Raw genomic sequence first — 122137 nt, forward strand, 5'->3', positions numbered from 1 at the left:
TAAGGGTAATTGGGATATTTGTCTTAAAAAGACAGGTAATTTTCGATATTGTTGGACGGCACAGTACCACAATCATATATAACCACGTGTTACCCCATGTACCTTTCGCTCGCACGCTGTTGAAGAGCTCAACCTCACATCTTTTATAAACTTGGAAGTCGCTTGATATTTCCGATGTGGGACAATTCCTACTTGCCTTCAACAACGTGCAAGCCATCGTCACACAAGCTATTAATTATTGCAAGCCATTATCCATATGTGTAGCGTTTTAATTTAGCGTGTCAAATTAATAGCACTAATAAACGGCTATATAAAATTAAAAAATAAATTAATAGCACTCATTAATTTAGTGTGCCAAATTAAAAAATAGCCATATAAATTTTTTTGATGTTTATTAGTAAAATAGTTTTTTCGATGGGTTTTATTACAATATTTTATTTTTATTTTAATTTTTTTGTGGCTATTGTGCATATTGCCGATAGGATTTTTTTTTGAATTTTGGCATCTTTATTTTTCATTTTTTTGGGTAAAGTTATTTTGAATCTTTTAATATAATTACATTAGAATTTATTGGTGGTTTTATTTTTAATTTTAGTCATATGATATGGAAGCCTCTTCTAATAAATTTTTAATCACTTTTCAATTAGATAATATTCTAAAATATTTTCAATTTGTTATTACTTGTCTAATAAAATAATTATAAAATGTAAACTAATAATTATAATTTCAGTATATAATATTATAATTAGTTAAGTTGTAATAATTTTGGATTATAGTTAGTTAGGTTGTAATAATTTAGGTTTTTTTAGCGGATTAGGGTTTTTCGCCAAAACAATATTTTAATGGCCATTCTTTCATTGATTAGTCTACACTTTATAATAGTCCATGTATAATTATATATTTTATCCATGATAATTCTATGATTTTTTTTTATGTGATGCAAATTTAATATTTAATTTAAGTTTATACAGGGAAAAAGCATCTCAATATATACAAATTGATGAGAAAAATGAAAGTTAATAATATAGTACCCTCATTTCTTATTGGATTCCTAAAAAACAACATTTATAATGAATTTTAATCATTTTTTCGGATTTTTTTGAAGCTTTAATCCGACCGATTCAGCCGATTCCCGATCCGGATCCTAGATTCACCGATCCGGATCTGTTTTTAAGATGCCTGATCTGGGTCACCGATCCGCTTTTTAAACCATTGCCCTTATATAAACTTTTTACTTTTAGTTTTCCTTATTTGAGGGTGGTATCATTGCATTGCTTCTAATTACCATGTTATCTTCCTTATTTACTGTATGGATGGATTGATTTTGGTTCTTTTTCACTTTTAAGGTTACTTTTTCTCGTCAAGAAACTAAAATTACGGCAGAGAGACATTCCAAATCTTATGAGGGTACTTATTTGCATATCTCTTTTTGACAAAACATTATCATCGCTAAGTTTTTCATTTGTAATCGATTGAAAAATCATAGCTAAAGACTTCTTTTCTTATTGACAATGATGGTTAAAGATAAAGCAATGAGACTTTACTTTGAACAAATGTTCAATCGAATTTATGCTTTTCATAAGACCTTTTAAGAAAGGTATTATATGTCCATTAACATGCATGAGTAGTGTAATAGTATAGTGAGCCGAGTCAGCTAGTTTATTGGTCAGTTGGCCCTGGGGAGTTGTAGTGGGACCTCCAAAGCATATGAATGTCCCACCACACCACATCGATGGTGGAGATTTTACACTTTTAATCCTACTGCAAGTTTCGATTTTCTAGCTTATCCATGCTCTAATCTCCACCGTCCAATCAACCCCATGTGTCATAATAACCGGGCTGTATTGTACGATTGAAGGAAAACTCGAAAAAGTGAAAAGTTTATATAAGGGTGAGGCCCTAAACAATCAAATTAAAGCGTACTTTAAAAACTAATTAGAAGATGTTCTTTCGATGCTAAAAACTCTGATTTTGATCATCTCGACTTTCAGATGTCTAGATATGATAAAAACTAGATTTCAGGTCTTGAAAATAATGCATATTGTAATGTATTATCTATACCGTCAATTTTCAATATTTTCAAGTGTTCATAGATATATTCAACCTACACTATCTCTAATCTTTAAATTTTACAATTAGAGATGAAAAAAAAATTTATACCACAATGATTCAGAAACAATATATTTCAACAATATTTGAAGGTGCTCCTTACTTTGATTGTTTAGAGCCTCAATCTTATACAATATCATACCCCTTAAAAAAAAAAAAAAAAAAAATTGAACGAATTGATGGTTACAAAAAAGGGTGTGGCTTGTATAAGGTTGAAGTCCGAAAAAATCAAAGTAAGGTGTACTTCTATATATATCTAAGGATAATTTTTCTAGTAAAAAACTTTGTAATGACCTTAAAATTTATTTTTATTTTTAATTATAAAATTTAAAGCTTAAAAAAGAATGTAGATTCAGCAGATCTATAGACACTGAAAATATTGAAAATCAACGGTCCAAATTCATTTTATACATATATTTATATTTATTTTTATTTGATGTGGCCCTATTAAGAAAGTATATGTCTTAAATTTTGGGTTAAATTATATGGAAAAAATATTTTAACTAAAAATAATATTGAGTATATTATCAATGAAACTATCTCGATCATCCATTTAGATATAACGCGGTTATGACATACATAGAGAGATTTCTTTTTCTAAGGAGAGCATATACCATGTTTTTTTTTTTTCCTTCTTTTAGACGGGCCCCTACCCGTTTTTTTCAATAGTTTAGAGAGTTACATTTTGCAGATGTTAATTAGAAGATGTGAACGGTGGGAATGAATACCACGATGTGGTAACCGGGTATGAAAATGCCACAACCACCGCCCAACCCCTTTCCCAGCATATGAGTTGCTAGGAATCATTTCCCACTCCAGCATTTCATCTCCTACTTCCGTCATTGAGAACATATGGTAGCGATTAAATGATAGTGCACTACATGATATACGGTCCCTTTTGAATTTTGTTGTTGGTAAGACACTTTCCTGTGATCTTTTTATGTTTTTTTGTTTTGAAATTTTCATAAAGTACAACATGCTCTTATGGAAAGGAAAATTTTGTAAATATTATCTATATATTTAAATTTAAAAAATTATAGTTAATATTTTATATTTTATGTTTATGTTTTATTTTTTAGAGCACATCTAATACTTTAATTTTATATACATAAGATTAAGCTCAATTTTTAGATATCCATACTCCTCACCGTAATGAACATGTAACAATATGGAAATAATAAAATTAAATAAATAAAGGATGAAAATACCCCTAAAATTTGTATAGATACTTTGAAACATTTTATTTTTATTTAATTATTTTTTTACTTCTTATGATGAGAACTATGAATGTACAAAATTTAAAAATAATCTAATATATAAAAAAGAGAAAATTGAAATATTATCATGCTCTTAAAAATATGGGAGATGAATGTAAAATATAAAATATCGAAGATAATTTGAAAATTATATAGGATGTTTGCATAAAAGGCACAGTTTGTATAGGGCCTATCAAATTAGTGCGTACCTTCAAATAGTATCAAGAAATGTGGTTTTAATACTGAAAATCAATGTGATAGCCTTAAAATATATTTTCATCTTTATTTCTAAAGTTTAAAGCTCAAAAAATAGTGTAGATCCACATATCTTTGAAAATTTGAAAATCTTCAAAATTGACCTTCCAAAAATGCCTTACAAAATACATTATTTTCAAAACTTGAAATCCATTTTTCTTCTTATGTCCATCCATCTTGATGTCAAGATGATCAATTTGAGGATATTTTGATATAAAAAAAAAAGCCTCTTCTAGTGAAATTTTTGAGGTAGGATCTAATTTGATTGTTTAGAGCCTCGGCTCTATATAAACATTTCCCTTACATAAATTTCCCAATTTCATTATTTGGATATTATGAGTCTCGTTGTCAATGGAACAATATAGGCCCTAAGGCTCATATTGAATCCTGCCAATCTAGTCGACAAAATGCTGACAAGGACAGCCAAAGTCTTCATTCAATTCGCCGAAATGCAGTTTCCTCGATATTTCGTCATAACTTCGCTTTTTTTTTTGTTGGATGCCGAAACTCACAAAAATTAGGCCCCACAATTTGAAACCACACGAGTCACCATGTCAAGGGTATTTTCGTCACTCGGGTGCGACAATTTTTGCACGATTTCGAATAAAGGGTTGTTTATGTCATTTCCCACCGATCTTTTTCAACTTTTTCCCTAACTTTTACCCTATATAGAAACAAGGACCGTACCGCCATTACGTAAATTGTTATGGCATGTCCAGTCCATTTCATGGTACAAACACCGTGTTGAAATGAGAGAGAATTGTCTGAACTCCGAAGAGAGAGAGACCTTTTAGAAAGAGAGAGTAAGAGAGTTTAGAGAGAGAGAGAGTAAGAGAGAGTTTTAGAGAGAGAAAGAGGGAAAGAAACAAAGAAACACCGCTCTCAGGCGTAAGCTGGTTTCCACATTGCAGGAGAAAAACAAAGAAAACCAATAAAAAACCTCAAGGTTCTTACTGAGCAAAATCAAAGGAGAACGGCCGAATTCGAGGCTCTGAAGCTCCCCTGTCTTTTAGGTTTCTTGTATCACAAGCTTTCGATCTTCACCTTTAATGGCGGATTTCTGAGATCCCTTGCCATTTACGCTGCATTTGCTAAGGTTTTTTGGCTCCGTGGTATTCATTTACTGTGTTTTTGTGCGCTTCTGGTTCATAACTCAAAACTCTGCAACTTAGGCCGATCTTGGAGGGAGTTTGATTAGAAAACAAGCTTCTTCTTTTGATGCCTCTGTGTAAGGTGTGTTTTGATATGTCTTTAGCTAAATATTGTAAAGATGTCAGTGAAGTTTTGATTCATGTCGCCGATGTTTTGAGATTTGGATACTTAGCTCCACGTTTTCTCTCATTTTACAGTATTTTAATGCAGTCATTTGGCATTTATTGGTTTCACGAGAAATATCGAGGCATTGTGTTGTTCCAGATTGATATTTCCGCATTAATCGACCTGTAACTAATTTTCTCGCATTTTGAAAAATATCGATGAAACATTTAGGAAGCTTGTAGTCAGCTGGTATCTGAGTCTAATGAAACATTCATTTGTCTTTTCTTTTTCTTTTTTCTTTTTTCTTTTTTTATTTATAATCTCCAAAATGGCGTTATTTTTGGGGCAACATAATAGTTTTTAACTTTTAAGTCATAGCATTTGAAAATTCCTTTTTGTTTTTTGCAACTGTTGGCTTTGTTAAATAAATAAAAGCAAAAGAAATTCCCTTATTTTGGACTATTTTTTGGTATTTCTGTGCATTTTCGCCTCTTTAAGTTATTTGAAATTTTTGGTGTATATTTGTCATTTTCCGTTTTTGTGGTAAGAAACCCTTTTGGTTATATATGATAGAAATTTTGGGGATTTTATGCAAAACCTTCGATCGCTTGTTGTCTTTACTGATATTTGAATATTTATTTTGAGAACTTGGGTTTATTGGGATTTTATTTGTATATATTTCGGTTATCTAGGCTCAAGTGGAGTTTATGTATATTGATGTGTCATGTATTTTTAGGTAACAGAAAACTTTGAGAAGTTGCCATGTCTTTTACCACTGTTTGAGGTGTTTTGATGCTTTCTGGCTCTATTAACAAATAAGAGAGCAACTTTGAACTTTTGCTACCCGTTATAGCTATATTCGGCTATTCTTTTTCTGGAAGCCTCAAGCCATTGATTTTGTGCTCAGTATTAACTGATAGCGAGAATTCCAATTTAATATTTTCTACTCATTGATTCATTTTCCCTGGGTTTTTCCATATCATACTCACAATATTACGAATTTTTTGTGTTATTATTGGGTGTTAAGCATATATTTAACGGTATTCATCTGAAAATTCTTGTGGCTGAATGTTTAGGTAATCTCAAGTATTATGACAATATTTATAAAAAAAATTGCAATGTTTCAGGGTATTGCAGTGGGTTATGTTGGCCTGTTGGGGGTTTTAAATATTCGAGTGTAGCCTCTGACTCTGTAAATTTAACATATTTTAGGAGTAATTTTCAACTGACATTTGGGTTGTTTGCTCCTCTCAGTTCTTCATACTCTAGTACTAAGATACTAAAATACTAGTGTGTATTGTTGTGTATTGCAATTATTTATGGTTTGATTCCAAAGTTCAAATACTACTACAAGTCGATGACTTTTTGGTATTTGGGTGTTTTAAGAAAGTATATGGGTATAACAATCTTAGCATTTTGAATGTGAAATAAAGATATTTTAATGTCCACAGATAGGTTTATATGGGTATAACAATTTTAGCATTTTGAATGTGAAATAAAGATATTTTAATGTCCACAGATACGTAATCCTCTTTTGATGCTTCAATTTTCGATGACCTTCTGGTATTTTGTCAAGTTTTGGTCACTTAGTAGCTGCTCTACTTTGTTATATTCAGGTCAATAATGCATGGAGATTTGTTTGTATCTAGCATTGTTTGCAGAACCTTACAGACATTGGCTGTATCTAATTGACTTTGTGTATGAAACAAGTTCTTTGTATTTGTTCAAACTTTTGACAATTACGTTAGTGATTTTCCATTTGTTTATGATGTTTTAAGATTTTTTGTTGAACACTGTTGTCTCTTGAATAATTTCTACACTGCCCACTGTTAATTCATGATTGATTTACTTATCAAAAATTATAATCCTACATGTTTCCATATAAGAGTTCATTTCATGTCATCTTGAGCAGCCTTTTGGGTATTTATAGACTTTCGGGGAATTGGCCTTTTAATCTGCTGAACTTGAGGAATTTGTAGCTCCCATTTTAATCAAGTTCTACGTTATTGCAGTTAGGAATTAAGTTTTACGGTTTTTAATACATGGAACACACACAACTTGCCTCAGATCTTCTACTTTACCCTTTTTCTTTTGTTGAACTTCAAAGGTTAATGCTATACTTAAAATGACTGTCGAGGTATCTGATTGCACAACATCTCTAAAGTCGCTCCCCCCCTGTTAAATTTACTGAGTTAAATCAAATCCTTGGCACTCAGATTTTCTGTTTTTCTAATAAATTCTTTTCATGCTTATGATGGTTCTCTATTGAAGAACCCAAGCTCTTATGTTATAAGTTTTGTTATAATTTCCAGGTATCCAGCCCTACAGTTCACACCCTATCCTTCGACTCAGGCATGAATCGAAGCTCATGCTGAAACCCTGAGCTGTCTCTCTTTCTCGAATGGACATTGCAAAGCCTGCATCCAATATAACTGACATAGTCCACCGCTTTGCTAAAGTCTGTAGGCTCAGGTCCATAGGTGTTTTCTCTGATGAAAACCCTAGCTCAAACTCTAACAACTCTTTAGAAGACAGCAGTGATGCTACTCGAACCTCTGAAGGAAACGATAAACAGAAGGTCCACCCTCAACCAATGGAGGACCCCAAAGCCATTGAAGCCTTGGAAAGCCTTATAAACACTCTCTTCTCTAACATTTCCTCTCTTAAACATGCCTATATCCAGCTTCAAGCTGCACATACTCCTTACGACCCTGAAAAGGTCCAAGAAGCTGACTTGCTCGTGATCTCAGAGCTAAAATCTCTCTCTAAACTCAAGCAGTCATTTCGAGAGACTTATAAGCAGAAACCGATTTCTTATACGACAGATTCTCACTTTCTCAATGAAATTCAAGAGCAACAATCATTATTGAAGACTTATGAGGTTATGGTGAAGAAATTTCAAACCCAAATTGAAACCAAAGAGTCTGAGATATCAGAACTGAGGCAACAGCTTGAGGACTCGAACCTGAGGAAAGCCAAGCTCGAGAAGAGGCTTAAACAGAGGGGCCTCTCGAGCCAGCTCTCAGAAGTAGATGGAAATGGGTTTTTAGAGGCAGAAGAGGGGAATGGTTTTTTTGCAATGGAGTTGACGCCAAACTTGTTCTCTTCTTGGGTGGAATCAGCTTCTCGAGGTGCTCATGACTTTTCTAAGCCATTAATCAACTTGATGAAGGCTTCAGGTTGGGACTTGGATGCAGCGGCTACCTCTATTGAGCCAGGGGTTGTGTATGCAAAGAGGGCCCACAAGAAATATGCATTTGAGTCCTATGTTTGCCGCCGCATGTTTAGTGGGTTCAAGGAGGAGAGCTTCTCCCTAGAATCGCACCCATCTCTAAAAGCAAGCCTCTCTCTAGATTCAAACCTCTCTCAAGAGTTAGAGGGGCTATCCGTTTCTAAAGAGGGATTTTTTCACCAATTCCTCGCTGTGAGGGCCATGGACCCATTGGATATAGTGAGCTTGAACCCAAACTGTGTATTCGGGAAATTTTGCAGGTCCAAATATGTCAATTTGGTTCACCCCAAAATGGAGGCCTCGTTCTTTGGGAATTTGGATCAAAGAAACTATGTTTTAAATGGGGGTCATCCAAGAACACCATTTTATCAGGCTTTTTTGAAGCTTGCAAAGGCTGTATGGCTTGTCCATAGATTGGCCTTCTCTTTTGAGCCTAAGGTCGAGATTTTTCAGGTGAAGACAGGGACCGAATTTTCAGAGGTCTATATGGAGAGTGTCGTGAAGAATTTGGTGGCCGATGAGGAGTTTAGAGGTCGGCCAAAGGTCGGATTCAGTGTGATGCCAGGGTTTAAGGTTGGGGGTAGTGTGATACAATGCCAGGTTTATTTGACAGACATGAAGTGTGCTGATTGACATGAGAAAGAGAGAGAGAGTTGTAAAGTATTTGCAGAGGCTGGTTCTGTCCTAGTCTTATTTTGGGGGTGATGGAAGGGAAAAAGTTTTATTTTTACTTTTTTTCTTTTTGTCAATTAATGTCATTTTTTTTAGCTTCTTTGTCTGTTTTGTTATTTGGTTTTTTCTGTAAGGTTCTTCTGTAAAAATGTTAGGGTGTAGGGAAGGGTGGCAGTGGAGGTCCAATCATAATGATGGAGGGATTCAAGTACTGGTAATTGTATGGTAAGTTTTGAATTATCAGGAACTTGAGTTTTTTTCATTCTCTCTCTAAGAACTGGTCTTGCATTCAAGAGCTGGGAATCTTACTTGAAAATCATAGACTTGACTATGTGTGAAGCATCTCTCCATACCTCCACATACTGGTAATTGTGGTCAGAATCTCTCTCTCTCTCTCCCTTGTGTAAATGAAAGGAAGAGTGCTTTTAGCCTTTTACATCCGAAAGGAACAGAAGGAATTTCGCATCATTGAGGGACCGAGCGGGATATACTCTTCATTTCTCTCTCTCTCTCTCTCTTTCTTTCTCTCTCTCTCTCTCTCAATTCTCTCTCTCCAACATGGCGTTACGCACACATCGAATGAGGACGAAAGATTCAAAATTCAAAAGTAGGTGACCCACGCGGCTTCAAACAGGTGTCAATCGCATGGGTTCCTCTTTCTCAGTTTATATATCTATTGTCTACATTGTCTTTTCCAGCGAAATTCTCTTCATTTCTTTATAATCAATTTTTTTTATGTTTATTGATGTTAAAATAATTAATATCAAAATAGCTATGAGGATAAATTAATTCAATTGTTTACTCGTATTGTTTGATTTAATTTTAAAATACCCATCAAAATAATAAGGGTGCCGTTTGTATAGAGCCAAGGCTCTAAACAATTACAATTAAAGTAAAACCCACCTTCAATAGGCTTGAGAAATGTGGTTTCAATAGTAGAAATCATTGTGATAGCTTTAAAATATATTTTTATTTTTAATTATATAATTTAATGTTTAAAAAATATTGTAGGTCGAGCATCTTTATGAAAAACTTGAAAATCTTGAAAATTGACTGTCTAAAAATACATTACAAGATACATTATTTTCAAAACTTGAAATCCATTTTTTTCTCATGTCCATGCATATTGATGTCGAGATGATCAATTTGATAACGTTTGAGCATCAAAACAATCTCTTCCAATGAAATTTTTGATGGAGGTTCTAATTTGATTGTTTAGAGCCTTGGCTCTATATAAACTTTTTTCAAATAATAATGATCATTATTTGGAATGGTTATATTTATAATGTACAAAATGCTAAATAATACATCTCTTGTGGGAATTTTGGTAAAGTTTTTAAAATAATACAAAAGTACATTGTACATGGAAACTCATTTGAAAATACTATCAACTTATACCGTAAAAGTACGATAGGCTTCAAAACCCACCAGAAACGTTAGCCCTGAAGCTAGAAAGCTCTTCAAGTGAACATCTCGGCTTCGTAATGTATGAATATTAAAAGAAATTTCGAGTCTTTAAAATACTGTAGTTTGTAATACATTATCTCATTTGTCTATTTTTTAATATTTTAAAGTGTCCAGAAATTGTTTGATTTTTACTATGTTTTTAGCTTTAAATTTCATAATAAGGGGTAGAGATAAATTGTCAGGCCATTTTGAGGGTTTTCGACAGTAAAGCCTCATCTTTTGAGGGAGTTTAGAGGTACTTGGTTACTTTGATTGTTTAATATTGACACTTTGTATAAACCGCACTTCTTATTTTAAATTTTTATGCCTATGGAATTTTGTTGTTAACATTGGGCATCAAACTCGAAATTCTCTGTACATTTTATTATTAAAAAAATCCCCATAAAACGTTTTAAATTTTTAAAAAATGAAAACCCAAAACCCCAAGATACCTTAGCATGTAAAGCAAGGCAACCATTTTAAAATTTTTGGGGCACGAAAGATTTTTATCGTTTTGATACGCAACATGAGCACATTGTATCACAAGTCGATGTCAAAGATGACAAAAATGCCCTTCAATTTATTTTTTCATCGAGTTAGATATAGGTCATTGTTGGTAAACTTAAGCGGGTCTGGCCACATGTCATCTTTGCAGTTTGGTGGGATTTTCGGAAATATTTTGTGGGGCCTAAGCCCATCTTTGGGTCGGTCGTCTAAGTTGTTGAAAGGCTAATTGGAATATTTAGCAATTTAGTTGATTTTTTCCCATTTATGTGAATATTTTAATGACAGAATAAATAAGGCTTAGTTTATTGCTTTGATATTCTGAATTTAAAGGACGAGGTCAGGACTTTGATTATAAGAATCAATACACGAAAATCGACCCAAAAATAAAGAAAATTCTTTGTCTCAAAATTGAAAGGGGCACCTTTGGCTTGAAAGTCGATTGATATTAACTAATGGAAAAAAAATTATGAATCGATTGGCCTACACCACAGTGTAGATCCCCAAGATTGAAGGAGAACGACATGAATCAATGGCATACTTAATTTTATCTTTATCTCATGTTAAAGTTTAGCGTTCTAGATCGTTAGATTTCATTTTTTTTTGTTTTTGATACAATTGTCATGTTGTAAGGTTGTAATACTATGATTTGTATTTTCTCTTATTTTATTAAATGAAAAACTGAGGGCTCATCAATATATTAAAAATATATAACAAATTTGAGGTTGAGTCTATTGTTCTCTGCTTATCTGCTCTGTGTTTTCTCCTTTGATCGGAAAGAAGGATACGTATGATTTAGCCGAAGTATATAATTTTTCTTCTTTCTTTTTTAATTCTTTTCTTTTCTTCACGGTTTAGATCACTTACAAGAAGTCTTTTTACAATATAACAACTTCAAATAAAATAAAATAAAATAATACAATAGGATCTCAAGAACTTGAAGCCATTCAAAACCACATATTTCATTAACAAAAAAAAGACACAACCTATGCTTGGGAATAAAAGATATAATAAATAAATATATGAAAAAAAAAAAAGAGTGTCGGAGATTACCTCAACTGGGCTTCTTACACCCCACACCGAGTCACCACATTCTGATGACGCAGGATCTAATGATCAACCTTCAATTTTAATTAGGAAAACAAGTTTGAACAAGCCATACCAATGGAACATGAACCACTTTATCACAAATGTCAAACCCTTAGGTGAATCTCCTTAGCAATGTAGTTTTAGAGATATGCTTCTCTTTTCTACTACAACCCTATAATGTAAAACCCCAAAGAGTGATGAGAGAAGATGAGAGACTCCATGAGAGAGTAAAGAGAACCACTATGAGATGAAATATCGAAGATGAGATAGTTGGGCTTGCCCCTTTTGGTCTCTTGAAGGAGAGAGAGAAACTTTCTTAAGAGACGGAGATTTTCCCTAGAGTGAGGCATACCCCCCTAGATGGATGAGAGAGATATGGAAATATGTGGTAAGAGATAAAGTGTAGAGATTTGGGTAGGGATCAATCATTTTTTATAGTGCTTGAATAGGATTAAGGTTTTCTAGGGTTTTCTTTAGCTTGTCATTCACATGAGATTGAATATGAACTGTTGATCTTTGATGACTTGTGGGATGAGAGATCTGAGCTCTCCATTCCATAGATGGGTCATCAACATCCTATAGAAGGTGCTAGACCATTGTCTCCCACTTTCTAAACTATTTTCCTATCAATTACTTTAAATAAAAAATTAACATATCATAACATTATCTTTTTTTATTTTTATCTATAAGCCTTCCCACACATTCCAAAATATTAATCAAATATTCCTTAAGGCTTTAAACTTTCAAAAACAACACAAACTCTTCTCTCAAGCTTCAAAGCTTGAACACCAAAGAAGAAAGATGTCATAGGTGGGGCGTGCCACCCATGGTGGCACATAATAGGCCCCACCCAACATGCAATGGTGGGCCCAAATGACCTATTAGGTCTCTCATGCATTTTAAGTTATTTTTATAATTTTAGAAATACACAAAATCATTATTTGAATATTTAAATCATTATAAATTCAATATCTCCATTTTTATAAATCCAAATTTGATAAATAAAATATTCAGATATTTAAAAAAATTCAAATAACAATTTTAAAATTAAACATAATTAAAATAAAAAAATTAAAATCTTGATAGGAAAATATCCACTAGGGCACTCCATGTTCAACCACGAACCAGACATGCTTTCTTGAACCAACCTAATATTGCACATGACCCACAGTTTATGCAGGGGATCATTAGTGGGTCACCAAAGTTTAGCTAATAGGCAAGGGTTGTAGTGCCAGTATATGGATTTCAGGTGCCTTTCCCCCCCCCCCCTCGAAGACGAAACACAAGGTCATCCTGATCTGATGCAATCTATAGCTTGATGGTGCACAGGGGGTATCTCTTGCATATGGACACTCTTCACCCTAAAAGATGGTACGCTTTTCCGAAAACAACTATCGATGTGCATGCTGTGTGATGGAACAAATGATAAGGCTTTTGGCCTCGTCCCTAAAGGCCTCCATCGTACATAAAGGCTATACAGTCCCGCGGCTCACTCATCTGAGTATACTCCGACCTTATCAAGGAATAACCCATATAACCCTCATCTGTACACTTCTCAGAGCCCAGGCAACATGGGTTCTCCCCAACCAGACTGACCTAGCACGTCAAGTACGGGCCAGTATCAACAAACATTGTTTGCTTAATATGGTCCATAAGGGACCACATTTCCACTGAGTTCGTGTTCCACTATATAATTTCATTTTACAAGGCCTTTAATCGCCACATTCACCCAACACGATCTTGACCATCTAACCCATATTGTGTTACAAATGAGTCGGCTCGAAAAAGTCATATCTCTTAAATAATTATCTAAATACTAGTATTACGTGACACCATGAAGGCCACAAGATTAAGCAACCCACTAAGATCGCACAGCCATGAGATTTTTCTCAATCAGTTTTAAGGTGACTATTGTTCCCCGTGTACATTTGGTGTTTGGAGAGCGAAGGTTTGATTGGTAGACAAGATTTCGTTTTCAGCTTCATTAGCTTTAATGTCTTGGTCACGTGTCTTGTCTAATGCACATTTGTTGACTGCGGATGAAGTGCAAGTACGTTTAATGGTAAGTAAATACTGATAATATGTTTACAATCTAATCTTTTTACTAACTTTTTTTCTTGGGAAAGTATAGAACGAGATCATTTACATTCGATACAAAGTGGTCGCATTAATCTTGTTCATTGAATGTGAAATTGGGTGGCTGCAATTAGATTGTTTAATGTTACGACTTTATGCAAACCACACCCATATATAAAAGACGAAATTTACATAATTTATCAATCAACTATTTTTTAAAGTTGCTAAAGATTATATACTCGTGGTGGTGCATAGCATATGTTCACTCTCTTGGTTAAAATCCTATTTAATATTTTTCTTGGAAGTTTAAATATTGGGGATTGACCTACTAAACCGGCCAACAACCTCAAAAAGAATAAAATAAATAAGTTCCATTCCCACCCTGAAGAAAATAATTTCCTACCAACCTTGTCAAAATAAATAAATTTCTACCACTGAATGGAGACAGTCCAACTTTTCAGACAAACAAATCTAAACATTTAGAAATTCAAATTCCAATTTTCTTTCTTGAAAAAACTCATATAGAGGTGACAATAAGGGGATCCCAAACAATCAGATGAAGAAATTGAGTACGTGTACAATTTGTTCCTGAGTCACGTACTTTGTTTTGCGATTATTATGTTAATTGAGGTATAACTAAACGGGTAGCAGAGAGGTTGTTTATGTTGGAAGTTGCTTTTTTTTAACTACACAAGTGGAGGTTTCTTCAGGTACCCCACCTTTTGTATTACCAGTAGTGTTTCAAACCCATATTGGCCAAGGGATCTGGCCATTAAGAAATGTGGTTTGGATCAGCGATCTGGGTAAAAAACAGGACTGATTCTCCATTGTGAGAATCAGGTTCCCAAAAAAAAAAAAAAAAGTACAAATTTCAAAAATGTTAAAACATGGAATCAGGTGGGTCGACATAGATTACCAATCCACATCCCGATTCCCAATCTAGAGTGCCTGTTTTTCTAAACACCGATTGCTATGCAGAAAATTTAGAAGAAGTGAGATAAGCGTTCTGGTGGGATTTGACATTTGAGTGCGTATATTATGCACCCATGGGAGTATAGTGTACCCTTACTCCCTTGGGCAAGAGATGAATTTGGGAAGGTTTTCTCTTTTTTATCTAAATTTCTGGGAACCACGTAAAAATCACTAGATAATTACATTCGCAAGTAAAAAATTTAGATTTTGGATTTTTAACACCTAGATCTCACGCTTCAAAAAAGACGGTTTCTATTCCATCTGAAGGCACTATCTTTTTACAATAAGACCATTTATCTTTGGTACAAGGTGGTCACAATTAATCTTAACCGTTAGATGTGAAATTAGATAGCTGCATTTATTCCATTGACCAAGCTCAAAGTTCAAAAGAATTTTTTCAAAGTTTGTAACACACTCAAGCTATCAGATTTCACATATGATAGTTGTACATAATTGTGACCACCTTGCATAAAAGGTAAATGGTCTCATTATATACAATCTCTGTTTTTTTAAAGTCACGGATAATGTAATTAGAAATTTCTTTTTTCTTTTTTTTTTTTTTAAAGTACAACATACAAACTGAAGATGTTACATCCCAAAATTTGGGGTCCTAAAAATACCCCTAGATTGGACTTTTGCTTGAGGTAAATAAACAAGGCTACCTTGGTAGCATGAATTATATTGGCTTAATATTTATAAAAGTCCTTGTCGCTGTTTTCCATATATATTTAGACATGAGTACATAGGCTCTATCTCACTCAACATCAACCGACTCATCCTCACCGTCAGTTGGATGTTGACGGCCCACTTAACTATGGCTCGTATACATATTCATAGTCAATTATAAACGATGGATATGGCATACTTCCCTTTAGGACGAGTCTATATTATTGTATAAAATTTGAAAAATGATCCTATAGGACACTCTCCTATTCACGTGTGTAGGACCCTTAAAAGATTATCATTAAAATTGATACGGATCTCTTAAAAAGTTAAATCCTACACCAATGTGATAACTTTTCTAGAGACATGTGCCAATTTAATGGTGCTCCTTTAAGCTGCTACACACATGAGTGAGAGAGGATCCTATAGGATCATTATTTATAAAATTTATATAAGGTACACGGTGCATGTCTAAAATCTTTAAAAAATGCTTGTTTTAAAGTTGGAAAAACATCTAATTGATCATATCGACATCGAGATATATAGATATGGAGAAAATAAGAGATTTCAAATCCTAAAAATAGTACATCTTGCAACACAATATCTAGACTATCAATTTTCAAGATTTTTATGCATTCGTAGATCTACATAATTGGAACTATTTTTTTTAGTTTAAAATTTTATAATTAGAGATAAAAATAGATTATCGCACTTGATTGTTTAGGCTTGCAACCTTGCACAAATCACAACCTATATTATTTTCAAAAAATAAAGTTGGAGACCATGACTTCAAATGTAAAAATTACGGAATGTGTATAGTACTTCTAGGTTTATTAGAAGAACCGAAATCTCTCTCTACGTTTATTAGAAGAACCAAAAATTTGTGTCTCAGTGACCTTGGGAGTAATTCTCGGCTCAAGTGGGGATTGAAAATTCTTTAGGGGATCGATTATGCTTCTTTTAGTGTTAATGGGATGGGAATTTGGGACCAAAAGTAATATTTATTAATATGGAATAAGGGAATTTTATGTGTATGCTAAAGTAGGGACATAACATGCTGAAATTAAGTTGAATCCTTTGATGTTCCCCTTAAACCAAAAGATTATATGCTCTCGCTTGAGCTTATCCTCCAATCACTCCCTCGAATAAAATCCAATTTAGAAATATTTTTGGGACCCTGAATTTAGGGGATGCCATCCCCACGAACTAGTGACCGACCCAAAAAAAATCAAAATACATAAAGAATTATTCGAGATGGCTTTTTTCGATGAAATGAAACATTTGATTCATATGACAAGAGAAAGATTTGTCATTCTTTAATCGGAAAGAAAAGATATGTGGCCATGCAATAGGGATTAAGTGGAATTGATTGGGTGGCAAAGTTATGCGGACACTCTTTTATTCCATATTTCGGACCTTAGCATATTCTTGTTTATGGATTAATCTCTATTGGGCTCTGCCCTTCTATAAGTTTCTTACTTTTTGCGTATGTCGTCGCTGCTCTTTTGGCAGCATCCACTAATTCGGAACTTAATTTGAAGGTCATATTTCAACTCAGATATTTTCATGATGTCCCTAATAACCAACGAATGGCAAGTGCTTTTCCTTGTATAGATCTTATGTGAATATTGAGATGTTATCCTATTTTTGAGTAGACAGATCTAAGTATTCAGGAACTCAAAATCCAAATTCTTCTTTTTCATTCTCAATATAGTCATCCAGTGATTTTAAAGTGGATCCCAAATTTATAGATGGAGAAAATCAACAGAAGTAGACCTTTATACAGAGGAGTAAGTACACATTATGTTCCTGTACACTTTCTTTCCTTACTTTAAGATTCATTTATAATGTTCCTTTAGCCTGTGGACCAGTGACACATAATTTTTAAAGGGTTTGAACATGGATTCTACAAAGGCAAAATATCTTAAAAAGCAGAAAGATGCGTTTATAATGGAGTCTTTTTAAATAGGACACAAGTCACAAATGTCCCTTCTTGCTATTTCAATATCAAATGTATGGGATTAACAAGAAAACAGGACTAAAGAAGGGCATAAATAAAGTATAATTGTGGGATACAGGCTAGAAGTGGCACTAATGTCCATATTTAACTCCAAGCTTAAAAATATAGAAAACAAGGATTGTATGATTGTCATTTGTATAAACTGTTGGAAAGGACAAAAACAAGGTGCCTTGATTGTTACAAAGGGAACCAACATAAATGGCAATATCATTAAAGAGTTAAGGGGAGAGAGAGAGAGAGAGAGTTGCTTAATGAACTAGTGCCTCTTGCTTAAGGAGATTAGAGACTTATTAATGTCTCAATCTGTTGTGCTTTGCCACACGGAGTCTAATGCTGAGGCTGATTCTCTTGCGAAAAGTGGTGTTCATCAAGCTTAGTTGGTGATTACCTCGATTTTTGTATCTGTTTATTCTCTTTCTTCTCCTCTTATACTTTTTCTTGAAGCTAGTAAAATGTTAACATTAAAAAACAAATGTAGAAAACAAACATCTGGAATGCTATCAAGGAAAATGCCACCAAGTTGGACACTACCATAGTCAACAACTCATTAGTGCTTCTTGTACCTAGCTCCTGTAACACTCTGTTTCCTTTGTCTTCTTCTCAAGGCTACCTCATGGGCTCTTATCTGTCTCATGTCTTCTCTCCAATGAACCTGAAAATGTCACCACTGGACATGGCATTGTAGCACCTCAAACAAAGCAAAGAAACACTTTATATATGATTATAATATAACCCACCTAAATCTTTTTGCTCATCCATAGAAAAACAGCATAGTTTATTTATCCTGTAATTTGAGAAGTGCTGGATTGCAAGAATTATAGAGGAGCCAATAATCATCAAGAGTGAAACAGGAACATGGGAGTGTTGGTTGTGATACCTCTGACTGTGGACTCATTAGACAGGGGAAAGGTTTATAAAAGGTGCCAATTTTATATTGTAGAAGTAACGTGTATCTTAAAAATCTATTAAAAAACGTTGTTCCAATGCTAGAAAACCCTCCAATTATCCACTTGAGCTCGAGATGTATGGATATGAGAAGAAAATAGAATTCAAGTCATTAAAATAATGCATCTTGTAACATATTTTCTAGACTATTTTCAAGATTATTCAACTATTTATATTTCTCCTCAACCCATTTTTTTTTTTTTTTTGAGCTCTAATTTTATTATTAGAGATGAAAATAGATTTTCAAGCTATCATAAGACTTTTCAACACATGTAATGCATCTTTGGGCTCAATTTAGAGGTGTCTTACTTCTTTTTCTTTTTATTTTGGGTAAAACAATAAACAATGAAAAAATTACAAATACAATCATCAAACATCCCTTTCTAATGGAAATTGGAAATATCATGCAATTTAAAACGAAATTTGATCTCCTTTGCCATCATCATCATAGTTGATTGCTTGAGCAATATGAGTTTGCCAAATCTCCAAAATACCTCTAGAGGACCTGCAAGAAAGCACATTGCATAATAATATGGTTAGTTGTCTCCTCTTAGAGGAAAAATGGATCTAGACATTAGAGGTAAGCTCTTAGATCGGATAGGCCCATGGTGGGAAAACAAATAAGCAAGGCAAGCCATGTGAACCATTTTTCTCTAGGATGGGATGGGATTCTCCTCATAGCCTTGAAAGTTGGCTAAATGGGGGCATTAAATCTGATGTAATCTCAAACACTGCCTACTGAAAAATCACCATTAGTATAGTGGATCATGACCAACTGGTCCTATAAGGAATGCATAGGTAGCATATGTGAATATAGTTATGCTCAGACACGGACGAGTGGGCCGGGACGAAAGAGCCCATCTTTGAGGTGAACCTTCGATATTGTCAAACACCTTGAACTTTGCCAAATAACCTAGGGCATCTACCCCATATTTCTCCCTTAAGGATTGCTTTGACAACCACCGATCTGCCCAAAAATCAATTAGTCTTCCATCACCGACTATCCATGTAACATTACTTCATAATCTATTTAACCCCAAGGTTACCCCCCTCCACACATGTGAGCAACAACTGGGCTGGGCTAACCAAACTAATGAGTAGCGAAAGTATCTATATTTGAAAAAAAAAAAAAGACGATGGCGAGAAAGGTTTTGAGATTACTCTCCAAGCTAACTTCATCATACCAACCGTGTTAACATATCCCAAGGCCTCCTTCAGTTTTCTAGCATACGATGCTCTAACTGACCAAATGAAATCCCATGTTATCAATTGTCTCTGCCCAAAGAAAGTTGCACTAGAGGATTTTAATAGCATTACATGTGTGGCTTGGAAGAGAGAATGAGAGCAACCATTCTATAGAACTGTAGGCACCCTGAAATGGATAGAGATAGAGCTTCCCAAGAGCTAATCCAAGATATGGTCATTCTAAGTAAGCTATGACAGTGGGAATACCTTAGAGGATAATGAAAGAGATGGAGGCTAAGATATTTTACAAGAAGATCACATGTCCCAAACTAGATGGTATCAAGTACCTTAGCTCTTAAGCTTGTGCAAACCCCGAAAAATATAGCTTTGTTTTTATTATAATTAAGCTGTTGAGCCGTTACCCTACAAAAAAGAGCCAATAATGTATTTAATGGTTGGCACCGTTTGAGTTGAAGCCTTACAAAAAATTAGTGTGTCATCTGCATAAATAAGATGATTGACCCAATAATTACACATCAATGGAAAAGCAAGAGAGATGTATTTGGTTGCAATAGCCACATCAAACATTCTACCAAAGTAATCCATACAAGGAGGAATGGGCATAGGAAGAGAGGTTCACCCTATCTCAAGCTTTTTTTCCAACACACCCTAATGTATATGGGGTGTGCCTTACTTTGATTATTTAAAATTGACGCTTTGTACAAAACCATACCACCCTAGGCCAAGGGGCTCAACCTTTTGCTAAGGCGATTTACTCTGCCGAATCATGTACAGAGCCAGAAGGAAATTTTGAGATAATAAAAGAAAGCTAGTAAAACGTAAGATAAAACTAAAAGCAAAATTAAAAAATCCAAATAATATTTTAAAATATAGAAAATAGATTTAAATTTTTGACTTATAGCTGGGGACATTTTAAAAATCCTAAAATAAAAGAAAAATATAAAAATGAGGATCATGAAAAAACACTCACACATATTTGTCAAAAAAATCCAAATCATATACAAAAATTATATAACAATCCCACATTTTTTTGAAATTTTTCTTCTATACCCCAAGTTGTGCTCGACTTCGAGTGGATTCAGGTGGCTCTTGTAACACTCACTGCGCCCATTAGAAAGAGCCCTTAATATGTTAATTATGATGAAGCTAATTGTTCAATTGATGCCTTAGGGGACGTTTGGCAACCTGGAAATACATTGTGTGGGAAATATATTATTTACGTGATACATTACCTGTAAATGGATTGTTATTGTTGAATAGTATCTAGATGCAACTTGCGAAATACATTGCTATTGTTTAGTTATGTTGAAAGAAATCTGAGAAATACATTACCACATTTACCAGCACTTACCTATAAACTATCACTACTTTCTTTTTTTATCATAAAATCCCACTGAAATGCAGAATAAAAGTGATCATCACACCATTTAAAAAGCACTTCTTGATAAATTAGTTTATTTAACCAAGCAAGGCAATTTGGCCATTGCCGTTCTTTTTTTCACAACCTATGTCTTTTGAATCAATCCGTTGAATCGTAGGAGAGGAATGTAAAAATAAAAATAAAAGACATATTTGTTAAATCCATTGTTTTTTGTATATATTTTGCCAGATTCAAATTCTGCAATTTTTGGGTGGATTTTTCAGCAAATTTGACAACATATTTTTAAAATTTCCAATGTTTTTTACTTGAATGTATTTTGAAATCAAAATATCAGAATCGGTTTTTGACTAAAAAATAGATTCAAATTATTTAAACACTGGCTTAAATATTAATTGATTGAAGAAAAACCGTTTTGGTTTAATCTTTTGATTGTTGATTTACTAAATTTTTCTTTATTTTTATATTTAGCAAACATAATTTCTCTCAAATTAATTTTATGTTTATCAAATCATTTAAACGATCATTTTAATGATCATTTTATGTCTATTAATGGTCGCAGGGTCAACCATATATAATTGCTTGCCTGACCTAAATCATCTATTGTATTTAAAACGGATTTAAATTGCTTTTATCCCATTTATTTATTTTTATTAAGATGATTTCAAAGAAAAAGAACATAATGATTTAAAACTCACTTTGTCTTTTTTTCCTTGTTCTAAAAAAAAAAAAATTTTCTTTCTACCTAAATAAAAAAGAATGAAACGACAATGATTCAAAGAATTTTCAGTCTGAATAATTTATCTAAGTGAAGATATGCTTCTTTTTTTTCACATTTTTCTTGCTTTTTTATTTTTCGGTTGGGTGGCCTACATAAAGAAAAATGATCCAAATGGTCCAACGAGAAACCATTCAAAGTACCGATCCATTTTATAAAGAAAGTATACAAAGAGACCATTTGCTTTTGATACAAAGAGGTCACTATCACTCTTGTCCATTAAAAATCAAATAGTTATGAAAGTGTCATTGACTAAACTCAAAATTCAAAAAAAAAAAATTGAACTTTGTGGCAGCCTCAAGCCATCTAATTGACGGCATCATATTATACAATCCCTTTCTTGTAACATGGTAGAGAACTCATATTTTAAGAACATGAGTAGAGAACTTATTTTTGAAGAACATCATAGATAGAGGGCAATGGGAGAGAACTCATTTTTGAAGAACATCACAAATAAAACTGTTGGTCTAAATAAGTGAGTGGTAATATTATCTTTTAGTAGATTAGCAAGGCCACCTATGCCTTGCATCCATTCCTAAAATGAGTTGGTAAATAGATATGTCGCGTCACATAGGAAAAGTACCCGGCAATCCTCGTGCCTATCGGACACAAGCCTCATCCAATCATGGTCATGACTCTAGTGATGGGTCCCCCACCCCCCATTACATGGTCATGCTTCTAGTGATGGGTGCCACTCACTTTTGAGGCATGATTATGGACTCCATTATCACAAGAATTATATTAGGAAAAATTTTATATACAGCCAAGGCCCTAAACGATCAAATTAGAGACTACCTCAAAAATTTCACTAAGAGCGGTTGTTTTGATACCCAAATATCTTTAAATTGATCATCTCAATATCAAGATGCATGGACATGAGAAAAAGATGGATTTCAAGTTTTAGAAATAATGCATCTTGTAATGTATTTTTAGACTGTCAATTTTCAATATTTTCAAGTTTTTTTAGATCTATTCGATCTACACTATTTTTGAAGATTTAAATTTTATAATTAAAGATGAAAATATATTTTAAGGCTGTGACAAAGATTTGAAACCACATTTTTCGACACTATTTAAATATATGATTTGCCTTGATTGTTTCGAGCCTCGGCTCTATACAAACTGCACCCATTATATTATATATTTTCAATAATAGATAAAAAATAAGGCAAAAAATCTGTCTTGGTTATTTACCTTAAGTCTTGTGGCCACTGAAAATAGAGCCAAGTCGACATCACGAGCCACCATTCTCGAGGTTTTCAATGAGAATAACTAACCATGAGATTTGGAAGGAAGGACTAAAATGTTGTTTGATAGGGCAAGGTCTATGAGATAATAGTCCATAGAATCAAACCTAAGCCCACTACCCAAAACAACCTCATGACTGAAAAAAGAGTAATAACAAGGCTCTAAACACTCTAAACAAACAGGTAAGTGGTGTGAGGAAAGGCATTCTTGGAAGAGGACCCATGAGCATATAAACAAGGCAATCTATTACTGAATTTCCTGAGGAAAGTGAAAATTCTCTGTTTGCAGTTATTGGGCATTGACATCAAGACTGAGTTGCTATCTTTACTGAGTTTGATGCTATGAAGTTTTTGATTTAATATTCAGACAACCTATGTACAAGGTTATAAGCCTTTTGCTTCAAAAGAAACACTTCTTAAAAAAAAAAAAAAAATGCGGAGAGGCATTGATTTCTAATACTTGTGACAAGTCTCATGGTAGATAAAATATATTGTGGTTCAGGAACCTAAAATAATCAAGGGTGCGGTTTTGCATACGGACACATTTGTAGGTGTAGAGGTAAGGTGCACCTTCAAATTTTATCATGGTATATAATTTTCATGTAAAATGTTTTTAGGATTATCTCAAAATATATTTTTACATCTAATTATAAAATTTTAAATTTGAAAAATATTTAAAATCAAGTAGATCTATAAATGTATGAAAATCTTGAAAATGGACGGTGTAGATAATATGTTATAAAATGCACTATTTCTTAGACTTAAAATCTTTTTATTTTTCATAGTCATACATCTCGATATCGAGATGATCAATCGAAGGGTTTTTCAACATTAAAACTACCTTTTCCGGTCGATTTTGAGTGGCATCCGTAGTTCTACATTATAAGGTAGCATCCTTATATATAAACTTTTTCCAATAATCAATAATTGGTTTGTGCAGAAGAATTTTTATGTATTGATTGTTCTAAAGGGAAGTATCGTTGGAGGAGGCCACAACTTGAAAGTTTGTGTAGAAGAATTTCTATGTATCAACTGCCAAATTATACTATTCCAACAGACAACTCATAGATGTAATTCTTCTTATTTTTTTAGAGAATTTGAAGCTTGAAAAATACTGTCGAATTGGTGGATTTATGAAACCTTAAAATAGATAATAACAAAAATGTGCTGCAAGGTGAACCATTTGTAGGTCTTGAAATTTCAAACCAGTGATCATAGAGATGGACATTAAAATTTGCGGATTTGTAGATTTCCTGGTGCCTAAACCCTAGACTTGAGAAAAAGAGAAATTGCGATTATTTTTTTTTTTTTTGGTAGTAATTATTGTTTATGTAAAATTATAATGAAAAAAATGTAAAAGATATTTACCATGGACCCTAAAACAAATATGGAATTACCGTCTGATCCATATTTTTTAAAGTTTACACCCACGTACTACTTTTTAGCTGTTTTTTTATTGAAAATTGACCCTCTATTTTTCCAATATTAATAGATTTTTCTATAACCAGAAACCTATTTTTCCTATTGCCTTAGACTAATTTTTGTATTGATCATTATTCTAGTAAGTTTGGTACACCCGAAACATCTAGAAGTTCATTAATAACCATTGGAAGTGTATAAAACTGGTCAAAGATCCACATAAGCTTTTAATGACATTAGGCGTTGAACAATTGCTAAACGATAAATTTGAACTAGACAAGCCCTTTCTATTGCTCTCTATGCTTAGCTATTACATTAAATTAGGCTATGTTTGGTAGGTATTAGCTATTTTTGAGAGAACAAAGTTCAGCATTTTCAAGTTTCAACACGTTTTATTGTCCACTTTTATTCCATTAAACTAGAGTTCCTTGATCATATTAAATTATCAGGGGTTCATGGCTCTTTTTTTTTTTTTTGGGGGGGGGGGGGGGGGTGTTAAATTGTATTTAAAACTTAATGGGATGATGTTTTAATAAATAATAAACATTTAGAAGTTGCGCTCAACTAACTTCCCACCCTCCATTCCCACTACTAAAATGTCAAAAAACAAAAAAAAAAAAAGCCGTTTTCTCTAAGTAGAATTATTAGTGTAGGTAGTGTGGTCATTAAGATGTGAATTTGTGTTATCCATTAAGTTCTTTGATGAAAACTTCTTATATGAAATAGTCCTTTAAAATTTTCTTAAAGAATGGATGGTGACCTGTTTAACCTATTTTTTCCCAAGAAAAAAAAAACATCATCTAAGATTCCAAACTAAGACTACATATAACTTTCCTTTCAAGCGTATGGATCAGATTACAACCGTCAGACTCCGTGGTCTAGAAAATATTAAAAAATAAAATAAAAATAGGGATTTGTAGAGTAGGGATTTAGGGAGAACCCATTAAAACTTTACATAAGCTTAAAAAGCAAAGAAAAAAAAATATAAAAGCAAGGTTTTAGGGGGGAACCGAGCAGGACCTATACCATCTTAAAATAGGTTCGGTCTCAGTCGATTTTCAATCTAGACCGGGAGCCATGGGGTTAAAAGAATTACTACGAACAAACAAATAGAGGTGGACAAGAAACATAAGAACAGAGGACAAACAAACAAGATTGTGAATAATTGATCCTTAAAAAATGGCAAAGTTTATTGTTATGGAGACAAGTTTTGGTCACTACCCATTTATCGTTCACCAAAGAACTGAATATCCATTGATTCTAAATCAGTATTTATTTGCGTATTTGGACCAATGTTAAAAATTCCACCACATCCGATGACTTCGACTTGGACTCACACGAGTTACTCGACTGGATAGTTGTCCATTCTAAAACTAAATATGAAGATCGGCCGGCTGGCTAGTTCTCAATATTTTATTTTTTCTATTTGGGCTTATCTATCTGACTTGAATCAGGACAATAGCAAATCCAAACTCAGGTCCTTGTTTATTAGCACTTAACTGGAACGATCAAAAAGTTAAAATGGAAAATATTTTTATTTTATTTTATTGACAAATATCATAAATATTATTAAAAAGGAAAGTTACATGAACGGGATAACATCATTAGAAATAGTAAGTGAAGAAAGAGACACACCTCCTTTGGCAAGGGAATCAGCCAAACAATTAGTTTCCCTAAAAACATGTTGAAACATCGCATAACACATATCCCCAGATCAAGGATTTGAAGCCACAGAGATTTGAGTTCCCAAGGAACTCTTATCTCCTTTTTAAACGATTTAATGGCGTTCTGTGAATCCCCCTCAACAATACAAAGTCAGCTCCAAAAATTAGAATGAATAAGTTTTAAACCTTTTAAAAGAGTAGCCATTTGAACAAAATTAGCAGTAGCTTCCCCAATTAGACCTGTAAAAGAGAGAATGACAACTCCATTTGAATCACGAACAACTCCTATGTTGTGAGCTCCCATCAAAATTTAACTTTAATATATCAGGCGGAGGTGGACACCACACAATCCTCGGCCTAATTCTCGCCAGCCCCAAAGACATCAAATCGTGAAGTTGTATCATAACATCCACCTCTGATATTCTCCATCCTTCCGTTGTTGCAGTCAGCCAACACCAAGGGAATGTTTGATCTTTAGAAAAAGCCTTTCGAAGGGAAGGAAAACTATCAGGACGTGGTACCTTATGACTTAGTAAACCAAAAACAGCTCTTTTTAGTTCCTCCACCTTTACCTCAGCCTCAAGCTTAGTAACATGTTCAGGTGTAAGGTATTTGAACGATACCATGCTTAACATCGGGGTAAAAGACACATTAGAGGTAAAAGCCTTCTTGAAATGGGCAACTATTGCTCTTTCCACCGCTAGACTATCATCAGGGCTAGCACCCAGGTTGGTGATGCCCGAGATATCATTTTGTCTCTTTCGAGCATTGGTCATAGCACGGAAGAACTTGGTAATACGGTCTCCCTCTTTCAGCCACTTCGTCCTAGGCCGTTGCTTCCAATAAATTTCTTTCAATCTTCTTAAGTCAAAAAGATACTTAAGTTCAGAGTTTCTATCCACTCTCATCTCTTCTGTCAAGGCACCCTCATGCTGAATATTAAGATCCATCATTTTTATATCTAGTAGAACCCCTTCAATTTTGATTTTTACAATGTATCTATTCTCCTTCTTCCAATCGGTCAGTTTTTTCTTAATCTCTAAGAGCTTTTTATGCAATTGAAAGTCTACTGATCCCACATAAATGGTATTTTCCCAAGAGTGACGAATGAGGTCTACAACCTCTTTCCTTTCCAACCAACCAATTTCAAGACGACAAGGTTTAGGACCACTAGTAACAACTTTAGAAACCAACAACAACAGTGTATGATCTGAGGAGAGTCTAACAAGAGCACAAATAGAAGCCAAAGGGGAACTTCTTACCATTCTTGAGACACTAGAAACCGTTCCAATTTGGGCATAGTAAGATGGACTGTACTATTATTTAACCAAGTAAAGGTCTTTCATGAAATTGGTAGATCTAGCAACGAATGCCTTTCAATTAAACCATTAAACAGTCTCATGTTAAGAGTTTACGGGGGGGGGGGGACAATAAAGAAGACTCATCCAGCCAATGAATAAGGTTAAAGTCTTCCCCCAAGCAAAAAGGAAAAGGAAAATCACTCAAAATATAAAAATATCATTTATATAGCCTTCTTTAAGGACAAGTAAATTTGAACTATAGATATTCAACAAACCCCAAGAGAACCCCGATAAAGGTCCAATAAAACCAACTAACAAAGACCTATCCCTGACAACTAATATAAACCTTTACAAAACCAAAGGGTCCCACAAAACCCACAAGCCCCCTGAAGCACTTACTAAATCTATACCCAAAACGTTAACAGCCCCTGAACCCCAAATTTCCCACACCCAAAAATTGTCGTGGCGGGCAATTTGGTCTCCTGCAATATCAAAATATCAAGTCTGAATTTAGAAACTAAAAACAAGACATCACTCATCCGTCTAAGGTCACCCAGACCCCTTACATCCCTCAACATTATAATCATTTAAACATAAGATTTAGATGTTGAACCTGAACCATTAACACAAAGTCTGAAATAAACTTCTTCCAACATTGGATCATCTTCCAGAGCTGCAGAGTCGGAGACATCAAAGGCACTGCTCAGGTCACTACTCAAGTCCACCACCTATATCTCGGACAATGAAACCTTCTTAGGCCTTGGGTGCTTTTGATAATATCTCTAGACTGCAGACGAGCAGAGGACCTCGAACCGAAAACCACCGCCTTTTTTAGCTTCTCCATCTTCTTCCTTGGGATCTTAAGAAAAGAAGCATCAGGTTCAGCAGTAACAGATTGCTTCTCTGCCATTCTAGCCTTCTTCTTTGCCATGATTTCATCTAAGATCGCCCCAAAAAAACCTCAGAATCCATACCGATATCATCCATCATGACCCCCACCTTCGTTTGGTCAGATCTTCATCGGCCACATCCATGTTCGTTTGGTCAGCCTCTTCACCAGTCACATCTGTTGAGGGATAAGTATTTTGTGTCAACAATACAGGCATCTGCTTTGGCTGAGAAAGAATATACAAAGGGAAAGCATCATTTGTTTCTACCAGAGCAAAATTATAAACCATAGCACCGTCATCCTCTATATCATCGAGGTTCTATTCGTCTACAATATTGTCGATCACTTCATCCCCCAAGCCTGCAACCTCGTCAACAACATCCTCAAACCCTGACCCTCATGAGCCACATCTTCCTCCATGGGGTCAAGAACAACCAAAGCTAAAGGGTCAATACAGAGCGGATCAAACCTTGTCTTGGATCAACCTCCTTGACCCTACAGAGCTGCCACACGATAAAGCAGGCGATACATTTTCACATAGGCAAAAACCACCATAAACCAATAAGAGAGTTTAGAACTAAAAAAACACAAATTTTTACCACTACAGAAAACTATACGATGATGGCAGCTCTACTCCCTTCGACAATTTAAAAGAAAGGGTTTGATGGGACAGGACCAAAGCATGGCAGGCCAAGGTGTCACTTTCCAAAGCCATATCATTCCCAAGAGGCTGAACATGCGTATCTGATAAAATCTCCCCACTGCCTTCTATCAGGGGTCTATTTGTGGCAAAGTTGACCTTAAGAGAAGTGAACGAGTCAACGGAGGGAATAGAATGCCGATTGCTCACAGTCAACTGCTTACCAAAAACATGAGAATATGAGTGAACACAAAGTCTCACCGAGCCATCAACTTCTTTAGAAATCGACTTTTTAGAATACGTGGGCATATGATCAGGAAACCATCCCACAGGAATCCACCTCTGAGTGATTTTCAAATTTTGAAATTTCTTGAAATGTAACTGATTTACGTTCCTCCTTGAATTTCGGTGCTGCCGTTTCTAAGCTTCATTGCCGGAAAGTGGAGCTCTGGTAGAACCACCGTCAGAAGGTCTCTTACCTTTCCGAGCAAGAACTTGCTACCAATCTTCACAGTTCTTAACAATTTTCTCTGATACAATAGATTTGCCTTTATCGCCACCTTTCAAAGTGTCCCCCTCTATCGAAGATGGGAATGGAGCCTAAGATATCATATTAAAGCTTTTTAAAAAAAAAAAAATTGATATATTGTAGTTTAATAAGGATTTGTGAAGTAAAAACCATGTGGACAGATAAGCAATGGAATTTCATGCGGCAAAAGACTACTGGTTTTGGAGGATCAAACGTGTTTAGAAAACAACCGTTATGATAGATACTGTCTTATTGGAGTATTAGACAATGACGCTAATGGCGTTATATAAAGGTATGGGGTGGGGTATAAGAACTGAGAAATTTACAATCGAGTCCTCTCAAAAGTAACGTTATTACAAAACTTTCTCAAATTTTAATTGTTTTGATTCATATCTCATTTTTTCTTTTTATTATTCTTTCTCCCAAACACTTTAGACCATAAGGACCAAAGTGAGAAGACAGTTCCAAAGCCACTTGATTAAAAAAGAAAAGATTGAGAAAGTGGACCATGAAAGTTTGTCGTCACAATAAAAAAAGCTTAACTTACCTTTATGTTATGAAGTTCATAAAAACAAAAACTTGGGCTTTCAATCTTGTAGGTCCGAATTCGGTACAAACACTTAACATCAAACCATGGAGGTCCCAAGTTTGAGAAAAAAAATTGTTCAGCATTTCGTTATGAAATCATTGTCACTTCGGACCTTTAACATTTGGGAAAAAATAAAATAAGGAAAAATAATACAGAAATTTGGGGGGATTTTCATAATGACCGCAATTTAAGAAGACATTAACGTAAATGGCTCATGTAGGGATAGCAACGAAGGCCAGTCCAGCCCTAGCCCGAGCTCGGCTTATTGTGCCAGCTTGGATCTGGCCATATGTGGACTTGGCCAAAGGGGCCCTGGCCTTTTTTTGGGCAAAGCTGGCCCGATGCAAACTGGGGCAAAGCTGGCCCGATGCAAACTGGGGCAAAAGGGCCCTGCCCTTGTCCGGGCCTAACCGGGCCAAATAGATTGAGAGAGAGCGAGAGAGAGAGAGATGGGATTGAGCTAGCCTTGTGGTGGCTCTGACCCAACCCGGCCGCCCTGGCACAAGCTTTTGAGCCACATTTTGTGGCTTAAGCCCAAGTTTTCAGGATCAAGATGACCAAACCACCCAACACATTCCCTGCGGTCTCCATTTTTAGAGATTGATTAAGAATCCTCAACCCACCATCTTAGTAATAAAAGTTAGGTGCTCTTGTCAAAAAAACCAAAAAAAAGAAGAAGAAGATAATCTTCAACCCACCTGGAGTGCGTCTTGATGTATTCCTGCTTAAAGCTATGATTGCAATTAGAAGAACTAGTGCAAAAATGATCATCTGCCAAGAATTAAAACAAATGGTTGTGATTTATGAATGATCCAAAAAACAGAGTTTAGAATAATACATGTTTAAGGATCAAAATTTTTTATTTATTTATTTTTTCGATTCGATCATCCTAATCGAGATTATGAGTTGTAAAATTTTACGGTCCAAAATCCATCTCAAAGTCGGATTTTTCAAGTAGACAAGTTTTAAAGGAATGATATTTCATTTTGATGCACCGAATACCCATCGTTTTTTTTCATAAATTGTTTTTAAAGACACATTTTGATGTGTCAGCTGACGAACCGTATTCATGTTCAATCTCATTCCAAAACATCTTGGATATGGAGAAGATGGATTTTGGATTTAAAATTTAATAAGTGGATTTCGTGACCACAACATTTTTTATTCTGGTAAAAATAATTTAAAAAAAAAGATGATTTTAGACTTTCTTTGTGACTTTTTTCACTTCATTTTAATTCATTTACAATAATAATCTAAAATTTAAATTCTATTTTATAAATTTATAATAATGGTGATCAGATTATATTCTTGTGAAATTTTAGATCGAAACTCTACCTCTACATAAATCTTTAGAAGATGACTAACACCATTCCATTAATACCTTCAAAAAACTAACTCTTAATCCATATGAAGAAAACAGGTAGGGTCTGTCTTCCTCATTCAATTACCCAAAAAAAAGACCAATTTTGAATTAATTTCAGGGTACCATCTCCCTTTTGAATTGTATCAAGTAGCCTTACAAACCCTTCAGAAGCATCACCCTACCCCATGTCCCCATTCCTACCCTCTAATTTATTTTATCCCTCAAAAATGCCATAAACAAACCTTATCTTTTTCACGTGTTAGGTAGGGGCATGAGAGAGAGGAAGAAGTAGGACTGGCGAGATTGATAATGGAGAGAGAGAAAGAGAATGAGAGAGAGCATTAGAGAGTGCGAATTGGGAGAGAGAGAGAGAGAGGGAAGGGATAGAAATAGAAAAATGGCCTTAAAAGAATAAGAGAATTTGTTTGTGGTATTTTCAGAGATGAAATAAATCGAAGAGAGTAGGAATTATGTTTAATGTTTTCAAATTCGTTTCGCTTCGGTTGACAGATTTTTCGGCTAGAAGCTCAAGTGCATTTGCTTCAAGCCGCTCCGGCCCCCTTCGGTTTGATTCGGCCTCTTCGGCCAAGAACAAAATTGTCTTTTAAAAAGGCAATTATGTGGTTCGGTCCGCTTCAGTGTGACTCAACCTGAAGCTCCGGCCCCTTTGAACAAAGCACAGAATTATCTTTTTTTTATTGATTTCTTTGTTTTTATTAATTTAAAAATACATATATATTTTATTAATATTAAATTTAAAAAATCTGAAGTTTTTTTCCGAATTGGCTGAAAAACTTAATTGTTTTATTTTTCCAACCAAACCAAAAAAGACTCCGAAACGAATTTATAACACTAACTAGGAGAGAGGGCATAATGATACTTAAAATTCATAGGGTTTTTTTAATGTCCCTTGAAACAAAGGGGGAGGGGATTCCATTAATTGAAAAAGGGAGGTCAATATGATATTCCCCTTTTTTTTTAATTTTATGGGCAAGGGCATCTTCCTTTAACCTTCTTTCTTTCTTTTTTTTTTCTTTTTTTTTTCTTTTCTTTCCTTCTACTTCTTCTTCTTTTTCTTTTTTTTTCTTTTTTTTTTTTTTGATAGTTTAGGGTTGGAATCGAATTTGAGATATAGCATTGCGAACATTAGTTGCTAGCCACGGAAGCCCAAGTCTGATTCCTAAATCTACCTTCAGATCTCAGCTCTAAAGGTGATAAAGAAACATATCCAATGGCCATTGTTTTTCTTTTCTTTTCTTTTCTTTTCTTTTCTTTTTTTTTTTTTTTATTATGAGATTATGCGAAAATGAGAAGCACGTCTGCATCATGTGCACATGCGCCAACACCATTCATCAAACATCATCATGTTTGGCACTTAACCCTAAGCTTCCCTTTTTATTAATGCTTATCAAACTTGTGAATGATTTTTTTTTGTGTGCGCACCAAAAAACAACTAATTTATCATTGTGCGCACCACATCATTGCATTGCTTAGTGGACTCGCTACGATTTAGGTAAAACATATTCGCTAAGCTTTTCTCTCTTGGTCAAGCAATAAGTACATCATCATCACTATTTTTTCTCAATTAATTAAAGTTAGTTATTTTAAGTGAGGCCATAAGTTCCTATAAATAATAAACATATAATCTCTCTTAATTATATTTACTAATGGGTATAAAGTTGTATGTAAATGTAGTCATTACTGCATTTATATGTATGCAGTGTATATATATATATATTATGTGAGCTAATGGGCTCACCCATATATATATATATATATATATATATATATATATATATATATATATATACGTATTGGTTTTTAGTAGTTGGGTTTTAAAATAGGAAAAAGTTTCTCACAAGAAAAAATGAGCCCAATGTTTCAGATTGAATCTGAGCCGATCTAATAGTTAAGAGTGTTTGAATTTTATTTTATTTTTTTTTTCTATAAATTCAAATCACTTAAAATTTTAGGTGAATGTTTTTCTCATCAAGCCGCACCTAATAAAAATATATAAAAATAATAATCCGTAAAATTAAAAATGATCAAAATGCCCCCGAAAATTTATAGGGGTATTGTAGTTATTTTTTCATATAAAATATATTTTTACTTTTTTTAGAATATTTACCTATTTTTTATCAACACACGTCTAAAATTTCAAGTGATTTGGATTTGTGGAAAAAAAAATTAAAATTCAAACACTATTGAGCATCTGTGATCGTTACATCAGCCCAGATTCAATTTGAACCATGGGCTCATTTTTTTTTCTTAGCCCATTGGCTCATAGAAGCCTTTTCTATATATATATATATATATATATATATATATATATATATATATATAGTAAACTCATGCACACTTATATGCATATTTGCCGACACACTTCATATACACGTGCAAGGAAATACACAGTTTTTACAGATTATATGTGTATGTATCTATGTTGCAAAGATAATGTCAGCTTCAAATAAGGATATAGGTGTCAAAAATTTCAACTCCAAGAGCCCAAGCTTAATTGATTAGGTCTTGACGATTTGCAATGCTAGTTTTTAGGCTCAATTCCTACCAAGGGGCTACCTCTCCAACTCACCCCAAAAAAAAAAACATGGCTTCATGGACACAACACGTTTAAGCACGTCATTTAGACGAGCACTTATAATATGCTCCAGCGAGAGCATGATGCATGGTGCTCATTTACTCCCTCGGTCAAAAGACCTAGTTGGGAGGATTTTTTCAACCTTTTGGGAATTACCTAAGAATTATTCGAGGATTATTCTTAAAAAGAAAATTGAAATTTGAGTTTTTCAACACTTAGAATTATTGCGACACTTAGGATGAGTTTTCCAACACTTAGGGTTATTCTTTTCTAATAATTGGATTTTCTATTCTTGCGACATTATTTTTTTTCAAGTGCATAATAGGTGCATTTAGTATCTTTTGTATTGAGGTTAATTTATGAGTTGAAGAGGTTAATCCTCAAAATTTGGGGTCCTAAAGTTAATCCTATATGGAGTTTTACCTTAGGGAGTAAATAGAGAGTATCCTTTGACAGGAGAATTAACATCATTTGGAGTCAGTCAAAGGCGGCATGAAACATTTAAGTAGCATGAGATATTTTTGTTTCAACAAGAGGGGTTAAAAAGAAGTGTGTAAATTTCTGAAGTGATCAAACACAATTATCTCGTTCTTATCCATATTACATAATTAGTAGAGTAATATATGAATATGGATGGCTGTCATGCATGTACTGTGTTATATGCATCATCTTGGGTGCCACTATACATGATCAGCATCTCAAAGTGCCAACATTTATATTGGTATCTAAAAAGTTATCTTTTCATTGCTGGTGACCTGAAATTGCTGGGCACTAGGGTTATAATAAGTGAGAATCCCAGCTATATGAGTCAATGGATTGTCTTTTTGGGTTGTCTTTTCGAAAAGTTTATCTAAAGATTGCCGATAATGGGGCCTTCCCACTGAATTAACCAAAAAAAACACCGTGGGAAAGATACCATGATGTATCTACCATAATATTCCATAAAATTTACTCTAAATTCTTTATGATCAGTGACATTTAAAAATATCTTCCATATTTTTACATTTTATGCTCCCTTGTTTTTTATTTTTCTCCAAAATACTATCCATTTAGAATTATAGTTCCAAAAATGCTACTGGTGAGCCGTTCGGAATTAATAGTTGTAGACTATTTTGATTCTTAACACTCACTGGATTTCTTGTAAACAGTCCGACACTAATAATTCCAACTGCTTTGCTTCTTTGCAATGAGCGTTACAACTTTAAGTCCTTACAATGAGTTGTTGGGAACTAATAATAGTTCTGACCGCTTTGATTTCTTACAACGACTCCTTCGGAACTAATAGTTCGGATATTTTAAAAAATATAAAAAAAAAGTGACATAAGGGTAAAATGCAAAATATACAAGATATCTTACAAGGAATATTGGTATAAGATTCCCTAATATTTGCTCTCGTAGACAAATTCTAGTAAAAATAAAGAGGGCCTCATTGGAGCAAAAGGGTAAAATTGTCCAAGTGCCTTCCATGAGAAAACTTAAAAAAAAAAACACAAACTAACAAATAGCTCTGTTTCTTACCAAAAGAGAAAGCACTGAATTTTTGTTTTATGATCAGCAATAGAGATACTCAGATATTTTGATAGAAAAATGATGACATAAAACTAGAGGAACCCCACTTTCCACCACTACAAAAATGGGAACACTTTAGGTTACAAGTGCGATCATTTCTCAGAACCTGGACATGGAACTTTGGCTCTGTACACTGTACTGCACAAAGATGTGGCATAAATCATTTGAATGCTTTCCGTTCATCTAAAATGTCAACTATAGTCTGTTTGGTCAAATTGCAACTTGGGACTTTCATGAACTATTCAACCCAAGTTAAGATTAAATAGTAGTCTTTTTTGGGTAGCTGAGAGGTTGATTATATAGAAGTCTTCCTTAATTTTTTAGAAGTGCCCAACTTTAGTGAAGTTTCTTGGGAAAATGTAATGGTGGCCTGGTCCTCTTTCTTCAACTATGAGGATTATTATTTCATATTGGGTGATGGATCCTCTAATTGTAGTTGCTGAGGATTTCTAAAGGCCTACACTGAAATTTGATCATACTTAATAGGGCATCTTACATTTATTGCATAGAGAATTTGATTGTTATTTTCGTTTTTTTTTTTTAGGGTTGTATATTATGAGACCATTTATTTTTTTTACAAGGAAGTCACAATTATTCCTAACTCATCAAATGTCAAATTGAATGACTTGGAGTATATAGCAAAAGGGAAAGTATAAAATGAAACCATTTACTTTTAGTACAAGGTGACACATTAATCTTGACCATTGAATGTTAAATTGGGTGGCTGCAATTATTCCATTAACCCAACTCAAACTTCAAAAAAAATAATCTCAAACTTTGTGACACATCCAAGCTATCAAATTTCATATCAGATGGTTGTAAGTAATCGTGACCACCTTGTATCAAAGGTAAATAGTCGATTGTAGTCAATCCCGTGGCGAAATTCAACAAATGTTTCTAAACTGACTCTAGTCAGCATGCTCACAACCACCCGATTTGAAATCTAAAAGACAAAAGTGATTTTGACTTTCCACATTGTATGATTTTCCTTTTTTTTAATTAATTTTAAATGCTTCACTAACTTTTTTTTTTCGAAAAAAAAAAAAAAAAAGAGTTCGCCCCTCTAAATACCATATCCAAAATGGGCGATCCCAATGGTTCCCACATCTCAGCCAATAACAAATAAAATAAGTCATTGCTAATCCCCATTTGTGTCATTTTGATGGCGCATTGTACGAGCAATGGTGTTATTCTTCATTTTTTATTCGGAATGCACTAATAACACATTTCTTTATCCTGAGTTTGGCTAATAACTCAACTCCCAACCCATTGTTACCGAGACCAAATCAAACCTGGTCGCCTTGGCTAGTTCATTCTAAAACAAAGATCGCGTTTAATAAACACCCATTAGATTCAATAGTTGACTAACATTGATGGTCCGACTGGCCAATATTAACCGATTAAAAAGGTTAGACAATTTTTTTTAGAAGAAAACTGGGATTAGCTCATATGAACATATGAGTTCAACAATCCAGATTGAATATATACCGATTACGGATGTTCGGCATGGTTTAAATTTTAATTTATTTTTTTTTCTACATATCCAAATCACTTGAAATTTTAGGTGTGTGTTTTTCTCATCAAGGCACACTTAATAAAAATATAAAAAAAAAATTATTCGAAAAAACAAAAATAACCAAAATACCCCCTGAAACTTTTCGAAAGTATTTTGATCAATTTATTTCATGTAAAATAGTTTTTTGATATTTTTCAATTCACCTATTTTTGATAAACACACGTCTAAAATTTCAAACGATTTAGATTTGTAGAAAAAAATTATTCAAACACTATCAGACATCGATAATCGTCAAATCGGCCTAGCTTCAATTTGGACCGTTGGGCTTATATATTCATATGAGCTAGTGAGCTAATCCCAAATTTTTCCTTGTTTTTATAATATAATTTATATTTTTAAACTATTACATATATTTTTTATTACATTTCTACCATATATGGGTCTCAAAATATATAAAGCATTTATCTTAAAGATGAATGCAAATAGACAGTACATCTAAAAACAAAATAATAGTCCAAATATTTTTTTAATAAAATTATTATTTTTATTTTCAAAATTTATTTATTTATTTGTATTCAATGTTAGAGATTACGGGTCTGTGAAATTAAATCCAAAAATCCATCTTAAAAATATATTTTTAAGAGGTGATTTATTCTCTCCCCCCCCCTCCCGCGCATACACATGAAACCGTGTCCCCGGACACATAAAACCGTGTCAGTATTTAAATCCAATTTAAAAGACTTGGCCGAACACCGATTCAATTGCCGTTAGAATCTAGATAAGCGATGACAAAACACGTTTCTCTGAACCGTTCAATGTTCGGTGGAGTCCCCTGTTTTATGATTTCAAAGGAGACAAACAAATAAAGCCCCATTTACTAATCAGAAGAGAGACACAAAATCCATTTACTAACTACCAAGCAAAGGAGGAGATAAACATCAGAGACAGAGAGAGATAACTTGGGTTAGAATTAGATGTATAACGTAGGGAGATTTTTAAGTTGGAATCTACCCCACAACAAATCAATAACATCTTTCCTCACAACTCAATCCACACCTCTACCCCCAATCATTTTCATCACCCACAAAACAAAAACAGTAACCCCCTCATATACAATAGAGGCTAACAGGAGAGAGAGAGAGTCCAAGAACACAATCTACAGCAAGAATGAATAGAGAGTAAAAGCTATAAGAACAGACTTTCCAGTGAAATGAGGGAGGGGAGAAAAGAGAGAACCAAAGAACCAACTTCCAGGAGAAATGGCCGAGAGACAACAAAAGCCCAACAACAGATTTTCTGGGTGAGCCACGGTTGGCAACTACCTCTCCAATGGGTGAGCCACGGTCGGCACAACAATGCTGACCCGGCCGCCGCTAGCCCCTACGACACTGACACTCTCAGTGGCCGCGGCAACCCTCCCGACCTCCCACCTATGACAAAGCCTCCCAAGGGATGCTGCCTTCCTCCTCGCCCTAGGAGTGCCAGCTGCCATCAGCTCATACAACATCCTCCCTGCCCCGGATGCCCCTGCAACCTCCCTCACTGCCTCCCCTCCTCCCCCACGACACACATCCAACAATGTTGCCACCGCTTGCTCTCGGGACCTCGCACTCCCCCAGCCCAAAATCCCCACCAACACCCCAATCAACGACGATGAGCAATAAGAAGACCCCTTTACAAATGCCATAGCTCCTTGCTTCCCACACCGCCTGACGAGCAGTGCTACCACGGCGAGTGAATCCTCCACAAGCCCTTCCTCCAACAGAGGCCCCTCTTCACTGAACATCTTCATAATTGCATTGACAACGCCAGCCTTCAGGACCTTTTCATGGTTCTCTCTGTGAACCGCGAGATTAAACAATGCTGATACAGCATCACGCCGCCCACGGGACCCACCAGAGGAGAGGAGCCGGACCAGAGCTGCCAGTGCACCTGGCTCCTCTGCAACTGCGCGTTTGTGCTCTGGGGTGGCTGACAGGCTAAACAAAGCAGCCGCAGCATTTTCTCGGGCCTCTGCCGTGAGGCCCGAACTCAAAACGTGCACAACCCCGGCAAGGCAACCCTCAGTGGCCATTATCCTTCCTTTGTTGTCTTCTAGAATCGAAAGATTCAAAATTGCAGTCACTGCATTCTCTTGTGTCAACACGTCAGTTGAGCGCATGAGAGGGACCAATTTCTCAATTGCTCCAGCCTCTGCAATACAAGCTCGATTATCAGACCCCGATTTTGCCAGGAGTCGAAGCTCGTAAACCGCTTGACTTGCCACTTCGGGAACTGAAAGCTGAGAAACCAAGAAGGAAGCAGTCATTTTTGTGGCCTCGAGAGCTGCTTTGGTGCACGTCGCAGCCTCATTTCGACCACCCTTCTCTGATTTCTCAAATGGTACTCCACGTTCTCGACACCATTGTGCGATCAAGCTACGCAATGCATGGTTTGGAACCAAATTGGTGTGAGCAAGAACCTGACCACTCTTAGGGCAAGTGAGGTGGCCGTCCTCAATCCATCGGCTGATAGAACTGCGTTCGTAGGTCTGACCGCTGGCCACAATCACCGGATCATGCATTAGATCAAGTGAAATTGGGCACCGAAAATCATCAGGGATCAATGTGCCTTCCTCATTCTCTAAGGGCTTCTCTTGTCGAAAATTTTCGGGTTCAGGCGATGAAATACCAAACAATACGCATTTACAGTATCGGACCAGACTCACTAAGCTATTAATTACAGCGGTTGATTTGTCTGTTAGGCCCTGTGCTTGGACCTCCTCTTCTAAGAAAGCCATCTCTCTTCTGCAACTTTGTCCATCTGTTATCTCCAATCTGTCAAAGATTTGCTTCAATTTAGATCTCTCTGGTATGATTTCTCGCCCGATCTCGTCTAAAATCGATAAGACCTCACTTCTTAGGGTTTTATCACTCTGATCGATGAAAAGCTTTGATTTTCCACACTGTTTATGGACCAGTTCCACCTGCTCCTTTACATCTTCTAAGAGAGTGAGCTCCTTTAATGGAAGAACATCAAGAAGCGTAGCAAGCTCTAGAGTGAGCTCATAAAACTGGTTAGAAACCTCTTCGTTTTGCATCAGGAGCCAGATCCTGCTTCCATTGTTGCAGTCATCGAGCAAAGCTTTGATCCTCTCCAAAACAATGAAGATTTCTCGGAAACAGAGGATCGCCGTTTTTGGGAGAGGGGACTGTGTTTCTTTGAGAGTTTCAAAGAGAACGGTTAAGAGCTTCACCTTTCTGATTATAGCTGATGAGTTTCGCTTTTGCAATGGCTTCAGCGGCTTGTAAAGGGACAGCTCCTGAGCAAGAAGCATTAGCGCTTGAACTAGGGCAGTTTGAGAGAGATTTGACGGTGTAATAAAGGATCCAACAGATGGCCTTCTCTTCCTTGTCTGGAATAATAATGGAGATAGAGCCATAGATCTTAAGCTAGGATACTTCTTAGAGTTTACTTATTTACAGGCTTTTGGTTGAGTCCTGTGAAATCCATGACAAAAAAGGCACAAAATGTAAGCTTACAAAACCAAGAATTCTGATCATAAAATAAAACACCTTCAATTTCGATTATAGAGGAGAAATTCAGATATAAGAGAGTAACAACAAAAACGCCTTTGATTTGATTAAAGATAAGATTAATAGAAAGGAGAAATTTGTCCAAAAATTTGGTATTATCACATCAGAGAACCAGGAACAGATTTTGTGATCAGAAAGCTTAAAATCTCTTTTTCTTCCCAAGACAGCGATGAAAACCATAAAAGGGCACAGAATTTGTGATCAACTTTCTTTAACCTAAAAAATTGACGAAAAACCATAAAAGGGAAGAGATTTTGTGATCACAGAGCTAAAAATGTGATTCATTACCTGAAAAGAAATAAGAAAAACCTGAATCTTTGACCAAAAATCACTTTCTCCCAACTATAGCCTTAAACGGAACTCTAATGAAATAACGAATTAAAAATTCTCAGAGAAAACTCCAGAATGAGAGCCAATTCAAATCAGAATACAGAATCGTTCTAATGGAAACACTGCAAAGGGGAGAGACGGAGATTCAGAGAGACTACAGCTAAAAATCAGGATTTCAAGGCCAATTCATCGAGAGAGAGATTGAAAGAAGAGATGAAATACGAAGTCTAATAAAATGATTTAGAGGAGATAGAGAAGATAAGTAAGAGAGAGAAAGAGCAAAATGAGAAAGAGAGCACATAGTACGAAGTCTAACACAACGTTCACAGACCAAATCGTACCTTGTTCTCTGGAAGAAGAAGGTGCCTTTGGCTACCTCTGACAGCAACAAAATTAGGGTTTTTTGTTTTGCGATGAAAGTTTCTCCTCCTCTATCTTCTCGTTCTTCTTTCTTGGCCTTGTTATCGTGAAGCGTTTCTTTCTACGCTCCTGCCAAAAAAGCAAGGGTATTTATGCTGGGTTTGGATCCTTTCCTTTACTCGTATTATTTTTTTTGGTTTTGACGCGCAAATGGCCACCGTTACACTACCTGTCCTAACCCAAACGTCTCTTCATAACAAATTAGTATCTCAAAATTAATGCCTCCATTGTTTAATTACTGCTTACTGACGTATTTATACGGCCACATACGATTATGTATTTATGGTGATTAAATAGTCTAGTAGGGACTCCCAAGGTCGTGGACTCAGTTTTCCCGCCGGACCGAACCGAACTTATGGTACTACCATCAAACCGTAATGGTTGTCTTAGTTCCGTAGTTAAACCGGTGTTGTTTTGGTTTCGTTGTCGTTGTTCGTCTGGTCTAGAGTAAAATTTATGTTTCATACAAAAAAAACAAACAAAATCAATGTTTGATTGGTTTTGACCTATTGATTATCAACTTTCTATCGATTCAACTAGCCAAACAAAGTGTATTACTTTTTTAATATATTACATATTTTAAATTTATTATTCGTATTTTTCTTTGGGACTGTCTACAAATGCCATTTATGTTTTGAACATTGAGGTCACAATCATTCCCACTCATTAGATATCAAATTTGATTCCTTAGAGTGAGTCACAGAGTTTGAGATTTTTTTTTTTTTTTTTTTAAATTGTGTCTATTCAATGACACTCTTACAACCACCGATTTAAAAATTTAAGGGACAAAAATGATGGTGATGTACAAATGATAAAATGGTATCTTTGAAGATAATCCATTTTTATTTATATTCTTAAAATCTGGTCAAACCAATTCGAGAGGGAATTAGATTGGTTTGAACTAGACATGGTCCCTTCACCGATTCAAGAGTTGATGTAGTCTTTATAACTTTGCCCTTGGCCTATGAGCGTATCTATGAGTCATAAGGAAAATTTTAACAAAAAATTTCTAAAACACTTAAGGGAAGGTTTGTTTCGCATAAAAATATTTTCTGGATAATATTTTCTTCTTTGTTTTGACAAATGTTATGAACTTTTATTAAAGCAATGATTCAAGAGCATGAGATTACAAATATTGGATCAATTCGTTATAAACTTGCAAAAAGGGAAGGGAAACATTATGTTTAGCTAGCCCATCAGCAACATCATTGACTTCACGTATGGTGTGGCTCAAGTATATCCTCAAATTAAGTCAAGCACGTAGGTCTTGAATTTTTAACCAAATAGTAAATAGAGATCAGGGGATCTTTTGCTATTTTCTACATTACTTGATAATATTCGGGGAATCCCCTTCAATTATAATATCACCAATGAAACCCTTGTCGATGATAATATGAATGCCTTGAAGGAGAGCAGTCAATTCAGCATGATTGGCTGTTGTAGACCCACAACGACCCGAATAAAAAAAAAGAACTGATTCAAAATTGTTGTGAGAAACCCACCAACACCTGCAAGCCCTGGGTTTTCAAATGATCTAACATCAAAATTAAGTTTGAGGCAAGTTTCTAGATGTGCAATCCAAGTTCTAAGATGATGGCTAGAGTGAAAAGATGAATGAGCCAAAAATTTCAGATTGATATAAATATCAGTTCGAAGAGCACCCTGTCATTCAGGTGTGGAGGAAGACCAATTCTAAATATATTGTAAAATGAAATTTTTTACCCTTTAAATACTCTAAGACACTTTTAATACTCTAACCAAATCTACCATAAGGTTGCACTTCTTAAAATTTTCCAAATCACAACTCCTTTTTTTGGTAATCCAATGGCATAAAGATGGTTAATAATGTTGATGAAATTCAAATGTGTCATGAGGAAAAAACCCAGTAAAGAGAAGACCCAGGGCCATAAGCTAAAAGCAAAAGGACAGTGAAGGAAAATATGAGAGCAAGACTCTTCATCATTTTTACCATCAAATAAATGTTTGGAATAACTTTACCATTCGTTTGCATATTGTCTACTGTTAAACATTTCCTTTGACATGCGACCCATATGAATGCTTGGATTTTAACCGGAACTGGTCATTTCCAAATAGAACCCCAAAGATGTATCAACAATATGGACCTGATTCATAAAAATGAGCCTATACAATGATTTGACAGAAAAAAATCCGTCAGTTTTTTATTCCCATATGACCAAGTCTTCGGCATTAGAAGATACGTAAACTTGTTCAAGCTGTTGGAGGAGATTGTGAAGCTGCGAAATAACCACGTTCAGTAGCCTATTGTAGCGGCATGCAATGTTCTAAACCATACAATTAGAGGGGGAAAGAGAAATCAACTCTGAAAGTTTAGCATCATGTTTAGCAACTTTGGCAAAGAGGTCGGGATAAATAGCAGAGAGAAGTTCATCACCAAGCCATTTGTTGAACCCAAAGATAATGTTATCTCCATTGGCAATAAGTCACATGATATTGTTGAAAACAATGTTTCTACATAAATATCATTCCAAATCTGTGAGGTAAATTTGCCTCATCTACGTTGTTTAATCGAGTAGATGACATGGTTGAAACCATATTTAGCAATTAGCACATCCTTCCAGAGATGAGAATAGCCATAAAAGATTCTGCACCACCATTTGGATAGAAGCACCCAGTTTAGAAGTTTAAGCTTTTTGATACCCAAACCCCCTAGCTTTGATGGCATACAAACCTGGTCCCAATTTACCAGATGAAACATTATGAAGTTGTCATCCATATTACCTCAAATGAAATTTCACGTATATTTTTCAATAAGCTTGATTACTTCACTAGGTATTTGTAGGACTGACATCAAATAAATAGGAAGATATGTATAGATGGATTTAACCAAAGTGATATGCCCTTCAAAAGATAAAGTCTTGGTCTTTTATAAGTCTAATTTAACTTGATACATGTGAATAAGAGGGTCCTAGGCTGGACGAGCGAGCTTACAATCAGAGATAGAAACCCCTAAATATTTAAGGGGAAACTTCTCAACTTTGCAACCCAAAATTGAAGCAAGATAATCCAAAAGGCTATTAGAGCAAGAGATGCCCACAATTGAAGTCTTATGGAAATTTATTTTGAGGCTCAAAGTTAGCTGGCAACATAGGAAGAATGTACTAAGATTCTGCACTTGCTCTTCACTAACATCACAGCAAATCAAGGTGTCATCTACATATTGCATATGTGAAATAGTACGTCAAGATGATGAAAATTGAAAACCTATAAGAATACATGCATTTACAACATTTTTAAACATCAAGCTCAAACTTTTTGCTGCTAAGGTAAAAAGAAAAGGAGAAATAACCCTTTAAGATATCTGTTAATAAGAACCAATAAATTGGCCGAATAAATGTACCCCATAATTCAATAATTATCTCGTGTGGAAAACATTTTCGCATGAAAAAATTCCCTTTTGTGGTTAGGTGCGTACATCTTTTCGCACCACTTGGTAACTACTGATGCAAAAATATCTCAATAACTAATCAGGAAAAATTTATTTCATGTGAAAATATTTTTTAAAAAATATTTTAATTTTCACACGAATCAAACATGAATTCATTGGATTGAGCTGCTCCAATCATCTATGGATGCTCCGAATCAATCTTACAAGGCCCTTCAAACCGGCGATTTAGACACTTGCATGTGTGTATCCTGCTTAGATGGCCGTATTGGAAGTACACTCATCTATAAACGGAGAAATACTCCTTACACTGAATACTATTTTTACAGTCGTATACGTTATCTACATATGGCCAAGTGCACGTGGCCACGTGGCGATAAGCTTGAGCCGGCATCCCTGTCCCGTGACACTGCGTACTTAATTCACTACGTGAGGTCACCCACTTGTAAATTTACGGAAATATCCTTTATTTTTCCTAAAATTAATGCTTATATCCTTTCAAGTATATCTTAGAAATTTTCCAGATAGAAACATTAAAGATTTAAACTGAGCAGCCAAAGGGGACTGCAGCACATGCGCGCACCTTTGAGAGAGAGAACAATTCAATAAATTCGGTATTTAAATATTGGATTATTACCGTAGTGTCTTTATAGTCAAATACATAAAATTTTTACCCCAAATTAAGAATATGAATTGAACTCACCATGAAAATTTCAACTACATGTACAAGGGGACTTAACCGCAATAGGGGATGCATCCTGATAAGTTATATCACTTTAATAAGTTTAATGAGACATTGGATAACCGCCCTAAGCTTATGCGCTTCAATTATGTCTAATGTTTACTGGTGGTCTGTTTTAATGATCACATGGGATAGGTTCATTTGGGTGTGGATGCTCCTATAGGGTTGGCAATGGGTCGGGTATGGGTCAAGTCTAACTGGACCTGTCGGGTCCTGGACCTTTATCTAGAGTCGTTGGGTCTTGAGTCTGGTCCAATCCATTACCACCTTATGACTATGAGCTATTTTTTTTTTTTTTTTTTTTTTTTTTTTTTTTTACCATTATATGCCTTATGACTATGAACTCTTTTTTTTGCCAACAGTATTGTAAATGTTGTCAATATTGTGACAATATGGACACCTAGCACGTGCCTAAAGGTACATGAATGCCATTATATACCCTATGACTACATGTACAAGTCGGGTCTGACTAGACCCGGACCCAAATGGTGTTCAGGTCCAAATTTTTTATCCATACCTGAACCAGGGGTCGGGTATACCCATCAAGTCTTGAGTCTAGCCAGGTCCATTACTACCCATATGCACCTAGTTCATCTCCATTATTTAAAAACTGTCGAGTCAATTCGAAATCGAACTAGTTGTCTCGATAAAATTTAATGCTTAAAAACTCAATAATTGTCGGAGTCTCCTAGTGATTTTCGTATGATCTGAAATTTCCCTGCAGAAAAGGATATGGATGGCCTTGAGTTTGCTCCACCCTGAGAAGTTGAAGCCAAAGTAGCTTTTTGGATGACAATGACCTGGATTAATTTTTTATTTTTATTTTTATTTGTAAGCCTAAATTTTATTTTATGGCCATCAAGATAATTATTGATTTTTCATTGCATAAAAAAATGAAAGCCGCACTTCAATCAGCATATGGGTGTCCATCAAGAATCCATGTCAGAAGGATTTTGAGCTTAAATTTTCAAAATATTCTCAATCATGACAATCACGAATATGAATAGATGTAAAACATTAAATATATACTCTTGATACAAGGAGTTCACAATTAGTTAGAATCATTTGATGTAAAATCTGATAACTTGGGTATATCACAATGTTTGAAAAAATTTATTTTGAAGTTTGAGCTTGGTTAATGGAATAAATGCAGTCATTCAATTTCACATCCATTAGTCAAGATTAGTTATGACCACCTTGAACGAAAAATAGATAGTCTCATTATATATTTTTCAATAAAAATATATAGAGAGTGACTTAAAATATTTTTTAAATGCTAAAGAAAAACTTTTAATAAGGTTTCAACCTTAAAACGTATAATTAAATATGCACATAAAAAATCCATCATAAAAGGTTGTTTGGATGTTAGAAAACCCTCTAATTGATCATCTCGACATCAAGATGTATGAATATGTAAAGAAAAAAAAAAACGAATATGTGAAATAGTGTATCCTGCAAATAAATTATTTGGACCGTCCATTTTCAAGATTTTTCATATTTTATAAATCTACTTGATTTTAACTATTTTTAAAATTTACAATTTTATAATTATATATAAAAATAGATTCTAAAGCCATATTAATAACTATATATCAAAATTACATTTATAATAAAATCTAAAGGTGCGGCTTAATTGGATTCTTTTAAGGTTGCATCCTTATGCAAATCCCAATGCTGAATCTTTAAAAACATGACTAAACCTTTTCACTTTACTAGGAATTAGGGCAACTAACCCATTTCCCATGGTATTCCATATGTAAAATGAAAAGTACCCTACAAGGGTACTTAATATCGATGTTAAATGAAATTCCAATTATGAGCTCTTTTTCCATGCCAAAAATAGCATGGACGGTCTCAACTTTGCCTCCCGCGGACGTTATCCACGTTGGAATGGGATAATAAAATCCACAACCTGGAAAATGTCAACTACAAATTCGATTTTAATAATTAAAAAAAGGTCACGCTTTTTGTCATGTTTTGACGATGGACACTTCCCAAATCAATTGGGGGAAAGGGCTTTTATGCACTTTCATAGAAAGTTGAGGATATTTTCGTACCCAAACACTAATTCGACCTTCTCGTAGTAGAATATTCCACAGCCGGCGTAGGGATGACTAGAATAGAATATTTGAAAAGTGAATAATTGAAAATAATGTTTTTTTTGTTATTATTATTTTTTTCAAAAAAAATAAAGATAAAAAGTTATTAATTATGCTGACAACATTTAGCCGCGAACTCAGCTTAAAAGAAGACAGCTGGGTCGTGGATTGTGGCAATTTTGACACGTGGCCATCCTTGACTGGTTGGAGCGGTTTTTTTTCAGCTTGTAATTCCCAAGAAATAACGTGACACGAGAACTCCACATGCTAATGGACACGTGGCGCACGATCACGGTATATTATACTAACGGTCGAGATCTCCTCAACTGTTGGTTTGGCCTTTATGGAGTTTTGTACTGTGAAGTCAAAAACTATGTTCTTCATAGAAATGCAGGTTCATAGAAATGCATGTTCTCAGTCTTAACGGTTGACCGTTCCCTGTACATAACGTAACGGGAAACGGCCGCTACATTTGTTGTGGCCTTTATAAGTGTCTACTTCGCGGTTGTTTCCTAGTGTGGTTTTGTATAAGGTTGCAACTTTAAACAAACCAACTAATTCGCACTTTCGAATTTTGTCATAAGATGTAATTTTGGTGGTGAAATTTGTTAGGATGGTTCGAGAATCTATTTTCATCTCTACAAATTTTAAACTAAACAATCTTTATAAATGGACGAACTATAAAATTTTAAACTAAAAAAATAGTTCAAATCGAGCGGATCTATAAAAGCATACAAATCTTATAAATGGACGATCCAGATAATATGTTGCAAGATGTACAAATCGAGATGATGAATTAGATGATTGTTCAATAACGAAATGACATTTTCTGATGGATTTTTTAGATACATATTAATTCTACAATGTAACGAATTCTAAATAGTTGAAAAAAACCTATGATAATGATGATAATCATCTTACTTATACCATATAAAGTATGAACATTATATAAACTTTTTCTTTACTATATTAAAGAAAGAGAACAAAAAGAGACACTCCAATTGCAAGGATTGATGGAGAGTGGTTGGCAAGTGGCAGGAAGTGGATCAGATAGACGGCAAGTTTATGAGAAGAAATCCATATTAAATTCACAAGATGACGTTAAGAGTCGAAGGCATGAAACATGGCATTTAGAGGGGGAAAATATGATCAAAGTGGTTGAATCTTATAACAAAGGGGATCAAGACATCCCAGTTAATATTAGACGGTATACCCTTTAATTTATATTTCATTTGTGTAGCTCCTCAAAAAAATAAAAAAAATAAAAAAAGCCCAAACTGCTCGTGTTCACATTTAGGAATTTTAAATAAGTAGGTAATTTCAATAATTTGAACCACTTAAGTAACCCCAACTATCTGAGTGCCTATACTTGTTTCGAGTATGTCAAATTATTGAGATGCCTTGCTTGTTCAAGGTTCGCAAACCCAAAAAGGGCAATTGGATGGTTATAAAGATTATTCTGAAGGAGGTTAGTATTACCACAATAAGCAACCATTTGCCTTGTGTCATGTGTCGACACCTCAACACGTGTCGATATATAGGGACACGGATAATATCTAGAGAATGACAAAAATACATTTAAGGAATAGGAATTATTTGAGGAGATGCTCGACCTATGTGAATTTCCTAATCGAACAATGATACGATAAAAAAATTATGAACATCAAGATTTTCAAGAGAGAGAGATTGAACAATGATATGATAAAAGTATTATGAACATCAAGACTTTCAAGAAAGAGAGAGAGTCTTCTATTTTGCAATACTTTGAAGCTCTCAAACCAAGCACTAAAAATAAGTGGCGGTCCATCATTCACAACCTTGTTTAATCGCGGAGTATTTCATAGCCTTGTTTACTTAAAAAACAGTTGTCTTGACTAACATTACTTATTAATTGGCCTATGACCAAAACATTGGCACTAGCTATTTCACTAGACCAAGTTCAAATTTCACTTGAAATTTCGAAGAAACACATCTCATACATTGATTTTAATGATTTTCTAGTTGAGTTCGTAAGTTGGGATTAGAGTCCATAGGGTTAGGATCACCTTAGGGTGGGATATAATTCCAAGGCCGATATATATATATATATATATATATTTTGCTAGGATGAGGTTTCTATAAGTCCTAGGCTTTATGAAAACAAAATAAAACCTCATCTTAAATTCTCGTCCTGAAAGCAATTTTGGCAATGAAAATCTCCATAATGGCTCTAAAATCAAATTTAAATATCGACAATGAGTTTGAAACTCAAAAAAGGGTAAAGATCTTGTGGATCTATAAACACTTATTTTTAGGGCGAAACGTATGATCTAGATAATTTATTATAATCTACACTATTTTGAGAGCTTGAAATCTTAATTTTTTTTTAGAATGGGCTGGGGCCTTGACATTAGTATCAACAAGCCCAATGATGCAGTCTATGACTCCATTCTCACAAAAAGGTGGGGCTCAAATCCCCACTAACGTACCCTTTTTTTTTTTTTGAAATCCTAATTTTTTTCTACACCCATAACGTTCAAGCCAAGATGATCGACGCGATGGTTTTTCAATGCTTGATTGCAATTTTCGATGAGTTATGAGGTGAGGTTTTATTTTGATAGGGCTGCAGCCCTATCAAACCATTTTCCTTTTTGCTAAGTTAGTAGACATAACCCCATTTATATGTGATAAACAAATATGCCCGAGGAAAATATGCCATCTTCTTAGAAAAATGAATTGATATCTGAGATCATTGTTATGGAGACCGGACTCAATTAGCTAGTGTGACTGGTTGTACTATTAATGAGTGCCTTGGCCAGACTAGTCCCAATAAATAAAATAGCACATTATATGATATATCAACATTGGTTTTACACATGTGATAAAATATTGATAATTCAACTTTTAGGTTTATAATGATAAATTTCCCATTTTTCTTTCGGGGATTGTCATCCTCTTTCCTCATACAAGTCCAAGAAAAAACTCCATTTTCCATTGGGTATGTGCAATATTTTTATTTTATAAGTGGATTATTTCCACCTCATGCTTCATATGTGCAAATGGATTTACACCTAACCCCTAGTTTAATATTCTTGCATAAAAATCTGCATGACCTAATTTAGGCTGTTTAGTCTGTATAGTGATATTGGTTGCCCAACTTTCTAACTTGCTTGACTTAAAGAACACGTTGCTTCTTTTCAAATGTTAGTTGGAGAATGGAAAGAAAAATCAAAACCTCCTGCAAGATATTAAATGTTAGAGAGAGAGAGGTGGGAACAGGTCGAGTCGGGTCGGGTCCGAAAAAAATCATATAGGACCTGGATTTGGATTCGATCCAAAAAATTAAAATATCTATATATTTAAATGTATTTAAATATATTTTATTTATTAGGATCATAAAAATATTATGCCGACCCGATCCAAAAATTAAAATATTTATGTATTTAACTATATTTCATATATTGGGACCAGAAAAATATTACCCGGACGCAAATGCGGGCTCAAATATTGTTGGGATCGGATCAAACATGCCGGGTCCAATTTTTTGACCCATACCCAGACCCGGATCAAGTTTACCTCTTTGGTCCCAGGTCGGATCCTGGTTCGACCAGAGATTTCACTTGTTCATAGCCATTGGGAGAGGGATTAGAGAGAGAGAGAGAGAGAGAGAGAGAGAGATTTTTCTGAATATCTAAAACCAAGTGATTGGCAGTGACTGTATCTCAAAAGTCAAAATGAAACTAGGTTCCCCCCACTTTGATGTTAAAATTCGCGTTATTGGTTCAAAATGAAGTTGTACTTGTGTGGGGCATCCATCTAGAACCCTAATATGAATGCTACCTTTCCAGCTCCTATCTAGAAAAGCTTTGTTCTTCTTTCATTCAGGTACAAGTCTTTATTCCTTAAGTCAAGAGGTAGCTGGTTTTTTTTTTTTTTGGGACCAGAGGCACATTGAAAATTAAAACAGTATTTACTTGCATGGAAACTACTAACCATATTGAGTTCCAAAGTCTTGCACAATTAAATGATTGGGAATCTTTGCCTCAGGATTGATACTCATTTGAGAATTCATAAACAACTATTTCCCTATTAAAACCAGGCAAGCTTCTTGCCATTGTTGAAGAAAATGTGGATGGGAACGATATCGTTGTTTTGTTGCTACCGTAAAAACTACTTCAGACCATAGGATGAGTGTTATTTAAGTAAGGAATTGGGAGTGTGTTTTATCTGATTATTGTATATAATGGGAACAACATACGATAATTTGTGGTTTTTGGTATAAGGATGACACAATCATTTTAAACCACTAGAATTTAAATCAGACATGGGAGTAATGTCATTAACGGGTTTCAAAGTTCAAAGTAAATATTTTAAAACTTTATGACACACCTTAAGCCATCCAATTTGATATCTAACAGCTAAAAGTGATTGTAGCTTCTTTATGCCAAAGAAATACAATCTCGATTCTATATAACAACATTGTTTACCTTTGAAACAGAAGAGCCACAATTAATCAGATGGCAAGGTCCAATTAATCGCGTTCAAAATCCAACAAAAACACACCCCAACTGTTCAGTTTTAGATATAACAATCTTGTTGTGCTATCAATCATCACCACCATCATTTTTGTTGTTATTATTATCAAGGGATTATATACTATAATACTATTTTGATGTTTGGCACAAGGATGTCATAATTGGTACCAGTCATTAGATGTCAAATTGGATGGGTTTGGGTGTATCACATAATTATTATTTTTTAACTTACAATTTAGTCAACAAAACTTTAAAAAAAAAAAAAAATTTAGTTAATGATAAACTTACAACCGTCTGATTTGAAATCTGATGGACAAAAATGATTATTGATGCGTCATTGTCATAAGTAGGGTGGCACCCCAACTAAACAAATATACACTTCCCAATCTTAGATCGTTATGCACCATGTGTGCACATTTGCTTCTCATGTCAAGTCATGGATCAGCAGCTACATACAATTGACAGTCCAGATCATCCTTACCACCAATCGAACGATGGGCGGTGAACCTATGCACAAGGCCATGGTGAGGTGCCCCTACCTTATCAGTGCCATAAAAATCTTCAAATCATTATTCTTTTTTGAATCCATGTGTAGACCCTGGACCATTCAACACCAATGGTTTCGGACTATCGTAAACATCTTTTTCTTTGAGCACTTTTCAAAGTCACGATGAGTGAGAAGGGGGGATTGCGGGCCGACAAGGTCGAGTATGCGACTTTCTAGAATAACTGAGTTTTCATTAAATGCCTGTTTTCTAATTGAACCTGGAGTGGTAGGTTTGATTGAAAGCTGAAGTTGAAAGCAATCGATTGATATTGAAAGCATACTCTCTCTCTATTGCTGAGGCTGAACTCGCTCGACAAGTTGGACTTCTACCGGTGCTTTAGATGGTTTGATCTGAAGTAAAAACAATTTTAGTTGGAAATTAGTCAAGATTAAATATTTGATGGATTTTGATACACTTCAAGATTCATGTGCCCTAGCGGCCACTCTAGTGGTGGGAATGCTATTCATGTGCATTTTTTGATGTTTATATCTCTTTACCTAAGGGAAAATGATATCACGTCACTATATCATTATAATATAATGAAACCACACTTATAAAAAACCATGTTTGTGGTATTTATATGATTCAAAATTTTGTATATACACTCTCTTCATCTCAATAATCAATATTGAAAAGAAATTAATTTGCATCCCTATATATATATATATATATATATATATATATATATATATATATATATATATATATATATATATATATATAATCAGAATAAGTCATCAAACGATGAATATAGACCGCCCATTTTGGTGAATTTCAATAGATGACTTCAAAATCAAAATTTTCTATTTTAATGTTGTTAATCTAATGACAATAAAGTTATTTAAAAAATTTAGAAACAAATAAGATCCTTCTAAAGCCTAGATCTAAGCATCTGACCGAAATTGACTGCCTATGTTAACTGGGCTATATTTTGAAATTTTCCTTTTTTTTTGTGATTGTTCATTAGAATCCAAATAGTGTATATTTAAAATTTTGGATCAAACAAATGACTCTAACATAGTTTTTTAATATTATTTCATTATATTACTACACAATCGATGCATGAATCACTCCCCTTATCTAAGAGGACAATTGCACATTCACATTGGGGTTACTCCACTCTATCTAAGAGAAGCATTGAACATTCACATTGGATGAAGATGAAAGGCCTATTTCTCTATAAATGTGGATTCAAATAGTTCTTTTTAATAGTTGTTCTCTACCGTTTCCAAAACTATTGGAAACTTTTTCCCTCTATAAGGGTGTGGTTTGCATAGAGCCGAGGCTCTAAACAATCAAAGTAAAACCCACCTTTAAATAGTACCGAAAAATATAGTTTCAATACTGGAAATCTTTGTGATAGCCTTGAAACATATTTTCATTTTTAATTGTAAAATTTAAAGCTTCAAAAATAGTGTAGATCGAGCAGATCTATGAAAACTTGAAAATATTGAAAATTGACGGTCCAAAAATGCATTACAAATTACACTATTTTTTAAACTTGAAATACATTTTTTTCTCATGTCCATGCACCTTGATATATTTGGGCATAAAAACACCCTCTTCTAGTGAAATTTTTTAGGTGCGCTCTAATTTGATTATTTAGTGCCTCAGCTCTATATAAATATTTTCCTGGAAAAAAAAAAAAAAAAAAGATAACTTTGATACTCTAGATCTTGTTGTACTTATGCATTTGTGCAAACCAATATAGTTCATGAATATTATTTTTCTTTATATCCAGATAGCAAATTTGCTTGAAAAACTTAGATGCACACTGATTCTTACCTGGAAGGGACAAATATTATATTGTGAAAATGAAATTTTTCATGGCAGGAAGTAGTTGAAGTTCCTCCATAGTTAAAAATAAGACGTTTTTGTAAGTCAATTTACCTTATCCCGTTTCAGCGGCCTCAAGAAAAAGCAGCGATTCTGGTGCTCTAAAACTATTTGTACGCAAATCAATCTTCTAATTCTTTGTATTCTAAGGATAATTTTGCCTAAAAAACTTAAATGCATACTTATTCTTAGTAGTAAGGGGGAAATAATTGCCGTCAGTTTGCGCTAAGAGTTTTCATCACCATTTCACCTACCAATACATAGCAAGACTACTGCCGGGTGATTACAATCCAAGTGGGAAGTCTCTCTTTAAATGATGGAGGCCACATGAACACGAGATAATATTCATGGTGGAATATGTAAAAAGGATCCCCATCCCCACATTGTTTCAGTACTTGGGGCTTTTATGTGAGCAACGCAAATATCCATTGTTTGGCTAAGCCACCCAATATTTAATATTAAATCACTGATCGGGTTGATATTATTTGGCTAGTTCAAATAGTAAGAATCTAACTTGAGATGTGGTAATACTAATTTCATCTCACTTCAGCCAAATCTTGATACCTAAACTACTTTATATACTCCAAAATAGTGCAGAAAAATAAAAATAACATAAGAGAGTTTCTAACGGAGAGAAACACCGTTGACGTACCTCATATAGATTGAAATGTTGGTTTCTCGTAGAGAAGCAGGTCTTATGGAAATTTTTAGTGGTTTCCCTTTTTAATGATAGAAAGTATCGGCAAGGGTCTCTTCCTGGACAGCGGTTGAGCTGTAAAACATATACGAGTCTCTTCCTGGACAGTGGTTTATATGTGGAATAGAGATGAGAGATCAGTGTTTCGTGCCGATTAGGAGAGAGTTTGGATCGGCCTAAATTTGTGATCCAAAAATATTAAAAAATAAATAAAATAACAATAACAATAAAAAATAAGATTCATATAGTGGGGATTAAAGGGTCCTAATAAAACATTAAACATGCGTAAAAAGAAAGAAAAAACTTATAAGAGAGGGAGTTTTAGGGGGAACCAGGATGGGAACTATACCATGCCATCATTGGTTCGGCCCTGATTGATTCCCATCCGAAGCGGCATTCTGGATCACAAATCGTCGAGTTTCAGAGCACTGATTATTTAAGCATTTTTCTACGATACATGGTTCTAATTCATCATCATCATCATCATCAGTTTAGCCTTTTTCCAATTAATTGGGTTGGCTACATAAATCCTAGTTCTCCATTCTGCTCATATATTATTCTAATTATGATGCTAAAAGTCCCTACTCCCAATATACTGCCATTTATTTTTATTGCTTTTGTTTGGAGGATAAGGGTATGACCGTATGAGAGAGATATTTAAAACTTGTTTTAGATAGAGTGAATCTTGAACAAGAGATAGACCTAACAATCGGCCGGAGGCCCCACCAAGCCCTAAAAAATGGGGCCTAGGCCACCAAATGAGGCCCAAGGGCCGGGCTAGGGCCACGTAACCACAACCCAAGGCCCAAGTTAGGGCTAGGCAACTATAGCTTGAGGCCCAGGTTGGGCCTAAGCTAGGGCCACTTGCAAGGCTACCTTTTATCTTCGAATTTTTAGTTTTATTTGTTATCTATATTTGTTAGTCTGGCCTCACTCGACCCAAACATGGCTCAGAATCCCTTTAGCATGGTCCAAGCCCTTGGCCCATTGTTAGCCCTAGTTCGAGTGCTTGAAACAATTATGATACTCTAAGAATATCTTTTAACACCTCATTATAAAATTCAAAGCACAAACAATATTGTAGATCAAGCAAATCTATAAACACTCAAAATTTTTGAAAATCAATGATCTAAACAATGTGTTACAAGATGCATTATTTTTATGACTTCAAACCTTCTCTTTTCCAACATACACTTATCTCGATATTCAAATGAACAACTGTAGGGCTTTTCAACATCGAAATAACATTTTTTTGTAAATTTTTTTGGTGCACCCTGTTTCTACATGTTGACACCTTATATAAACATATTCCTATAATGATGTAGTGTAGAAAAACCGATAGCATAAACCAATTACACGAGGGCGTTATTTTTTCTACCAAACACTGTTTCCACACCCATTACCTTGCTGCAGCTTTTCTTTTTTTAACCCTAATCCAACATTTATCATTGATATTTACTTCCCACAGGTTATTATTAGTAACATAAAAATTTATAAGATTTAAACTATTTAATATTTTACAATGTTTATTGGCCATCTTTAAAGATCCCATCAAATATTACGTCTAAGTTTAAAATTAATGAAAATAAATGGCACAAATTCTAGAAGTGTTTTTCATAAATTTCCCTTAGTTATACAACATTGTTTTAAAGTTAAAACTAGTGTTAAGAGACTCGCCTCAGCCAAGGTAATTGACCTAGTATGAGGCGAGTGACCGGACGCGGCCTGAGTCCCGTATAGGGGCAAAATTTCCCTAATTTTTTTTTAAAAAATCATATAAAATATGAAATAAATTAAGGTACAAAAGAAAAACAAAATTAAAAGTGACATAAAAATTTTCAATCATAAAAGGTTGTTTTAATTTTGAAAAACCCTCTAATTGATCATCTCAACATCAATATATATGAATATGATAAAAAGAAAAGATTTCGAGTCACAAAATAGTGCATCTTGCAACTCATTATCTGGACAATCCATTTTCAAGATTTTCATATGTTTATAGATCTACTTGATTTGAACCATTTTTTGAGTTTAAAATTTTATAATTAGAGATAAAAAAAAAAGGACTTTCATGCTATACTGGTAAGTTTTTACACCTAAGTTATGATAAAATTTAGAGGTGCCCATCGATTTGAGTGTTTAAGGTTGTAACCTTATGTAAACCATACCCTTTCCAAAAACATGTAAATCATATAATGGAAATTTATGCACCATTGAGAGGGATTTGGTGGGGTTGACCCATGGATCAAATGGCTTGACCCAGTCAGGTCTGAGTCTAGACTTAGATTTTTGGAGCCAAAGTGCTAGGTCTGGGTTCATTTGCCCTTGATGGGACTCGGGTCTAGTCAGGCTTGGATACAAGTTGAATGTTGTCCCGGACTTGACTGAGTATATAATAGTATAAAGGGAAAATTTTGTATAGAACCCTAATTTCTCGTATTATTTAATGGTAGACCATCATTCCGTTTTTTTTTTAAGCGGCATAAGAAAACCCAAAAAACTATCAGCGTCTTTTTATACCATTTCAGCCCAATAACTTTTTTATTGGGTGGAAAGGGAAAAATATGGTTAAAAAAGTTATTGAGATGAAATGGCATAAAAAAAATTTATTGGGGCTAATTTTTATGGTCAAAAGTCAATAAAATAGAGAAATAAAATACGAGGGGATATGGTGAAATCCTTAGGGATTTTCTTATGCCGCTTGAAAGAAAAATGGAAAGAGGGTCTACCATGAAATAATATGAAAAATTAGGGTTTGATACGAAATATTCCCTAGTATAAATACATGCTAATAATATTAAGTATAAAATATATATTGTATATTTTTTATCATCGTTATATTAAGTTTCTTTTATATATATTAAAGTGTGTTTTTTTTTCAAAGTGGCGTTGACCTAGTACAACACCTATCAAGAAGTACAAGTTAGTTCAAATAGAATGATTGAAAAGCGCAACGGGTAATAAGTTCAAAAGGAGGTGGTTGAAAATAGTCTGAAAATATATAGGGATTTATAGCTTCATTGAGAGTATGACATTAAATAGAGCATAATGGTGGAGCGGGATTCATGTAGCCGACCTCAATTAATTAGAAAAATGTTATAACGATGATGAGATTTTTTTTAAAAAAAAACTATTTAGCTAGCGCGGCATATAATAATTTTTATATTTGTATTTTATAGACCTTGACCCAACCCAACCGAGTTGATCAAGTCCGGGTCCAATTGACTTGGACCCAACTGGGTCTGAGTCTAACTTATAACTAGTTGGGTTAGGGTCGATCCCAACCCATTCCCAACACTAACCATTATCATATTTTATAAAATTCATCATCATCATTATTGTAGTTGTTTTTCAATTAATTGGGGTATGCTATATGAATCTTGGTTATCCATTCAGCTTTATTAGAGGCCATAAGTCATCATATCTGTCATATCTTTTTTGATTACTTCCAATCATGTCATTTTAAACCTACCCCTTTCCCTTTTCAGTCATTATACTTGAATTTAATCACACCTCATAATAAGTATTGTACTTAGTCGGTGCCGCACATGACCAGCCCTCCTAAGTCTACTATCTCATTTTATCATCTATTGGTGCCATACTTAAATTCTCTCGAATAAATTTATTACGAATTCTATCCCTTCTGGTCTTACCACTCATCCATCTCAACATCATCATCTTCATTACACTCATTTTATAAGTATATTGTTTTTTGTTTACATTATGCTCCATAGAGCTGAAATAAAAACTTATGTGATATTTTACTGGGGAATACATTTTTTTTTTTTTTTTGTCATCTATTTCTTTTGGCAAAATATCACTTACATGTGGTCTTTATTATAATAAGATAAATTTCAAAATAAAATAAGCATAATAATAAAACCAATATCTTAACAACTTAATGCCATTGAAACAACTATGCACTATGCTTGAGAATAAAATATAAGAATGCAAGAAACAAAATGAATAATGCCGGATATTACCTCAATCGGGCTTATTACACCCCACACTGAGTCACCACCTTCCGATGGCGCGGGATCAACAGTCTAGCTTAAATCTCGAATAGGGAAAGCAAATTTCGACCAAGCCACACCAATGAAACATGAACCTATTTGAGCATTCTCTTAGCAACCTAGTTTGAGAGAGATGAATTCTCTTTTTGCTAAACTCTAAAACCGTTAGCCATAAATCCATATTTGAGAGATATAGAGAGAATAACTTCATAACCTAAACCCTTAGGTTCTTTCACAATGTGGGAGAGAGATATCAAACATGAGAGATATAAACTTTATTAAGAGAGAGATAGAAATATAAGATGTAGAGATTTTTTGGTAGAAATAGTCCATTTTTATAGGCTTTGAATAAGATTAGGGTTTATTAGGGTTTTTTTTGGTTTGCCTCTTCTTGTGAAATTGAACATAGACCGTTGATCAAGGGTAACTTGTAGGGTGAGAGATATGAGCCATCTATTCCATAGATAGGTCATTGACATTATGGAAGGTGCATGAACCACTATCCCCATTTCCTAAACCATTTTATCATCAATAAAAATTAAATAAATTAAATCTAATTAAAATATTGTACACACCATAAAATACTACATGTCTACTCAATCTTTCTACAAAATCTTTCAAAGATATATCAAGTCAATATTTAGTAAATATCTTCCAACCATATGGTCATATGTCATATCACCAAAAAATATGAAAGAGAATAAGGGTGGGGCGTGCCACCCAAGTGAGGCACTCATGGCCCCACCTTATAAAATATGGCGGGCCCATGTGCATAATGGGCCCCTATGATATTTTTATATATCTAAAATTAATAAAAATATTTTAGAATATTATTTAAATATTTAAACAATTGTAAAATCAATATCTTTAATTTTATAAATTCATAAATTATAAATAAAATATCCAGGGGTTCATGAAAATTCAAATAATAATCTTAAAATAATTTTCATCATAAAAAAAACACAATTAAATTAATTTGATAGGAAAAAGATCCATATGGTTTATGAATCAACAACCATGGGGGCACTCCACCTTTAACTATAGACTACAAACCACAATTGCTTTATCAGACCGACCTAGTATCTCTCATGACCCACGGTTCAAGCAGGGGCTTATTAGTGGGTTACCAAAGTCCGGCCAATGAGGCAAAGGGATCGCAATCCCAGTCTGTGGATTTCAGGTCCTCCCCTCGAGACGAGTCAATGTCACCTAGACTTGATACGATCATAGCTCCTATGGTGTATAAGGGTATATTTCGCACATGCATGCGCTTCACCCTAAAAGGTGGATTTATGACTTTCTCGAACGATCTATCGATATGCATACCGTGTGATGACACATGGATGAGGCTTTGACCCTCGTCTCTATGGGCCACCAACACACACAAGAGTCACGTAGTTCTTCAGCTCACTCATCCGGGTATGTTATCCGACCTCATAAAGGGCTAACCCATTAGAGCCATTATCAGTTTGTTCTTTATGCCCAGGTAACATGGGTTTTTCCCAACCGACTGATATAGATCGTCAAGCACAATCCGGTATCTGCAAACGTCATTTGCTTAGTGTGGCTCACGAGGGATCACACTCCTACTAAGTTCATGTTCCACTATATCATTTAATTTTACAAGCACTCATAAGGCATTTAAATGTTGAACCCAACAAGAGCAATGTCGGTCTCACCGCTATCCTATAGAACTTGCCCTTCAACCAATTATTAGCAAGTCTTTGTTTGAAACACGGTTTTTTCGATTTTAAAAATCCATGAAAAACTTCGAGTTTTTCAAAAGATATTAAAAATATCGTTGTTTTTGACTGGAACTGATATAAATTTGTATTTTATCTTTTTTTTTCAAAAAAAACTTTTAAGAAAACTTATTCGTTATAACTTTATTTCTTTATTAATTTACTATTATTCAAATTTGGTTTAAAGACAAGTACATTAACAGTGAATTGAGAATATTGATTTAAAAAAATAAAAAATAATCATAAATTTCACCAATGAGTTTCCTTAAAAAAAAAAAAAATGAAAAAATGCAAGCAATATATTCCCTAGAAAAAGTAATCAAAACAATTGTATATCTCAAAATAATTGATAGAATTAGAAGAAAAGTAATCAAATGAAAAATCTTTTATTTTATTTTACTTTAAACTCCGTGTCCTCATAAAGAGCAAGAGAGAGATTCAATGATACTAACGATTTAGGTAGCTAGGAATTCAGTACGAGATTCGAATTTGCTTAAGCATTTTATTGTTTTCTATGCATAGAGAAATTTGATTAATTTTGTATATTATTTTTTTATTTTTTATTTCATTGGTGTATAGAACATAACATTTTAGATTGACCACTATTTTACATATTTGGGTATTTATTTATTTTTTATTTACCTGCCATTTTATATTGAGTCTTATACCTTGATTTATTATTTACTGATTAGTTATTGTATTTAGTAATGTTGTTATTATCGTTGTTTCATTTTATGCTCCCAATAAATCTATGATATGTTATGCATTGTGACAACATAGTGAGCATTGGTACTGGATTTATTGAAAGCTTCAACAAAATATTGTTAACTATTGCTCTAAGGGAAAAATTTACGTAAGGTTGGAACCTTAAAATGTAGAATTACAGTTGCACCTAAAAAATACATTGGAAAAAGTTGTTTTAATATTGAACAAATCTCTAATTGATCATCTCGACATCAAGATGTATGAATATGAAGAAAAAAAAAGTTTGAGTCCCAAAAATAGTGTATCTTGCAACACAATATCTAGACCGTCTATTTTCAAGTTTTTCATATGTTTATAGATCTATTTGATTTTAACCATTTTAAAAATTTAAAAATTTATAATTAGATATAAAAATAAATTTTCAGATAATTCCATTAATGTTTTTACACTAAAATTCTATATTTTGATAAAATTTGGAGGTGCACTTTAATTGGATTGTTTAAGGTTGCAACCTTATAGAAACCACACCCTTATTCTAATGACACTCTTAAGGCTATAAGATTATTGTTTAATGGCTTTAGTATATCTATACAATATTTGCAAATTATATTCCTGTACTCACATCCGATTATTTGACTATGTTTTTTTAACCAAATCCGAAGTATTCACGATTCTATAATTTGCTTTATTTTATAACGATCTATATTTTGACCTGATTTTTTCAGCTCAATTTGTTGAAATAAGACTGATTTATTATTGATATTTTGGTATGTTGATATTTTATTATTTCTTGACTTACTAATTATGTTTCAGCCTTATTGATATGCGGTGATCACATAAAATTTCAATTACACATCTCCATTTTGCCCACTTCACTTTAATTCTATGTGCAACATCTTTCTCGATGTCTCAATTTTTTTGGATTATTGAATTAAGATATCTCCCATATTTTATAAAATTATCACTTTTTTGTATTTTGTATACACCCCGAATTGTACCAGCAACTCGGGCCAACTCGGCCTGCGAGCGAAACTTCAAGCTCTAACTTGAACTTCGATTGATTCGAGACACGTGGGCGCGTGGTGGCGGGAAAACAAGTTTTGGCGGGAGAGCAGTTTGGCGGGAAAAGGCATCTTTTTGGCCTAAAAAATAGCAGTCTTTTCCCTCTTCGTCATCAAGCCCTAACCCTCGCCTTTCCATAGCCGGAAAATATACCGGAATATTATCGTCACAGTGATTTGTTGCCGGAATCTGACATCATGGTGGGCCCAGCATTTGATTGCTTGGCTAACCCCCTTGGGTCCGTTCGCGTATTGTTTGAGAAGGCCATAGAGTCCGGCCGGAATCCGGCAAGCCTCAGCCGGGCTGATTTTACAGGCGAAGTTTTCCGGCGTTTCCTTTTCGAGGAAGGGGGACTATCTCATGTGAGTTCATAGTTTTCGAGACCCTAAGTATTTTTAAGTAATCTTGTTGCCTTTGTTCAGAAAACCTAGCTTCTTCTTCTCTTTTTTTAAATTCGTCAATGGAGGTTCTGGTTTATTTTCTTTCTTTGTAATCCCTAAGTTTCATGGCTATTTTTTTTATTTCTGTTAGATTGGAGCCTAGGCTTTGTTTTCTGTTTCCATTTTCTGAGATCTACTGTCAGTTGGGGTAGCCTATCTGTATTTTTTTTTTTCTGGAGATGATACCAAACCCTAAATCATTTGTTAAGGATCTAAAACCTGAATTTTATTTTCTATTTGAGTTTTTGGCGGGAAAAAAATATATATTAGAGCCTCTAGTTATTAGAAAATTTGGGATTTGTGGTCTAGAATTGTTCAGAAAAATGATCGCCCCCTGAACCCCAATTGTAGAGATGCATAGGGCTACTCTCTCTCTCTAGAAAACTTTTGGATAACTTTTGACCGAAAACTCAAAATCAAACACGTGTGTTCTGATACTTGTTGCAGTTGGCCCTAGAATTAAGGGAACCTTCCCAAGTGCATTTTATGAGCAAATTTAACGCCTCCACACTGTCATGTTACATTTCAATTAATATGAGCAATTGATTACCTACCTCTCTATCCTCTTTGTTTCGCGGTGGTATATGTCTGTCTGAAAATTGAAACAACTAGCTATACAACACTTGGAGGTGGGTCAAAAGACTGGGGCATTCCAATGCTTTTCATTATATTTACTCAATTGTTTAAAATTCTTTGGTCCTTCTCTTTGACCTTTATGCTGGTTACCAATTCTGTATTCTAGCAAATGCAGGATCTTACAGAAAATATTGACAGATATATTTTGCAATGAAAATCATAACGTTTCTGCCATGTTCTTTGAAGCAGAACAAGCGAAAAGTCACTAGTGAAACCCAGTTGAAATTGTTTTAGTTTATTTTAACTTGGTACAAAATTAGTTCTCCCCAAGCCACCTTTTTGATCAAATCGAGGCTTTCATTGGTACAGGTACCAATTCTGGATTCAGTAAACTTGCTAGGGATTCCACCAAATTCCCTTGTTCGATTTGTTGGAATGGTACAAGATATGTTCGATGATGAATACTATGTTGGTGCATTTAAGGCAAGTGTTTTTTGTTCTTCTTTGTGATGCCTGTGATTGTTTTAATAATTACTTCTGTTGTTTTTGCATGGCATGTTTCTTATTGAATTCCAGGATGGTTCAACATGGAGAACAAACAAGTACACAGATGTTTCTTCATTGCCGATGGGTCCTTCATCTGAAATGCACCTCTGGGATCGGCGTCTCCTCTATTGCGTTCCTGTAAGTTATTACTTTCTTTTTATTTACCATCCTAGAAGTAATTTTTGCAAATCAAGGAGCAACATTTGTATAGTCTTTCACTAAACTTTGCAACGAAGAGATGATGACCCATTTTATAATCTTTTCTTAAATGCGATGATGATTTAAACAGAGGTCATTTTTTTTGGGTAGTTAAATAGAAGTCTTTTTGTGTTCATGAAATTCCTTGTGTTCATGAAATATCTATTTACAGTTGTCAAATGTAGTTGGACTTTTATCGAGGCGAGTTTCTCGAGCGAGTCTGAGTAAGTCACCCGAGCCATGTTCACTTAAAAAAAAAGACAAAAACGGAGCAAATATGATAATAAATAAAGTAACCTACCTCACTTTAGCATAATACTCTAAGTGGCGTATGGGTTGTCTCATCCAGTTTATATATATTGCTCTCTATGAGCTCATGGGTTCAATTACCATGAGCGGTACTCAATTTTGTTTAGTGCACAAAAGTACAACATTTTTAACCATTGTAGTTTTAACTTTAGATAGCATAATGGTTGGTTTGCCTTTGTACGTTTAAGAACTCATGGGTTTGATTCCCATGAGCGCCCCCCCCCCCCTCGTCCCCATTTTTTTTCAGTCTCTTTTAACCCTATAAAAAAGTGTCTTTCATTGGGGGCAATCGAAACCCAATCACTTTAAGAGCCATGCGTATATTTTACCCAGTATGACATTCTTGTATTATGACATAGAAGTGACATTATATATAATTTTCAGGTCTCTTTAATCCCAACAAAGAAAACAAAAAAAAAGTGCCTTCGCTTGGGGGGAGTCGAACCCCTGTCACTGTAAGAAGAACATGCACAAGCTAACCAATACGACATTCACGCTTTCATAGCATAATAGGTGACATAAAAATGTACATGTAGTTCTAAAATTCGGCACAGCCTACGCGGATAAAACTCGCCTCGCCCCTAGTCTCGAAATGCTGGTTTTATCCTAAAGTAGCAGATTCAAATGATTCATATTTGACATGCAATGATACCTTCATTAATATGTACAAGCTTGTGCAAGCTTGGTTAGAAGCATTTTCCTTTTGTACACATATGCTTCACTTATCATTTTATTATGGAATTTTTTCTGTGTTTTGGGCAGGTTCCAGGGCAGAATTCATGGTTCAAGGCAGCCTTCACACCCATAAATTCATTAAGGGGTCATTCTAGTGTTGTCTCACATCAAAGAGAGAAGCGTCCAAGAGAACCTGATTCCATGGATTTGGAAGTTGATGTAATTGCAAACTTTTTTATTATTCTTTCAAATCAAGACCACCTCAATGTTTCAATTGAGATTTTTCTTCCTGTTTGGAATTTCTATTTCATTAACTTTATTAGGAATTTCTTAATTCTCCTCATTTCTTAATTATCTGATTTAATGTGTTGAATACTTATCCTAGACAGAGGCACTATTCATGTTCTCTTTTCAGATCTTTTGACTTGTGCATAGTTTTATTGGTTGTAGTTTTTCCTGTATTTATAGATATCTTTTTGTCAGGGCTCTGATCCAGACTTGGCCTTGTCGTCCCATGCCAAGAAAACGGTAAGCATCATATCTCTTTTCTTGAGAAAGTATTTGGAACCCTTTGGATGCTGTGACTTTTTACATTCATGTCCAATTGTAAAGTGAATATTTTCATTCACCGATGATGAAAAGAAACAAATTTAGAAACTTCATTTTTCAAAGATGAAAATAACAATGTGAAATTAATGTTGACAATAAAAATGTTGGAAAGACTATTGAAATTAGTTGTCTTGATTTCAGATCACTTTCAATTGCTTGGAATAGTTGTGAAAGAGGTTTAGTTTCAAATGGGAAATTGTTCTTAATTTATGGACAATGAGAATTGTCAAATTGGAGAGAGAGAGAGAGAGAGAGAGAGAGAGAGAGTAGCTTCTGCAATTTTCCAAGATTTTGCTGATTAACTGCTCTAAAGAGCTAAGTTTTTCCTTATTTCAGAGGGAAGAAGGGAGTTCTTGTAGTCAATCATCGGAGGCACTTGAGAGTAATCTTGCCGACTGCATGTCATCGAATTTTGATTCCAGCTCTCTTCCCTGTCTAGTTAAGGTAATATATTTATCAAGTTACACATGTTACATGTATGGCTTGTAATGTATTATCTTCTCCACTGTCAGTCTTGAATCCTGATGATAGATGGTGGTGATGAACTTGTTTCATGTTAATCGAACAATGGGCAGGGCTGACTTTAGGTAGAAAACTGTTCAACTCAATAGTCCATTGTTGGATGGTGAAGATGATGGGAGACCATACTCATGATACACTGTGTTCATAACTTATTTCCCCTTGGCATATTATAATCTTTGTGGTGGCTGCTTTGAATCAATGGAATGGTGTATATTTTGAATGGTTGCTTCCTTCATTGCAGATATATGATGGGCCAGATGTGGATATTAAGCTTAACGATATCTTTGAGTTTATCGGAGTTTTCACTTTTGATCCGGAGTTAGTTAATCACAATAGCAACCACGATGAACTCTCTGATGCGTTATGTGAAGATGTATTGGCTCACTTACCGCCCAGTAAGGTATGTTCTGATATATTTGTGACCATTTTCAAGCAGATGTCTAATTTTTTTTATTGGAAGTCATTTGCACCAATGGATTTTGCTTTCTAGTCAAATATGCTGGGTTTATGGACTTATACATTGAAGTAAAGTACCAAAATAGTGAAAAATTATTACTTTATGCCTATTCAGCTTCTTCTTATTTTATATATATATATATATATATATATATATATATATATTGTTTTTCTGGCTTCTGACTTGTTTTTTGTCCTTATGATATACTGTCTAGTGCATTTTTTTCCTTCCTTTTTGCAAAATGTTTTGCTGAGCTTGGAGGGCATTCAAAGATAAGATTTTATTTGCAGGTTCCAAGGCTCCAGTGCATAATCTCCAGGAGATTGGCCCTCCTAGACCTTATCTCTACGCCCTTGGGACTTCAGGTAATTTTACTCTTTTATCGTTAATTTATGTTAGAACAGGATTTGTATAGTCGACCTCGAATAGTTGGGATTGGGCTCAGATGATGACAATGATTGTTAATTTATGACAGTCATTGTGTATAATATGACTAAAATACAAGCATTAGGGTTGCCTGTACCTCCTTTGTACATCTATAACATTCGGTGAGCAAAATATTAATTTTTTGTATTTGAGAGATGCTGTTTCAAGCCAATATTGATGAGGGCTTTGAATCTGCAGCCTGGTCAAGAGTTGGTTAAGGGGATCCGAGAAGCTCTTCTACAAAGTCTTACCTCTGTTCTTGGTAATGATGGGCTTGCAGCAAAATACTTGTTGCTGCATTTCTTATCACAAGTAAGCTACCTTTTCACCCTTTTAACTTTTGCTTCAAGTTATTTTTTCCATAAACTCTATGCATTTGTTGTATATCACATATGATTCTATGCCCCTTTGTGCTGTGTATGATATGGTACCAATTTTATTGGGATTTGTGATTTGTTTATCCAGTTAACATTAAGGTTTGTGTTATAGTTTTTGCGTCTTTTTTCACAAATGCATGAATGCTTGCCTCTACTTTGAGTGTTGAATTATGTTTGATTACTTCCTTCCCCCCACCCACTGGGTATCTGTGTTTCTAATTGACCAACTGTTCATGATATTTTGCATGTTTGTTAATACAATCCTTCCAGATCTAGCTAATTTTGCAAGGGAGCTAAAGTTTTTCCATCTTTCTTTCTTCTCTAGAAATGGAAGAAGGGCATCTTATTGAATGACAAACCAAAGGGGAAACCAATGATATGGCTGATGTCCCATAACATAGAATCAACTAAAAAAGAGGCGATTAAATGCAAAAACTTACTGAGTAAAAAGAATGTAGAATACTATGCACCTAAAGGTCCATTTGGGTACTTTCAATGAAATGGGTGATGGAGAGTCAGTTAGACCCACGATATGGGCAGCATCCTGTTCTAGAGCTCATGATGCCCATGGACCATGATTTTCCATTGTCCATTTGATTTTAGTATTTTTCCGTTTTTCTGCAGTGACTAGAAAGGCAGACTTGGGTATGGACCTCCTTGGGTCTCAATCCCGATTCACCTGTCTGGCTTTTTTGAGCCCAAGTTGAACTGGGGAATTTAACAAGAAAACCCATGAAAGAAGGGGAGACGCTGGTGATCCCAGGGGTTTTGGGCCTGGAATCGCTGGATCCCTATCAGGGCGACTCGGGGCAAGTCCCTTAGCATAGAATGCCCAAATGGATCATTTATTGGGATTTTATTCTTCCTTGGAGTGATGGTCGATGAATACTCTTCCTTGGCTGCAACCATCTTATATTTCTCTGATGGTTCTTTAGATCATTTCTTGTGATTCTCTCGTTATTGTATTTTTGTTGTTTAAAGAGAAGAAACCATTTTACGTGATGCAGATACACACAAGAATTGAGCCTGTAGCTGTGGGGAAGCTCTCTCTTAATTTAACTGGTTTCAACAAGAAGAACATGGGACTCTTTGGCAAGTCACTTGATAATGCAATTCAATGTTTGCTGCCCTTCTCGGACTCCATTCCTCTCTCAATCGAATACCTTAATACCACGTCCCTTGCACCAAAGAAGAATTATCAAACAAATCGGTAAATAAATAAATCTCTAGTATTTCTTGTTTTCATATTCACAAAAAATCGGAAGAAAAATCAGTTTTTTGAATCGTTGTGTTCATGTACATTGTTCTCCAATGAGGTCAATGCCATCTTGGATGGATGGTGGAGAGAGTGAAACCATCGGATGGGTGCATGTTGGTTCATGTTGTGGAAATGACCCTCTGGATATAGGTTTTAATATGCTATTGGATTACACTTATTCCTATTTTCTATTGAACATATTTGTCTTTTTCACTTCGTGGACAAATTTTATGTGTCTACAGACTAGTCACTGGAGCTTTGCAGCTTGCACAAGGCACCCACTTAACCATTGATGAGACTGAGTTGAAAGCGGGCACTCTTAATGCAACTGGAGTTGATAATATCAGGATACTTAAACAATTTCTTGATTTTCAAAGGGTAACTGATACATCTTTGTTGCTTTCATGTTATGTGCATGCCTTATTGTGGTTTCTGTACATACAATAAGTGAATGGATATTAGATGGTTCCAGAAAGACCTTGGCTAAGCAAGTCTTAAGGGTGGTATAGGTTGGGTACATTCTTTGTTTTTGGCCTTGTGAGTGTAGTCTTATGCTTTTTAACTCTACACTTGCTCTGCTTGCACCTTATTGAGCCCATATACTGTGAAATAAATGGTCAGATATAATCTAGATGACTTCCATCTGTTTAAAAAGGAAGAAAGATTGGATGTAAGCCAATTCTTTGGAGCTGTGAAATTAATGATTGCTTCTGTAGCTGTCATAGAATTGACTTAAACAACTTTGTTGGGAGGCAATGTCCAAATTATAATGCTTGCAAATGCTATTTTTTTAACCTTTATACAAATAATTGGCCTTTAATTAATTCCATGGAAGACCAGGATGTTCATTGTGCTCTAGAAATTGCTGGAATTGTTTCTCTTGTTTTCAAGAAAACCAGAATGCAACTTTATTGCAGGCATGGTTATTTTGTTAATCGACCTTAGCAGTCAATTTCTTGCATCATCTTATTTCATCTTATTTACTGGTTTTTCATGTGGAACTTCCCTAGGTGGAGTATGAGTTTGAGTATTATAAGGTGGCAATGGATACCGATGTCCAGGTTCTGGTTCTCTCAGAGGCGAAGTCTAACATATTGCCTGCTGATCTCGTGCTACCATTCCGGCCAGTTGAAGTTGGGTCCTACCTTAATGCCAGCTCCTCAGAACTGGAAGCTTGGCGCTGGTACCTAAGTACCCTCAGATCACATCGGTACCATACAATTGATCCTGCCATGCAAAAGGTACATAATGGGCTTGATGTTTCTTCTTAGTAAGACTCTTCTCTCTCTCTCTCTCTATAGCCAAGATAAGGTGGGGTTGCCATGATCACATGTCACTACCCCCTTTACCAACCTTTGTGACCTGTTTTTTTGTGGAATAGAACATGCTTAATGCTGGGATTTAAGTTCTTAATAGAGAACAATCCAGGACGCAAATTGATTTATGGAAGCTGCAATCTCTCAAAATCGTAAAGACCATGATAGATGTTATTCTTTGATACTTAAATTTTATTGTAATGTTTGTTGTCATATAATACCATGTTCTTACTGATATTTCATTTTGTTAGTTGTTTTGTCCTAATATACAGAACAGAATGTATTGAGAAGCTGGTTTCTAAACTATGGATATAAATGTCTACAAATAATCAATGGTTATTAGCACATTGGTGATGTCTATGTACTTGTTATATGTACTGTTAGTACTGTAGTTGCAAGCATCTCCAGTGCGTGTGGGCGTGCATGTGTGCGTGCATGTGTCTCTGTGGGTGTGGTGATGGGTGTACATGCCATTGCCTTATAGGGGGTGAGCATTTCACAAAATTAGTTGATGTTATTATATGCAGGTGGTTCAAGATGACATGGTTGCAGCAAGGCAAGCAGACAGGAGCTTGGGTACAGAGGAATTAAGCAGGTTTGTCATGCCCCATCTTTGTAGTAATCAGGTTTTTCTCCCTTAGCAATACCAAGGGTATACAATACTAAGGGGTTGGTATGGCAAGGGCATGCATGGATCAGATCACCAAAGCCTGGCATAAGATTATTTTGGCCATCTTTGAGAATTTGAAAAAGCCATTAGTGATCTTGGGATCTGTTTTCCATATAACTTGGCCTCACCCTAGTGGTGAGGTGAGTTGGGTTCCCAAACTTGCCTAGGCGAGTTGGGTGCCCAACTCTCCGGCCATAAAAATTCCCCTATAAAAATCAAATAAAAAATAAAAAATCTAAAAAAATAGAAAAAAAAAAGTGGCCAGAGTCATGGACTGGGTTTTTCTCTTTTTCTGACCACTACCCATTAACCTGAATTTTTTTTCTAGTGATTTTTAACTCCTGTTTCTATCCCATCTTCCATTTCCCGGCATTCTTTACCGTTGGGGTTCCCAAATTCTAGCAAGAATCAAGAGTTTTCTGGCCCATAAATCTTTTTCTGATCAAAGATTCAGTATTTCCAGCAAAGATATCCTGTCTGATTGATATCCTACTTCACCACCAAAATCTTGGAGAAATAAAGAGTTAGAGAGGGAGAGGGTTCTGAAATTCTAGTGAGAATAGAGGCAACCCATAAAACTCTTTCTTCCTCTTACATGATTACATCTTCCTGTCCTCTTCTTGACTTCCTCCACAAAATCCACTCACCGTGAATACCAAAAACTTAAAGAGAGAAGAGAGTAAGCTACTGAAGAGCTTAGAGAGAGTTTTAAGGAAAAAAAAAAGATGAGCATAGGGAGAGAAGAGAGATAGCTACTGGAGTAATATAAGAAAGATTCTGGGTGGTAGAGGCAACAGCTGGTGGTCTCTAGTATCACGTGGGCAATGGGTTTTAGAAAGGGTTTTCTGTTTTTTTCATATTGTCCTTTTTAAGGACTTTCAAAAGGTAAAATGCAAAAGGACTTCAAAAGGTAAAATGGGGTTTGGTCCCTAGGTTTCTTGTAGAAGGGGCCATTCCATCTTAACCGTAATGCTGTTTCAAGCTTGTTGTAAGTTACAACCTAAAATGTGGTGAAAAATCATTACTAGTATATGTATTTTCTGTAAACTGTAATTGCATATCTTCATGTATGTAACATATGGCTGTATTGTTAACAGTTATTGCCTAAGTGTAAGCAGGAAAATCTAAGAGTTTGTTGTGTTTGAAATATTTGCCCTAAAAAACTAGCCATCTGTTGTTTCTTGACTGGGAATTTGAAGAGGTTTCTTATATTGTTCTAGGTGGTTGGCAATGGCTCGCTTAATGTCAATAAGTTATGGGGAAAACAGCCTGAAACCAGAGCACTGGCAAATGGTGAAAGAAATGGAGAAGCTCAGGAAAGAGCGATTGGTATAGAAAAGCCTTGTAGTAAGTGCTCATGATGTAGAGAGAGATTGATAGTCCGTTTGTCTCAGCCATTTAGTGCTGGAAAATGCGGTCTCTGTGCTGTTTTTTTGCCTGATCCTCACTAAGCTTGAAGTTTTCCAGTCAGCTTACATGTTTCCTCTCAAGTGCGATTGGTATAGAAAAGCTTTGTAATAAAAGCTCATGATGTAGAGAGAGATTGATGGTGGGTTTGACTCAGCCATTTAGTACTGGAAAATGTGGTCTCTGTGCTGTTTTTTTGCCTGATCCTCATTAAGCTTGAAGTTTTCCAGTCAGTTTACATGTTTCCTATCAAGTGATGCCCAAGTGATAGGGATGGCCCTTGATTTTATTAAAACTAGAAGTCTAGAATTGCCCATTTAGATTATTTAACAAGCGTTGAAATATATGTATATAAACATTTTGGCACGAGTGCTAATCAAATGCTTTCTCCATTGATTTCCCTTTCCTCTCTAGACAAACTTTTGGGATCATATTCGACAGTATTATCAACCATCTGATGTCAATAGCTGGTGGACTGATGTTTATTCTTCTGCTCATGGACTTTTTAGAAACAATACTTTTGATGGACTTTAAGCAGAGGAATGACGATCCTGGCTGCCCTTTGATCGGTTTGAGGTGCTGTTTATATCCATGAAAATGCTTGTATTCTTGTATACTTTCAGTGCATTGTCTTACGTCTTGACAAATTCTTTTGTCTAATGATGTGCTGTTCTTGGGCATTGGGATTAAAAAAATCTTAAAAAGTCAGTGTAAAGATAAGTAACTAGGGATAAAAAATTCTTCAGGATGATGGGGATAAGTCAGGGATGTACCGGTTCTTCTCAGAACTAAGAATATGTCTTTGTAAACCAAAATTGAAAATGTTTGGTTTTTCTCTTGTTTTTCATCAAATTTTTTCAAATTATTTTGAAATAAATTCTCACTGGTCAATAATCTTAACAAAATTTCACTTCAAAACAACAAATCTTTGACATCTCAAGATTGATTTGAGTTTTTTAGCCAGTCTTTTCCAAGTCCAGATCTACTATTTGAGATTTCTTTTTAGTTTTTTAATTGATTTTTCTGAAATCTATTCAATTTGTTGTTCTCTCATTGGAGTACAATATCTCTAACGATAAATTTTGGATCACACCCCTAAATCTCACGAACCAGAACCTTGATAATTAGGGCTTTTTGCCCTTTTTTGGAATCTTGGTCCACTTTTTTCAATTATGCTCCCTTTTTTCTTCTATTTTCTCTTGAAATTTTACATTTCTAATTAATTTTCCAAGGTCCTTACCGGTCTAGGATCAAAACGCCTAATTTTTAAATCAATTGGTTTTTTTATTCCTCAAATTTTCTCTCTACAATTTAAAAACAATTGTTTTTTATTTTGAACATTAAAGTTTAAACTTTGAAGTCAAACTTTGAACTAGAAATGATTCTCTCCCTTTACTTTTTAGAAAGCAGACATGTTATGGGATTTTTTTTTTTTTTTTTCCCAATAAGTAATTTTACCTTTTCCCTGAATCTCAACTAGTCGAATCCATCGAGGGACTGATTTGGTTCTTGATTTTATGTTTTTAGGCCTTTTGAGTAACTAATGCATAGTACTTGCAACATCAGCATTACACAGAGAGAGAGAGAGAGAGAGAGAGAGAGAGAGAGAGAGAGAGAGAGAGAGAGAGAGATGGTGTAAAAGGAGATTTGGTCTCCATGGAAGCCAGCACTCTGTCAAATGATCCAACGAAAGGATAATTGGTATTAAAAAAGCTCCTTTTAGAGATCATAAAATGAAGGAGAAAACAGCAGAACCTCCTAAAAGACTGGTAATGGTGCTAAAAATTAGCAGATTGACCACAATCAGAGTTGCTCCCTTAAAAATCACTTAAATTAATTGGTTGGAACACTGAAAAGGATCTTTCCAGTGATTAAATTGTTTCTAACATCTCTAACCTGGTTATGTTATTTGCCCAAATTGGTGAAATCTCGCGATATCAAATTTTCGCTGCAATCTCGCAATAAAATTTATCATTGTGAGCCTGCAAACTACTCAAACTTTGACAATTGCTCAATAAATGGGAAAGTCCCTTAGTTTATTTGCTAGAACCATTATAGCACCAAGAAGATCATTTGCATTAAGATTTTCCAGCAAATTATCGAAACCAAGATCTCTAAACCATAAGCTTATAAAAAGGGTAAATCTTTCAAAGATCGAGAGGCAAAATACTAGTTTAGTTGTTCTTGCCTTATAGAGATGGAAATTGAGCAAAGATTTATCATTTGAGAAAAGGTCATCATCTGGGGGCTTATAACTTCATTCATTTTGTACGGCACCAAAACAGGTCTTCAACTACGCACCCAGGAAAAATATACTCCAAAGTAATTTTCTACAAAATATAAGAGAGAGTCAAGACGAGTGTTAGAAAATCGGATCAGTAGGTTGAATTGGCAAGTAGCTCCACCGGTTTGGATCTCGATTTGATCCGAACCGACCAAAAAAGCAAAAGTTGGTTGGAACTAGATGATACTAGGGTCTAGTGATTTAAAAATCATTGATCTTGATAGGAAATCATTAATTTGAATTGGAATTTCTTAATACGAGGGAGTCAGCCTGATTCAAACCGACTCTTTTTGGCACGGTAATTTAGGAACGGTCTTGGAAATTAGACTAGGCATAATGACTAGGTACCCACCTATTGTTTTCATTTTTATTTTTCTAAATTTTAGAAATTATTGTAATTTCTTAGACCACTTCCCCGCCAAAGAATTAGCCCCATTCTCCCCATATTGAAAATCTGGATCGATCCGGTCCAACACCTGATACATGTTTTAAACCAATTAAAATATGCAGCCGGGTACATTTTAAAACCCAACTACTAAAAACCACAAAAAAAAAAAAAAAAAAATCCAATTGTTAAAATTAAACAGTGATCACATCTCTTTAATGCGCTTGTGTCACCCTGCGGTACGAACCTTAAAACGCAATGCTCCTTTCTTCCAAACAATTTTCAGTGTACTTGTATCCGTGTCGCAGAGACACGCGTCAATCCTGTATTGCTCAGCTGAACTATTCACGCTGACATCAACAAACCAATCAGAGCAACAAGGTTTTAAGTAACGGGCATCATTCCCCTACATGTGTCGTTATGATATTCGCCCAAACGAACCAGATGTCGCGATGGGAGTGGTGGGATTGAGGTGCACAACACCTTCTCATGCCATGCACGAGACTTGCGTGTTGCCATCAACGTTAACCGACGGTGGTGATGAAGGCTGCCCGTGCTTCCAAAGCAGCGCATCGCAGCCGTCCAGCTAATGCTGGCTGGTGCCTGATCGTATGCCGTACTCTAACTAATGGCCCAACAATTGGACCTGATGTCTATAGAGCCCAGGCTCTAAACAAATAAAGTAAAGCACACCTTCAAATCTCAAATAGCATTGAGAAATGTGGTTTCAGTATTGTAAATCTTTAGGATAGCTTTAAAGTATATTTTCATCTTAAATTATAAAAATTAAAGCTTAAAAAATAATGTACGTCAAGCAATTTTGTAAAAAATTGAAAATCTTAAAAATTGACGGTCCAAAAATGCGTTACAAAATGCACTATTTTCAATACTTGAAATCCATTTTTTTCTCGTGTCCATGTATCTTGATGTCGAAATGATCAATTTGAGGATATTTGAGCATCAAAACAATATCTTCTAATGAAATTTTTGAGGTGGGCTTTAATTTGATTGTTTAGAGCTTTGGCTCAATATAAAAATCTTTCCTTATTTTAAATAACAAAATATAATTTAAAAACTATCTAACTATATTTAGCTAATCAAATTGGTTAAAACCAGCTGGTCCAACTGGTTAAAACCAATTAAATGTTGATTTTGATTGTTTTTTTGGCCAAATACAACTTTTACTTCGGATTATAGACTAGCTGGTCGCGCTGTTGATGTAGTCGATTGGGCTAGGTCAAGCTATAGGTATTAGTTTCTTTGTTTCCTAAATTTATAAAGAAAAGTGAAAATGTATCAATGTTGGGCCATAACCCTTAAACTAGACTCAGTCCGGCATGAACATGGTGTCTAGCTTTCAGGTTCAATCCTTGCTTTCGGGAATTGGGGTCGGGTTGATCCATGGACCCGACTAACAACCCTATTGCGTGTAGATCTAAACAAAATATTGGATCTTGACAGGTTGGCTTTGGGTCCATTTGAGCTTAACCTGACCTGGTTTGGGTTTGGATCCAATCTTGCTTAGATATTGTAGGGTTGGGCTAGGTTAGGTTTAGGCAAGAGCTTAACTCAACTCAACCCAATGTATACTAGTATAAATACATACTAATATTGTCAAGGGAAAAATTTATATAAAGCCGAGGCTCTAAACAATCAAACGAGAGCCTACCTCAAAAATATCACTAGGAGAGGTTGTTTTGATGCCCAAATATTCTCAAATTGATCATCTTGACAACAATATGCATGGGTATGAGAAAAAAATGGATTTCAAGTATTGAAAATAGTGTATTTTGTGCCGTATTTTTTGACCATAAATTTTCAAGATTTTCATAGATATGTCGATCTACGCAATTTTTGAAGCTTTAAACTTTATTAATAAAGATAAAAATATATTTAAAAGGCATCACAAAGATTTCCAGTATTGAAACCACATTTCTCGACACTATTTGAAGGTAGGTTTTAATTTGATTGTTTAGGCTCTATACAAATCTCACCCTATTATTAAGTAAATAATATAAAATATATACTATATACTTTTATATTTTAATTCATAGAGCCCATCCAATCCGACCTAGTGTGTTGGATCCGAGTACAACTTATTACTAGTTGGTTTAAGATCGACATGGAACCGACTTGATCTGATCCATTCTCACCCATACGTTAGTGGGTCCGGGACCCTATCCATTCCCACCCCTACGTTAGTGGGTCCGGGCTCCTTGCCACTTTTAGATTTCGACCCAAAACATGGGTGTAGTTGGCCTATGGATGCATCCGTTGCTGTAGAGGTAAGGCGCGCCTACAAATTTTACCATTGTATATAATTTTAATGTAAAATGTTATTAGGATTATCTCAAAATCTATTTTTATATCTAATTAAAAAAAATTTAATGTAAAAAATGGGTAAAATCAAGTAGATCTATAAACATATGACAATCTTGAAAATAGACGGTGTAGATAATATGTTGTAAAATGCACTATTTTTTAGGCTTAAAATCTTTTTATTTTTTTTGATCATACATCTCGATGTTGAGATGATCAATCGAAAGGTTTTTCAACATTAAAACTACATTTTCCGATGTATTTTTGAGGAGCATCCGTAGCTCTACATTATACGGTTGCAACCTTATATAAACTTTTTCCGAAATATATTGTAAATTAGAGGAGCATATATTTTGCGACCCACATGTTTTTCACCCTTTTTCCCTTTCGAATCACGCGGTAAAAAATTGTACAACAGAGGGCTTCCGCCTCTTTTTAAATCCTTACCGCCATTTAATAAGAAAAATAAAACCAAATAAAAAAGAGTTTCCCGCTTAAAACAAGCCGCAAATATGAGCTAATTGAAATGACCGAAGTATCTCTATGTGCATCTAACATTTTCGAGAATATCCTTTGTTTGGGAGAGGGCCCTCTGTTTTCTCGAGTCAGAGGAAGGGTGATCTTGGGAATTAGGCGCAGGGGTGGGGGCAATACGATCAGAAGCTTAATTTTCTCACACTATAAAATGACGGCGGGGAAAGAAAAAGGAAGAGAGAGAAAGCAGGAAAAGTAGCTTTCATGGCGAACCCGCTAAGAACCAGAAAAAGGGTCAGGGCCCTTCACCTTAAACGAGCTTCAGATGGTAGTGCATTCCAAACATGGTCTCTCTCTCTCTCTCTCTCTCTCTCTCTTCTTTCTCTCTCTATGTTTCCCTCTCTCTCTTGATACCCACGACTGATAAACACATTATCTTTCACTCTCTACTGTTTACCATAAATCATAAGTTCATTACCGGTTCCCATTCTCTCTCTCAAAACCTGCAATCCATTTGTGTTGTTTTTCTCTCTCTACATTACCCATAATCACTTTCTCTCTCTTTCTTTTTTTGGACAATGTTAATGGCTAACACTTCACAACTCTCTCTCTCTCTCTACATAGTTTTCGTGGAAAATATGTTACCACATGCCAGAAAGCTCTGATTAGTTTTATTTTCCCATTTTTTCCCTTTTTCTTATCTTCGTTAGCTCATTTTATTTATTTATTCTCGGAGGTTTTTGTATATAACTATTTCAGTGGCGACTGTGGGATTGATTATGCGGTTGCTCTTGAGGAGATGCATTACTGCAAGTTCAAGGGCCGGGTAAAAAAAGCGAAGCTTTCTGAGGATTCAAGATCAGCTTTCTGCATTTTCATGTAATATGATGTTCTTTTATGAATTATTAGCTGTTTATTTTTATTGTTGCTCTTGTAAAATATAAGAGCTTTTCTTTTGTTTTTTAATTTCCCCCTCTTGTTCCTTATTTTGAAAAGTCTCCTTTTTACTACTTTACTATGCGATCGAAATGACTAACGCGTGCGAAAAAGTAAACTTCCATATTTTGTAAGGTTTATATGTTTTTAATTTATTGTTTATTTTAATAAATTTAAAGTAGTAAAATACCTCACATCTCACAATTTTCCGGTTTTGTTTTCTTTATTTTTTGGTAAACCCAAGTTTTTTTTTTAAAGATATACCCCGGTGAACTTTAACTTTATTTTTTAACCTAAACAAATATGATAAAAATATGTTATTTTTAAATCCAATTTTTTTTCTCACTTATCTTTTATATATCAAACTTATCTATTTATCTCTCTGCTTTTCTTTCTCACTCACTCACTCTCTCTCTTCGTGTGTTTTTCCAACACCTCTCTCTTTCCTCCTAATATCCTCTTACATCCAAAAAAATATCGATCTCTCTCTAAAAGTTTGGAAGATAATTTTTTTAAAAAACATGTCTTTTAAATTTTTTTTGGCCTAAAAAAAACAAGCTTAAATTAGTTTAGGGGTGAGAATAAATAAAATCTACGAATCTTATTGTTTGGCCTAAAAAAACAGTTTTAAATTAGTTTAAGGGTGAGAATAAATAAAATCTACGAATCTTGTGCTTCAAAATATTTTTTAAAATATTGGGTTTAATGTGAAATGAAACGTAAAAATATAAAATATGTAGATATTTTCCTTTAAAGTATGTCCGCCAAATGAGCTATTTCCCTGCATTTATTATTGTTGTTATTATTATTATCGTAAGACATGATTGGTTTTGGCACAGTCACAACAACCTCTAGCCTATACATGTAAAATCTTTATTTGGTGAGTATTTACTGTAAAATCGATTGGTTTGAAGTGCTAGATTGTTATACGTCGCATTTAAGTCACATAAGTTGCCAAGGTTAAAAAATTTCGCACTAAATATATATATATATATTATATTTTTTTTATTTGTTTTTTTTAAAAATACATTGGAGTCGTCAAGTTATTCGGACTCTTCCAAATAAATCTCCTTCGCCGAGTCGATTTTTTGATCACGGCCTAAGACGAATGAATGTAACCTTCCTGTATAATAGATAAATGCTTTTATAATATACAATCCTTTTAAAAAATGTCCCACTTTGTATTTTACCTCTATGTCTCCTTTTTATTATTATTATTTTTTTATTTTTAAGAATTAAAACATCCCCAGTTCAGAACTATTAGTTCTGGATTGCTCGATGTATAGCTTTTTTTTAAAATAATCAAACCTGTCCATAAACTGTGTTTTTTGTCAGCAATCGAACCATCCGGATCGCTTTGATTTATTACCATGAGCATCTCGAAATTAATAGGTTTGGATTAGATATGATCATAAAATGTCGCTAGTAGAATTTTTGTAGAGCAAGCTTTCTATGTTTTTCCTACAACATAAAACTTATATACTTCTCCTTATCCAACCCTCCATTTTGAATGGAAGGCTAATATTGGCCCAATCATAATATCATGTTTTTAAATTATTTTATTTTTAATTTTTTTTCTATAACCTATTTTAACACCAAAATTTGGACGCCCTATCCTCTATTAAATTGCACTAGCAAAAAATAAAAGTAAAAAATTTTCAATAACATAAAATGATCAAAATACCTTCAAAAGTTTTAAAAGGTATTTTGGTCATTATATTTTATCGAAAAAATATTTTTAATATTTTTTATAGGTATGCCCAATGAAAATATGGTACGTACGAAATTTCATATTCATACAATTTGTATAAAAAAAACTAAAAATAAAATACTTTTAGATGTTGGATTTAAGATCAAACGCTGAGTGCCTCTTTTGATCAAAATTGGAAGGCTGGATGGTAGGGAGGCATATATCTTCTATGCTGTAGGGGAAGTATAGAAACCTCTCCCAATTTTTTAATATCACAAGAACTAAATAACATCAGCGTAAATTTCTCATATTATTACTATTATTATTATTATTTGGGTGCATTTGATACATTTGAGAGAGAGGGAGATTGCTCTAAGTTATTATTGAAATGTTTTAATTGCAGGGAAGAGTTCAAGAAGTTGGTTGATGGCAAGAGTTGGATTGAGATTGATAGAGAAGGGTTTCAGAAGTGGAAAAATATGCCAAAAGAGGTTGGGAATCGAACACAGCCCACTTAAATTGAAAAAAATTCATATTTATTCTCAAGTGAAATAATTACATTGAATATTAATCTGTCCTTGTGCTAAAAAAATAAAGAAAAATTTATATTAAGTTGCAACCTAATGTTGTAATAATAACTTGTTTTAATTTATACTGTTCATTTTATTGAGACGTAAGACATTATCTTAAAGGACGTGCTGTGTCAAATCTATACTGTTCAAATGAACAATATAGAACATCGTGATTTTATATATATAAATAAAGTTGCAACACCTTATAAAAACCACACGCAGTAAAGATTCATTCGTTTTACTTTACAGATTTGTTTGCCATTTTCTTATGTTTGATTTTGAATTTATATTTTTCTAGGAAAGAAAACCTTACGAGGACCGCGCAAAGGAGCTAAATTCTGACTATGAGGCTTTGATTAATAGAATTGAGGAATCATGGATGGTAAATCGTTTGTAAATAAAGTAGCCCCATATGGTTATTCTTGTCATATGAATTGCACTTTAGAGATAGAGAGATAGAGAGAGAGAGAGAGAGGGATTTGATCGTTGGTGTTTGTTTTTTCAGGAGGATGATGAAGCGGATTCAGCTGAGGTTGGGAAGATTGACATGGTGGTCACACTCTCTCTCTCTCTTCTTGCTTTACTCTCTCTCTCTCTCTCTCTACTAATGTGTATTGGTTCAAGAATTTGCAGGAAGCAGAGGCCCAACTTCAGTGGAGGAGATGGGAGGACTCCGAGAGTTCCTATTCTGATTACTCCTGATCTCGATCTCTCTCTCTCTCTCTCTCTCTATTTTGTCCTATTTCTCTCTCTAAACATGGAGATTCTCTCTCCTAACTTTTTGGCCCCCTCCTTCATCTCTCTCTCTCTCTCTCCTAAGGCAAGTCTTTTGGGCATTTGGCTATGTAAATTTGTACGGTAAATTATTCATAGATCAAAACCAACCAACATTTGTGTTATGGTTGGATTTCACGTTTTTGGGTTATTTCTCGAAAAAATTACATCCGTCTAAATTTATGGAAAAATTATAAAGGGTTAAATTTATCCCAAATTTACAACATTGGATTAGTGTTTTTAATTTATTTATTACAAAGAGTTACCTTTTTGTGTATTTCCAATTTTGCATATGATTTGAGGGTGTGTGATGGGTTTTTGGTGTGTTGGGTCCACCAACCCATGTGCCAAACCATTAGGGTACACCGCTCAGTCCATGATGCTCAATGTGTGAGAATATACCGTGGAATAAGAATAAGAATTTCAAATTTATATAAATGGGTTGCCACCCGGCTTGGCCTAGTTAGCCCAGTCCTGATTCTCCTAAACACCCTGGCCCAAGGGGTGGGTCGGATTGGGTATGAGCTAGGCCCTCCTTTTGACCTCGTCTGGGCTTGTGTTCGTCGTATAGGAAATAGAGCCAGACCTAGCCCGACCCAGCCCTATGAGATAGACGTTAACCCTCAAGATTAGTTGCTCCTGCGGGAGCCAAATGTGCATTTACTCCCTCGCTAGTGATTCGTGAAGTGCTTCCTTTAAAATAAGGGAGTTGTCCACACATGGTTTGTGTTTTGGGGCAGTGGAAGAGGCAAAACCAAAAGGAACATGAAATGGGACATTATGTTATTGCATTCAAAACAATGTTAATCGTTGTTTAAAACTAATGTATGCAAGACGTATTTTATTCTTGTGAATGAGATATTTATCAAGATTTTCAAAAGATTGGGCCTTGAAATGGATAAAAACATTTGAAACTTGTAATATTGGCCATCGCATTTTTTTTTAGCAAGGCAGGAAATTCATAGAAAAATCTTGGCTGTCGTCCTCAACCAAACCTTTCACTCAAAACATTACTTCACACTTATTTGTCATCCACATGAACCTTTTTGAGTGGAGAATAAAATTGTTATTATGCGTTACTTTGCCATTCTCAATCTTTGACTGAAGTTGGGAGTTTCCTTTTTTTTAAAAGTTTATTATAAAGCAGCAATTATTCAAGTCGATGTAAGATTGTAATAATTTATGCTATCCATAAGGTTGCAACCTTAAACAAATCCAATTAAGGTGCACCTTTAATCTTATCATAGATATAATTTTGATATAAAATCTTTTTAGGATTCTTTGAGAATTTATTTTCATTTCCAATTATAAAATTTTAAGTTCTAAAAATTGTTCAAATCAAGTAGACCTAGAAACACATGAAAATCTTAAAAATGGACTGTTGTGTTTTAAGATACACCATTTCGCATACCCTAAATCAATTTTTTTTTTCATATTCATATATTTGAATATCGAGATACTTATTTAGAAAGTTTTGTAACATCCAAACAACTTTTTATGATGTATTTTTGAGGTGAACCTTTACTTATAACAAACTTTTTCTTTTAGATTTTGACATTGTTTTAAAATATATATCGAATTTTGGCACTTTCTTAAAAAAACATGTCAAATCATGTAAAATTGCCTATATTGTGTGAATGGAGACTATCCAAAATTTGGCTTTTCAGATTTAAGTTATAGAAACTCAAAATCGATTTTTATCCTTTTTGAAAGAAGTAATCGAGCTATTATTCCAATTATTTAGACTTAAATTCCTCTTTAAGTAGGTGTTTTTATTTTGCCCAAGGAGCAAATGTGCACCATGATGTGGGAGGAGTATGCAGATAAAATAGTGGACTTTTTTTGAAGGGGGAAAATATCATCACAATTTTTAAAAATACCCAAATTATCCTTGCCCAGTGTTTGGAATGAGAGGCATTTAAGTAATTTGACCCACGAAGCCTCAAATGAATGACAAAAATTCTTTACTGTTAAAAATTGTTCAGTATTAGTAATATGGAACAATTAAAAGTATATGTTGTTACAATACCCTTAATATTTGGTATTGTTAAGGAATGCATTTATTATTTGTAATATACAAATTATTAGGGATATTTTTATCATTTAATTGAGATATCTTAGTGGTTAGATTACAAAAATACCCTTGACTATCCTACGGTCAAAATACTAAACAAGAGCAATAAATAAATAAATAAATATATATATGTATATATAATTTTTTTTTTTCATTACAATCAAGTGTCGTTTTTTTCTATATATATATATATATATATATATAAAGCGATACCTTATTGAAATGAAAAAAATAAAAAATCCCTTGAGAGGAAATTTGGCCCTTTTAATAATTTTGCATGGTTTCATCCCCTTGAGAGGAAATATGGCTCTTTTAAGCCTTTGTCAGTAATCAGTCAAACATTGCCTCAGTCATTGGAAGTAAAAATGGGGGTATTTTCGGTACCTTGCTTAATTCAAAGGGTATATTTTTACTCTCCCTTCTGGTTCACAAGAGATCTCGATTGTTCTTGCCATGGATTTCTACAATTTCAGCTGCCCCTCCTCCTCTTTCGTGCCCACGCAAACCACGTTTCGGTTTCGGATTTCGTCCTCTCCACTCCAACTCAGATTTCCAGTATGATTCATACTTTCTCTCTCTTTCTTGCATTCGTTCTTTTTTTTTTTCTTTCTTTTTTCCTTTTTTTTTTATCTATTTTGTTTTGATGTTTTGATCACTGTGTGCTGAGTCTCATAGAATTTGAAAATCATGGGTCATTCTTTATTTTGGGGTTTGTTTGATGTAGGGGCTGTTTGGGTGTAAGCCTTTTGGCTGTGCTCTTTCTCTCTCTGAGGTCTTATAAGTTACATTTTTTTGGTGTTCTGCTGCTGTTCTTAAGACTCTTTTTGTTTCTCTCTCATTTTTGATGATTTTTGGCAGAAATTGAAGGAATATGGCTTAAGAAAGTTTTCAGTGACGGCAAAGGCTTCTGGACCTGAGGAACATGATTCTCAAAATGGGTTTTCAATGAAACCGAAAAAACTATTCATGGAGGAGGTAAGATATTTACTTATTTTTTACTCTATTTTTCTTTTCGTTTGGCTTATTCTGCGTTCTTTGTTGTGTTCCTGGATTCTTTTTCCTTTTCCTTTCCTGTCATTTTTGATTCCTTGAATTTATGGTGAATGTAGCCAAGAATAGTTTATTGGAGTAATTATCTATTTCTCGTAATAGAGCTTGAATTCAGTATTTTTTACTATTTTATTGTTAATGTTTCAATTTACTGCAACAAATGATCTTACAGGAAAGAAACCAGTTGTGTGACATTCGTTTCATGTCTTAAATGTGGGTATTAATGAAGTTACTCGTGGTTTTCAATTTGTGTTTTTGGATTGCTTATGTTCGAAACTTTCTGTAAGAAATGATAATACAGGAAGAAATCATTTTTATGACATTCATATTTATTTCTTAAATGTGGATTCTAGTGAAATAATGGTTTTCTGCCTTATAGACACAGTCACGGTGGATATTGTTTGAATTTATTTACCATGGAAGGTTTCTTCAACATCATCATTCTTGCTTAGAGTTCACCAAAATGAGAAAGTTCCACGACATTTATTTCATTACAAATCTATTGTACAAGTTGCCACAATATGTATTGGTGCATAGCCTGTATAAGGTTAAAGAACATGAAAAGATGAAGACTGGTTTTTTCTGACCTAGTTTTTATATACTTTTTTGCTTGGTGTTGTGAAATTGGTATCCATGGAATTGTTTTCAAGCGCCCTCTTTCCAATTGGGGTTCACTAGTGAGGGAGCTTGTGGAGGTGTACCATGGGCTCCACTCTCATAATGGGATAGTGCTTGGACTCAGTGCCAACTTTATACGTTTAACAGTGAACAAGGTAGGATCATGGAGATCACAGATCGATTAATTTTGGTATCTATTAAATTTGTGCTAAGGTTCTCTTTCTCAAAATTAAGTGCGTATCAGTTTTATCTTTATCCTCTACTTAGCTAGTTATTGACCACAGTGGAACTTAGTGTTTTTGGTTTGTTCGTATTCCAATATAACTCTAAGAAAGGTTTGCATCGGAGATTATTCTGAACCTAGAAGTTCTAACATGTTGATTGTATTGTAAGTCAATTGTATAGCTTGGAGTACATTACATAATGAATCCCAATTATATAAGCTTAAAGAGCATAAAAGATGAATCCAGATGTTTATGTAGCTTTCTTGGGACAACTGTTCCTGTAATTACTTGACGGGTGATGTGAATTAGTAACCGTGAGATTGGCTTCTGGATCCCTTTGATCAAATTAGGTAGTCTAGAACATTTGTGCAAAGTTTCCTTTCATCAAGATATAAGTTTAAACTAATTTATCATGGTTTTGTAACTTATATAAGTTTAAACTAATTTATCATGGTTTTGTAACTTACTGATAAATCCTAGGAGATGCTCATGGGTGAGGGATTTGCATTATCATTAGGAACGTGGGGGAGTGTGTGTTTGTTTTGCAGTTTTTTTCTCATGGAGAGAGTAGAGAGGATTGTTAATCACATTTTGTGGATGTCTCCTTCATTTTTGGTTGGGGGTTTTAGTGGATTAGGCCCTAGCCATCAAAGTCATAGTTCAATGTTCTATGAAGGTTTTCACTTTCGGTATAATGGTCCACCTGAGCAAGAAAAAGGTGATGAGTCTTATATTGGAGAACCCAGGGAACCTCTCTGGTAGTACCAACTTGATGTTGTTGGGATGTTTTCTCTTGATTTATGATATTATTTCTTTTGTTATCAATAACTCAACTTTGGAGATTTGAGGTGGTAAGGATGTTATTTCAGATGTTAGGGCCTTGAGCCCCTCTATATAGGTTTATTAAAACCCTATTTTGTTGAAGGGACAGAAGGCAATCCTATCCTGGTAAAGTTTTGATGAGGTTATCCTTGACAGTAAAGTTGAGCTTATCAAATATTATGTCAATTTTCTTGGCTCTTTCAACTTGACCTGGGTGGACTTGTATGCATTTTTTGGTGGGTTGTGGTGTTTACAAAGGTGAGTTCTCAAAGCAAGTGGTGGTTGTGCAGCTCCCTCATTGTTCACTTATACTGCAAAACTCTATAGTTCTGTACAAGATTTTACTCGAGAGACTGTATTTAACTGTTAGTTTTTGTGGATTTAATTATTCCCTCTCTCCAAAAAGGGAAAAAAAAGCCGCCAACTCCTTTGAGACAATAAGTTTGGTCAACCCAGTGGCCTAGTTATTTCATAGTGGCATTTTTATACTAGAGGTCTACATACGTGGATTTTTTAGGGAAATTATAGTTCACTAGGATGTCATAAATAAACTCATGAAGCATGTTGGCATTCTTCCTTTCATATAATAGGTATTGTTTCAAGTTCCAGATGTTAACCTCAACTTCAGTTTTTTTATTTTTAAAGCACATATATACTAACAACCTGAATACTTTGTCAGAATACACACATACATACACATACACACTTACACACAAACACATATAGGGGTGGCAATCGTGGGTGAACTTGAACTGACCCGTGGGGTCGGGTTTGGGTCCAAGTGACTTCGACTTGACCCAGGTTGGGTCCGGGTCCGGGATGGTATGGACCCTATCCCAGCCCGCCCCGGCGTAATATATAAACACATATGATAATATATATAAAGCGAAAAGTTTATATAAGGTTGCAACCTTAAAAATAAAATGTAGAACTATGGATGCCCCTCAAAAATCCATCGGTGAAGGTTGTTTGAATGTTGAAAAACCCTCTAATTGATCATCTCGACATCGAGATGTATGACTATGAAAAAAAAAGATTTTGAGTCCCAGAAATGGTGCATCTCATAACACATTATCTAGACCGTCCATTTTCAAGATTTTTATATGTTTATAGATCTACTTGATTTTAATATTTTTGGAGTTTAAAATTTATAATTAGATTTGAAAATAGATTTTGAGATAATCTTAATAATATTCTACATCAAAATGATATGTTGTGATAAAATTTGAAGGTGCGCCTTAAATGGATTGTTTAAGGTTGCAACCTTATGGAAACCACACCCATATATAAAATGGCATTTATATTTTTAATTTCTAGGCCCATGTCCCAGTTGGGTCTGGGTGAAACCCAGTCGGTTTAGGTCCGGGTCCAGGTTGGGGTCGAGCCGGACTCGACCCGACCTGTTACCACCCCTACACACAGATGCCCCCAGGCCAGGGCCCACTTCCTTTTTTTCAGAATATATTAATCATCTATAAAATGTATGACTTTTATTGTCATATTATAAGGACTTAGCATAGTCTAATAGTAAATGATGTAGTCCTATGCTTAGACAGAGTTCCAAGTATCTTGATGTTATTTATGTTTTATCATTGTCCCTTGTAGTAGTGTCATAATTTCATGTTTGGGGGAAGAATGTTCTTTAGTGCTTGTATCTCCTGTCCATGTTTCAGATTGTACTTTCAAGGTAAATTAGTGGTAGGTTATATGTGCTTACCGTTGAGAATCTCCTATATTTATCTAGATTTCTGGCAAAGACCTTATTTGTATTGGTTTCCAGGCAATTGGAGCTGAATATGGGGAAGGTTTTGAGACATTTAGACCCAATGGACCTCTGAAGGTCGATGTGGTAATGGGGTTCACTTTTTTGTTCATGTTAAACATTGTTCATGATCATTTCCTTTTTTATTTTTCTTTCTTCTGTAGGCTTCTCTAACCGCTCATGTTATGTTTGTATTAGGATTTTTTAAATGATAGAATGCAAGAAAGTGGTCTTCAAAGGATAAGATATGCTATGAAGCCTGATGAAGCTTTTGGTCTTATTTTCTCTTGGGATAATGTTGTGGTATGTTTGGCACTCTACTTATTTTTGTCTAAGATATGCTTTGAAACTTGGACAACTTTAATGAAGTTTTTTGCTATGTTCTGATTGACTTGATTGGATCATTATTGAGTTTCTAGTCTTTTGGGAATGAAAAGAACTTTGGGTGAGTGGAGTTAAAAGAGAAAAAACAGAAGTGTTTATTTACTTGGTGTATTTTGTGATCATAAATTTGGATCACAATCTTGTGATTTGACTTGATTATCCTTGGTGAAACTATAAGTGGAAAAGGACTTGAAACATGCATGTTTCAATTGTTAGGCCAGTTGGAATTTGGTGGGCTCCAATTACATGCTTATCTAGAAATCAAGCTTTGTAATACTTTGAGTTGGGGATGTGTCTTTTCTCCTCAGGGTGGGGGCTTTGGGTATTCCTTTGGTAGATGATGAGAAGACCAAAGGAACAACATGTTAGTCATAGTCAGTATATTCCTTCTGTTGTAGATTCCCTTGAAAGCCCTAGTAAAGGTGACTGATGTTTGGGGTTTGATACCAATGATGTGCTTTGATACTGAGTGATGAAAAATTACATCTGCATATTCCATATTGATTGGAAAATTTATCCCTTCTACTTACTTGAATAGCCACACTGTTTCTTTTCTTCCTTCTTCTATATCGAGTTCAAGTGAAGAAGATGATGAGCTCGTTATGATGTATTGTTGACATAGTGGGTGGTACTCTATCTTCAGGTTGATACTCGGGCTTTGAAATTGGATGCTTGGAACCAACTTGCCTCTGAAGAAGGTAATTCGACAACAGTTTTTGCTTTGTCTGAGGTACATCTTGGAGTTAGTTTATCATATTATGCTCTGGAATTCTACAAATTAAACATTTATTGATAAATCCGCATAAACATTGTCCTATGGTTTCTCTTTACAACCAGTGCCTTTTGGGTTACAGTAGTTTTCTATTATATGTTTTGGGTTTCTTTTATTGTAGTTAATGTGTTCTTTCCTGGAATGTCCCGTCAGCAATATCATTTTGGTCAATTTGAACCTTAATGTTATGTTGGCTGTTATATCATTGGATGTTTACATGCAATAATCTGATGAAATTTATATTCATTTGAGATGCCTAGTTTGGTGATTTGTTATGTTGGAGTTTTTAAATTTGTTCTCAAATGTAGGAAAAAATCAGATTGGAGTCTTCCAATGCTTATTTGGACAATTCTGCTATATAGTTGCTGATTTTTTTTTTTAATGATTTTGTGCTGAAATATCTCAAAGGAGAAAATTGGTGTCGATTGGGGGTCAATTGGTTGATGTCAAAAAAGTTAGACATTAAACTCCATGTAGCAAACTTTTTCATGGTTTTTTCCTTAAGGCAAACTTTTTCATGGGTTTTCAAAATCTATGCTTGCCAGCATGTGTGTTTCTGCAACTCATTAAATCTGAAATATTGGACTAGTAAGCATATTTATGAAGTTTTGGAATGAAGAACAGCAACTATATTAGTTTTTATTGTAGATATATTATTTCTTGTCTACTAAGAATATCTGTATTAATATCCATCTGTGCATTTGCAAGCTACTTAGTGAAAGACTTAGGTGCAATGGCTGCTTGTTGGTATACTTGTTACCATACTGTCCTGACTTGTCTTTATTGGGTTTTAGCTTAATCAGTTAAATCAATAAATTAGGTTTTTGCAATTGTTTTTTGGGCAGGACAGGATGTCCCAAAAGATAGTGAGATACAGAGGTCCATGCTTTATGCAGGTGCCGATCATGTCCTCCGTAAGGTTTGCAAAGTTCATGTCATCTATTTTGGCTTAGTTCTGAAAAATGTGATCTTCTAGTGCTAAACTAATTTCTTTTAAACTTCTATGATTGCTTTCATATCTTTTATCAATTTTTTGAACATTTAAGAAAATTATTTAGTGGTATCCTGTGTTCTTCTTTGATTGTTTAATGTTTCTGAAGGTGGTACCCCCTTATGTTCAGGTTCTTTGTTGGGAGAAAGGCAAAGAGGAACTGGAACGACTAAAGCTACGGCTATCACAAATATACTATGAGAATCTTCTAAACGTGAGTCCCTGTGATTATTGATTGTTCTCGCAGGTTCTATATTATATGGATCCTTCATTCTTTTATTGTTAAACAGTTATTTGTAGCTCACTTGTCCTGAGATGTGATTTCTATAGGTAGAGGCACCCATAGAAGGATTGAAGGAATGGTTGGATGCTCTTTATACGGCTGGCATTCCTTGTGCTGTTGTATCTTGTCTGGATCGTCAAAATCTCCTTGGTTCGCTTCAGAGAATGGGACTGCGAAAGTATTTCCAGGTATAAAACCAAAGTTGGGTCTGTGTATGTGTTTCTTTTTCTTTTCCCCATTGGGGCTGTCTTATCTAATGAGCATTGGTGTATCTCCATGCTTCAGGCTGTTGTGACTGAGGAGGATGGGATGGAATCTTTAGCTCAAAGATTTCTTTCTGCAGCTGTCAAGGTTTGGAAACTTTGAGGCTATATACAATTTATTTGTTGTGGCCTATTTTTTACATTTGGGTCAACTGCTGTTGAAAATTTCTGTATCTATTTGTCAATCCATAAAAGGAGGACCTAAGTTGTGTGTGCGTGGTCCTGCACGAGTGTGCATTCTGATAAGATTGAACTGAAAGAAGACGTGAAGGTGTAACGGATGGTGTTTAAAAGATAATAAAACAAACAACTTAAGGAGAATATACAAGAAACTCCTAAATAGAAAGAAAGGAAGTGATAATGAATTAAGGGGATCAGAGTAGATGGAGGGGGGGGGTTGCGTTCAGAGAGTAAATCTAATAAAAAGTAAAATACCATTAATTGTCTCGGATTGGGTTAAATGAAAATTTTAACCTTTTGCATTTGAGAAGTTTGGGTATGAATGATTGGCTAATGTGTTTGTTGCAGTTGGATAGGAAACCATCCAAATGTGTCGTGTTTGAGGATGATCCAAGAGGAATTACTGCTGCTCACAATTGTACAATGATGGCCATTGCATTGATTGGTTCTCACCCTGCGTATGTATCATTCCTCTCCCTAATCTTCCTATCCTCTCTCCCTTTTTCTCTCTCTGAGAAGCACATGTTAGCCCACAATGCGCACACACTTAAAAAACATCTTATCATTCTCTCTCTCTGATAACCAGACATTCCCCACGAGATAAACGTATATTTGAGAGAGAAAGATTGGACATCATATTGAGTTTAATAGTTGGGTATAGGTATGAGTTGGACCAGGCGGATCTTGCTGTTGCAAGCTTCAGTGAGCTTTCGGTGATAAACCTTCGAAGATTATTTGCGCACAAAGGCTCTGCCTTCATGGATTTGCAGAAGCAGATAGAGAATAAGGCTCCCCCTAAGAGGAAGCTTTACATTGACACAATTTTCTAATGTCTCTCTACAATTCTTTCCTTCCTTTCTCCTCTTTTCCAAGTTCTTTGATGTATAGAAATGAGCTGCATAAAGGTGAGCTCTCTTTTTTGGCCTTGATAGTAGCATATATGTTGTGAATATCATTGTGAATATGGTCTCCATAATGGTGCTTCAATTCATCATGCTCTCTCCTCCATATATCTAGACTTCATCATGCCCTCTCTCATGAATCGAGACTTCTTTTTAGTTTCTGTGATTCCTGTAATAAGTGGTGATTAATGCCTCTTATCATTCTGCAAAAAATTAAAATATCAATGTGTTTAATTATATTTAAATGTATTTCATATATTGGGCCCCTTGGGTCCCTGGTTGGGTCCGGGTCCATTGCCAGCCCAACTTTTGCAAGGAAATTAGCAAAAATGTCAAGAGATGTTCATGTTTAACTTGGTTTTCAAAGATGTCCAAGTTGCATTATTCCCGAAGTTCTCAATTATTTAGTGATAAACATTACACGTGCTTAGAAATGAAAACTCGGTAATTAAACTACTGAAAATTCAAAATTTCAGCAATCTTGTGTACAGTGTGTTACACTCATTTGATACTCTTAGGTCATCTTTGTCAAATGAACAAATAATGCTACATCAGTAAATGCCTTTTTGGTAATTTTAAATTCACTTAAAAAACAATTACCCCAACCACGCCTCCAATCTGTCTCTCAGTTCTGGTGAACTTCAACTGAGAATTAAAAGGGATTGCATTTAAGTTCGATACTGTGAAAAATGTGAAATTAAAGCCGGATCATTGAAGGTCTAAAAATTTGAAAATCTTAGTGAAAATCAAGCCTCGAAACCTAGTAAATGCAGGGAATATTTTTGTCATTTTAAATGACATTATGAAATCCAACTCTTTCTATTTCGTTGGCAGAAAAATGAATACAAATATATAGTTATTTATTTATTTATTGGTGCGAATAAGGGCCGTGTAGTAGGACCTACCAAATTCCTTCCCATAGCCACAGGTGCTTCCACGTCCGATTCCCAATCTGAATTTATGGATTTTTTCCCATAGCATTTGCTTGCACGTCCGATTTCCAATCTGAATTTATGGATTTTGAGATGGGATCTCATACCATTTATCTTTGTTATAAAAGGGTCAAAATTACTCATAATCTTAGATGTGGTTTGGGTATGTCATAAAGTTCGAGAAAATTGTTTTGAGTCTAAATCAATGCAACACTTACAACTAGATTTGATGGACAAGAGTGAATGTAATTTCATTGTATTTTTATACTTTTTTTTTAAATACTAAATTTTATTATAGGGTGTAATTTTTACAATGCCCAAACTCTAAACAATCAAAGTAAAACGTACCTTCAAATAATGTCAAAATATGTTGTATTAGTACCAAAATTCTTATTGATGGCTTAGAAATTCATTTTCATCTTTAATTATAAAATTTTAATATTAAAAAATATTATAGATCAAGTAGATCTATGGACATTTAAAATATTTGAAAATTGATGGTCTAGATAATGCATTATAAAATGACTATTTCAAAGTATTAAGTTCATTTTTGTTTTTTTGGTCAATGTACCTCAAGGTCGAGATGATCGGATATAAAAATTATTTATCATCAAACAACTTTTTAAAGTTCGCCTTATTTTTCATTGTTACATACCTTAACCTTATATAAACTTTCTTCTTCATATATTTTGTCAAAAAGTAAGGCCACCTTAACCTTATATAAACTTCTTCTTCATATATTTTGTCAAAAAGTAAGGCCAAAAGTTGACCTAAATATATATTCTGAATAAAGTAAAATAAATGGGAAGTGTTAAAGATCCTGAACAGCAATAAAGAACTTGTGGTGAGCTATAGAGCAGTGTTGTTTTGACTTCTCTGTTCCAGAAACTTCACCGAAATTTACGAAATATTGGAGGAAACAAAGAAATTCACGAAATTTTGGGCTGAGAATGCGAACCTCAGGAAAGATTTCACTGCTCAATGTCCCGTTCCGGGATAATTCCCCTGATCACTGTTCCGTTCCGTTTCCCAAATGTGAATGCATTCTAGAGAGAGAAAGAGAGGGAGGAGAGAGAGAGGATAAGATCCTCAATCCATTTTCCTCTTGCTATCCTTGTTTCCTCAAATTCCAAATCTGTCTCTCTCTCTCTCTCTCTCTCTTCTTTGGACCTAGAGACCAGTGTGGGTCTGGCCTCTTTCTCTGCTTTGCACTCAGAAACCAAAGTGGGTTTTGTTTCTGGTTTGAATCCATTGAATCTTCAGAGGGAAAACTGTAAGTGTGTGAAAGGAGATGGCTTGTATTGGTGGCCCCTGTTCATTCTCCTCTTACAAGACCTTCCCCAGAAAACCCACCCTTCTTCACACTAGATTCAAGCTCAGAATAAGCTGTACAGTAGCAGGTAATTTTCCCTTATTTTCCCTTTTATTTATTTCTTCCTTTTTTCTGTAAATTACTGCTTTACAGTCGATAATTCTTTATCGATTACTGTGGGATTATATAGATGTATGGATTTTTCTGAAGCATTTCCTGGAAATATTCTTAGTTTGAAATTTGGGTTTCTTTAGAAATTTCTTGATTGAATGTTTTAGACTTTATACATGGTTTTTATTGAGACTGAGAAGGTAATTGGGACTGAAAATTCGAAGCAATCAGTGGAGATGCTGCGGAAATTAGGCGCTTGTATGTGAGTCTTTACTTTTTTATTTTTTTGCATGTTGGAAGGTTATTACTGGAAGCGATTCCGTTTGAAAACTTTAGTTATTTATGTGGTTTTAATGGTTATTTCTGCTAAACTGAAGAAAACTTTGAAATTTAAGTTTCTATCCTGCACCTTCGACCTTCTGGCCTGCATTTTTTGGCTTTTAATTTATCTAGCCAAGAGAAAAATTGGGTTAATGTGGATATGCGTGTGAATATGACAATGTGATACTGAAATCAATTTGTGGGTGTTTGTATTATTGAGGTTTTCCATTTTGTGTTTCCTTAATTCCCTGTAAATGAAAAGTCTATAGTGTTTATTGGGTCTCTTTGCTGGTAGGGAGAAAGTTTTCCTTATGGTCCAGGACATGGAAGCTATCGGTAAGGGTGATCTACATTTTTAGAGAGAGATTAGGTATGGGACACAGTTTCAATGATTCATACATAGATATGAGTCCCCTCTTCATGATCCATGTTTCAGACGGATTTTGGACCTAATTTTCTAACTATATATAATCTCTAACATGGAGATTGTGAAATTGTAAAAATAAATAAATTTTAAAAACTATAAATGATAATTTTTTGAAAGAAATTTTTAACCATTGATTTTTCCCTTTACAATTCCATAGCCATCTTTAAAATGGATGTGTGATGACTTGGGGGATGCAATTGTAGTTATGCGTCCCCCGACGAATAAGTCACTTTCCCTTAGGTATGAAGTGGGACTGGTTCTTATTTTATTTTACTTTATTTGATTTAAAAATCATCTTTGTTATGTGTGAAAGAGTGGGGTTTTACTCAGGGGTAAGGTATATACCATACACCAGTAGTGTATATGGCACATGAGGACATCCATGGATCTTTCTTGATGACTGATGGAGATTCCCTGTTGTTCCCATTTATGCCCATTCACTTGGTTCTGGTCGATCACTACTATCCATCTTTAAAAATGAATGGTAGTGTTCAAGGTTCTTGTGGCTTTACTGTAAAACATATACTCCTGGTTGATCGTCTTTCCATTAGTGTGGATATAAATACTTGGCTTATGAATTATTTTGATAAGATATGGAGATTGCTGTGGTGTTCAAGGTTCAGATTATATTTGATTGAGGATGAAGCTTAGAAATTGATTTCTTTTTTGGTTCTATTAGAGAAACTTACATTTCATTGAAGTGGTAGTTGACAATTTACCTTGGGATTTTTGAATTGTTTTGAAGTATATTGGGTATTTTTTTTTTAAATTTTGAATATGGGTTAGATTGTTGTGGCATTCAATGTGCAGACAAGATTTGATAGAGGAAAACGTTAATAGTTGCCTTCTTTACTGGTTACATTAAAGAGAAGTGTCATGATTAAATATCCTCAAAGTGGTACTTGACGAGTCTACCTCAGGGTTCTTGTGGCACGTTTTCTAGTAGATTCTTTTACAAAGATCTCATGGTGAGAGCAGGGTGTATGTCACCGTTAGGCTAGTTTATCAATTCCCTTCTCGACCACAAAGTACTCTTTCATTTACCAAAAGCTTGTCTGAAAATCAGAATCCTGTGTCCTCTCATAATGAATTGAATATCTGTACCATTCTCAATTCAGCAAATGATGGGTAACTCAGAAAATATGATTTTTTCTTTACTGGTGAATGGAATTTTTTCATCTGAAGAGGTATGGATGTCTTAGGCTATCTTCTTGATTTCGGTGACTTGTTCATTTTGAAACTGATTTGCTTTGTCCTTCCCAACAGAAGAGAGAAGACATTTTGGTCGTTTAAGCTCCACTCGTTTCTAATATAGCAATATTGGTTTTGTGCATATTTGCACGTCTGTACTTTTTTGCATTCATCCATGCCTCGGAAGCCCATGTTTGTCTGTATGTATGTGTATGCATTGGCATACATATGCAGGTATATATGATTTTCATGCATGTGAATGCATGGCGGACCCCAATTAGTTGGGAAAAGATGATGCATGTGAATGCATTTTTTTACTTGTGCATGTAGTTATGTGGTGGAATTTATTTTCTAATCCTTTCAATGCCTCATTTTTCAGAGTCTTTTGTGGATACAAAGTTGACCTGTGTAGATGAACCCATCCTTCTCCGTGCTGTAAGGGGAGATAAAGTTGAAAGGCCCCCAGTGTGGCTAATGAGGCAAGCAGGGAGGTACATGAAGGCAGGTTCGAATGCTATAATTAGACTAAATTACTTATACACTTTCTCTATTAATCTCATATAGTAGTTTTTAAAGGCAAAATTGATACCAATTTAATGACTTCGAATAATTACCTTGATTGTGCTTGTGCAAACTACTATCTCTGCCCTCTACTTTTTCTGTTTTCCAAGATCAAATTGTTTTCTGCTTGTGATTAACTGTGATTACTTATAACTGCATATTTATGGAAATTGTAGAAGGGGGACGAGTCTACAACTATTTTATGTCATTATTTTGTGAGATGTACAGGGTTTGTGGCTTACCCGTTGCCCAAACATAAAAATTAAGAAACTAAAATTAGGGCAAATCACCTTAGAATCCAAGAATTCAGTAAGTTAATATTTTATTCTGTATTACGGGAAATTGGTGATATTGAGTCAGTTTTGTAGGATTGTGCAAAAATGAGTTTATGTGAAGCTTTTTTAATGAATGGGGACCATTGTGGTTTCCTTAATTTTTACTTCACACACATCCATATTTTAGTGTTTTTCAGTCTCACTAGCTAATGATAAATGACTGAAACTGGTCAATCTCTAGTAATTTGGTGAATGATTTTGTGTTTCTTGATTGGTATGATTCAGTAAACATTGTTGTTTAAGATATATATTTTGTTTTATTTGGAAATAATATCGTTGCAAGTAGTCATATACTCTATGTAATACCTTTCTCATAATCCTTCTCTCTTTTGTTTTGATGGTGACTTGTTTTTTCAAATGTCTGGTTTAATTGTTTGCCTTGGTGAGCTGCCTTATTGTCTAGAAACTTTGGAAATTTTTACAATATAACTGTCTAAGTATTTATGCTTTTATTTCTACCATCAAAGCTTAAGCGTAAAGTTTGACTTATCAATTCTCTTTAAGATTTAGCATGTGCATGATGCCATCATTTCTTTTTTGGCAGAGTTATCAATTGATATGTGAAAAGTACCCTTCATTCCGAGAAAGATCAGAAAATGTCGATCTTGTTGTTGAGATATCTCTGCAGCCATGGAAAGTTTTTCAGCCAGATGGGGTGAGAAATATTTTCACTCTTGGGGCTATTAGCTTGTTGTTGCTATCTATACAAAACTATCTAAAAGATAGGCTCTCTATATAAATTTGGTCTTGCTTTCTAGATGGACTGTTTACTTGTTCAAACCTATGCATGCTAACATTATTCAAAGAAAAAAGAGTTCTGTTTATTCAAATATGCATTCCCTCCATCAAACCCACCAGGTATTGTACCATGAAAATTGCTAACAAGAATTGGTTTTGACAATATGTTATTACAGGTTATTCTATTTTCAGATATTCTCACTCCGCTTCCCGGGATGAATATCCCTTTTGATATTGTAAAAGGAAAAGGCCCCGTCATTTATAATCCTATAAAGACCGGTGCAGATGTTGATCAAGTGAAAGAATTTGTTCCTGGAGAATATGTTCCTTATGTTGGGGAGGCTCTGACAATCCTGCGAAAAGAGGTGCGTTGGTTTTTTTTCTTTTCTTTTTGAAATTTAGCACTTCATGTACAATTATAGACTTCACAAATGCTGCCAATTATATCCTCTTAGTTTTTTATTAGTTTTTTATGTGTATCTTGGGAGTCATAATATAACGCTTTGGAAAACGACAACCGAATGACCCTTTTCTCATGTTGTTTAGATTCTCAATAATGTTTACTTTCTTCCTCTTGGCCCTACTCAAATAACAACTTCTTATAACTTCTATTGGCATAAAAATTATGATAAGATTTGATAATTGATCACTGACTTTTTGCTTTCTCTCGGACACAGGTTAAGAATGAAGCAGCAGTGTTGGGTTTTGTGGGAGCTCCATTCACACTTGCATCTTATGTGGTCGAAGGCGGTTCCTCGAAGAATTTTACAAAGATAAAGAGCTTAGCATTTTCTCAGCCAGAGGTACGCCTCTCTACCCGCTCTGTATCTTCTCAATGCAAATTGTTTGAGAGCATCTCATCCGCAATATGATCATAATGAGTTGGCAATTCTACATAGCCCAAAATGGTTCAGAGCATCTCATGCACAAGATGTTCGTAGTGAGTTGACAATTTTAACAAAACTATTTTTCTCAAATCTCATCTATGACTATTGTTCTCAAATCCTAAAGCTATTGTTGCATTCTCTCACAGATCCTCCACGCCTTGCTGCAAAAGTTTGCCGGTTCCATGGCCAAGTACATCCAATACCAAGCGGACCATGGTGCCCAAGCAGTCCAAATCTTTGACTCATGGGCCACTGAGCTCAGCCCAATAGACTTTGAAGAATTCAGCCTCCCTTACCTCAAACAAATAGTGAGCTCAGTTAAACTAACCCACCCTAACCTTCCTCTAATTCTCTATGCAAGTGGGTCAGGTGGGTTACTTGAAAGGCTCGCATTAACAGGTGTAGATGTTGTTAGCTTAGACTGGACTGTGGATATGGCTGAGGGCCGGAGTAGGCTGGGCCATGGAGTGGCAGTCCAAGGAAATGTGGATCCTGCAGCATTGTTTGGATCAAAGGATTTCATCACTAAACGTATTTATGATACGGTTAAGAAGGCTGGGGACAGTAAGCATGTGTTGAATCTTGGTCATGGGATCAAGGTTGGGACACCAGAGGAGAATGTAGCTCACTTTTTCGAGGTAGCAAAGGGAATAAGGTATTGAGATTGTAGTTTTTTGTAGAAGATTTTGTGTTTTTGATGAATCTATGGTGCTTTTTGAGCGAGGGAAGCACATTTATCGCTGATGCATTGTGTTTTGAGGTGGTGTTTTTAGTTACATTTTTTTAGAATTGGGCTTTGGGATTTTGTTATGTCAGATAAATGGGGGTTGTAAATTGAGAGAGAGAGAGAGAGAGAGAGAGAGAGAGAGAGAGAGTTTTGTAAATAACCAATTATAATTGAGTTATAAAATTTTTGTAAAATTTTAAAGGAAAAAGTTTATATAAGGCTTCAACCTTATACTATAAAAGAAAGGATGAACCTTAAAACCTCATCAAAGAAAGTTATTCCCATGCTGAGAAGCTTTCAAATACATGAGAAAGAATTTACTTTTCTTTATTTGCATCTCTTTTCTATTATAGTCAATCCCATCTAGTCATATACATATATAGAATTTGAACCCGAATTCCCTTTCTGATTTATTATTTCTATCTTATTGGTCGTTATCTTTTATTTCAGCATATTGATTTTCGCTTACTTTTTTTTTATTTTCTATCTTTTCATGTATGGATTTTGTCTATTTCTACACATACGATTTACATATACAACGTATATCACTGTCAAGAGTTAATCATAAAACCCCACGAATGGATATATAAATTCTATGAAGTAAGTCAGTATTTATAGAAGGCATGGATAGGGTGGTCCGGCAAGATCATCATCTACGCATTTTCCAATTTCTCCCACCCATAATACAGTTAGGAGCAGGTTGTTAAAATTGTCTAACTTCAGCTGAAGAGATTGAAATCCTCGGTGCTCAACTCCAAACTGAAACAGAGCATAACTTATTTGATCTTCATGGGACTATCATACTGAGATATCATCTAAACTGCTAATTCTTTGAGAATATCATCCATATCAACTGTAAAAAATTCTTAGTACATCACCAAATTATATTTATATGTATTTAAAGTTTTATATTTATTCAAACTACTTAAAGTTTTTCTCTGGATTGGCAAGGCGCCGGAGCGCTTCACTTCGTCAACCAAAACAAACAGGTTTTCAAAATTAACTTAACAACATTAAGGGATTTATTTGATAAAAAAAGAGTGGAGAATCGATGATGCATAAAGAATTGAAATGCGTGGTGTATAAAAATAGTTTAAAATCAAACCATTTTTAAAGCTCGAAGCTGTTTTTTTTTCTAAATTCATGATCATAGAGTTGGAGAAGAGATATATCTTTAGAGTTTTTGCTGTGAGCACGTTGTATGAAACCAACTGGGTACCATGCCATACAAAATTAAAGTATGGCATGGTACCCAGTTGGATTGGGTACTCCTTCCAATGGATTGGGTAGTTATCTCTGTTGAAAAGAATTAAAAGGAAGCTTTGTTACAATGGATTGGGTAGTTTTCTCTGTTGAAAAGAATTAAAAGGAAGCTTTGTCACAAAAGGGTCGAGGTTTTCTACTTTTGAGAATTTACATCATTCAACATCCTCAAATTTGAGATCAATTGGTTAGGTCACCGGACCTTCAAATTTAGAACCCCACACTCACCTACCAAAAAGAAACTTTTGAGATGGCACGTTACGAACTTAATGTAATATAAAATAGATATAGTACATGGTATCTTAACCGTCCATTTTATAAACAAAGGGTTATAGATGATAAGTGATTCCTTGTTTAGGGTAAAACAACACGGGAAGTCAGTCCGCCACCTATTTTTATTAAGGAAAATTGCTTCAAGTCTTCATTATGCGGTCCCAGGGTATAAAACATCTATTTTAAAGATGGATGCAAATAGGTGGTCCATTTAAAAACAATTGAAAGTCACGGTCCAAATGTTTTTTTCATAAAATCATTATTTTTATTTCTTAAAATTTATTTATTTTTTTATATTCATGATTTTCATATTAGAGATTACATGTCCTTAAAAATTGGGTCTGAAAAGCCATCTCAAAAATAGACTTTTAAGAGTCACTCACTTCTACATGGAATCATAGAAACCGTGTCCTTTTATTAATACAAAAACTATAATACATTTAAGTATATAGGGATGTCCTTTGATGAGGAATATTTTCTGACTTTAGAAAGTCAATGGAAAGAGATTAAAGAGGCGGGTCTTGTTTGGTAAATTGTGGCAATTGAAACTATACCTTCAGTATTGCCGATAAATCCTCCACTTAATTAGTCTCACGAGAAATGTGTCTAAAGTTCCACCAGTAATTTCGAAACAATTGAATACAATTGTGAACTAAAGTAGGACATTTCCATGGAACTATCATAGAATTCTGGATCGAACACGCATCAATTTTGGAGTCGTCTCATTCTCAACATTCCTACAAGTTAATTTGTTGCACCAACTGCAATCCCCTCAGTAAAGCCCAAAATTTAGCTGCATTATTTTGTATTTCCTCGAAATGATATGAGAAGGCAATTATAAATGAGAGAGTCAAGATGTATGAGAGCAACACCTTTGCATTTATGTCAAATAGGGAAGAAAACACCAGTTCTAGGTTTAAGAAGGGTGATAACCTTAAATTTTCTCTAGATTGTATTAGGTAGGTTTAAGAAGGGTGATGACCTTAAATTTTCTTTGGATTGTATTAGGTAGGTTTAAGAAGGGTGATGACCTTAAATTTTCTCTAGATTGTATTAAGTAGGTTTAAGAAGGGTGATGACCTTAAATTTTCTCTTAGATTGTGTTAGGTAAAGGGCTGGATTGGGTTAAGCAGGCAATTAGCTTAAAATTCTATCAAAACTCATTAAGAGGGAAAAAAACATCCATTTGGATATGTGAAGTGTGAAGAGTCTCAGGTGTCTATGAAGAGACTTGGTGTCTATTAATCGATACAAATATACAAGCTTGTCTTTGTCTTATATAGACAATTACATATAACAATAATAGAAATAAATCACAGACATCTATATTACATTCAAATTTACCATAAATACAAAATATTATACCTACACTTCTCATATATACAATATACAACTTTCATAATAACCTGATATATAATATATACTTTCCTTTTGTATGAAGAATGTGATGGATTCACGTGCATGTACACTTTTAGCACATTTTCATTTGCATGGATGCGGGTTGAGTTCGTGGCTTGCAAATATTTTATTGCACAAGAACGAAGTTCGATTCGGAAATATTGGTTCCACAAAGGTGTTGCGAATAAATTTTTGGGCAAATAGGCGCCATGAATAATAGCAAGGTGCAAATAGTATTCTTTGGACTTTCGACCAGAGAAGATTGTTTAAGCATTGTTTGGATGTCGAGAAAATGCGAACAATAATGTTTGTCTGCAAAATGCACTCTGCAGTGACTTTATTAATAATAACAAAATAGTCCCTGTTTGGGCAAGCTTCCATATTTTGACCATAGCTTCTAAATTGGGCTTTATATTGAGACTAGATTTGGCTCGTTGGATAGTGCTTAGGGTTTCCACAAGACAGATTTGGTTTGAGGTTGAACAAATGCAAATTTCATATATATAAATGCTGTTAAATTTAGTGGTCCAGGCATAAAGCATACCAGTGTGTTGGTGAGCACATAGAAATTTCATATTTGATCAGGGAAAAAAATTAAATAAAATTAGTATTAAAAAGTAAATTGGATAAACATATAAAGACATAAGTTGCCACGAAAGTCTAACATTAATAGGCATCGAGGCGGATGACAAAAGTATATCAATGGTTCATTTATTTTTTGCTGATTATAAATTATAGGACTATTTCTATTTGGTAAAAGAATGTCACATTGTTTCAGTGTGAAATCCGGCAACTTGAGATATAACACAATATTAAAAAAAAATTATTGGGGCTTCGAACAGTAAAAAACAATGCCCACAGCAATCGAATGTTACATTTGATGGCTAAAAAAATGCAATGGCCATGTCTTATATTATAAAGTCTCCCTAGTCGCCAAGCACCAGATGTTATAAGTAGATTGATATGTCTCTCCTTCAATATGATGTTCCACCTCCTTTGCTGCCTAACCTCAAATTTGGACCAAATGTGCAGCATCCTAAATCAAAATCAAAAGGTCAAAAGTCACCCTCAGAGTTCAAGAAACTCTGAACCATTTGTGCTGCATCTAACATGGACCACTCAAATGCATATGGAGAGTGGATCCAAAAGCTGTTGCGGCAAGCAATGTTTCTAGTCTTTTTATGCACATTGCTTTCCAAAATCTTTTCAAAATTATAAGATTTTTCAATTGAAATAAGTGCACCCAAAGATATTTGAGGATTGAATAGTACCTCCACTTATCGCGGGCTTAATTTGACCGGCAATGGATAATAGCCCAAGTGTTGTAGATTGATATTGAGTGTCTGACCATTTCTTATGGAGTTAATGGCTGGGAAACAAGAAAGTCATCATCTAGAAAATCCAAACCGTCCAATCTCCAATGTTATTTAAAAAATATTGGTTCCAAACATTTGAGATAGAAAGGTAATTTATCCCTTGCATGTGTTTAAATTATTACTTTCACTTTTGGTACAAGGAGGTTATTCTGGATGATCAATTAAATTTGTATGTGTGTCATACTCTAGATTTTGATCTTTAGATAAATTTTTTAGATATTTTATCTAAAAATATTTAGATTTTTAGATTTTGTGACATACTCTAGATTTTGAATTTTATGACCTCACTGTATCAAAGGTATATGGTTTTATAATATTCAATCTTATAAATTTGGAGGCCTGGGAGTTATAATCTTCGTTTTGGTCATTTTTCCTTTGAGCGAGTATCGCGACAGTCTATAATATATGAAAGAAAGACCTATGTAATCTTTTGTCGGGAAAATACAATTTTTTTTAATAATAATCAAACCTTATAATTTTGGCAACAAGATCACTCACAGATGGTCTTATTACAAACAATAGAAATGCCAAAACAATAAATAACACATCAATAAAATAAATCTCAACTACTTGATGCCATTCATACAACCTAATACTATGCTTGAGAATATAAAATAAAAGAACAAACAATTAAAAGAAAAGATGTCGGAGATTACCTTAACCGAGTTTTTTATACTGCATACTGAGTCACTACATCCAATGGTGCGGGATCAGCGGTTTAGCTTCAATCTCGAACCGGGAAAGCTAATTTTGGTCAAACTAGATAACCATCATTAAATCGCTACAAAATCCTAACTCCAAAATAATTAGGCTCAAACCCTAATTTTTCCAAACCACCCTTATATTAGATCATGAGAGAGAGAGAGAGTCTCTATGTTGGGGTGTGCCCCCTAGGGTCTTTTTAGGAGAGAGAAAGAGAGTAGAGAGAGAAAATCAGAGAGTAGAGAGAAAGGGGCTTGGCCCCTAGGGAAGGGAGAGAGAGAGGTGTGTTGAGATGGGGGAAGAGCATATCTATTTATAGTGAAATTTTGGTCTAAGGTTTCTCCTAGTTTGCTTCTTTTTTGATATTGAATATGGACCATTGATCAAGGTGACTTGTGGGGTGAGAGATCTGAGCAATCCATTCCATAAATGGGCCAACAACATTATGGAAGGTGCATGAACCATTATCCCCCTTTTCTTAAACCATTTTCCCATTAATATATTTAAATAAATTAAATCTATTAAAGATATAATGCATACCATAAATTTCATATTCCATCTCATATTTTCCATAAGAATATTTCAATAATATCAAGTCAAGATATTTCTTCAAGATAAGATATGGTCAATAATTCCTAATCAATATTTAACCATATGCTAAAAGATATAGTTACCATATTTAACAAACTTGAAGACAAAGCAACAAGAGAAGGTATCCAAGGGTGGGGCATGCCACCCATGTATGGTACGTGGGGCCCCACCTAATAACCACATGGTGGGCCCATGTGCACTATGGGCCCCCATGTATATTTTTTTTAATAAATATTTTAAAATTAAACAAAATGAATTTTAAAACATTATAACTTTGTAAATTAATAACTTCATTTTTAGAAGTCCAAAAATAAGAAATAAAATATCAAATGACTTATAAAAATTCAAATAATAAATCTAAAATAATTTAATAATAAAATGAGCACAATTAAATTAATATGGTGGGAAGTAGATCCATATAGTTCAGGAATTCAATCAATGATCACGGGGTACTCCACCTTAAACTGTGGACTACAGACCATACTTGCTTTATCGAACCGACCCAGTATTTCCCATGACCCACAGTCCAAGCAGGGGCTCATTAGCGAGTCACCAAAGTTTAATCGATGAGCCAAAGAGTTGCAATCCCAGTCTGTGGATTACAGATCCTCCCCTAAAGACAAGTCAAGGTCACCACGATCTGATGCGACCACAGCTCTATGACGCATAGGGGTATCCCTCGCACATGCTTATGCTTCACCCAAAGGTGGATATCTAACTTTCCTAAACGATCTATCTATATGCATGCCGTGTGATGGAACATGAATGAGGTTTTGGCCCTCGTCTCTATAGGACTACCATCACACACAAGGGTCACATTGTCCTTCAGCTCACTCATCTAGGCATAAGCTCCGACCTCATCAAGGGCTAACTCAGGTACCTTCGGTTTTCCAACTGACTGGCCAAGAACGTCAAGCACAGTCTGGTATCAGTAAATATCATTAGCTTAGTATGGCCTTCGAGGGACTACACTCCCACCGAGTTTATGTTCCACTATAATAAATGTTTTTCATTACACACTCATAAGGCCTTTAAAGGCAACATAAACCCAACATCTCCCGTTTGGCCTATGAAGGACTTACATTATCTCTTCCTCCATTTCTCTGATCCCCATCTCTGTCACATGTCTTACAAAAACATTAGGGACAACTCCTTTAGTCCGAGGGTATGCAATCATCAAATATGTAGATATGAGCTGATATCGATAGCTTTCAATCTCACCTCATTTCTCAAGTGATAGAAGTATGACTTGATATGCTTGGAATTCTTGTGAAACCGAGGCTCCTTAGAGACACAAATAGCCGTCGTGTTGTCAAAGAAAATTCACACCGCCTCACAACTTACAGGATGTAAATTAAGTTGAATAAGAAACTTTTTAATCCACGCAGCCTCCTTGGCTGCTAGACAGCAGGCCACATACTCGGATTTCGTGGTGGACAAAGCTACAATATCTTGTTTCTTTGACTTTCAAGAAACCGTACCCCCTCCAAGCATAAACACATACCCAGATGTAGACTTCCCATCATCTGGATCCTCGAGATAGCTTGCATTTGAATATCTCTCTATTGCTATTTCAGTTCCCCCCTTATATGTGAGCCCATAGTTCATGGTCCCTTTTAAATATCTGAGAATTCTTTTTACTGTTTTCCAATGCTCCTCTCTTGGATTACTTTGGAAATAGCTCACTAGACTCATGACGAAGGACAAGTCAGGCATTGTTCCCGTCATGACGTATATAAGAGACCCAATTGCGCTCCTGTATGATACTCTCTCCATAGCTCTTATATCCATGTCTTCGGTATGACACATTTTATTAGTAAGCTTGGTCTTTTTGTCAATTGACATGGGTTTATACATACTCATATCAAACTTTTTCAGTATCCTCTTACAATAGGTTGCCTAGGAAAGTTGGATAGTCGTCTCTCCGGTTTCTTATTATCTTGATGCCCAACACATATGAAGCTTCTCCAAGATCCTTCATATCGAAGTGTTGTGCAAGGAAATTTTTCGTTTCTACTACTAGGGCAATTGAGCTACTAACAATTAGCATATCATCCACGTACATCACTCGCACTGACCTTTTGATATATGCAATAATCCTCATTATTTGTAGAAAATCCTGCAAGAGCAAGGATCTTTTGGAATTTTATGTACCACTGTCGCAATGCTTGTTTCAGGCCATAAAGGGATTTATTCAGTTTGTATATAAGGTTCTATTTCTCTTTCTCCTCAAATCCCTCAGGTTGGGTCATGTAATTTTTTTTTTCTAAATCCCCATTTAGAAATGCTGTTTTGACATCCATTTGATGCACTTCAAAGTCAAAATGGGCTGCTATAGCGATAAGGATTCAGATGGATGAAAATTTGGCAATAGGGGAAAAAGTTTCCTCATAATCTATCCCTTCTTTCTGGGTGAAACTCTTTGCAACCAACCTAGCTTTGTATTTTTCTATTTTTCCTTCAGAGTTCAATTTTTTCTTGAAAATCTACTTACAACCAATGACCTTACGTTTTTTCAGGTAGGGGTACTAATTCCCATACATGGTTTTGGTTAATGGAAGCATACTCATCTTTCATGGCTTTTACACAGTATTCCCTTTCAGGACAGGTTAAGGCTTCAAGGTGAGTTCTAGGTTCTAAATCTGGATCTTCCCCAACCTTATCAAAATGTTCCCCAAGATAGACAAAATGTTTTAGGTAAAGAGGTGGTCTACTGATTCGGTTACTTCGTCTTGGTTCAAGTAAATGTTCACTTTCTTTAGGGGGTTAAAAAACAGGTTGGGTTGGTTTAAAAGTTTCAAGTTCAGGGTCTTGAATTACATCCTTGTTTTTGGCCTCCACATAAAAGTTGGCTTGTTTTCTACTCACCCTTGCTTCAATGAACTCTTCCTCAAAGAAGTGAGCATCACGGCTTTCAATAACCGTACAAGTTTCAAGGTTGTAGAATTGATACCCCTTACTATGATCTAGATAACCAATGAAAATGGATTTGACAGTTTTGGGTTGCAATTTGATTCTATTTTGAAGTAGGATAAAAACATAGGCTGAGCAACCCCAAACTTTCAGGTGTTCAAGGGAGGGAGTACGACCTGTGAAAATTTCGTGAGGAGTTAGTGGGGTAGCTTTTCTGGGAGTCTGGTTAAGGATGTAACAAGCCGTTAATACGACTTCTCCCCAAAACTCCAATGAGAGATTTGCATGCCCCATCATACTCCTTACTATTTTCACTAAGGTCTTATTTCTTCTCTCAGCTACATCATTTTGTTCAGGAGTTTAAGGCATTGTGTACCGATGGATGATCCCATTTTCAATGCACAATTCTTTGAAAAGGTCAGATGAATATTCCCTCCCTTTATCGATTTTCAGGACTTTAATTTTCATATTACTTTGATTTTCTACTTGGGGCCTTATATTCTTAGAATGTTTCTAGGGCTTTTGATTTTGCAAATAAGGTACACATGGCCATATCGCGAGTGGTCATCTATAAAAGAGATAAAATATCTTTTTCTACTTTATGTGGTCACATTCATAGGTCCACATATGTCACTATGAATGATTTCCAATACGCTAGTAGCTCTTTTTGCCTTGGTGATATTTTTTCTTATTAGTTTTTCTTGCACACAAGACTCGCACACTTTCGATAAATCTCCCTTAGAATTATGAAGAATCTTGTCCCTTTTTAATCTTTCTATTCGTTTGATATTAATGTGTCCTAACCTCATATGCCATAGGGTAGCATCTAATTCATTAGGGGACGAGATATAAGCAACGTTCTCTTTTATTTCAATAGTAAATAACCCCTATACAAGTCATCCAATCATGATCGCATCTTTCCCCTTCTTAACCACCACTTTCTCCCCAATGAAAGTAGTTATGAATCCAGCCATAGACATCTTAAGAACCGAAACCAAGCACTTCCTCATATCAGGAGCATAAAGTGCTTGTTTTAGGATCAATGTGCTCCCACTTTTTAGTTTCAGCTCAAAATCTCCAACTCCAAGTACATCACTCTTTTGATTTCCTCCCATATAAAAATGCTGCTGTCCTAGCCCCATGGGAGTGAAAGAACGGTAACCTTCCTTGGTGTTTGTGATATGGGCCGTAACCCCCTAGTCAAGACACCATAAAGCTTCCTTGAGGTCAGTTAGCTTGAATTCAAAAACCACACATGCCAATTCCTTGTTAGTTCCACCAGATTCGTTGAACTGACAACTATTGGCTATGTGGCCCACCTTCTTGCAAATAAAACAAGTTCGAGTCTCTCTCTTTGCTCCCTTATTTCCAAAATCTTTTCTTTTGAAATATCTTTTCTTCTCAAAAGTATTTCTTCCCTTTCCTTTTTAAAATTTAAAAGATAGTTGAGATTTTACTATATGCATAACATCCCTTGGGTTTTGCCTTGAACTCCTCATTTCTTCTTCAGATTTGATGGTCATGATGAGTTCCTCCAATTTCGGTGTCTGTCTTCTAGTAGAGATGGAAGATATGAAAGCTTCTCATGAATTAGGAAGAGAATTCATTAAATGAATTACTTGCATAGATTCATTGGGCTTCATGCCTGTATCTTCTAAATCTCTGACTAGCGCATGAAACATGTGCACATGATATGCAAACTTGGTACCTTCTACCATTTTTAAATCATTGTACCTTCTTATAGCTATAATTTGCTTCATGAGAGAGGGTTCAATATACTCTCTTTCAAGTTTATCAAAAATCTCACTTGCAGTATAGATTGACTCGTACTCAGAAGCATACGAGTTAGTCATGATACATAAAAGAATGTACTTGCATATCAAGTTCCTCCTCTTCCAGTTGGCTACTCATCTTTGATTATTTGAGATGAGTCGTCAGTTGGACGATGAGGTTGGTCCTCAAAGAGTACCTCATACAAGTTTTCTTCATAGAGCACAAATTTGATTTTTCTTTTCCATGAAGCAAAGTTGGTCCCATCAAACCTTTCAGTTTTCAGGATCTCAGAGATGAAGGTACGAGCAGCCATTATATTTCTATTTTCAAGCAAAAAATAAGAAAAGACTCATAATGGCAATCAAGTAAAACTAGCTTTGATACCAATGAAAGAAAGACATATGTAATCTTTTGTTGGGGAAATCCAAATTTTTTTTTTTTATAATAATAATCACCCGTTATAATTTTGGCAACAAGATCACTCACAGATCGTCTTATTATAAACAATAGAAATTCCAAAAAAATGAATAGCACATCAATAAAATAAATCTCAATTACTTGATGCCATTCATACAACCTAATATTGTTATTGAGAATATAAAATAAAAGAACAAATAATTAAAAGAAAAGATGTAGGAGATTACCTCCACCGGGCTTTTTACACCCAACTCCGAGTTACCACATCCAATGGCTTGGGATCAACGGTTTGGCTTCAATCTTGAACCGAAAAAGCTAATTTCGGCCAAACTAGGTAACCACCCTTAAATCTCTACAAAACCTTAACTCAAAAATAATTAGGCACAAACCCTAATTTTCCCAATCCTTAGATTAGATCATGAGAGAGAGAGAGAGAGTCTCTATGTTGGGGCATACCCCTAAGGTCTTTTTAGGAGAGAGAGTAGAGAGAGAAAATCAGAGAGTAAAGAGATAGGGGCGTGGCCCCTAGGGAAGAGAGAGAGAGAGAGTTTATAGGAGAGTGAGAGGTGTGTAGAGATTGGAGGAAGAGCACCCCTATTTATAGTGAAATTTAAGTCTAGGGTTTCTTTAAGATTTCCCATAGTTTGCCTCTTTTTTGATATTGAATATAGACCGTTGATCAATGTGACTTGTGGGGTGAGAGATTTGAGCCATCCATGAAAGAAAGACCTATGTAATCTTTTGCAGGGGAAATACAATATTTTATTTTTTAAATAATAATCACCCCTTATAATTTTGGCAGCAAGATCACTCACAGATGGTCTTATTACAAACAATAGATATTTCAAAAAAATAAATAACACATCAATAAAATAAATCTCAATTACTTGATGTCATTCATACAACCTAATACTGTGCTTGAGAATATAAAATAAAAGAAACTTATTCTTTTATGTAAGGGGCATTATTAGAAGTATTTTTTTCAATTTGAAATTTTATGATCCACTTTAAAATTATGAAATGAGTATTTTGTAAAGAAAGTAGATTTTAAGTTCTTAAACATTTACATTAGATGGTCCAAAAATTGGTTGATATCCCCATTCAGATATCGGGTGGTCTCTACTCAATTCTAGGATTAAATTTTCTTTGACAAGGTTACATAGGAATCTACTCAATTCTAGGACAATGTTATTATTAAATTTTTTTTTGACATGGTTACATAGGAATGGAACTTGAGAAGTAGTGCGTTGAAAACCTAACTACTACTATTTGACCCAAATCCAATTCGGACGTTATTTTTTAAGCACATCTAAAGTGCCGTTTGAAATTTTTCCTTAAGTGCACGCTATATCCCCAAAATTTGAAATCCTAAAAGTACCTCGGACAAGATTTTGTTTAAGGGAGTGAATGTCAAATAGAATGTTTTTTTTTTTTTTTTTCTTCTTTTTTTTTTAAAAAATGCTGTGGTGGAGGATAGATAATCACAAACATGTAGAAATGCAAAAAGCAAGGCCATCATTCAAGGGGGTATCATTTGGAGAGAGAGAGAGAAAAAGAGAGGAGGCATAAGTGGATAAGGGGATAGTTTTTGTAGAACTTTACCCTTACTCAATTGCAAGATAAGCTATGACGGTTCAAGGGGTTATCAGGAGTGGTTGGCCCTTATCTTGTTGACGCCATGGACTACTGACTTTTCGTTTCTTTTCATATTTTAAATAACGAGTTCTTAATTGAGCTTCTTTTGTGTGTTTTTCAATATTTTTTTTTGCCAAATATATACAGTGAAATTATTTATTTTTGATACAAGAAGGTTACAATCATCATTGATCCTCATATTTGAAATCTAGTGGTTGAGGATGTGCCATATTTTCATCTATTAGATTTCATATTCAATGACCAAAAATAATGTTGAAGTAGTTGTACCAAAAATAAATGGTCTCATAGTATAGAATACCTCTTCTTTGTTAATGTGATTTGAAATTTAATGCATAATGTGGTTCCGAATTGTGAAAAATTCATGTTTTTTATGCTTTGCATGCGTTATAGAGGTATCAAGATGCCCCCCGCCCCCCCTCCCCCCCAAATCAATAATGGTGCCCTCAGATGTCCCTCTGATCTCTTCCACAACCTTCTTCACTTCTACAAAGGTTGCTCCAAAAGGGAGCGAAAGGGCTTCTTCCAAGCTCCAAAGTTGTCTAAGAGAGAGAGAGAGAGAGAGAGAGAGAGAAATGAAGGCGTGAGAATGAGAGGGAGATGAGGGCTTGGGGGGGGGGGGGTGTATGTTACAAGGTAGGGAGAGGATGGAAGGGTTACAAGGTAGGGAGAGGATGGAAGGAGAGGTGGCAACAAGCCACCTCCAAGTGGCAGGTATAAGGGTGATGTGGTAACAAAGGGGTGACACATGGAGAGGGGAAAGAGTAGGGGAAAAAGGAAAAGAGATAGTCCCTCACGGACCACCCTATACCACCCATCCTGGTGGTCTAAATTTACTGTATCCCTATACTCGCGGCGACACCTCCCTCTCACCGTTAGGAATGTTTGGGCCCTCTTCAAGCATGGCGCTGGCCCCTCACACTATCGTGCGCTCTATCGCCATGCACCTTCTCACTCTGCCGCACGACCTTCACGCCAAAAAAAGTGTGGGTCCTTACATTATACCCCCCTTAAAAAAAGATTTTGTCCTCTCGTGAATGATATTGTCATAAAACCCGGTTCAGAGAAATTTCTTGGTCGCGCAGGACTTGGACTCTCATGTCTATGAACTCAATTGGCTGCTCAATATAAGTTGAGTCTTCCTTGATCGGGACTGGCTCATACTTTAAGACGTGGGACGGATTGGGCTGGTACTTCCTCAACAATGAAACATGGAAGACATTATGAATATTAGTCAACTCGGGAGGTATAGCCAATTGATATGCCGCTGCTCCAATTCTTTTTAATATTTCAAAAGGTCCAATGAATCGCGGACTTAGTTTCCCTTTCTTGCCAAATCTCATAATTCCTTTCGTTAGCGACACGTTTAGAAAGACCCGATCTCCTATTTCAAACTCGAGGTCCCTTTTCTGGTTATCGGCATAACTCTTCTGCCGACTCTGAGCCTTTCTTGAATTAAGGCAATCTTTTCCGATGTTACTTGTACAATTTCCGGTCCTAACAATCTCCTTTTTCCAACTTCTTCCCAACACACTGACGATCTACATTTCCTCGCCTGTACAAGGCCACAAAAGGTGTTATTTGAATACTGACCTGGAAACTATTGGACTGGCTATCCATGCACCCTGCTATAGTAAACTGCCAATATAAGACTGTAACCCTTAGACGTCCAAACCAACTTGAGTTGAACTTTGTTTGTATCAAGGAGGTTTCCCCTTTGCACTTTATTTCGGCTTTGTGGCTTCCCGGTTACTAGCTAAAAGATGTTTTGGATATCTAGCTTATATGGTAGAAAATCGGGATGACTGGTATAAGTTGGAAGAAATACCGGTGGTGAGAAAATATCCATAAGTCTTTCCCAAAGAGTTAACCTCTTTACCTTCAGTCAGAGAGATAGAATGCGAGATAAATATGGCCCTGGGCACGACCTCCATTTCTAAAGCTCCTTAAAGGATGGCCCCAACGGAACTAAAAGAACTGAAGGAACAATTACAAGAGTTGTTCGAGAAGGGATTTATTCGACCTAGTGTATCGCCCTAGGATGCAACTATCCTATTTGTTAAAAAGAAAGATGGTTCTTTGAGGTTATGTATAGATTATCGGCAGCGGAATACCCCTTGCCCATAATTGATGGTCTTTTTTACCAACTCTAAGGGGCCCATGTATTTTTCAAGATTGACTACTGCCCCAATATTAATTTTACCTGAAGGAAATGAAGGTTTTGTAATTTATACTGATGCTTCTCACAGGGGACTTGGATGTGTGTTAATTGAATACAAGAGGGTTATAACCTATACTTCCAGACAAATAAAGCCACACGAGGAAAACTATCTGACCCATAACCTAGAGCTTGCGGTTGTCGTAAGAATGGAGGGTCTCTCTCTCTTTTGAAACTGTCAGTGAGAATGGAGGTTCTCTGTATCTCTCCCTTTGTTTTTCAAGGAACTCCCATACCACATTCCAAATAAACTCTCTCCAATCTTCTCTCTCCATTTACATGCACACATATTTTGAATAAGGAAATTTGTTAGCACAAGGCCGTAGCTTTTTAAAACAGCATCTCACTAGAAACCATTAAATCCATCATCTCAATCTCAACAATTAGATGTGTCAATAGAAAAAGACAGATTGCAAATCCTAAAATAGTGTATATCATTATAGGGTGTGGTTTGCATAAAGTTGTAATATTAAGTAATCTAAGATGCACCTTTCAAACTTTGTCATGAGACATGATTGTAGTATCGAAAATTTTTAAAGATGTTGCAAAAATTTATTTTTATATTTAATTATAAAATTTTACAAGTTAAAAGTGATTCAAATCAAACAAATACAGAAACCCATAAATAGTCCAGATAATATGTTGTAAAATGTACTATTTTTAACGCTTCCAATCTCTTTTCTCTTCATACCTATACATTTCAATGTCAAAATCATCAATTAGATATTCTTTCAAACATCCAGACAACCTTTTTCAAAAGATTTTAGAGGTTCAACTTAATTCAAAATTTAAAATATCAAAATTATATGAACTTTTTTCATCTGTCAATTTTCAAGGATATCATAAATTTGCCAAAACTAAGACGACTTACAGATCTTCACGTCTTGTTATCATGTGCGGAATTAAATAATCAAATAATCAACGGCACCCTTTGAATAAAATAATCAATTTGACTGGCCGACATCCAGCTAGCAAGGCGAATATGCCTACACAAGTAATATGCCTAACGTTTCAAAAAAAAAATAAAAAAAATGAATCTACCTTTCATGATCCTAGGTTTGCCTATTGATTTACCCCTGGTTTTCACTAAACGTGGCATAATAATAATATAACATTATTGATACCGAAAATAATAGTAAGGGGATTAGAGCGGGGTGGAGGTTTATGGGAATTCGAGAACCCTAGCTTGCGGAATTGGGAATCTCAAATATTGGGATTCCACCCAAAATCGTATACTCAATTGGTCAAATGTGAAGTAGATGAATACAACTATAAATAGAGCGCGAGAAATAAAGGAAATATAAAAAACACACCACAACAACACACGATTTATGTGGTTCACCCCGTAGGGCTACATCCATGGCCTCGATAACTAGAAATCCACTATCACAATGAATATTACAGTTTTAGGTTACAAGATATAATACTTATCTCTAAACATCGGTAAAAGACTATCACCAATTTTCTCTTCTAAACCCGCTCTCCAAACCGAGCAACATTGTCGATCAACATTGTGGAATTTTCACAAACACTTTGCCTTCATTGTGGAATTTTTACAAACACTTTGCCTTCATATTTCTCTCCACCTCAATCCATGGATATTTCTTGAATTCTTCTCACTTACCTCAATTGTGGAATTTTCACAAACATTTTACTTTCATATTTCTCCACCTCAAACTCCACCATTCATCATTTTCTTAATGTAAGCCCTAGCCCCTCGTACACCCCTTATGCTTTGATACTAATTATAGGGATCTCGAGAACCCCTCAGCTTGCAGAACCGAGAATCCCAAGTACCACGATCCCACCCAATATCGTGTACTCAATTGGCCAAATACGAAGTAGATGAATACAACTATAAATCAAGTGCGAGAAATAAAATAACTATAAAAAGCTTATCACAGCAATACACGATTTACGTGGTTCACCTCGTACGATTACATCCACGGCCTCAGCAACTAGAAATCCACTATCACAATGAAGATTATAGTTTTGGGTTACCAAAAGATAATACCTATATCTAAACATTGGTAAAAGACCATCACCGATATTCCCTTCTAAATCTGCTCTCCAGACCGACCGTTGATCAACATCATCTTTCCCACCACAATACTGCTATCGGAAAGATAATCTTGATAACAACCAAGAGACTTTCTCTCTCCAGAAGTGAAAGTTGACCAACCCCAAACTCATGTCTTTCTTGGAGACCCATCTCCACATTGGAGATCCATTTCCATAAGCCCTAAAGGGGTGACCCTCAAAGGATGGGTATTATGTCATCTTTCACTCTCTCATAAATATATCACTTTCTTGCTGCCCAAGAAAGTCAATTTCGTATTTCCTATAATACCTTAATATTTAGAAGAAAATATGAGTGTAATGACTTGGCTATCACCAAACCCAACAAAAGTGGATGGCTTGGGCCGGGCTAGGGCTGGTGCGAGTCTGCTCAATTCCACTTGACCTTACTGGGCCAAGGGAACTACTCTAGGCATGGGATTGATTGGGGAAAAATGGACCTGACGTAGGCCCGACCCTACCTTGGTTGGGTGGGCTAACTAGGCCTTGTTGACGGTCAGGACGGATCAATATAGGTTAGATTTTCTACAAAAATAATTAATTAAAATGACTAAAAAATGGGTCAGACCGGGACAACCTAAGTATGACCCCTAGACCCAAGCCCTGTCTAACTGGAGCATTGAGCCTGCATTTCATACACTAGGTTAAATGTCGTGGCATGGGTCCTGGCTACATGGAGCGGGGCCGGCCGGGCCTATTGGGCTGGATGGGGTTGCCATCCCTATTGCCACCCTTAGATTAGAGGAAGACTCATCGGTAGAATTAATAGCAATGCTTACTATGCTTCAATTGGGGGGAAGATATTTAATAATTAATTTTTCTTATAATAACTCATAATTAAACAAACTAAGATTTCACTTACCAAAAAAAGAGGATTGAGCTCGTGCTGACAGCACGCAACTGGCTGGGTCGGCAATCTAGTTCCTACTCTTTTAAGGCGAAATTAAATGAATCTAATTATTTTTGTAATTAGATGAAGATGGAATTAATTTATTTAAGAAATGATGTTGAGCTGGTTACTGTAGAAGTGGACGTGACGAATAATTAATTGAAAAATAGATTAAGAAAATCCAACCTATGTGAACAATGACCAATGAACGCAATGAAAAGAGATGTATAATGGGAGGCAAGAGTTAACACACATAACCATGAAAATATGGTTGTGAATCGGTGCCTTGGTATGTCATACTCAAAGTAAAAATTAAAATTGAAAACTAGGCATAATTTATGTTTGTTAATTTTTGGCCCGTCTGAATGTTTGATTGTTAGATTTTGATTAGTTAGACCGATTAAACATAATTAAACTGCTACTTTTTATAAGAGTATAGTTTATAAAAAAGGCTAACCTTAAAGTCAAAATTGAGGTGCACCTCCAAACCTTGCAAAAAATGAAATTCCCTTGACAAAAACGGCTACGATGACCTAAAAATCTTTCCACCCTTTAGTTATGAAAGTTAGAGCTACAATAATGGTACAAATCGAATAAATTTGTAAACATTCTAAAATCTTGAAAATGGATGGTCAAAATTTAGTGTTATTAATTAAAGAAGCCAAGGTCCAAAAGTACAATGAAAAATAGAGAAAAAAATATAGAAATGCAAATTGTACTCCTTATTATGTAGAGCTGAACAAACCAAAACCACTAAACTCAAGGATCCAACCCCACCCACCACCTAAGACTAACGAACTCCCCCAAAACCTAACCACCCCAAAAAACTCCCAATCTAATCCATACGTGCATCTTCCCTTATGTAATCTCCTGATGAGGTCGGGGTTGGGGAGGTTCGCACCCTACATTGAGTTGGTGCCCGTAAACCGATCATGGCAGTGTCCAGCACGGTGACGGTGCACAACCAGTGGCCAAAAAGTAGGAACATACCACTTCTAGACTTACAATGGTTTTATGTTTGATGTCCATGCATCTGGAGACTGAGATCAATTATAAAGTATTTCAGCTTTTGAACAAATTTTTTTTGGTGGGTTTTTAAGACGCGTCTTACATTTACTATCATTTTTTTTAATTATATATAATATATTTCACATTTTAAATTATTAATTATACCATTATTTATATTTGGAAAATTTAACAAAATGCACATGATAGATAACCGATTTAATATTTTACTTATATAGTTTGATTTAGTTAATAGTTTAGGAAATTTAGCAAAATACACAAGAGAGATGACCTATTTAATATTGCACTTATACAATTTGATTTAGTTAATAGTTTGGGAAATTTAGCAAAATGCACATGAGAGATGACCTATTTAATATTTTATAATGAAGTTTGATTTAATTACAAAATACCCATTAAAAAGCAAATAAAAATGAGTTGGAATAATTGTAAATATGTAAAATGTTGAATAATGCATCTCTTCTTAGAAATTTGATGAATTTTCTTTTATATGTTTGAAGTCTTATGCAGCCAATTCAGCTCACAGTCGAAACAATTTTGACTAGACTGTACCCCTAACTGCTCATGTGCCAATCAATCCAAATAACATAGCAAGAAATACTGTTTAACTTAGTGATTTAAAAATCGTCAAGCTTGCTCAAAAACACGAAAAACATCTCAAATTTGAAAGTGCGTCATTTAAGGGGGGAAAAAAGCCTAAGAATTACAATATTTTCTGATGTAAAAATAATTGACAGTCAGGGAACCGGGCTCCGACCCAGAGAGAGAGAGAGAGAGAGAGAGATATGGTCAAGAAATTAAAATTGAAATATTTCGGTTATGATCACCAAGGTGCATCATGATGAAGCCCACTAACACCAAATAAGCATTCCATTAAAAAAGACAATTACCAACGCATTATTTATCGAAAAAATCTCATATAAATAATGCATTTCCCCCAAAAATGTCCAGAAACAATGCTTTGGCCTTATTAAATGAACAACTGTTCTTTGAACTTTGTTTTAGTCATAGGCAATAGAATTATTTTTATTATTATTAAAAAATAGAAAAAGTTTATATAGGGTTGCAACCTTATATGTAGAACTACGGATGCACCTAAAAAATCCATTGAAAAGGTAGTTTTAGTGTTGAAAAACCCTTTGATTGATCATCTCGACGTCGAGATGTATGACCATGAAAAATAAAAAGATTTTAAGTTTCAGAAATAGTGCATTTTACAACATATTACCTACACCATCCATTTTCAAGATTTTCATATGTTGATAGATGTACTTGATTTTAATCATTTTTTAAATTTAAAATTTTATAATTAGATATAAAAATAGATTTTGACATAATCCTAATAACATTTTTCATCAAAATTATATACCGTGATAAAATTTGAAGGTGCACATTACCTCTACAGTTATGGATGCATCCGTATGCTAACTGCACTTTTAAAAAGATATCTCGAAAATCAGGACAAAATGGTATATGCATGGTGCTCACCTTGTGAACTAAAAGATAATTTTCCTTAAAAATAAAAAATAACTTCTGATTTTTAAAATCTAATTTTTTTGGACTATATCTTTATTTTATACCCGTTTGCATCATCTCCCCTGCTCTAAATTTCTAAAACGAAAACGACACCCAAATTCTAAAATTTAAAAAGAAAATCACACAAAAAACAAAATAACAAATATTTTTCTAATTTCTATAACAATTTCCAATCAAGATATTTTTTTGGAAATATTAATTATTTATTACTCGTATTTGTTGTTTTCATCCAGCTACCAGGAAATAGTCATGGACGGGCCCAAATCTTCTACACGGACCCGTCTGGATACGGAAGACGTGGCAACCTTGTGATCGTGGAGACTTGCCACTTGTGAAACAATGGACGGCCAGGATGCGGCAATGTCAAGGTCACGGGCGTTACATGCAAGGCGCACTAGAAGATAACGTCAACCTTCAAGAGAAAAGTTCAACCATATTGCCACCCAAATTATGGGTGTATTTTCCTATTTCCATTTGCTTTTATACATGTGTTATGGAAAATATGGAAAAACATGGGTGGAAAAAGCGTTTTATGTGCACTAAATGGAGCCGGTGCGCCATACACGTGGCGTGTGTCCATTGTTCTAAGGGATGACTGGTTCGTTTTAGGGTTTGTAAGTTTGGGCTTTGGACTATCTGGTGCCGGCTCGGCTTCGCCGACAAAATATTAAATTTCAAATAATAGAGGACACAGTAAACACTGCCAAATTCTCCCTTATTCCTATCTAAATAGCCAGATTGCCTCTCACCTTGAATTTTTGTCCACTAAAATTAATTTCAAGAAATTTGAAGCTAAAAAAGTTGTATAAATCCTACGAATTTGTGAACATATATGTTTAGGACAATCTAGATAATGTGATGTACATTATTTTTAGGTTTTAAAATCCTATTTTTTTTCACAATCATAATGATAAGTACAAGACGATCGATTCGAAGGTTTTTGATGCCAATAAAGGAGTTTTAATGTACATCTTTACTTACTTATTTTGATGGTGTTTGCAGCCTTGTCAAAATATTTTTTTGTTCCTTTAGGACAAGGCTAAGCTCCTTGCACCAAAATTGTTTTTTTGGTCCCTTAATTTATATAGGAAAAAGTTTATAGAGCCGAGGCTCTAAACAATCAAATTAAAGCTTACCTAAAAAAAATTTCATTAAAAGAGGTTATTTTGATGCCCAAAGATCATCAAATTGATCATTTTGGCATTAAGATGCATAGACATGAGAAAAAATGGACTTCAAGTTTTGGAAATAACGCATCTTGTAATGTATTTTTTTACTGTCAATTTTCAAGATTTTCATTGATTGCTCAATCTACACTACTTTTGAAGCTTTAAATTTTATAATTAAATATGAAAATATATTTCAAAGCTATCACAAAGATTTTCAGTATGGACACTATATTGCTTGACACTATTTGAAGGTGAGCCTTATTTTGATTATTTAGAGCCTCGGCTCTTTGCAAACCTCACTGTATACCGAAGAACCTGTGGTGGTGGAATGTGTACCCTACACATCTTTGTTGAATCATGTTATCAACCGAAATTGGTCGGAATCGATGATCTAAAATTTATTTAAAATAAGAAATAAAGAAATTAAAATAAAAATTATGAGGAGAATTAGGAGAGAACTTCATAAAATATTAGAAAAACTTTAAATTTCTTTTTTAAAAATAGGAGATTTAGGTGGGGTAGCAGGATGGTACCAAAACCTTTTCGGAACCGATTCAGTCCTACCTAATTTCCAGTTCAAATTAGTGGATTTTAAAACCTATTTCGATCCTTCTTAAGTGCCCCAAAAGAACTGAAAAATGCAACCAATCTCTTTGAGTTAACGGTTTTCTTTTACAAAATATTGTTCCTTTTTTAGTATTTGTAAGTTCTTATGTTTCCGATATATATATTTTTTCCAAAAACTTATAAACTTTAAGTACTAGATATTTCAAGAAAGGGCATATCTATTTGCTCTATCACTAACCGAACCCTATTGATTCCTATGGATTGGATTAAAAAGAATTATTAAATGCAGTATTCAAGTCCAGGGATGAATCGAAAAATAA

At 34.9% G+C, this 122137-nt stretch overlaps 7 protein-coding genes and 1 long non-coding RNA gene across 20 annotated transcripts; 5 read left to right on the forward strand and 3 right to left on the reverse strand.

The window, feature by feature from the left end:
- The first annotated feature begins 4382 nt into the window (after positions 1-4382).
- On the forward strand, positions 4383-9043 carry LOC18433569 (protein GRAVITROPIC IN THE LIGHT 1). 2 transcript variants are annotated; one of them, XM_006843653.4, is made up of 2 exons: positions 4383-4853; positions 7190-9043. In XM_006843653.4, the coding sequence occupies exon 2, from the start codon at positions 7279-7281 to the stop codon at positions 8740-8742; it is 1464 nt and encodes a 487-aa protein (XP_006843716.1). In that variant the 5' UTR covers positions 4383-4853; positions 7190-7278; the 3' UTR covers positions 8743-9043. The 2 variants fall into 2 exon arrangements, with proteins under 2 accessions (XP_006843716.1, XP_011623072.1); XM_011624770.3 differs by having other exon boundaries at positions 4383-4716.
- A 17417-nt stretch (positions 9044-26460) lies between these two features.
- LOC148781107 (uncharacterized) lies at positions 26461-27453 on the reverse strand. The gene has a single exon (XM_088874723.1). It carries the CDS (start codon positions 27451-27453, stop codon positions 26461-26463), a length of 993 nt encoding a protein of 330 aa, XP_088730849.1.
- A 10678-nt stretch (positions 27454-38131) lies between these two features.
- Positions 38132-41568, reverse strand: LOC18433570 (U-box domain-containing protein 16). The gene is made up of 2 exons (XM_006843654.4): positions 41427-41568; positions 38132-40659 (listed from the first exon to the last, which is right to left on the reverse strand). The coding sequence occupies exon 2, from the start codon at positions 40599-40601 to the stop codon at positions 38499-38501; it is 2103 nt and encodes a 700-aa protein (XP_006843717.1). The 5' UTR covers positions 40602-40659; positions 41427-41568; the 3' UTR covers positions 38132-38498.
- Positions 41569-62788: 21220 nt separating this feature from the next.
- ETG1 (E2F target protein 1 (ETG1)) lies at positions 62789-73074 on the forward strand. Of its 2 annotated transcripts, none has more exons than XM_020666907.2 (14): positions 62789-63249; positions 64273-64386; positions 64480-64587; positions 65719-65850; positions 66115-66159; positions 66577-66684; positions 67004-67162; positions 67510-67584; positions 67844-67957; positions 69030-69232; positions 69523-69658; positions 70291-70521; positions 71124-71191; positions 72487-73074. In XM_020666907.2, the coding sequence occupies exons 1-14, from the start codon at positions 63085-63087 to the stop codon at positions 72599-72601; spliced, it is 1773 nt and encodes a 590-aa protein (XP_020522566.1). In that variant the 5' UTR covers positions 62789-63084; the 3' UTR covers positions 72602-73074. The 2 variants fall into 2 exon arrangements, with proteins under 2 accessions (XP_020522566.1, XP_020522567.1); XM_020666908.2 differs by having other exon boundaries at positions 62806-63249; positions 64273-64341.
- A 5276-nt stretch (positions 73075-78350) lies between these two features.
- On the forward strand, positions 78351-82324 carry LOC18433572 (high mobility group B protein 7). Of its 2 annotated transcripts, none has more exons than XM_020666866.2 (6): positions 78351-78482; positions 78895-79014; positions 81165-81252; positions 81632-81715; positions 81839-81883; positions 81967-82324. In XM_020666866.2, the coding sequence occupies exons 1-6, from the start codon at positions 78400-78402 to the stop codon at positions 82033-82035; spliced, it is 489 nt and encodes a 162-aa protein (XP_020522525.1). In that variant the 5' UTR covers positions 78351-78399; the 3' UTR covers positions 82036-82324. The 2 variants fall into 2 exon arrangements, with proteins under 2 accessions (XP_020522525.1, XP_020522526.1); XM_020666867.2 differs by having other exon boundaries at positions 78380-78463.
- Positions 82325-84594: 2270 nt separating this feature from the next.
- On the forward strand, positions 84595-92538 carry LOC18433573 (Haloacid dehalogenase-like hydrolase (HAD) superfamily protein). Of its 7 annotated transcripts, none has more exons than XM_088875010.1 (11): positions 84595-84736; positions 85040-85156; positions 88676-88744; positions 88856-88960; positions 89685-89739; positions 90659-90732; positions 90935-91018; positions 91135-91275; positions 91373-91438; positions 91879-91988; positions 92117-92538. In XM_088875010.1, the coding sequence occupies exons 1-11, from the start codon at positions 84635-84637 to the stop codon at positions 92358-92360; spliced, it is 1167 nt and encodes a 388-aa protein (XP_088731136.1). In that variant the 5' UTR covers positions 84595-84634; the 3' UTR covers positions 92361-92538. The 7 variants fall into 7 exon arrangements, with proteins under 7 accessions (XP_088731136.1, XP_006843720.1, XP_088731139.1 ...); XM_006843657.3 differs by having other exon boundaries at positions 84599-84736; positions 92192-92538; XM_088875013.1 differs by having other exon boundaries at positions 84604-84736; positions 90664-90709.
- Positions 92539-94438: 1900 nt separating this feature from the next.
- HEME2 (Uroporphyrinogen decarboxylase) lies at positions 94439-99991 on the forward strand. Of its 3 annotated transcripts, none has more exons than XR_016061735.1 (6): positions 94439-94764; positions 97106-97227; positions 98167-98277; positions 98537-98725; positions 99038-99300; positions 99394-99991. XR_016061735.1 is itself a non-coding variant. In XM_088875009.1 (6 exons), the coding sequence occupies exons 4-6, from the start codon at positions 98576-98578 to the stop codon at positions 99907-99909; spliced, it is 792 nt and encodes a 263-aa protein (XP_088731135.1). In that variant the 5' UTR covers positions 94439-94764; positions 97106-97231; positions 98167-98277; positions 98537-98575; the 3' UTR covers positions 99910-99991. The 3 variants fall into 3 exon arrangements, 2 of the variants coding, with proteins under 2 accessions (XP_088731135.1, XP_006843721.1); XM_088875009.1 differs by having other exon boundaries at positions 97106-97231; positions 99038-99163; XM_006843658.4 differs by having other exon boundaries at positions 99038-99163.
- A 3668-nt stretch (positions 99992-103659) lies between these two features.
- On the reverse strand, positions 103660-111216 carry LOC148781108 (uncharacterized). 2 transcript variants are annotated; one of them, XR_016061736.1, is made up of 3 exons: positions 110908-111216; positions 104180-104277; positions 103660-103944 (listed from the first exon to the last, which is right to left on the reverse strand). It is a non-coding gene; the product is annotated as an uncharacterized LOC148781108 (long non-coding RNA). The 2 variants fall into 2 exon arrangements; XR_016061737.1 differs by lacking the exon at positions 110908-111216 and adding an exon at positions 104941-105062.
- Between the last annotated feature and the right edge of the window lie 10921 nt (positions 111217-122137).

Source organism: Amborella trichopoda, chromosome 8 (genome assembly GCF_054954075.1).
Source record: "Amborella trichopoda isolate Santa Cruz 75 chromosome 8, AtrichopodaSantaCruz75HAP2 v2.0, whole genome shotgun sequence".
Taxonomy (NCBI): Eukaryota; Viridiplantae; Streptophyta; class Magnoliopsida; order Amborellales; family Amborellaceae; genus Amborella; species Amborella trichopoda.

Excerpts from the sequence above, each read along its gene's own strand:
- LOC18433569 (XM_006843653.4), top strand. The coding sequence starts at position 7,279 with ATGGACATTGCAAAGCCTGCATCCAATATAACTGACATAGTCCACCGC.
- LOC148781107 (XM_088874723.1), bottom strand. The coding sequence starts at position 27,453 with ATGGTAAGAAGTTCCCCTTTGGCTTCTATTTGTGCTCTTGTTAGACTC.
- LOC18433570 (XM_006843654.4), bottom strand. The coding sequence starts at position 40,601 with ATGGCTCTATCTCCATTATTATTCCAGACAAGGAAGAGAAGGCCATCT.
- ETG1 (XM_020666907.2), top strand. The coding sequence starts at position 63,085 with ATGGTGGGCCCAGCATTTGATTGCTTGGCTAACCCCCTTGGGTCCGTT. Across the intron at positions 64,387-64,479 it reads ACTATGTTGGTGCATTTAAG|GATGGTTCAACATGGAGAAC; the intron begins GCAAGTGTTTTT and ends ATTGAATTCCAG. Across the intron at positions 71,192-72,486 it reads GGTACAGAGGAATTAAGCAG|GTGGTTGGCAATGGCTCGCT; the intron begins GTTTGTCATGCC and ends ATATTGTTCTAG.
- LOC18433572 (XM_020666866.2), top strand. The coding sequence starts at position 78,400 with ATGGCGAACCCGCTAAGAACCAGAAAAAGGGTCAGGGCCCTTCACCTT. Across the intron at positions 81,253-81,631 it reads GGAAAAATATGCCAAAAGAG|GAAAGAAAACCTTACGAGGA; the intron begins GTTGGGAATCGA and ends ATATTTTTCTAG. Across the intron at positions 81,884-81,966 it reads AGGTTGGGAAGATTGACATG|GAAGCAGAGGCCCAACTTCA; the intron begins GTGGTCACACTC and ends AAGAATTTGCAG.
- LOC18433573 (XM_088875010.1), top strand. The coding sequence starts at position 84,635 with ATGGATTTCTACAATTTCAGCTGCCCCTCCTCCTCTTTCGTGCCCACG. Across the intron at positions 91,276-91,372 it reads GACTGCGAAAGTATTTCCAG|GCTGTTGTGACTGAGGAGGA; the intron begins GTATAAAACCAA and ends TCCATGCTTCAG. Across the intron at positions 91,439-91,878 it reads TTCTTTCTGCAGCTGTCAAG|TTGGATAGGAAACCATCCAA; the intron begins GTTTGGAAACTT and ends TGTTTGTTGCAG.
- HEME2 (XM_006843658.4), top strand. The coding sequence starts at position 94,656 with ATGGCTTGTATTGGTGGCCCCTGTTCATTCTCCTCTTACAAGACCTTC. Across the intron at positions 94,765-97,105 it reads AATAAGCTGTACAGTAGCAG|AGTCTTTTGTGGATACAAAG; the intron begins GTAATTTTCCCT and ends CTCATTTTTCAG. Across the intron at positions 99,164-99,393 it reads TAGCATTTTCTCAGCCAGAG|ATCCTCCACGCCTTGCTGCA; the intron begins GTACGCCTCTCT and ends ATTCTCTCACAG.